The sequence below is a fragment of the Haliotis rufescens genome, unplaced genomic scaffold (assembly GCF_023055435.1).
Source record: "Haliotis rufescens isolate VD_foot unplaced genomic scaffold, xgHalRufe1.0.p SCAF_8, whole genome shotgun sequence".
Taxonomy (NCBI): Eukaryota; Metazoa; Mollusca; class Gastropoda; order Lepetellida; family Haliotidae; genus Haliotis; species Haliotis rufescens.
Window position 1 is genome coordinate 5,992,504 of NW_025964372.1, and position 114,622 is coordinate 6,107,125.

The 114,622-nt window shown below is 41.0% G+C and overlaps 8 protein-coding genes across 12 annotated transcripts in view; 7 read left to right on the top strand and 1 right to left on the bottom strand.

Moving 5' to 3' along the window:
• The window catches only part of LOC125371717 (alpha-N-acetylgalactosaminidase-like), a 9,961-nt gene extending 6,918 nt beyond the window's left edge, over positions 1-3,043 (top strand). Inside the window, exons 5-7 of the mRNA XM_048389109.1 lie at positions 95-259; positions 963-1,160; positions 1,689-3,043. Of these exons, the coding sequence (XP_048245066.1) occupies positions 95-259; positions 963-1,160; positions 1,689-1,946 (621 nt within the window). The 3' untranslated portion in view covers positions 1,947-3,043. The remainder of the gene's footprint in view (positions 1-94; positions 260-962; positions 1,161-1,688) is intronic.
• Positions 3,044-6,256: 3,213 nt separating this feature from the next.
• On the top strand, positions 6,257-98,548 carry LOC124148998 (alpha-N-acetylgalactosaminidase-like). 2 transcript variants are annotated; one of them, XM_048389113.1, is made up of 8 exons: positions 6,257-6,453; positions 9,803-9,977; positions 10,219-10,393; positions 11,073-11,158; positions 12,601-12,765; positions 16,307-16,504; positions 18,412-18,711; positions 98,233-98,548. In XM_048389113.1, the coding sequence occupies exons 1-7, from the start codon at positions 6,299-6,301 to the stop codon at positions 18,667-18,669; spliced, it is 1,212 nt and encodes a 403-aa protein (XP_048245070.1). In that variant the 5' UTR covers positions 6,257-6,298; the 3' UTR covers positions 18,670-18,711; positions 98,233-98,548. The 2 variants fall into 2 exon arrangements, with proteins under 2 accessions (XP_048245070.1, XP_048245069.1); XM_048389112.1 differs by lacking the exon at positions 98,233-98,548 and having other exon boundaries at positions 18,412-19,508.
• On the top strand, positions 29,705-40,108 carry LOC125376850 (probable glycosyltransferase STELLO1). 3 transcript variants are annotated; one of them, XM_048389107.1, is made up of 5 exons: positions 29,705-29,759; positions 35,285-35,414; positions 36,266-36,388; positions 36,583-36,672; positions 38,295-38,429. In XM_048389107.1, exons 1-4 carry the CDS (start codon positions 29,744-29,746, stop codon positions 36,602-36,604), a joined length of 291 nt encoding a protein of 96 aa, XP_048245064.1. In that variant the 5' UTR covers positions 29,705-29,743; the 3' UTR covers positions 36,605-36,672; positions 38,295-38,429. The 3 variants fall into 3 exon arrangements, with proteins under 3 accessions (XP_048245064.1, XP_048245062.1, XP_048245063.1); XM_048389105.1 differs by lacking the exon at positions 36,583-36,672 and having other exon boundaries at positions 38,295-40,108; XM_048389106.1 differs by lacking the exon at positions 29,705-29,759 and having other exon boundaries at positions 35,396-35,414; positions 38,295-40,108.
• LOC124148994 lies at positions 45,158-73,082 on the top strand. 2 transcript variants are annotated; one of them, XM_048389100.1, is made up of 4 exons: positions 45,158-45,307; positions 66,411-66,543; positions 67,730-67,879; positions 69,685-73,082. In XM_048389100.1, exons 1-4 carry the CDS (start codon positions 45,292-45,294, stop codon positions 71,471-71,473), a joined length of 2,088 nt encoding a protein of 695 aa, XP_048245057.1. In that variant the 5' UTR covers positions 45,158-45,291; the 3' UTR covers positions 71,474-73,082. The 2 variants fall into 2 exon arrangements, with proteins under 2 accessions (XP_048245057.1, XP_046376277.2); XM_046520321.2 differs by lacking the exon at positions 45,158-45,307 and adding an exon at positions 59,530-59,702.
• LOC125376880 (alpha-galactosidase A-like) lies at positions 78,708-80,733 on the bottom strand. Its single transcript, XM_048389276.1, has 2 exons — positions 80,575-80,733; positions 78,708-78,935 (listed from the first exon to the last, which is right to left on the bottom strand). Exons 1-2 carry the CDS (start codon positions 80,731-80,733, stop codon positions 78,708-78,710), a joined length of 387 nt encoding a protein of 128 aa, XP_048245233.1.
• On the top strand, positions 81,366-93,886 carry LOC124148999. The gene is made up of 5 exons (XM_048389277.1): positions 81,366-81,824; positions 81,910-82,158; positions 82,212-83,123; positions 89,825-89,893; positions 93,710-93,886. The coding sequence occupies exons 1-5, from the start codon at positions 81,366-81,368 to the stop codon at positions 93,884-93,886; spliced, it is 1,866 nt and encodes a 621-aa protein (XP_048245234.1).
• On the top strand, positions 94,637-98,548 carry LOC125376851 (alpha-N-acetylgalactosaminidase-like). Its single transcript, XM_048389114.1, has 2 exons — positions 94,637-94,786; positions 97,945-98,548. The coding sequence occupies exons 1-2, from the start codon at positions 94,643-94,645 to the stop codon at positions 98,200-98,202; spliced, it is 402 nt and encodes a 133-aa protein (XP_048245071.1). The 5' UTR covers positions 94,637-94,642; the 3' UTR covers positions 98,203-98,548.
• Positions 98,549-102,283: 3,735 nt separating this feature from the next.
• On the top strand, positions 102,284-112,483 carry LOC124148995 (alpha-N-acetylgalactosaminidase-like). Its single transcript, XM_048389111.1, has 7 exons — positions 102,284-102,510; positions 105,988-106,162; positions 107,547-107,721; positions 108,508-108,593; positions 109,534-109,698; positions 110,403-110,600; positions 111,129-112,483. The coding sequence occupies exons 1-7, from the start codon at positions 102,356-102,358 to the stop codon at positions 111,384-111,386; spliced, it is 1,212 nt and encodes a 403-aa protein (XP_048245068.1). The 5' UTR covers positions 102,284-102,355; the 3' UTR covers positions 111,387-112,483.
• The last annotated feature ends 2,139 nt before the right edge of the window (positions 112,484-114,622 follow it).

Consider the following 114,622-nt stretch of genomic DNA (forward strand, 5'->3'; position numbering starts at 1 on the left):
ATGCCGTATTCCGCGAAAGCATATTGCGCAAGAATCAGATCCTATGGAATCCTAGTTTTACTCGTCCAACGCCTATAGTACTGCGTTTTTCCAGCACTCCCACTACACCCGCAACAGCGAGTACTGCAACAGCTGGAGGACCTTCAACGACATACAGGACAGCTGGCCCTCCGTCCTCGGCGTGATCCAACACTATGCCGAAAATGCCGGGGATTTCATCTCAGTATCCGGTCCAGGGTCCATCAACGATCCAGATGAGGTAATGGGGGAGAACATACAAAAGGATTGGTTTCTCTCCTCTTCCTCTTCCCTTTTGTCTCTTTAACATATTTCTTTTTATGGCAAGTTTTTTTCTGTTTTTAGGTTTCAAAGTTTTGTTTTGAAAGAACATTTTTGGATAAGGGTCGTTTAGGGCCCACTTGGAAAGTTAAATTTAGCAGTTGCAAGAAAACGTTTAAATAATGGATATGTCTCAACATTCGAACATGTCTGAAATTAGCCTCTTCTTTTGAAGTCTTACTCTTGCGGACTGACATGTTCAAATAAATGTACATAGAGTGAAAAGGTTGATTTTCCGAACGTCAAGAGAAAATCTAAGTACACATGTGAGCAAGTCCTTGACCAGAGATGAATTTTTCACCATGAGTATATCCTAAGAAAATCAGCTTGGGCAATGATTGCTTCGTGTTCAATATCAACAGAACGTTTCCTGACAACCTCCAAGTTGCATTTTTGACCTAGTTTATGCATTTGAAATTGTCCCAACAACTTTTGAATATTGAATATTCTATTGTTGCTTTGCATCGACAGAAGTGTTATGGTATATTCCCTAGGGGGGGGGGGGGGGGGGGGGGGGGGGGGATATTACCACTTCCTCCTAAACTCGCACATAGTGTAACAAATAGTCACTGAGGCTTGTTTTCGATAGTTAATGTTGTCTCATGTGAATATCCCTGTCACAGCTGATGATCGGGGACTTCAGTCTGAGTTATGACCAGGAGAAGGTTCAGTTCGGGATGTGGGCGATGTTTGCCGCCCCACTCTACATATCCGCTGATCTGAGAACCATGAGACCACAGGCCAAGTCCATTCTACAGAACAAGGGCGTCATTGCCATCAACCAGGACCCACTCGTAAAGGGAGCTAATATGATAAAGGAGGTGAGATGTTTGGAAAATGAACCAACGGAACACGTCTGTTTCCATGTAAATAAAAAACATATTCACTCCTACACTTATGATAAATTCACTATGAGACTGGCACATTAATTTGAAATAATTGTGATTATAAAAGTGCAGGAAAGTGAAATTCCTTCTTATTTTCATATGTAAGATGTGAGAGTCACTTGTACTCTAATCGGTTATCTCCCTCACACGTTATTTACAGGTGGGCCACAATGCTGTGGCTCTATTGTTATTCAAAAAGAAACTCTATGATTAAGTTAAATATGACTGCTGTCTCTAATATTGTCTTCATAGAGAAAACACGCGATCCATTTATTGTGTGTCCCAACACGTGCCTGGATCTTCGTGTGTACATACATGTATGTACGTACATGTATGCCTGTGTCCGTGTCTGTGTCCGTGTCTGTGCCCGATCTGTGCATGTGTCTGTGCCTGTGAATTTGCATTTGTCTGTCCTCACGAATGCGCACGCGAAAGACCATGTATTTTCTCTGTTCATTGCAGATTCAAAACGTGCAAGTCTGGCTGAAACCTTTGGTCAAACCCGGAAGTTATGCAGTAGCTTTCTTCAACCCGAACTCAGCTGGAACACCAACACGCATGTCCCTGACCCTAGCGAACATCACACTGACCAATCAGAATGGCTATCATGTTATTGACGTTTTCCGTAGCGTCATTTTAGGCTTCTATAAGCCGACCGGTCAGTTCAATGTGACTGTCAACCCTACGGGAATTGTGCTGGTCCAGGCAATGCCTCTTTAATATGCATGACGTACAATTTATAAAATGTTTGGTTACATTTTAAAATTTAATACAACCTAAGAATCACATTCGGTAATCTGAAATTGTATACATAAGTCTTCACAATATGCGCCTCATTACCTGAAACTGTCGAGCTTCTGTCGCTTTCGACTATTGGCGGCAGTGTGGTTGTGTCAATAGTACATTAATGTGTTATGCGAGAATTGCAACTTGATATGTATCCAGATATTGCACGTGTACAATCATAAACATTTGCCGGCTAAATACTGACTTGCTTCGGCATATCTTTTTTATAACTGGATATAATACAATCGCATCTTTTCTACATATTTCAAGAGGAATGTGTGAACCATGTGTTTAAATGAAAATTCTTTAAGGAAAAATACTAACCTAAAAAGGTTATAAAATCTTTACAAAAGAGTGCCGATTTGTGAAAAGAAACAACCCTTTTGTAATGCAAGGTAGTCATATTGATAAACCAATAGTGTCCATTAGTCAGATAATATGTTAATAGTTGAATAGAGAATTGATAAACAAGTTGTAACAGATATATGGCAGAATAAATAGATATGAATACTAATATTGCAAGGATCATTAAACATACTTCTCTGTGTCTTGGAAGTATAAATGAAGATGAATCGATTCGCTGGCGAAATACAAAGTCAATAGACTCCATGTGCAATTGCACATATGGATTGCTTCAAAGTTAATCCAAGGTGTAATGTATATGTATGTGTTTAACAGCTGTATTCTATAAGACATCAATACATATTTTGTGTTGGTTTCGATCAAGAACTGTGTAGCACAGTCACCCTGTTAGGCTTTTTAATCGATCAGGAGTGGCAGCAAAATCCCTAACTAACAACTTTGTTGGGAATTTGTCTAAATTGTCCTAAGATGAATCAATATCACACCGTAACGATCTCCGTGTTCATGTATATGTATTGGTCCATGTATTTAAATTGATGCGCTAATTTATGTGCTTTGTCACATACAGCTAACACAGTTGGATGACTATGAGGAACCTATGTCGAACATTGGTTCTCAGTGAGTAAGTCAACATTCAAACAGTAATTAAAACTCACCATTATTTTCAATATTGACTTCTTTTTTAACATCAATTATGCTGATATATTCAGGTAAGTGCTACTTGATGCAGAACCGGGTACACTTTTGGTTGCGTATAGCCTTGAACACCCCCTTCACACACACATCCGTGTTCCTGCTGTCAGCAGTTTGTGAACCACTTTAGATGCGATAAAACCGTTTACATTACTCTCTTGCTTGAAAAAGGACTGCTTCCCAATTGTGAAAACGAGGACATCACATTATGGATTCATAGACTTTGTATTGCCGGGTACCGGAGTCCACGAATAGCAAGACCCGAGGACAAGTTGTCAGTTAGCAGGAACGCACAGTTCCAATAGTGAAGGATGTATCAGAGCGTTTTGCGAAGTATCTGTCCCACTTGCTTCCTTAAATAATCGAATTACCGACACATCTCTAGTAATTATCAATAATAATCCAAAATTGTATTCAAATATCCCATTACTCGGTGTATGCGTCGCCCCTACTTCCAACATAGAATTAACTGTGGTCCACATATCAAGGAATTCAAACTCCATGCCCACAACTCTACTATTGGGAATTACATATAGAGGATATGAAACAAGGATTATAATTGCGAGTGTACTGTGGAGGCATTCAAAATACATTTGGATGTGAAAGGATTTTTATAAATGGGGCACGACACGTTATTGAATCCTTGGAACTGGGTGAAACATCCCCGGGAAAAGATATGGCTTTATACAGGCATAAACCACGCGAAGGTTTTTTTCTTAGGACAATTTAAAGGAAAACTGTGCTTGGTGGAAGGGCTGGAAATCTCGTATTCTTAATATTTTAAAGACGATTGTAACTGATGACTCTTTCCATTCAAATTCAAGCGTCTTCAGTCGTTTCCTTAACAAGTAAGGAAGCACACCAAGAAACTTCAGGAATCTATTCATTCAAGGATGTGACTTCATGTACACGCCGTCAAAGTTCACGCATGGTTTCTACTTATTCACGTCACTGTCCGTCGATTTGTAGATATACATACAGTATTCTCCATGTGCCATATATTATCGTGGGTTTAACTTTATTAAACATTTCCTCAACCTGCAATTTTATCACAGAACAACCAGGCCTAGACCTAGATCTCATAGATTCAACCAATGTGGGCCATATCGGGTAACTTGACTCAACCAAGTTGGGCACCTTCACTCAAAACATTCATGTACCTTGACTCAACCAATTCGGGAACATTCAAACATCCAATTATGCCACCTTCACACGTTTAATTCGGGTATCTTGACTCAACAAATTCGGGCACATACAGGTACATTGTAAATTCAACCAATGTGGGTACTTAGATTCAACCAATTCGGGCATCTTGACTCAACCAGATGATCAGTGCTCCAATGGCGTGTATCGTTCTTCACTCATTCAGTAACTTGTTTGTCTGGCCTTGACGCGATAATAAAATAGCTGGACTAAAGCTACCTGTCGTGTATAATAGTGCTCTAACACTTAATTTAAGTCAATATTGCCAACATAAAGCCAGTCCGCGAGAACCATACTCTAAACGTCACATCTTCAAAGATACGGCTAATTTATTAAACAAAAAGGGAAATAATTCACGTTTTACGACAGCTCACGTAATCCTCACGTAGCGGAAAATGGGAGTAGTGCCGCAACGTTCTTAACCGCAACCGTAGCACAGCACTAATACATCCCTTATGGAATGTCGCTGCCCATTAGAAATAGAGGAAATACGCAAGTGCGAACAATTTTCGTGGATTTGCGAAAAGAACAGAACATGATCATATTGACGTCATGATTATTTCTTGCAGACAACTTTTTTAACCTATATATGGTAAAATCATCTCGAAAAGTTAAATTCAATTAATCAAATTTTCATGTGAAACTGCATAATTTCAGGTAGCAAGATAAGATATGTATATTTCGCTTCGGACTTTGAGCTGTTTAAAATGAATTTCCTCAGGTTAAATTATTTGCTGGGCAAGCTCGGTGTATTTTCGGCTTCCCCTTTCAGAGATAAACTGTGTGGCTCTATATGCTGCCTCTATTCCCTCCTCCCTCCCCTTCCGCTACCCCGTCCCCCTCACGACCCCCACCAACGTCACACACTCCACCTTTAATGACACTCAACTCCATCGTTATCACCACTGCGTCATGACCAAACCGCATGCATCGAATTGAGTTATCTCCGCAAAATCAAGGCCGTCTGCAGTTCATTATTCGTTTTTATCTTTCTAAGTATGTAGGTGAATGTCTGATAGATACACATATTCCTCCAGTCTGTGTCTGATGTGTTTGCATCCAAGGCCTAGTGCATATGTAGATATCCGTATCATTACCCGTAGAAATCAACCTAACTGGACCACACATTCAACAGTCCTTTTCGTTTCTTGAACGAACGTTGTAAGGTCAGATGAACTTTAACGTACTTTCCACACAATGAAAAGGATATGTGCACGTTATAAGGACAGATTAAGTTTAACATACTTTTCAAGCCCCAACACTGATGCATAAGAGTAATAACGCCAGATGAACCTTAACGTACTGTCGCATGCTATGACAAGGATATGTGCACGTTATTTGGACATATTAAGTTTAGCATGCTTTTCAAGCCCCAACAATGATGTATAAACGTAATAACGCTAGATGAACCTTAACGTACTTTCCACGCTATGAAAAGGATATGTGCACGTTATAAGGACAGATTAAGTTTAACATACTTTTCAAGCCCCAACACTGATGTATAAACGTAATAATGCCAGATGAACCTGAACGTACTTTTCACGCTATGAAAAGGATATGTCCACGTTATAAGGACAGATTAAGTTTAACATACATTTCAAGCCCCATCACTGATTATAAACGTAATAACGCCAGATGAACCTGAACGAACTTTCAACGCCCTGCAAGTTACAAGACCAGATGCACGACGCTTTCATTTGATGACAATGATGTAAGGGCGGTATGCAGCCGTGTGAACATCTCTTCAAATACATGCCGTTGTTGCAGTGACTGCGTATGTCTTATGGAAATTTAAAAAGAATTCAAACAAAAATGCAGTTAATCACAGTCGGGACTACTTGTGCTGCATGGCTATTGTTGATGAGCCTATTTTACACAACCTTTATGAGACCGAATTCTCTTCTACAGATAATACGATTTACAAGAATATCAAACGACCTTATACCGGGACAACGTGTGTTATCCTATCTCCTATCTCCTGGTAGTTAGTCCATAACACAGCTGACCAATTCTTACGACTAGTGGAGATGGCAGGTCTTGGTCTACTGGTGTTGCTGGCTTGCGTTGGGGTGTCCCAGGCTTTGAACAATGGCGTCGCCCTGACCCCGCCCATGGGTTTCCTGGACTGGGAGAGGTTCCGGTGTAACACGGACTGCGTCAATGACCCGGATAATTGTATCAGGTATGTTTTGTAACTAGATACCTGAAACTGGATCAACGTTCCTTGTGGTTACTGAGGAGACCTTTGAAAGCTTATAAATTGAATTTCAAATGCTAAATATATTAACGAAATATTGGGGTAAACATTCGTTGAAGCAGGTATGCAAAGTTTCGGGGGGGGGGGGGGGGGAGGGGGGGGGGGGGGGGGAGGGGGCATATGGCAAGGCATACATGATACCTTAACGTAACCTAAACTGAAGTTCTGCAGAGATGTCGTAAATGAGAAATGTTTGCAGTAACAGGACGGAATAGAACAGAATGTCACTTCTGACAGAACAAAACATTTCTCTCTGGCGGAGTACATCAGCATACAAGGTACAAACAGTATTATAGAGGCGGAAAGGGGTTAATCGAGAGGTTTTTTAAGACATATTTACATAGTTTCTTTTGACTAGATATCTAATGGCAGTTAAATGATTGCTGAAATTGTAACATATTTGATCATTATGAACATCATTTTGGAATTGGGGCGGTCGGGTAGCCTAGTGGTTAAAGCGTTCGCTCGTCACGCCGAAGACCCGGGTTCGATTCCCGACATGGATACAATGTGTAAAGCCCATTTCTGGTGTCCCCCGCCGTGATATTGCTGGAATATTGCTAAAAGCGGCGTAAAACCATACTCACTCCACTCACTCATTTTGGAATTGCATTTTTCGCCTTGTTCATCGAAATATTTGCATTTATAAATATAGTGGAATCCATCTTCAATGCCAGTGAGTTTTATTCGATCTTCCAGTATCTATTTGCAAACAATGTCAAGATGTCTTAAGGAATAGCATCTTAAGGGATACACCAAAGACCAATTCTCCATAAACTATCAAAGCCTTTTTAAAATCTATCAATCTTCAAAACACTTTCTATTTTTCTTACTTTGAACAACTCGATTAAACTGTGGATTGTCAATGTATGAGCGGTAGTAGAACATTTAAGTCTAAACCTGCTTGTGCTGTTGAATGTTCCAAAAAAGTATTTACTTCAGACCCTAAAATATGTGTGAATAATTAACAGAAAAAGCTATAAAAACTGACTGGACGATAATTTTGCAGGGACGGGCGATTCCAAAAGGAATACGTCTAAGCAGATGGGTGGCGTGGTTTATCATGGCCTTTTATCACCTGTCACAGATTATGTTCACAGCATTCATGTAGCGCTGTATAGTCATCTGGTTTATCTTCATGGACCTTCAAGGTCATGGTTTGTGTATTTATATATAGTGAGTTCCGGCATTCGTCAGAATCATTTTGACAACAAACACTACAAAGTGTCCTGGCTTACGACCAGTCCTTGGGATTTATCTTTGGGATAGAATATTTTTTCAACTATGAGTTTTTTCCTGGTATTCCTTTCATAAATTATCAAGTTTGCTGTGTTCTTTTATAATTTCCTGGATACATGATGCATCGTAGATCCTTTTCTGCTTATGACGCTTGGTCAGTCAGCATAACTATGATCGCGGGTTCCACCGTAGTGACAAACAACCATGATCGCGGGTTCCACCATAGTGACAAACGACCACGATCGTGGCTTCCACCATAGTGACAAACAACCATGATCGTGGGTTCCACCATAGTGACAAACAACCGTGATCGCGGGTTCCACCATAGTGACAAACGACCATGATCGTGGCTTCCACCATAGTGACAAACAACCATGATCGCGGGTTCCACCGTAGTGACAAACAACCATGATCGCGGGTTCCTCCGTAGTGACAAACAACTATGATCGCGGGTTCCACCATAGTGACAAACAACCATGATCGTGGGTTCCACCATAGTGACAAACAACCGTGATCGTGGGTTGAACCAAAGTGACAAACAACCATGATCGCGGGTTCCACCATAGTGACAAACAACCGTGATCGCGGGTTCCACCGTAGTGACAAACGACCATGATCGTGGGTTGAACCAAAGTGACAAACAACCGTGATCGCGGGTTCCACCATAGTGACAAACAACCATGATCGCGGGTTCCACCATAGTGACAAACGACCATGATCGTGGCTTCCACCATAGTGACAAACAACCGTGATCGCGGGTTCCACCATAGTGACAAACAACCATGATCGCGGGTTCCTCCGTAGTGACAAACAACCATGATCGTGGGTTTCACCGTGGTGACAAACGACCATGATCGTGGGTTTCACCGTGGTGACAAACGACCATGATCGTGGGTTCCTCCGTAGTGACAAACAACCATGATCGTGGGTTTCACCGTGGTGACAAACGACCATGATCGTGGGTTTCACCGTGGTGACAAACGACCATGATCGCGGGTTCCTCCGTAGTGACAAACAACCATGATCGTGGGTTTCACCGTGGTGACAAACGACCATGATCGTGGGTTTCACCGTGGTGACAAACGACCATGATCGTGGGTTTCACCGTGGTGACAAACAACCGTGATCGTGGGTTTCACCGTGGTGACAAACGACCATGATCGTGGGTTTCACCGTGGTGACAAACGACCATGATCGTGAGTTTCACCGTGGTGACAAACGACCATGATCGTGGGTTTCACCGTGGTGACAAACGACCATGATCGTGAGTTTCACCGTGGTGACAAACGACCATGATCGTGGGTTTCACCTTGGTGACAAACAACCATGATCGTGGGTTTCACCTTAGTTGCAAACAACCATGATCGCGGACTCCAACGTAGCGGCAAACGGGTACCGTCTGCGACACTCTGGGCTTCCCTCAGACAGGTGACCCGGGATGATATCATGAAGTTCTGGTCAAAGATGCGTTACTCATGACATGATAATGTATATATATGCACGTTACTGAAGCGCCCATACCATGCGATGGTACATGCTCAAAGCGTGTCATAAGACAAACGTCAAAACCTGAAATTAGGCATAGCAGGAAGTGAAAAGAAGTGTTTTTATTAGGATAATCAAGCCAAGATATCACTAGACAAGGGCACATGATGCATCAATCGTCATCAGTTTCCTATTTAACACTTCTATGTCCGTTCTTAAACAGGACTGTGTTTGTACATATATTTGTAAATCTCAGTCAACAAAAGATGTGAAGAAAAAGCGAATTTGTTGGATTGTTTTGCAACAATTTGTGAAGCATTGTGGGTCAAGAAAATAATTCAAATGACTGGGGTTTTGTGTTTCGGGCTTTAGGGTTGTGCTTTAGGAGATGCGAGGTGAGAAATTTCTCTTTGTTTTTGTCGGGGTTCGGGGTGGGAGATGTGTCAGTGTGGCTTGGGGCGTTTGGAAAGGTTGACAGGTCGAAGGTTGTGTTTAGTCCTTCTTACGTGTGCTCCAACACAACTTATCACCTCAACATACTTAATTTCAGCGAGAAGTTGTTCATGAAGATGGCAGACATTATTGCGGAGGAGGGCTACCGCGAGCTCGGCTACGAATACATCGGCATCGACGACTGCTGGCCCTCCAAATCCCGGGACGCTGATGGTAACCTCGTGGCAGATCCAGAGAGGTTCCCTAATGGAATCCTAGGTCTCTCTCGATATGTAAGAATATAATTCATGATAAAAAATACATTGCAAATACATTTCACACCATGTTCAAGATCTACTTGAATGATCCACCAATGATCGTATAAAAGTAAGAAGAGGGCTTTATCAATCTTTGGAGCGTTCTAATAATTATGGCATAGAAATGAGCATTGATAATGGACTCATCATGTTGCCGAAGCATTGCAAATAACATAAAGCTACACAACTGTTGAAGGCGACAAGATTCTCTACACAGGTCCATTCCCGTGGGCTAAAACTGGGTATCTATGAAGACGTTGGTACCAAGACCTGTGCAGGGTACCCTGGGAGCCAGGACTACATTAAGCAAGACGCCGAGACATTTGCAAAATGGGAACTAGATTTACTCAAGTTTGATGGCTGTAACACAGACCCGAACCGCTCGGCAATACGTAAGATATTACTTTTACCAGCTTCGAATAGACGTTTTATTCATTCTTCATCTTATCTATTATAGAAAGTATCGAGAGGTCATGTGTTGTGTCTTGTGATGCGAAAATACACATCACGTACCTAAAAGCACATGTAACCTAGTGTGTCGATCTAAGTGGTTCAAAGGCGAGTGCTGGTTTCCCCCGCAGTGATATTGCTGGAATATTGCTAAAAGCCACGTAAAACCATACTCACTCACTCACTCAAGGTTGAGTGATTTTGGTTTAACACCGCTTTGGACAATATTTATGTTATATAATGACAGGTCAGTTTAATGTCGATGGACAGCCCGATGTGATCCACGTCTAAGACGTTGTGCACTTTGGCGTAATACAAACATCATTGTTGACGTAATGTAAATATGAATTGTGACGTCATATATAATTGTTGAAACATGTTGGCCTCGTTAGTTTCGAACTAAAATTACTTCTTCATCACAGCTTAATACTGATAAAAAAAAGAAATAGTCACCGTCGAGTGTGTATCCTACTGTTTTTACGATTTCATACATTTGGCCTGCTCCATGACAATTCAATGCTGTCTGAATATGCTTTCTTTGGGTATTTTCAGGAGGAGAGTACTTTGCAAAAATGACCAGGAGTATTCCTTAAGTCTTATGTAGGACATTGTATGTTTTAGATTTCCCCTTAATGAGTCAAAGTCTGAACGCGACTGGCCGACCTATCCTCTACACGTGCGAATGGTGGAGTGGAGACCAGACCCAGGTATATATATTACAAGTAGAGATTGCTGCAGCGCAAACCGTAAATCACCGCACGAAACGGTATGAATCAAACATTACATACAGTGAACTACAATACTGTGCTCAACTATGCACAGCAAGCACCATATATGTGATTATGAAGACAACTATGTGTTGTTAATTGATTAGAGGTCTGGTATTAAATCGTGTTGAACAATAAGTTGCAATAGCAGTGTGAAGGGAGAAAGATTGAGTGAGCGTTACATGATTGACCTGAATTCCTCCTGAAACCTTTCTCGCTAGCTGATTGAATAACATACGATACATTGCAAAGGTAATGTCAATAGCGCCATTGAGGAGGATAATCACTCACTCTCAGGGATACAACTTGAATAAGAGACGATGCACAGCATTGCAAGGCCTGTGCGTGATAAAGCTCTATTCTACGCTTAATAGCTAATGGAGATAATCGCTCAATGTGCAATAGTTTATTCTTACAAAATATAGACCGGTTAACCTTAGCGAAAGGAGATATATTTCAATTAACATTTTTACCGCTTTTACAAAGTAAATGAACAAATTCCATGGATTAACTTCATTAAGAAACTTGAATAAGTCTCAGAATGTGACAGGCGATTGATTAAAACATGTCCAGATTAAGTCACTCTCATTTCATTTTAAAAACTCAAATTGTTTTAGAAGAACTAAAATGGCGCTCTCCTTCAGTCAAAATTAAACTAACCCTTATACACGTTAAATGAACTAGGTTTACAAGTCTATACAAATTACTACAAAGGATGTACACAATAAAGTGACAGTACACAATGTAATGGCAGTACAAATACAATTGCAGTGTAGCATATGATAGCAGTGGTAGTAATATTCACCTAGCAGCAACAGTGGTCAAGCTTCCAAAATAGCCTAAGCTGGATGTCCAGGGTAAAGAAGATTCCAGATTACACTCGACTCCAAAAAGCATCTAAATATAGTAACTTCCACACCACTGCATACGTTAGAGTGTATAACATTCCTGACAACTAACTATTATCAAAAGACAATGCTATGAGCTTCTTCTGACTCTCAACTTCAAATTAAAAAATTATTGTGATATAATTGCAACATTGTTCAACAATAAATGACACTGCCATATAACCATATCTGCAAATTCTACCACCATTTGGAAATAACTTGTTATCCATTACTATAATATACATCAAATTCTGTTCCACAATATAGTGGTTTCGAATTCCAGTTCGCCCTGATTATACTCCTTGGTTTTTAAGCATCAACCCCGTGCTCGTGGGTTTCTCTAAAGTTGTAAATGTTTTAGACCTGTGTCACTTCGGGCTTTCCTAACACAACAACCCAATTCACCGTTCATCAGTAATGTTTTTTTTGTGCTGTATTGCAATATCCTAAACTAGTTGACTTCAAAAATTATTAATTGTACGTGCGTTTTACCAGCACTCCCACTACACCCGCAACAGCGAGTACTGCAACAGCTGGAGGACCTTCAACGACTTAGAGGACACCTGGCCCTCCGTCCTCGGCGTGATCCAACACTATGCCAAAAACGCCGGGGATTTCATCTCAGTATCCGGTCCAGGGTCCATCAACGATCCAGATGAGGTAATGGGGGAGAACATGCATTAATTGACAGCGTAATACCATCTTATCCCTTGTCATTTTACCTATGTCTGACTATAACCCTTTTTTTTTTTATCTAACCGTGTTTTCACCTTTCATCGTCCATGTCGCTCATGTTTTTTCTCTCTCTCGCCCCCAGTCCCCCTTTCGATACTGTTGGTCTTACTCTCCTCACCTCTCGTATATATCTGTAAATTCCCACTCCTTTCCACACTCTTCCTTTATGTCTCACGTTCTCGTTGTCTCTCTTCCCACGTCGCGTTTCTGTTTCATGCCCTCTCTCTCGTTTCCCTATGACGAAATCACTGTTTTTCGCTCTCCGTTAGGTTTACTCTCTCTCTCTCCCTCTCTCTCTCTCTGTCTCTGTCTCTCTCTTAGTCTGTCTGTCTCTCTCTCTCACTCTACTCTCTCGCTCTCCTCCTCTCACACTCTCACTTCTCTCTCTCCTCTCTCTCACACTCTCATCTGTCTCTCTCCTCTGTTGCTCTCCTCTCTCGCTCTTCTCACTCACACTCTCACCTGTCTCTCTCTCTCTCGCTCTCCTCTCTCTCTCACACTCTCACCTGTCTCTCACTCTCCTCTCTCTCATATTCTCACCTGTCTCTCTCTCCTCTCTCTCATACTCTCACCTGTCTCTCACTCTCCTCTCTCTCATACTCTCACCTGTCTCTCACTCTCCTCTCTCTCATACTCTCACCTGTCTCTCACTCTCCTCTCTCTCATATTCTCACCTGTCTCTCTCTCCTCTCTCTCATACTCTCACCTGTCTCTCACTCTCCTCTCTCTCATATTCTCACCTGTCTCTATCTCCTCTCTCTCATACTCTCACCTGTCTCCCTCTCCTCTCTCGCTCTCCTCTCTCTCACACTCTCACCTGTCTCTCACCTTTCTCTCTCCCTCTCTCTCACACTCTCACCTCTCTCTCTCATACTCTCACCTGTCTCTCTCCTCTCTCGCTCTCCTCTCTCTCATAATATCACCTTCTCTCTCTCCTCTCTCGCTCTCTTTTCTCGCTCTCCTCTCTCTCACCTGTCTCTCTCCTCTCTCGCACTCTCACCTGTCTCTCTCTCATACTCTCACCTGTCTCTATCTACCCTGTCTCCTCTCTCTCTCCTCTCTCTCTCTCCTCTCTGGCTCTCCTTTCTCGCTCTCCTCTCTCTCTCACTCTCACCTGTCTCTCTCTCACACACTCTCACCTGTCTCTCTCTCTCTCGCACCGCGACCGCCTCCGTGGTCTTGTGGTAGAGCGTCCGCCCGGAGAGCGGAAGGTCCGGGGTTCGATCCCGGGCCGCGTCATACAAAAAGACGTTAAAAGATTGTACTTGTTGTTACCCTGTCTGGCGCTCGGCATTAATGGGCTAAAACAAGGACTGGTCGGCTCGGAGTCAGTATACTGTGTCTGAGTGGGGTATTCATGTTAAACTGCGGCATGGTATCTCAGTGAGCTAGCACTATAAATCGGCATCAGTCCGGACTAGTACAAGCAGCCACACACACACACATACACGTGCATGCACGTCGCTATATAAGTGCAATAATCTTGGACGCGACGTTAAACCCAATTTCACCTCACCTCACCTCTCGCGCCGCGATATAACTGGAATATTGTTAAAAGCGGCGTTAAACCCAACTCACTTACTCACTCTCTCTCTCACACTCTCACGTGTCTCTCATACTATCACCTTCTCTCTCTCCTCTCTCGCTCTCCTTTCTTGATATCCTCTCTCTCACACTCTCACCTGTCTCTCTCTCAAACTCTCACCTGTCTCTCTCTCCTCTCTCGCTCTCCTCTCTCGCTCTCCTTTCTCGCTCTCCTCTCTCTCTCACACTCTCACCTGTCTCTCTCTCACACTCTAACCTGTCTCTCTCAGTCGTTCTCCTCTCTCCCATACTCTCACCTCTCTCTCACTCTCCTCACTCTCTCATACTCTCACCTGTCTCTCTCTCCTCTCGCTCATACTCTCACCTGTCTCTCACTCTCCTCTCTCTCATACTCTCACCTGTCTCTCTCTCCTCTCTTGCTCTTCTCTCTCTCAAACTCTCACCTGTCTCTCTCCCCTCTCTCTCACACTCTCACCTGTCTCTCTCTTCGCTCTCCTCTCTCTCACAATCTCACCTGTCTCTCTCTCAAACTCTCAGCTGTCTCTCTCTTCTCCCTCGCTCTCCTTTCTCGCTCTCCTCTCTCTCTCACACTCTCACCTGTCTCTCTCTCAAACTCTCACCTGTCTCTCTCTCCTCTCTCGCTCTCCTTTCTCGCCCTCCTCTCTCTCACACTCTCACCTGTCTCTCTCTCAAACTCTCACCTGTCTCTCTCTCCTCTCTCGCTCTCCTTTCTCGCTCTCCTCTCTCTCTCACACTCTCACCTGTCTCTCTCTCAAACTCTCAGCTGTCTCTCTCTTCTCCCTCGCTCTCCTTTCTCGCTCTCCTCTCTCTCTCACACTCTCACCTGTCTCTCTCTCAAACTCTCACCTGTCTCTCTCTCCTCTCTCGCTCTCCTTTCTCGCCCTCCTCTCTCTCACACTCTCACCTGTCTCTCTGTCTCATACTCTCACCTGTCTCTCTCTCCTCTCTTTCTCTCATACTATCACCTGTCTCTCTCTCCTCTCTCACTCTCCTTTCTCGCTCTCCTCTCTCTCACTCTCATCTGTCTCTCTCTCAAACTCTCACCTGTTGCTCTCTCCTCTCTCGCACTCTCACCTGTCTCTCACTCTCATACTCTCACCTGTCTCTCTCCTCTCTCTCTCTTCTCTCTCATACTCTCACCTGTCTCTCTCTCCCCTCTCGCTCTTTTCTCTCACACTCTCACCTGTGTCTCTCTCATACTCTCACCTGTCTCTCTCCCCTCTCTCGCTCTACTTTCACGCTCTCCTCTCTCTCACAATCTCACATGTCTCTCTCTCATACTCTCACCTGTCTCTCTCTCCTCCTCGCTCTCCTTTCTCGCTCTCCTCTCTCTCACACTCTCACCTCTCTCTCTCTCTCATACTCTCACTTGTCTCTCTCTCCTCTCTCGCTCTCCTCTCTCTCTCTCACTATCACATGTCTCTCTCTCCTCTCTCGCTCTACTCTCTCGCTCTCCTCTCTCTCTCTTCTCTCTCATACTCTCACCTGTCTCTCTCTCCCCTCTCGCTCTCCTTTCTCTCACACTCTCACCTGTGTCTCTCTCATACTCTCACCTGTCTCTCTCCCCTCTCTCGCTCTACTTTCACGCTCTCCTCTCTCTCACAATCTCACATGTCTCTCTCTCATACTCTCACCTGTCTCTCTCTCCTCCTCGCTCTCCTTTCTCGCTCTCCTCTCTCTCACACTCTCACCTCTCTCTCTCTCTCATACTCTCACTTGTCTCTCTCTCCTCTCTCGCTCTCCTCTCTCTCTCACACTCTCACCTGTCTCTCTCTCCTCTCTCGCTCTTCTCTCGCTCATACACGTAGGTATAATGAGAGCAAGAGGATTCGGTTTGATTTGGCCTGGAAACGCGCATCATGAACTGTCATATTTTGCCTGACGACCTGTCGTGTTTCAGCTGATTATCGGGGACTTCAGTCTGAGTTATGACCAAGAGAAGGTTCATTTCGGGATGTGGGCGATGTTTGCCGCCCCACTCTACATATCCGCAGATCTGAGGACCATGAGACCACAGGCCAAGTCCATTCTACAGAACAAGGGCGTCATTGCCATCAACCAGGACCCACTCGTAAAGGGAGCTAAGATGATAAAGGAGGTGAGAGGAACTCCAAACGAACCCCTTGTCTCTTTTGAAATATTGAACTGATTGAAAGATTGGACTGATTGCAAGATTGATCTGATTGAAAGATTGAACAGATTGAAAGATTGAACAGATTGAAAGATTGATCTCATTGAAAGATTGAACCATTCAACGATTGAAAGATTGGACAAATAGAAAGATTAAACAGATTGAAAGATTGAATAGATTGTACAACTGAATCGATTGAACAATTGAATATATTGAAAGATTCAACAGATTGAAAGATTGAACAGATTGAATAGATTGAAAGTTTGAAGAGATCGAAAGATTGAACAGATTGAACAGATTAACAGATTAAAAGATTGAAAGATTGAAAGATTGAAAGATTGAATTGATTGAAATAGTGAACAGGTTGAAATATTGAATAGATTGAAAGATTGAACAAATTGAATAGATTGAAAGATTGAACGATTGAACGATTAAACGATTAAACGATTAAACGATTATACTACACATATAACTGGAAGAACGATTCCAAGCTTGAAAATTACACAGAATGAAGGTACATTCCATACTGTCTATGTGTGAAGTTTCAGTCACATTACCCCATTTTCAATCAAGACTCGGTTTATTCTGTTACCGAACTCATAGCTCGAGTAGCAATGCACTGGTCATGCCATGAATTACCGTAAACCGTTTAACGTCAGATCCCGCCGCAAATAATTCGTCCAACATGACGTCCGTTTTATTCTCTGCTGACCAGAAATGAGGAATACACTATTTGATATGAAAACAAACGGAACCAACTATGATCTCGACTGCCGCCATCTTGTGTTGTGCCATGAGATAGTCACGTGAACGAAACTAGTTTCAATGTGGTTTGTTGCTTTGCTGGCCGCGGTCCCAGCCGAATGACCCCTTTGCCCAGGAATACGGGTTGCAATTGGATAGCTTTTTGGTGTGAAGTCTGCGATAGTTTGTATGATGTGGGGATCAATATAGCCAACATCATAAAGCTGTAATTCCTGGTTTGAATGGATTGAATGGATTGAATGGACTGACAGATTGAATAGATTAAAAGATTGAATGGATTGAAAGATTGAACGATTGAACGACTGAAAAGATTAAAAGATTGAAAGAGTGAATAAATTGAATAATTGAATAGATTAAAAGTTTGAAAGATTGCATGGATTATAAAATTGATTAGATTGAAAGATTGAATAGATTGAACAATTGAACTGATTGAAAGATTGAACAGACTGAAAGATTGAATAGATTGAATAGATTGAAAGATTGAATAGATTGAACAATTGAACTGATTGAAAGATTGAATAGATTGAATAGATTGAATAGATTGAAAGATTGAATAGATTGAAAGATTGAATAGATTGAATAGATTGAATAGATTGAACAATTGAACTGATTGAAAGATTGAAAAGACTGAAAGTTTGAATAGATTGAACAATTGAACGATTGAATTTATTGAAAGATTGAACAGAGTGTAAGATTGAACAAATTGAATAGATTGAACGATTGAACGATTGAACGATTCGATATTCTACCAACAGCACTTATGCATGTACAAAAAAACAAATAAAATAATTTTAATCAGTGTGTGTGTGTGTGTGTGTGTGTGTGTGTGTGTGTGTGTGTGTGTGTGTGTGTGTGTGTGTGTGTGTGTGTGTGTGTGTGTGTGTGTGTGTGTGTGTGTGTGTGTTGGTGTGTGTGTGTGTGTGTGTGTTGGTGTCGGTGTGTGTTGGTGTCGGTGTGTGTGTGTGTGTGGGGGGGGGGGGGGGGGGGGGGAGGTGTCTTTGTCTGTCTGTGTCTGTATCGGTGTCTTTGTCTGCGTGTGTCGGTGTCTATGTCGGTGTCTACATGTGCATAGTTCTGTTTTCACGAATGTATTTCTCTGTCCATTGCAGATTCAAAACGTGCAGGTCTGGCTGAAACCTTTGGTCAAACCCGTAAGTTATGCAGTAGCTTTCTTCAACCCGAACTCAGCTGGAACACCAACACGCATGTCCTTGACCCTAGCGGACATCACATTGGCCAATCAGAATGGCTATAACGTTACTAACGTTTTTGATGACGTCAGTATGGGGATGTACAAGCCGAGCGGTCAGTTCAATGTGACTGTCAACCCTACGGGGATTGTGCTGGTCCGGGCAATGCCTCTTTGATATGCATAGCATAAGGCAATATTATCTCACCGATGTTTAAAGGTCATTTGTACATAAATACTAAAACACGTGAGGATTAGCTTGGCCTGTTTTTGTGCGATAAAAACTGAAGGTTCCTTATGCATAGGACATTTAATGCTGTAGATGAAATGAAGATTTCATGTGTCCGTTTACATTGAAATGAAATCGACTAATGACGTGCTGTAAGTCCATTTTTGGAGAATATACACATAAACATATATACACATACATATATTTCAGTGAAACGTTGACACTACGTTACAGATCTTCCAATGGTGTTCATATTGAGGTCATAGAGGTCTAATTTTACAGAGGTCTAACTTTATATCAGGATATAAGACAGAAGCACAGAGAGAGACCGTGTACACATTCCGCAAACACAAGATCCCAGAACCATTTGTAACGCTCTCGCCACCCACCTTGATACATGCGCAGCTGGGAAAGACATCAAGTTTAAGATATTCCCCTTTCACCAACTACATACTAATGATGTTACAATGACTAAAATTAAAGAACAACATTTCATAACTATTCGACGTCACAATTGGAAAACTGTCACATTAGGACGTCACAATTGGAAAACTGTAACATTGGAAAACTGTAACATTGGAACGTAAAAGCAACGTCACATGAACTGTAACAAATGACGTCCCAGAAGATGTCAATGATGCATGTTCGAAGGATTTTTGCGAGTGTGTGTGTGTGTTCGTGCGTTCGTGCGTGCGTGCGTGCGAGCGTACGTGTGTGAACTTCATAGAAATTGCGTGAGATCTGCCTAACGTGAAATAACCTTGAAATAAATTCGCTGGCGACAGAAATCTAGTTGTAGTTTTATAGTAGTCGTTAACGTTGTATTGTGTAGTCATTCGGACAATATTGCAGGTGGCAGCAGGAGGAGGATCTAGTAACAGCTGAAAGGCGTATTCGTGAAAACAGGTTGAAAAATACTCCAGTGATTGTTATGTTACCTTGTCAATAACAGTCCTTAAAAACAAGTGGTTGATAGAATAAGCACAATGACCAAACCACACAATCGGGTTATAACGAACATCAAATGTCACGCATTGCATCCTTATACCAGAGCGGACTTCATTATTCTCTCTGAAAAGCAAAACGCTTAGAAATTGTTAGGAAAGTTACCAGATGTGTTCATATGAATGAGAGTTTAGGGACCATCCATTTAATATTCTGGCTTTGGGGCTGGGAGTTTGTATTGAGACCAGCTTACAGCTGTTTTCAGTTACCGCTGCAAAACCAGATATTTGTTTATTAAGACTGTGAGCCAATATTTTTTTATGAACAACACATTGCAACAATGTAATTTTTGTGGAAAACTATTTCTTTCTTTTGTCCAATATGAATTGTCATGAACACAATTAATTATTTTCGATAAAATCCTAACGACACACAGCATATTCATCACCCACTCCACTCAAGAAGAAGAAGGAGACGAGAATGAAAAAGTTTTATCAGAGTGACGTATTTTACATATACATAGTAATAATCTTTTTAATTATTAAACCTGTTACACATGTCCCAAGCACTCTGTCTCTGGTCGTAAGATGCGACTAAGATGGATCAGGTGATTAGGCTCGATGATTTGCTTGGTTGTGTGACATGACGGGAACCAGTCTTTTGCCTGGCAAAGACTCGCGTTTCACAGGTGGACGTTATGCTGCTGGAATACTGCTGAGTGATGTGTAGAACAATATTCAGTCGTTGACAGATGCTGACGCTCTATATGTTAACCGTTCTGCATGGAACCTGCGAAGAATTGACAATCTTACAGGACAGCATGTGGCAATGTTACAGTGCGTAGTTGTGGCAATGTTACAGTGTGTGGCTGTGGCAATCTTACAGCGTGAGGCTGTGTCAGTGTTACAGTGTGAGGCTGTGTCAATGTTACAGTGCGTGGCTGTGTCAATGTTACAGTGTGTGGCTGTGTCAATGTTACAGTGCGTGGCTGTGTCAATGTTAAAGTGTGTTGCTGTGTCAATGTTAAAGTGCGTGGCTGTGTCAATGTTACAGTGTGTGGCTGTGTCAATGTTACAGTGCGTGGCTGTGTCAATGTTACAGTGCGTGGCTGTGTCAATGTTACAGTGTGAGGCTGTGGCAATGTTACAGTGTGTGGCTGTGGCAATGTTACAGTGTGTGGCTGTGTAAATGTTACAGTGTGTGGCTGTGTCAATGTTACAGTGCGTGGCTGTGTCAATGTTAAAGTGTGTTGCTGTGTCAATGTTACAGTGTGTGGCTGTGGTAATGTTACAGTGTTTGGCTGTTGCAATGTTACAGGATGTGGCTGTGTCAATGTTACATGACAGTGTGAGGCTGTGGCAATGTTACAGTGTATTGCTGTGTCATTGTTACAGTGTGTGGCTGTGGCAATGTTACAGGACAGTGTGTAGCTGTGTTAATGTAACAGAGTGAGGCTGTGTCAATGTAACATTGTGTGGCTGTGGCAATGTCACTGGACAGTGTGTTGCTATGGCAATGTTACAGAACAGTTTGAGGTTGTGGCAATGTTACAGGACAGAGTGTGGCTGTGGCAATGTTACAGTGTGTGGCTGTGGCATTTTTACAGTGTGAGTATATGGAACTGTTACTGGACAGTGTGTAGCTGTGGCAATGTTACAGGACAGTGTGTGGCTGTGGCAACGTTACAGGGCAGTGTGTGGCTGTGTGAATGTTACAGTGTGAGGCTGTGGCAATGTAACAGTGTGAGGCTGTGGCAATGTTACAGTGTGTGGCTGTGGCAATCTTACAGCGTGAGGCTGTGTCAGTGTTACAGTGTGAGGCTGTGTCAATGTTACAGTGCGTGGCTGTGTCAATGTTACAGTGTGTGGCTGTGTCAATGTTACAGTGCGTGGCTGTGTCAATGTTAAAGTGTGTTGCTGTGTCAATGTTAAAGTGCGTGGCTGTGTCAATGTTACAGTGTGTGGCTGTGTCAATGTTACAGTGCGTGGCTGTGTCAATGTTACAGTGCGTGGCTGTGTCAATGTTACAGTGTGAGGCTGTGGCAATGTTACAGTGTGTGGCTGTGGCAATGTTACAGTGTGTGGCTGTGTAAATGTTACAGTGTGTGGCTGTGTCAATGTTACAGTGCGTGGCTGTGTCAATGTTAAAGTGTGTTGCTGTGTCAATGTTACAGTGTGTGGCTGTGGTAATGTTACAGTGTTTGGCTGTTGCAATGTTACAGGATGTGGCTGTGTCAATGTTACATGACAGTGTGAGGCTGTGGCAATGTTACAGTGTGTTGCTGTGTCAATGTTACAGTGTGTGGCTGTGGCAATGTTACAGGACAGTGTGTAGCTGTGTTAATGTAACAGAGTGAGGCTGTGTCAATGTAACATTGTGTGGCTGTGGCAATGTCACTGGACAGTGTGTTGCTATGGCAATGTTACAGAACAGTTTGAGGTTGTGGCAATGTTACAGGACAGAGTGTGGCTGTGGCAATGTTACAGTGTGTGGCTGTGGCAATGTTACAGTATGTGGCTGTGGCATTTTTACAGTGTGAGTATATGGAAATGTTACTGGACAGTGTGTAGCTGTGGCAATGTTACAGGACAGTGTGTGGCTGTGGCAACGTTACAGGGCAGTGTGTGGCTGTGTGAATGTTACAGTGTGAGGCTGTGGCAATGTTACAGTGTGTGGCTGTGGCAATGTTAAAGTGTGTTGCTGTGGCAATGTAACAGTGTGAGGCTGTGGCAACGTTACAGGGCAGTGTGTGGCTGTGTCAATGTTAAAGTGTGTTGCTGTGGCAATGTAACAGTGTGAGGCTGTGGCAATGTAACAGTGTGAGGCTGTGAAAATGTTACAGTGTTTGGCTGTGGCAATGTTAGATTGTGCGGCTGTGTCAATGTTACAGGGTGTGGCTGTGTCAATGTTACATGACAGTGTGAGGCTGTGGCAATGTTACAGTGTGTTGCTGTGTCAATGGTACAGTGTGCGGCTGTGTCAATGTTACAGTGTGTGGCTGTGGCAATGTTAGATTGTGCGGCTGTGTCAATGTTACAGTGTGTAGCTGTGGCAATGTTACAGTGCGAGGCTATGGAAATGTTACAGAACAGTGTGTGGCTGTGGCAATGTTACAGGACAGTGTGTAGCTGTGTCAATGTAACAGTGTGAGGCTGTGTCAATGTAACATTGTGTGGCTGTGGCAATGTCACTGGACAGTGTGTTGCTATGGCAATGTTACAGAACAGTTTGAGGTTGTGACAATGTTACAGGACAGAGTGTGGCTGTGGCAATGTTACAGTGTGTGGCTGTGGCATTTTTACAGTGTGAGTCTATGGAAATGTTACTGGACAGTGTGTAGCTGTGTCAATGTTACAGGACAGTGTGTGGCTGTGGCAACGTTACAGGGCAGTGTGTGGCTGTGGCAATGTTACAGTGTGTGGCTGTGGCAATGTTACAGTGTGGGATATGGAAATGTTACAGAACAGTGTGATGTTGTGGCAATGTTACAGGAGAGTGTGTGAATGTGTCAATGTTACAGTTTGAGGCTGTGTTAATGTTACAGTTTGAGGCTGTGGCAATTTTACAGGACTGTGTGAGGCTGTGACAATGTGACAGGACACACACACATACTCACACACATTCACACACACATAAATACTCTCTCTTTCTTTCTCTCTATCTCTCTCTCTCTCACACACACACACACACACGCGCGCGCGCGCGCTCGCACTCAAACCGAGTGCTCCTTTTGTGGCTGCTCTTATCAATTTGGTTCCGTCTACACACATACGGGCATACTGATGAACAAAGTCAACTTGACACAAGTTTTCCCCCATTATTATTGTACAACAAATAAAATCGAAAGATCGTTCTCTAAAACCATACGTGGAAAGGTCACGTTGGCCAACACAGTGGAACAGGATCACAGTTGCGGAACGGATCACTATAAAGAGTTAGTTTCGACAGCGTTTAATTAGTAATCTGCTTAAATTTCCATGTTGTTTCTAACATAAATATTTTAAGGACAGGACGTCGGGAACATTTGGCGAAAGAGGAAAAGCAGAACTTCAAATCGTAAAGATGATGTTTATTTGGGATGAAATAACTGTTTTTGTTTTTTCTTATTCAAATTAGGTACGATTGATGTCTGAGAGGATATATTTGCCTTCAATACAATTCCCTCCATCATTGAATATGGAAAGGAAGCCTTGTGGTCAAAGCGTTCGCTCATCACGTCAATGACCCGGGATCAATTTCCCACATGGGTACAATGTGTGAAGCATGCTGTCCCCTGCCGCGATATTGCTGGAATATTGCTAAAAGCGGCGTAAAACGAAACTCACTCACTCACTATATTTCAATGACATGGAACCTGCAACCTTTGTGTTTGCGACCTTGTGAGTGTACCACGAGGCTACTGGGGCGCTGATGAGCCACAATTCTCTGTTGTTTTTTCAATAACAACACGCACGCACGCGCCTTTCATTCTGAATGTTTCGCATGTCCAGACACACGTGTATTGGAGGAGATCGTGCCTTAAATTGGACCACTAACAAACAGAAAAGGGAGAGTTGTTTACAGTTACATACAAAGCAAATACTACAACGGACTGCATATTGTGAGTCTAGGTTCATTTATTCAACGGCATCAATGAGAAATATTTCAGAAACCTCTAAAATTACTTTTTTGACTATTTACTATTGTACCTTTTCTATTGATTTCCTAAACGTAATGTTTTTATTTTATTAAATATATATTATTAATTATGAATTAGGGTTTGACATTTCCAGGGCTATAAATCATGTTGTTATTCAAGACTAAACATAATCTAATAAGAACAAAGATAAAATGGTTTTTTTTGTAAAGAGAATTGTGTACTGCTTTTTATTATTACTTAAAAGATACTTTCAATGTATTCTACTTACAGAACTTATACATGTACCAAAAACAAAATAATATAATTTTAATCAGTGTGTGTGTGTGTGAGAGAGAGAGAGAGAGAGAGAGAGAGAGAGAGAGAGAGAGAGAGAGAGAAAGAGAGAGTATGTGTGTGTGTGTGTGTGTGTGTGTGTTGGATTTAACGCCGCTTTAAGAACTATTTAAGATATAACATGGCGTGTCAGCTTAATGTGGAAGGAAGTCCTAAGTGACGCAGGCCTTTGGTGAAACCAACGATCAGGGTGCTGACAAACAAAGAACTATAATTAGAACCCAGAATAATAGAATTCCGACAAGGGAAGTCCATCTGCACAGCGAGTTTCGGCTCCTAAGACGAGTGGGTCACCTGTACATTTTAAATTAACAAGCAATTGTTCCCATCCACAAAGGTAGCAGTGATGGAATGTTTTGGAGGATGGTATTCTTGATCTAAGTTCGCGTCACGGCCCTTATGAATAACTTGTCTAATGTGTTCAGACAGATGAACAGATCAAGGGCAGGGAGAACGGTCACCTGCACACGATATAAGTCAAACTGATACTGCTTCTGACGTCGTGTCAGGTAATGTAGGTAAGCGGAATGTTGTCTGATTTCCTAAAAGGTGCCCCCCCCCCCCCCCCCCCCCCCCACACACACACATCCTCTACCCCCCAAATGCTGCTCAGTGACCGATGCCCCCCGTCATCTTGCCCCAAGGATGAAACATATTTCTAGACTCAGTACGGATTAAGTAAGGGAATTTTATAACGCCTCTTTGAACAGTATTTCAGTTCTATTTCAGCTTAATGTCGGAGGAGCGTTCAAATTGACCCAGGTCATATCTGTTGTCCAGTTTGATGTTTGTTTGTGTGTTTGTTTGTTTGTTTGACGCCGCATTCAGCATTATTGCAGATCAAAATTACGTCGGTCTGTAAATAATCAAATCTGGACCAGACAATCCGATGATTGACTTCATGAGCATCTATCTACGAAATTGGGATACGATGACATACATCAACCAAGTCAGCGAGCCTGACCACCCGATCCCGTTAGTCGCCTCCAAGTTGATGAGACCCACGAGCACTGGTATTATACTGGGCATCGAGGCTGAAGTGCGTGTATGATTGTGCGTGTGTAGAAGCAAAAACATTTAGGTGAACGTGAGGCAAGCTTATTTTTTTCCAATATTTAACATAAAAAAATAATGTCGAATGATCGGTCTCTGAGACCTTCAATTGAAAGGTCACGTTGGCTGCAAACCAACCAGTACACACAGTTTGTGATGGTTGGTTGGTTGGTTGTTTTACGCCGCACTCAGAAATATTCAAGTTATATGACGTCGGTCTGTAAATAATCGAGTCTGGACCAGACAATCCAGTGATTGATATCATGAGCATCGATCCAAGCAATTGGGATCGATAACATGCTTCAACCATGCGAGCCTGACCACCCGATCCCGTTAGTCGCCACTTACGACAAGCATAGTCGCCTTTTACAACAAGCATGGGTTGCTGAAGACCTATTCACCCCGGGTCTGCACGGGTCTGTTTGTGATTCAGATATTGGCAACATAGCGGAACAGGATCACAGTGAGGATGTTTAATTAGATCAATTAGTTTTCTGCTTGAATCCTCTGTTATCACTTACATTAATAATTCCGGGTAAGAATAAGTATAGAATATATATATATATATATATATATATATATATATATATATATATATATATATATATATATATATATATATAAAGCAAGCCTTTCCATATCCATTAGAAATCTCTGCTATTCCGACTATATCATGAGCATGTGTTGATGAATCACTATCACAAACACATGCAAAGGCAAGTCTATTTTGCGTGTGGGAATCGTCCCCTAAACCTATCAAATTAAACATTCTGATGGTTTATTAGAAAGTAGAATTCATCTCCATCATTTGTTTAGATGTGGCTTTTTTCTGCTCGTTCTAGTCATATTCTTGTGAAATTCCTCACTTAATTAAAAATACATTCTTGCAAGAAATTAATATGTGCTAAAAAGATTATTGAATTGAAAATAAATCTCTCTCTAAATGATTGACAATAATCTTTGATGTGTTACTGGCTATTCTACCTGGAAATCTTTTTACGAATAGTGAAATCATATACAGTTTTATATGCAGTTTACTTAAATTTCCATCACCGATATTTCCTACAGTCTTTATACCCGTGAACATCCGGGCTAGAAAAGGCCTCCAGCAACCCATGCTTGTCGTAAGAGGCGAGATCCTCAAGTTGGACGTTACTACAGTTACCTGAACGCATTGTCGTCATGGTCAGTTCGCTATGACTTTGCATCTCGCCTTGTCAGCCTCGGCTCATCTCAGGCAAGGAGTGATTGGTCTATCGACGCTTACTCCGAATTGTCTCCATCAGCATTTATACTCGCATAATAAAGAAACCGACACCAGTTTTATAATCACATTAGTTTTACTTACTCTCAGTCATTTATCAATACACGACAGCATCAGACCGGCCAGGCTCGTCACTAAGTTGTGAACTCAGAACGATCGGGGTTCGACTCGATTGGCTGCAAACGGGGCTCTCCTCTCCTAATGTTGATGGTATCATTGTAAAGTGTTCGGGTCTGGCCGGTCTTTGTCACATGTCCTCATAGATCATTTTGATTGGTTGAGAACAATATCAGACCATGAACTCGTGTTTATGTTGTGATCAGCAAATTACCGGAACCTACTAACCGATTAAAGATGCCTATTGATTAACACCTCCGAACCTATCCCGAAATATCCTGTCACTGTCATCGCCCTTTTGATGCCCTGCTTCGGCTTTCTGGCTCCGTCGTTTTTAAAACTATAAAAATATAATATACTATAATAATTTAAAGGTTGACTTTCTTATACTTTTTTAAGGTTATGGGAATGTATTTTTACTTTATATCATTATGCATAATCCAAACCAGGAAGGGGTGAAAACCGCATAGTCCACACGTATCACTGACAAAATAGTGATACGGCGATGATATGGAGTTGCCCGCCCTTGAGTCGCCAATGACAGGTACTTAGTTTACCGAACTCGGTAAAGAAAATAATCATCGATCAATCGTGACTAATGTGTCATAAAAGTTGAATTAAGAACAAGAAACATTTTGCTTATGACATAGCTAATATGTTAGTGAGCATTCGCCATGTTATAAACTAACTACTGCGATAATATAGCGTACCATGCTACATGAATTCGTGTATATTTCTCCAACGGACTCGTGGTATAATACTTCGTCACATTCGTCACCACTCGCCCCTTTCCGTAACCTGCAAGAAGACTCGTTCCCCTATCGATGAATGTTATGTGCGAAAATACGACAAACCAATCAGAAAGCGCGTATGACTTCAAGTGCTTCGTCAAAGAATCCCTCAGGAATAATTTTTGATTTTACATGCGTCTTGCATCTAAAAATATACCCGAGACACAGTTTAATGTGCTCAATCATTCTGTATAATTCCGCAGGTCCCGGTGTGCTCTAAATTGCATCTGAAACATATATAATATATGGGGAATTATCTATGAACCGTTACGCAACGAGTTGACAATTGTTTTAGGTATGCCCGTTAGCGCTTAGACGGAACCCGGTCGCAAAAATGGACATGAGTGGGGCACGAGTCGTTATTCGGCTTGTCCCGGAAAAACAAGTCACGAATGACTTCGTCATTGTCAGGCCTTGTTTAGAATAACATTTCACAGTGTGACGGATGTTCTGTTTTCACACATGATTTTTTGCATTCCTAAATGGTGGGTGAGGTGAATTGAGGTCAAACGCCGCATTCAAGATGATTGTACCTGTACAATCATAATATGTATGCACGTGTGTGTGTGTGTGCATGCGTGCGTCTGTGCATGCGTGTGTGTGTGCGTGTGCGTGTGCGTGTGCGTGTGCGTGTGTGTGTGGCTGCTTGTACTAGTCCGGACTAATGTCGGTTTTTATAGTGCATTCTTACAAGGAATCATATTATGAGTACATCTGTCGTGGGAGTGAATAACAACACTCCGTAATTAAATACACACATAAATGAAAACACTGCTACAGCTGCGGTCAATGCTATCAGCATTGAACGTAGTGAGTGAGTGAGTTTGGTTTAACACCGCTTTTAGCAATATTCCAGCAATATCACGGCGGGGGCATTTGGGAAATTTGCTTCACACATTATACACAAGTCGGGAATCGAACCCGGGTCTTCGGCGTGACCAGCGAACGCTTTAACCACTAAGCTACCCGACCACCCCCATTGAACATTGATTTCAAGCGTTAATTGGAAAGTCATAAAAGTTTAATACAGATATCTTTGTCTGCAGACGTATAGCAAGGTGTCTATATATTTCCGTGAGGATGTTTCACCATCAGCCTGACTTGGTTGACACATGTCATCGATCCTAATTGCGTGGATCGATGCTCATGATATTAATCATTGGATTGTCTGGTCCAGACTGGATTATTTACGAACTACCGTCATATAGCTGGTATATTGCTGAGTGACTTTTAAACTGTACAAAGTCTAATATAATGACTAGAATGCCTGTAACAGTTAGTATTTAAGAAAGAAAGATTAGTCGATAAGTCCCATTTTTCAGATATGCCCTTCAGTAGTATTATTGCATATCTCCAGAGAGAGGTTTACATTGTAGTTCTCATTATTTGTGGATAATTCAAAAAGCAACATAGAATATATATATTCTACCATGACGAAAGAGTATACAATAACTCGCAATTCTCCAAAAGAGATTCAAATCACAATAACATATCTGATATAAAGAGAGGTGGTAATGATTTAATCTCTACATTGTTCCCTTGTTCGCGAGCCCTTGTTCTATTCAGCAAACAGCCCAAAACCGAAACTCCACAGCATATCCGATTACGCTGACCCAGGCTGTCCCAGTTCTCCGTGCGATACTGATTATTTACAGACCGCCGTCATATAGCTGGAATATTGCTGAGTGCGGCGTTAAACAACAAACCAACCAACCAACAACAAGCCATCTAAAGAGCCGACTGCAATCAGCCTGTTGTCATCGCACGCATTTTACAGGCTGCACGCTTTTCTCGTGGGCTTCGTTTCAGTTCAGCGCGGCATCAATTTCATGTGACTGGATCACAAAAGCTAACGTTAACAGAGTGCGGAAACGTTCAACAATGTTCAGACCATCAGGTAACTTAGCTTTTTACTTCTTTATTTTCTTGAACATGTGTGAACGCGGTACCGGGGACATGAGCGATTTCATTTAGAAGACATCTTTCTTTATGAAACAGTATTATTTATCATTTGTAATTACGTTGCTTTTCAGTTACTTTCAAGACTACCTTGTTTCGAAACTGATTATCAGCCACCAAGAGTGTATTTATCTGAAATCGATATTATATTAAGAGTCATTGATTACAGATGATAAATTGTTTCATTGAAACTGGTCAAAATATATTTTTAGTTCTCTACCTGTGTAGTATAGTAGTATAGGTAATTTTTCTCTCAAGTCAATTCACCTGTAAGATACTAGTCGATGAATCACTACTTACCAGTAAGTAATCTGTGAAGTTCCGGGTTAGAATAGGTCTTCAGCAACCCATGCTTGCCGGAAAAGGCTACTATGCTTGCAAGAGGCGGCTAACGGGATCGGGTGATCAGGCTGGCTGACTTGGTTGATGCATGTCATCGTATCTCAATTGCGTGGATCGATGCTCATGATATCAATCACTGGATTGTCTGGTACAGACTCGATTATTTACAAACCGTCGTTTGTACACAGCCCTGTGTTTTGATGCGAGACGAGTCGGCGAGTAGCTGCATATTTCAACGGTTTAAATAAACAAAACAGGATTAATCACATGCCTAGATTACCTATCATTAAAATCGGAGGGGGCGCGGGTGGCCCAGTCGTCTAAGGCGCCGTGCTTCGCTGTGCAGTGTTGCGTCCCTTAGGCACGCCAGAAACCTATGATTGTTGGTTCGAATCCCGGTTCGCCCCGATTATGTTTCTAGGTTTGTCAGCACCATACCCGTGTTCGTGGGTTTCACCGAAGTGGTAAACGTCTGAGACCTGCATCACTTCGGGCTTTCCTCCCACATTAAGCTGACACGCCGTGATATGACTGGAATACTGTTAGAAGCGGCGTTAAACCCAACTCACTCACTCACTCATTAAAATCGGATACAAGTTCTCGCTACCGCTGAGGACATCCGATTACAGGTCACGTCGGAACGACCTTTCGCGAACTTTGACCGACCAATGAAATTACTAACAGGAAGTCGACATTAGCCACTAAGAAAGAAGCTTTTTTAAGCATTGCGGCACTAGTTTCAAATTAGCGACTTCCATTCCAGACTATGCTTTAAAAATCAGTCAATTTTGTATCAGTCATAAAGTCCGTAACAGTAGTTTTGTGTTAAACTTTAGTGGTTGCATGATTAGAAAACATGTTCCGCCGACAATGTAACACAACAATATGAATATGTCCTTTTTCCTTTTCCTACGTGTTTGTATCGTTATCTATCGTGTAGTTGTCCAATTTTCGATCACGAACGTTTATACTACCTAATTTCGTTTATCCGACATACTCATTAATCGGGACTTGACTGTTTTCGGATTTTTCTGCCTTTGGGAAAAATTATGCCATTTTCTGTTTAATGGAGACAATGTGTATGAATGAATGGGCATGATATTTTGCAAAATCTATTTAACAACCATGATATCTTTAGTTGCAACCCAAAACGTTATAAATCCCGCGGAAGGTTTTCGGGAGGATTGTCCGTATGTATAAAACATGGTATATCCCCTTTCTTGAAAGGGTTTACGGCCAGTCCAACAATGCTCTATTTTTCAGAGTGAAGAATGAGTTGTCTTCCTTACATATTTTCCTTGTGTTTGTTACATAAACCCTGAGGGTTGTAAATAAATCATACAGTTAGATACACTCCCTTTAGGTAAGATCACTTCGTGATCAAAACTATTTATGCAGCAGTGCTAGTAAGGAAATGTTCAATGAATTTTCTATTTTATTTGGAGATAATATTGATACTACTGTCGGAAAGTTTCGTGATATTTAAATTCACTGTGGTAAAAATGCAGGGACATATGTTACAGTAGCTACAATCACTACGGGCAACAACCGCCCTGCTTTGATATAGACTAATCTAACATCTAGAACATATAGATTGCTGAACAAATTTAGAAAATATTAATTCGATGTCAATTTACGCCTTTATCTTAATGCGAAATCTGAGTACAAGAAGTGCTGTAGAAAAACGAAGAATGCAAACGATGCTAAACTGTGTGATGATATAAGGTGGCAGCTAAACATGAAGACTGTAAACGTTTCTGGAATTCATTAAAAAGGCGATACAAAGTATCTAATTATCCCTTGACACCAGATGTCTGGTTTACTTATGTTAAAGATCTACTTTACCCCGCATTAATAACCTGGAATCTTAACCCTTTGATTGTTATGTAACGCAGTTTGTAAATTCCCATTCATGTGAAGACTGCAACGAGTTACCTTTTACAGATGATCTATTATCAGGTGATATATCAGAGAAAGAGATTGAGTGTGCATCACAAAATCTGAAAGCTGGTAAATCTGCCGGTGAAGATGGAATATCATCTGAATCTTTTAGGTTATCAGGCACAATTCTTATAGCATATTTAAAATTGTTACTTTATAAAATTATCACTACTGGAGTGTTTCCGGAGTCGTGGAACGTTGTATAAATCGGGTACACGGTCGGAACCCAGTAATTAAAGGGATATTCCTGTTGTTAAATGTAACGGGAAAGCTACTTACTTTCATTATAGCACATTGTCTTAGAGTTTGGTTGGATGTGAATAATCTTCTATCTGAATTTCAGGCTGTTCTATTCAACGGTTGACAATTCATTCATATGCAAGCTTCATGTTCCAAATATTTATGATACCCTAGGGGTAGCTTTTATTGCGCATTTGTAGATTTATACCAAGCTTTCGATTTTATAGATAGAAAAAAATGTTAATATATTTCTTCCTACCTAAGGATGAACAGGGAAATTGTTTCCAGTTCTAAACAATATGTATTCATCGGTAAAGGCGTGCATTAAAACACAGTCTAGTAGAACACAGTGCTTCTTGACATCTAGTGGTGTACGCCGGGGATGTATAGTAAGCCCAGGCTTGTTTATTTTTTCATTAATAAGTATGAGTGAGTATTGTTTTACGCCGCTTTTAGCAATATTCCAGCAATATCACGGCGGGGGACACCAGAACACCACATTGTAACCATGTCGGGAATCGAACCCGGGTCTTCGCCGTGACAAGCGAACGCTTTAACCACTAAGCTACCCGACCGCCCCTTTTCATTAATGAGCTCGTGACAGAAATATATAACGAATGTCATTGTCGTGTTTGTCACACAAGATATTAGAGATTGTATGTTACTTCGATTTGCTGATGTGTTATTACGTCTCATACCTTGTTAATGGTCTACAGAAAAATTGAATGTATTATATTCTGTTTGCAAGAGACGGATACTGGAAGTTAATTGGTCAAAAACAAATGTATTTATTTTTAAAAATGGAGGTATCATTGCCAAAAATGAAAAATGGACACATAGTAATATCGTCTTAAATTACTTATTCTTAATATTTAGGCCTGGCGCTACTGTCATGGTCCGTTGCGTGCACACAATATTAATTAGCATCGCAACCATCAAAAGCAATTATACCTATCTATATATTTTTCAAGCAAAATATTCATGTATCCTCTTCTACAGCTCGTGCTATATTTGAAGAAAATTGTGCCAATCCTGTTATACAGAGAAGAAATATGGGGCGCAAAATATAATGACGCTTTTGAAAAAGTACATTCTTTTTCCTCTAAATGCTTTTTAATGGTTGAAAATAAAGCTGTTTACGGTATTAAGTCAACTTCGAATGACAAAATATTGGTTAAAATTACGGAGGATGGGATAGCAAAGATATCCTTACCAATGTTATAAACTACTGAAAGCTTTTGATGACGACAGCAAAACGAATTGGGTGTCCAATGTCAGATATTTATTATTTTCTTGTGGTTATTTCTTCGTGTGGATTTCCCAAGATGTAGGGGTTCAGATTTGTTCTTATACTTTTAAAAAAGGTTACATAACATGGTAAAACTGGGATGATAGTATATTTCTTCACGTTTCCTCAACCATTGCAATGATATGAGTATCAGTATGTTAGTATGTTAGAAGATATATCGCTTATTAGGACATTATGTGGGAGTGGGTTAGTGAGTCATCACAGAATTTCAATGTACTATAAAATCGACGTTAGTCAGGGCTAGTGAAAGCAGACGTCGTTCGTTTACATCCCAGTAATATTTGTGGCAGGTCAGGGAATCTTGCAGGCCAAGGTAACACATTAACTCCTGGAGAGGGAGACATTGATATTCTGCAGGATTGGCCGTATGGTAGGCGCCTAGCACAGATGCCGTCGTACGATGCGTATACGTCGACGGACTGTACTCGCAGACACGCCTGTGGTGCCAGGGATGGTTATGGGGAATGTGAGAGTTGCTGTCCGGAACTGTGTCGAAGATGCGTGTTTCTCATCCATATCTCTTGTAAATGGGGTGTTACGAAGAGGACGGCCTCTGACGTGGTTTTTCCGTTGATAACGTCGCCATGTCTTGCTGAGGACGTTGAATTGACGTTCGACGTCACGTTGCGACGTCACGCCGGATTAAATCATTCCTGTGGCTCCCATCTTTCATTTTCACTGACAAAACGGTCAAAAGTGTTGTTTTTGTTTATGCTGCATTTCGGAAGATTGATTAATGATATGGAATTTGATTGGTTATTTGGCCTCTTGTGGAGAACATTTGAAGCATTCTTTCCCGAATACTTGGTTTCTTCTTGCACACACTGAAATTGGTTGGTTGTTCATATTTATAAAAATCAAATTACCGGTACACCTTTGTTCTCGTTTTAGTCATGAACTGTGGGTATGCCCTTATTGGTCCCTAAGCGCCATGATGGTTTTTCCTGCTAATTTCCAATTAGCGCTCATGGGCTGTAACCACCAAATTCAGCGGGTGGTCAGGCTCAGTGATCTGGTTGATCGTGTGTCATCCCACCCCGCCGGCGTGGATGGAAGCTGCAGTAACCGCATCTCTGTGCTGCTCCTATAAACGATTTTGATATTACCTTGCCGCTGCACAGAGCAACGAGCTGCCCCATTGTGTATTCCAAATAGATTCCAGATCCGTAACATGTCACACTTACAACCCTGCCATAATGTCATGAATCCTAGGCACACGAACACTGCAAGACGGTTCGCCTCCTGAACACTTGCCATCAAATATGTGTACTTATGGTTTCGTTCATGCAACTTTCTTTGTTGGGAATGAATCATCGAGAGGATAAACTTTTGTCGGGCCCAGTTTCTAAATCTACTGTAAATAAATTGTTGCACGACTTAAAATATAAGTACTCGTATGAGAGAAGGCAAGTGACCAAGGAAGTGCAATTTGTTGCGTTAGAACTTAATGCACTTTTGGATCATTTGGACACAGACAAAACATGATACAGTCTCGAGACCCCCCCCCCCCACCACCACCACCACCACACACGCACAAACACACACACACGTACCCACACACACGTACCCACCCCCTACGCGTGCTATGACAAATGGCCAGTCCTTTATTAATTCCATTCGTTTGTTGGCAGACAAGAAGCTATTCCTTTGTCCTTTGGCCATTATGGTGGTGTTGATGGTGTACCAATACAGGTGGCAAAACAGTTCATGGACATACTTTGGAGGCGATCCCATGCATCTGCAATCTCTTCCTGAGTACAGGTATGTATACATAACTTTTCTGACGCTGCAAGGGGCGGTTGGCTAGCCAAGTGGTTAAAGCGTTCGCTCGTCACGCCGACGACCCGATGCTATATTGGTGACATATCAGGGGGACTTAGGGGGCAACTCCAATGTCCGTGTGCTTTGTCGTTGGACCTGGGCAAGATGTGGTCTGGCATTGTCGTCTTGTCGTACACAATTTCTGCCGGTAATTCTCGTGAATGGAACAACGGCAGGACGAAAAATGTCAACATATCGCTGTCCAGTCAAATGTTCATTCACAATAATCTCGTTGAAATATTGCCGATGTGACGTTAAACTCACTCACTCACTCATTCGCAATAAGCAAATCAGTTCGCTTGTCATGTGTGATACCGCCAAACAAATTTTCCTTGGCATCCTTCCGGACATTGGGAGCATGAGACGACTGTGATCGCATCTAGTGGATCACATACGCGCCACTGAGAGGTTGTTTTCTTGTACAATGAATTTGTTTTCGACATTTTTTTGACATTTACATTTCAGTTGTGGTCAGATACTCTCATGTTGACGGTTGATCTGACTGATTATTGATCACATCACGTAGCAACGGACATTTGTTCATTAAACATTTGTCTTCACGCAATCCTGTCTTTGGCTATTTCAACAGATGCTCACAATGTGACGTATTTCCTTTGAAACTTGGATCCTTAGCAAACTTTGAGTAGTATATAAACTGTAGAAAACATATCCAAGTAGGCTACAAAGCCTGGAAATATTTATATTAATTACAGATATAAATCTGGAATGTACAAGGTTGCAAAACTTTCACTTGTAAATGTTGTTGTTAATTTATTTTGTTTCATTCGTAGGAACAAGAGGCAGCACGACAAGTGGCTGATTGCGTCATCATTTACTGGCGATGACGTCATCAAGATACCCGGATGGAGAGTACTGTTACTTGTCAATACTAGCCTATCACAATCTGTGTGCAGGTAAGTTATTTATGATATACATTCTCGAAGATTCTATTGTCATTCCGAAATAACATATAGGAAACATGTGCCAGTTGCAATGTCAAATACGAAATCAAATGTACGCCAATTACCAAGTATTATACAATACCATGTTTTTCCTAGCGTAACGAGTTGTGAACCTACTTTACACTTTGTCTCTTCCCCATCCCCAGCCTTGTGCCAAGAAAGAATTGAAAAGTACGCAGCAACGTTACGGAACCCCTTAAACATGAGCATATACTAGTATACATAGGCAATCAGAGGTGAGTAATAAGGGATGCTTAGAATTAAGAATTACAGTAGCCCGATTAAGCCTTATATACGAGCGGAAAAATGTAACGCTGATTCATATAAAATTCAATAAAAATGAATGAAATGATGAAATCAAATAATGCATCTTTCATGTTCGTGAAGACATTTCCTCGACATTGAGGACGCGATTTATAGTTTGCATGTACATGTTCATGCACAGCGTATGGTTTTAATGTTTCCGTGTTTGTCGGGAGTGTGCTACTCACAAACGTGAATTTGTTAATGTGAACAGCACACACTGTTTGTTTAGCTATCAGGTGCTGATAACAACACTTTTTAAACCGTAACAACGCTTACGTCGCTTGCTGAAAATCAACGTCTACGGTCAGTGGTTATCTTGCCAACAGGAATGGCGTAAAACGTAGTCGCCAGACATGTTAATGTTCATCGAAACACAATATCAGCTCTTCTAAGGCGTCATCTACAGCAGGGCACCACTCATGGATTGCCACGGTCCAGTCGTCCACGTGTGACGTCATGTTAAAAAGACAGCCATATTCGGTTGGTGCATCTATGGAATCGATACCAAATTGCCACAATAACAGCTCGAACAACTTCAGGCTTGAGAACCGTACGCAACCGATTGAGGGGCAAAACATCCAACGCCAGAGGAACGCCCGATTTTGCTTCCACGTCACCATTAGGCACGCCTCTCTAGACAGCGTCTGTGGTTCAGAAGACAAGACTCGGACAGTATGATGTTTGCTCAATAACTTTCTCCCGGACAGCACTGATGGTCGTGCAAGGGTCTTCAGTGAGTGAGTGAGTGTGGTTTTCAGCCGCATTATTTTAGCAATATCACGGCGGGGGACACAAGAAATGGGCTTCACACATTATACCCATGTCGGGAATCGAACCTGAGTGACGAGCGAACGCTTTAACCACTAGGCTACCCGACCGTCCCGCAAGGGTCTACAGACGCCCAGGAGAGCGTTATAGCGACGCTTGAGTTACTCAACGTCGTCAGTTTGGGGGTGGAAGTGTAATTATATGTGGTGGCATCACAACTCATGGGAAAACACAACTCTTCATTGTTAATGGCACTACCCGGGCGACATCGTTTGAGATCACGTTCTACCCTTTGTGCAAATGCAGGCACTGTAACGTCACGGCGCAGCAGGATAATGCCCGCCCACACGTTGCGCGTGTTGTAACAAACTTTTAGCGGCAGCATAAAATTGCTGTACTGTCAGGGCTCTTTCTCCAGAATTCTTCCCCATGGAACATGTCTGGGATAAGATGGATGGACACCTACGACAGGACTAGAACCAGACGCTCTTTGGCTAATCTTTGGTTGACCTTTTTAACAAGATCTTCCAGGCTGTTTTCAATCATCTAGTGAATTCAATGTGCCACCACTGCCTCGCCTGTATCAACGCAAATGGCGGTCACCCGAGATATTAACATCGTTTAATTTTCAATAACATAACATTTACACCACTTTATATGAAGCACAGATGTTATTTTCCGCAAGTATATATCCGAATGGCGTCGGTAGATATTGTTTGTTTGTTTGAATTGCTGTAAAACTGCTGACTCCTGCATAAAATGCATTTTCTCTTTCATCCGACAGACGCCCGTGGTGCATTACTCTCAGCTCAACTCATCCCCACTTGCCCGCTGACATTGTTGTCGATGATCTGTTCCACAAGAAACAGGCTTACCTTTATGCTATTTCCAACGGCGCCAAACACATGTGTGTGATCCGTCATTTGAATACCTGTGGATTAGAAATGCTGAAGAGAATGTCTGACAACATACCGCAAACAGGATTAGTTCTTATGCGCAACGAAACGGTATTCGATCCCCATGTATTATTTAAGCCACCAAGTAACGAAGCAATGTCATCTTTGAATGAGTTTTACATTGATGAAAGTGTAAATCCATTGGTCATGTCGGTGTTTAATCCTCTACTGCCTGAAATGAATATGGGAGGGCAATGCAAACGACCAGTATATTTTGAATCAATAAAACAGCATGCTCCTATATTTCTTCAAGTAAACACATTTGCTTCACTTAGTTCGGATGTACTGGCATTCCATTATGATGCATTCTGGGCACTCCCTTTATTGGATGTCGACAAAGGAGATTTCATAATACAACGTGTCTTATGGTATTTAAATGGAAGAGTAGGAATCTATCCGTTTCCTGTACCATCACAATCAAGGATAGCCCACACTACCTCTTCAAACTGTTTGGTTGACTTTCTACATTCCTGGGACTGTACCGGTAACCTAAATGTGTTAGAATGCTTGGCTGAAGTGGTGAAACTTCTGAAAGATAATCAACTCCTCAGTTCGTATGAAGCCTTTTTGGTAATTGAATGGCTTGCGCAGTTAAGGTCAATCCAATATATAATTCCCAAACGAATCCCACAACAAAGATCCCTTGATTTAAAAAAAACTACTTTGGGAATTATCGCTACTCCAATTAATTCGACTTCTATGACAGACACATATCACACACGTCTGAGAGCTGTCTGTCCAAAAACTGATATAAAATTCTCAGATAACACAAATGACATAGCGCTTATAATATCCTTTAACCAGCCATTACTGTATGCCAATATTCCATTACTAGAAGCCATGTATCGCCCTTACTTCAACAATATCATTTTCTGTGGACCCGAAATAAAAAACTTCACATCCTATGTTCAGAATGCAACCACGGGGTATTTCATATACATGGAACTCTTCAAAAGAGACTGGCACTACATGTATGAATGTATCATTGAAGCAATGAAGCTTAATGTCGATGTGAAAGGATTCTTACAGATTGGAGATGACACTCTGATTAACCCTTGGAACATTGACACACTGCCACGTGATAAGATCTGGCTGCATACAGGTGGCAGGCGCGAGAATGTTTCTCAAAAGGATATCAATCCCATGTGGATTTGGTGGAAGGATGGTAAACCGAGGATACTAGCTGTCATTGATGACATAAGAAACATGTCACTGTTGAACTCAACAAGATCTTTTGCAAATCGTTTTCTTCACAATTATATGAACAACTCTAACAATTTTACAACTTTGACCATTCAAGGCTGTGATTTTATGTACGTACCTGCTTCCTTTAAAGATAATTTTACACTTGTTGCTAACTTGTTGTTGAAACACGATGTCATGGTGGAAATAGGATTTGCCAACGTTGCTTATGGACTTCAAATGTGGAAAGACATTCATTTTGTGAAAGATGGCAGCCTTTGGCATAATAGGGAACAATATACAAAATATTATAACACCAGAGATATTTTTTTACATCCTTTCAAACTTAGGTATGACCTTTCTGAAGAAGTAGGAAGACAGTTCTTCTGTGGCACATATCTCAATGCATCAGCAAGAGTAGGGTGAAAGGATATACTTGCACATACAATGTGCGTGTGTGTATTTCACTAACTGGCTGTTGTACTTCAAGAGCTCGTGTCTCGCTCTTGTGTCTTGCCAACTAAATGGACATGTACATGTACCTGTCTTGAGGTCGGATAACAAAGAATTAATGAATATACTCGCTCTCTGTTCTCAATTCAAATTGTGTTATGCACCCCAATTGTTTTTTAAAACTGCATTCATATTGAATAACTGAAAGTAAACAATGAAGACAAAAGAAAAATACTTTCTAGGAACTTGAAGTGAATATTATTTATAAATCCGAAGGGTTTAACTCTGCAAAAATTATGTTTGACACTATTGAATTCAAATATTCAATTATCCGCCTTCAAAAATGATCATGACACCTTCTATTAGTGTTTTTTTTCCATAAAATACATTGTGGCAGTATGTAGTGCAAGTTCATTTCTGGTGATTGGTACAGGTAGTTTATTGAAGCGTACTTAAAATGTCAAGTGCCCGCGTTTCTAGATTTTGTTGACGGTTTGTGACAACAAGAGCACTTGGGTTATCCGCCCTTGTGTATTGACACTGGGATAGACTACACTATTTGCGAAATTTCTAAAAGGCTGGCTGTACCTATATAAGAGCAAGTCGATGGCAATTCGAAGCCCTCTACTTTCTGACATAACGTATCTACCTATTGTACCTGCCCAGTGCGGAAGGGATACCTATCGGAAAACATCGACATAATGCCTACTGCCAACACTGTTTCCTGCATTCCAGACATTCGATTGTGACAAATTTTGGACATTCCTGAGTGCACAGACATAAATTAATTATTGTTGCTGCCACATATTTGACCCATTGTATTGTCTTTTATGATTATTAACCTCACCCTGTGTGTTTCGATATTATGTTGATGTAATGTTATTATGACGTCGTACACATTTCCAAGAATAAACTCCTGGACGAATTCCCGTCAACCTATCATCCTCATCATAGTACTGGAAGTGCAATGTTTAGGATACTGAATGATCTGAGGCCGGCGGTAGACTCTGGTAAATGTCATCACACATGGATACAATACACTACCTCTTCACATACAGTCAAACCACGCCTCTATGTCACCACACAGGGATACAATTAACTACCTCTTCACATACAGTCAAACCACGCCTCAATGTCACCACACAGGGATACAATAAACTACCTCTTCACATACAGTCAACCCACGCCTCAATGTCACCACACAGGGATACAATAAACTACCTCTTCACATACAGTCAAACCACGTCTCTATGTCATCACACATGGATACAATACACGACCACTTCCTCCACATACACTGTCAACCCACGTCTCTATGTCACCACACATGGATACAATACACGACCACTTCCTCCACATACAGTCAACCCATGTCTCTATCACACCACACATGGACACAATACACGACCTCTTCCTCCACATACACAGTCAACCCACGTCTCTATGTCATCACACAGGGATACAATACACGACCACTTCCTCCACATACAAAGTCAACCCACGTCTCTATGTCATCATACAGGGATACGATACACAACCCCATCACATACATTCAACCCACGTCTCTAGGACACCACACAGGGATACACTACACAACCCAATCACATACAATCAACCCACGTCTCTGACACCACACATGGATACAATACACGACCACTTCCTCCACATACACAGTCAACCCACGTCTCTATGACACCACACAGGGATACAATACAAAACCACATCACATACACAGTCAACCTACGCCTCTATGTCATCACGCAGGGATACAATACACGACCACTTCCTCCTCATACACAGCGAACCCACGTCTCTGTCATCACACATGGATACAATACACAACCCCATCACATACACAGTCAACCTACGCCTCAACGTCACCACGCAGGGATACAATACACAACCCCATCACATACAGTCAACCCACGCCTCTATGTCACCACACAGGGATACAATACACCACCACTTCATCCACATACACAGTCAACCCACGTCTCTATGTCACCACACAGGGATACAATACACCACCACTTCCTCCTCATACACGGTCAACCGATGTCTCTATGTCACAACACAGGGATACAATACACGACCACTTCATTCACATACAGTCAAGCCACGTCTCTATGTCATCACACATGGATACAATACACTACCTCTTCACATACACAGTCAAGCCACGTCTCTGTGATCACACCGTGATACAATACACTACCTCTTCACATACACAGTCAAGCCACGTCTCTGTGATCACACAGGGATACAATACACAACCACTTCATATACACAGTCAAGCCACGTCCATGTGTCACCACACAGGGATACAATACACAACCACTTCCTCCACATACACAGTCAACCCACGCCTCTATGTCATCACACAGGGATACAATACACGACCACTTCCTCCACATACACAGTCAAGCCACGCCTCCATATCACCACGCAGGGATACAATACACAACCACTTCACATACACAGTCACACTACTACTTCCTCCACATACAATCTACCCACGTCTCTATGTCATCACAAAGGGATACAATACACGACCTCTTCACATACAGTCAACCCACGTCTCTGTCACCACGCAGGGATACAATACACGACTACTTCCTCCACATACACAGTCAACCCACGTCTCTATGACACCACGCAGGGACACAATACAAGACCACTTCATCCACATACACAGTCAACCCACGTCTCTATGACACCACACATGGATACAATACACAACCTCATCACATACAGTCAACCCACGTCTCTATGACACCACACATGGATACAATACACGACCACTTCCTCCACATACACAGTCAACCCACGTCTCTATGACACCACATATGGATACAATACACGACCACTTCCTCCACATACACAGTCAACCCACGTCTCTGTCATCACACATGGATATAATACACAACCTCTTCACATACACAGTCAAGCCACGTCTCTGTGATCACACAGGGATACAATACACAACCACTTCATATACACAGTCAAGCCACGTCCCTGTGTCACCACGCAGGGATACAATACACCACCACTTCCTTCACATACACAGTCAACCCACGTCTCTATGACACCACACATGGATACAATACACAACCCCATCACATACAGTCAACCCACGTCTCTATGACATCACACATGGATACAATACACGACCACTTCCTCCACATACAGTCAACCCACGTCTCTCTCATCACACATGGATACAATACACAACCCCATCACATACACAGTCAACCTACGCCTCTATGTCATCACGCAGGGATACAATACACAACCCCATCACATACAGTCAACCCACGTCTCTATGTCACCACACAGGGATACAATACACCACCACTTCCTCCTCGTACACAGTCAACAGATGTCTCTATGTCACCACACAGGGATACAATACACGACAACTTCCTCCACATACAGTCAACCCACGTCTCTGTCACCACATAGGGATACAATACATGACCACTTCCTCCAAATACACAGTCAAGCCACGTCTCTTTGTCATCACACAGGGATACAATACACCACCACTTCACATACACAGTCACCCCACGACTCTCTGTCGCCACGTAGGAATGCAATACAGTTCCCTGCATACACAGTCAACCCACGTCCCTGTGTCGCCACGCAGGGATACAATACACTACTACTTCCTCCACATACAGTCTACCCATGTCTCTATTACACCACGCAGGGATACAACACAAGACCACTTCCTCCACATACACAGTCAACCCACGTCTCTATGTCACCACACAGGGATACAATACACGACCACTTCCTCCACATACACAGTCAAACCACGTCTCTATGTCACCACGCAGGGATACAAAACACGACCGGTTCCTCCACATACACAGTCAACCCACGTCTCTATGTCATCACACAGGGATACAATACACGACCACTTCCTCCACATACACAGTCAACCAACGTCTCTATGTCATCAGACATGGATACAATACACGACCACTTCCTCCACATACACAGTCAACCCACGTCTCTATGTCATCACACAGGGATACAATACACGACCACTTCCTCCACATACACAGTCAACCCATGTCTCTTTGTCATCACACAGGGATTCAATACACCACCACATCCTCCTCATACACAGTCTACCCACGTCTCTATGTCATCACAAAGGGATACAATACACGACCTCTTCACATACACAGTCACCCCACGACTCTCTGTCGCCACGCAGGGATAAAATATAGTTCCCTGCATACACAGTCAACCCACGTCCCTGTGTCGCCACGCAGGGACACAATACAGTACTACTTCCTCCACATACAGTCTACCCACGTCTCTATGTCACCACGCAGGGATACAAAACACGACCACTTCCTCCACATACACAGTCAACCCACGTCTCTATGTCATCACACAGGGATACAATACACGACCACTTCCTCCACATACACAGTCAACCAACGTCTCTATGTCACCACGCAGGGATACAATACACGACCACTTCTCCACATACACAGTCAACCCACGTCTTTATGTCATCACACAGGGATACAATACACGACCACTTCCTCCACATACACAGTCAACCCACGTCTTTATGCCATCACACAGGGATACAATACACGACCATTTCCTCCATATACACAGTCAACCCACGTCTCTATGTCATCACACAGGGATACACTACACGACCACTACCTCCACATACAGTCAACCGATTTCTCTATGTCATCACACAGGGATACACTACACGACCACTTCCTCCACATACACAGTCCCCTACACACACACCATTAGCTAATAATAAAATTTAGAGTTTGCGAAAGGAAATTGTGAATTTAATGCAGTTGTTTTCAGTATTTCATTTATGTCACATCGAAAGAAAGCCACAGGTGACGGAGGTCTAACACGTTTACTTTTTTGGTAAAACAGACGCACACTCAAACTTCACACTTGTTTATTGACAGGTCGCTCTATAGCTCTGCCCGGCAACCACGGGATAAATGACATGTATTGAACAATCTGTTATAGTCAGATTGCACAGCAGGACATAGATACCGCATTTTATGGCTGCTCGCTGCTGTTAGGTTTGTCATTGCTTGTTTCTACACTTTGTTTGTGGATTTACATCATATGATTTCCTGAGGAGTTTCTTGGCATATCAAAGAAAGACAGTTGCAAAGAAAATTCTGGATCATGCTGAAACCATTAAGTAAGTGTTTCATCTTCCACTTTAATATTTTGTCATGTTTGTATGGGTGGTCGGCTAGCCTTGTGGTTAAAGCGTTTGCTCTTCACGCCGAAGGCCCGGGTTCCATTCCCCACATGGATGCAATGTGTGAAGCCAGTTTCTGGTGTTCGTCGCCCTAATATTGCTGGAATATTGCTAAAAGCGGAGTAAAACCATATTCACTTACTCACTAACAACTCCAACCATCTGGGGACCGCCTCCGTGGTCTAGTGGTAGAGCGTCCGCCCGGAGAGCGGAAGGTCCGGGGTTCGATCCCCGGCCGCGTCATACCAAACGTTAAAAGATGGTACTTGTTGTTACCCTGTCTGGCGCTCGGCATTAAGGGGCTAAAACAAGGACTGGTCGGCTCGGAGTCAGTATACTGTGTATACTTAAACTGCGGCATGGTATCTCAGTGAGCTAGCACTATAAATCGGCATCAGTCCGGACTAGTACAAGCAGCCACACAAACATAACACGTACATGCACATCGCTATATAAGTGCAATAATCTTGGACGCGACGTTAAACCCAATTTCACCCACCCAACCATCTGGGTTTTTTCATTGCACATTATATTTAGATATTTGGATAAAATATCAGTGATGGCGTATGATTAAGAAAATTCGAAATAGTTTCATTGTCAATATATTCAAACTTAAGTGTGTTGTGAACTTTTGGTTTTAATGTGAATCATACATGTCTATTTATTAAAGATATCAAGCATGTTTAGACATTTCGCACGATAATTTGAGAAACAGTTAATATGGCTGCACTGAGATATGTGGTGGTGGTGACAGGAGGTCAAGCAGTTGTGAGTACCAACATGTCAAACTGACCAGTTTTCTGTCAATTTGAGAAAAACTACACACTGTGCTTGTGCTACACAAAGTGTTGTACAAATGTGTTTCTATAAAAAATGCTTTATTACACTGATATTTCCGTTGTTCTGTTTAAAAATCACCTACGTCTGTACTGTTTTAGTGAACGGTGAAATTTTAATTTTTTTCTTTCAACATGTTGAATTTGAAATGGGACTTAAAAATCTCAGCTATCTTTTGTAAAGAAAAACATACATCAGCCTCTAAAAAGTCGTAAACACACTGCAAACACGAAAACGTCGTTTTTTCCGTATATGGTCATTGGACGGGAAAACGACGTTATTTGAACGTTTTCAAACGATCGTTTTTTCGTCCAAATAACGTCGTTATTTGACATCGGAATTTACTGGGAGAGAACGATATCATCAAGCTCCTCCCTTTCTTGATTGACATTGTCAATCAAGCAACAGCGTCTACCGGTATCTCTACTTCTCAGATTTCATTGGTCAGTTCTCGCGTGTTAGATTACAGGTCCGCGTTTGACGCTGCACTCGAAGCGCTTAGTGGAAGTATTGAAATCAATCGTTCTGCGCATGCGGATTACTTAATTTTCCAAATTTTCCGTTCTGAGCATGCGCGATTTCGCGTTTTGTTTCCGAGATTTCATGTCACCACTATTTGACAATGATTCTTAAACACAGTCTCGTGAATGTTCGGAATCGTACAATTCCAAACTGATGATGTCTATTCAGACAAATGCTTAGTCTCTAAAACTGTATAGTTTTGAAAGAAACAAGTAACTCCAATTAAATTGAGGAGGATCCCCAGTGATATGGGAGATTCCGAGATGAACCTATTCTATGGCTATCTAGGCTGCCACCCAAACTGTATCGTGATGTCTTCAGAAATACAATTTCTTTCAATATTTATACTACGAGATAGTAAGGCTAACGCGTACTCACCGGTGGAACGTAGACAATAACGCTTATACAGATATAACGTATTTGAATGTTAATGCGAAAGACAAACACTCGTTATTTTTGCAGTGACGGTATAACTATTATATACGTTTATTGGTAACTTTCATCAGTTTTGCTCTTCATTTTAATAACTTTGTTTTCACATATACATGTAGCAATACCCGACAAGCCTGTCATACATAATTATGGGGCAGTTTTCATTCTTGTACTGACTTACTCTGGGGTTCCTGAGCGAAGTTTATTGGCTTGGGTGTTACACCCCGTTTTTTTCTGGTAATCCTATTATTACTTTATTTTTTATCTAATGACACCCTGTTCACTGGATCACGGTTCCGTGACTATCCATAATAATTAAGATAAACATTCAGTTCAAGTTAATGAATGAGGTTTTTTTGACGCCAGAGCCAGTCAAAAACCAATGCTGTGAGGTTTGATTGGACACCTCTACCAGGTCGATCATCGTGGATCCTCATTTTCTACCTGTTCATATGCTAATCCATCTGCGAATACCGTCCCGCACAAGATGACCTTATTTGTTGGTAAATCTATCATCTATACCCCACTCTCCCCCCCCACCCCCCCCCCATCCCCCCCCCACCCCCCCACCCCCCCACCCCCCACCCACCTCCCAACACACCTAAATAACCTGGACAGGAAATACTGCTGATAGCCTCTGGTCAACTCAGCCGCACTACCGCAGAATGTTCGTTCAACTCTACAGGGGGCATTCTCAGCGGCTTCAAACACGCTGAAATGTTTTCGCCTGGCATCCAAGATGGTGGGCAAGCGAAATCGTATGAAATTTGGCTATTATAGGTCGCTATCTCTTATTTGATTACCAAATAAAGTCAATTCAACATTCAATTTCCGATACAAGTAAATGAATAAGTGTGTTTTACGCCACAACCAGTCAAAGACCAACGTTGTCTGGTTTGATGACACACAATCTACCAGATAGCACATTGTGTACACCCTATCCCCATTTAAGTCTCCACTGTGCGTATTCCTGGTGACGAAAATGACCCATGTACCTAGGAATCTCATTAATATATTCATGCGAGGCATTCTCTACCTCAAGAAGATCATATGGTCAACATGCTTATCCAACTCGAACTACCACCCCGCTAAAAAATCCAACAGGCCCACATTAACACACACACACACACACACACACACACACACACGCACACACGCACGCACGCACGCACGCACGCACGCACGCACACACGCACACACGCACACACGCACGCACGCATGACGCACGCATACACACACACACACACACACACACACACACACACACAAAACGGACCTAAATAACAGTAAATACTGCTGATAGCCTCTGGTCAACTCTACCGCAGTGTGTTCGTCCAACTCTGCAGGGGGCATCCTCAGTGGCTTCAAACGCCCTGAAATGTTTTCGCCGTGCACCCAAGATGGTGGACAAGTGAAATCGTATGATATTTGGCTATTTAAGGTCGCTATCTCTTTTTTGATTATATAATAAAGTCAATTCATAGTATACGGTTGTGGAGAAGCTTACAACTTTGTAACACTTATTCATCTCAGTCCAATAGAGCTACTCGTGCTCACATAAAGTTGTAGTTATTATGTCTCTGTTTTATTTCTTTAAAAATATATTACGTGTTCATGAATAACAATTAAGATGAACATTCAATTTCCGATACAAGTTAATGAATAAGTTTGTTTTAATGGTGGGGAAAGAAGAATGCGGTGTGTGTGTGCGTGCGTGCATGCGTTGTGATACGAGGGTTGGCGAACATGTTGTGAAATTATTGTGTGAGTAAGTTAAGGGGTTGAGGATGTGGCAGGTATGAGTATTGGTACATGCAGACATAGGGTTGGGGGACTGGGTGTGCCTGTAGTGATGTCTTTTGTTTCATTCACTTATGGTGTTTTCTTTCACTCAAATACTGTTTTACGCATTTTAATGACTGAAACTGTAGTGACTCAAAGGTCATACTGGCCGGGCATTCTACATATCTACCCGAACACACACACACACACACACACACACACACACACACACACACACACACACACACACACACACACACACACACACACACACACACACACACACACACACACACACACACACACACACAGATATGTAAACAGAAAATATAATTCGGTTTTATTTCATCAAAAACGGAAAACATCGGATCCTACTTATTTTGTGGATACCATAACAATAAATCAAACCAATAGATCGTTTAAGCTGGCATGAATATAAAACAATAATAAGCAAGTCGATAGTCATAATTCCCTCTGTTGGTCCCACGTGAAATGTTCTTCATAAATAGAATAGATGGCTGATAGACGTAACTTCAACTGTTCATCTTATTTCCATCTTATATCTTATTTTTTAGCCTCGGAATTGTTAACATAATTCTTAAAGATATTACGTTTTGTTTGTTTGTTGTCTTATGCCGCACTCAGCAACTTAAGGATATTACAACATTACATTTAGGTTCAGTTGTATTTTTAAATTTGTATTATTTTGCACATGTTACAGAGACCTGATAGGTGATATAATAATGTATAGTCGCTATTCTTAAAAGTTAGGATATGTTAGATTTATCAACCAGAAATATTGCACACCAAAGGATAATCAATTTCATGACACCATCCTACGTCGAAGTCAACGATATTTGTGTATGCTTTTCCTACTTGATCGGTAATGACACGGATAAAGCAATGAAAAATTGACATTTGATGATATAAGATAGCTACGCGATAAATCGCAAAGAGCAAAGAAGGAAGCGATATTTATTTCACGATAAAACATTGTTCTATCATGACGTCATTTATGGAGATTCGAACATGCACTCGCAACTTGAAAACGTCGTAAATTTGACCTTATTTTTGTGTGGTATGTGTCTAGTGAGTTGTTCCCAATAAATGTTGCTGGAGAAGGTAGATAAACGTAGTGCCCGAACAATCGAATCCGAAATTGAGAGCGATATGACAATCGGTATTGGGAGAAAAAGTACAGATAATCAACGAGAAAATTGGGAGAATATGCGGGAAAGATCAAACTCAAACCCTAAAATGAATTTATCTGGCATGGCCGCTGTCGGATTTTATTCAAGGAGTCATCATTATTTAAGTGCGGGTAAATATTTTAAAGCGTGTAATTTTTCCTAATTTAACACCCTCAAAGAGGCTGTACATAATCTTGATATATCATATAGAAATAAACGAGTCGTGGTCGTTGTGTATCGTACAATAAACAACTCCAACTCGTCGTTTGTTTCTTAATTACATGACCATATAAACTAACACTATATTTTTTCATCTAAAGACTAACATTATCGGGTGGTCAGACTCGCTGACTTGGTTGATGCATGTCATCGTATCCCAATTGCGTAGATCGGTGCTCTTGATGATAATAACTGGATTGTCTGGTCCAGACTGGATTATTTACGAACTACCGTCATATAGCTGGTATATTGCTGAGTGACTTTTAAACTGTACAAAGTCTAATATAATGACTAGAATGCCTGTAAAAGTTAGTATTTAAGAAAGAAAGATTAGTCGATAAGTCCCATTTTTCAGATATGCCCTTCAGTAGTATTATTGCATATCTCCAGAGAGAGGTTTACATTGTAGTTCTCATTATTTGTGGATAATTCAAAAAGCAACATAGAATATATATATTCTACCATGACGAAAGAGTATACAATAACTCGCAATTCTCCAAAAGAGATTCAAATCACAATAACATATCTGATATAAAGAGAGGTGGTAATGATTTAATCTCTACATTGTTCCCTTGTTCGCGAGCCCTTGTTCTATTCAGCAAACAGCCCAAAACCGAAACTCCACAGCATATCCGATTATGCTGACCCAGGCTGTCCCAGTTCTCCGTGCGATACTGACGCCCTTGTACGTCTCCCAGACCATAGAGAATAAATTTAAAATGAACCCAGCTCAAGTCTAGAACGATTTGGCAAGCCTAGATTGACTCAATTCTATCCATGAAAGTAAGCATTAATAAAAAAATATTGTTCTTGGCTGCTTCAGATTATATATTGTAGATACATATTTTTAACTACTAAAATTTTACTGACACCGGCGCTGTCCCTATTGAAGCTATTTATAAGAATTTCGAATTGTCGTCCATTATTCGATATCCAAACATCGATGACAAGTGAGGATATCATATAGTAATCGTTAATGCCTCGCTACACTATAACAAAAATTATAATCAAGTTGACTAGTATGTACATTACTACAGTGAAGATGTACATGATCATGCCCTTCGTAGTATCAAATACTAATATATTATTGTGTGATGAATTTAACTGGATCAGTGGTAACATGTGATATTAATATTCCATCAATTTCTTTCCTGGTTGGTCCATCCATATCTACAAAATAAAAATAATACAGTTAGAATGGAACACAGAACAATTCTTAATTTCAGGCTAGAGCTGTGGAAATCTAGACTTTCCCAAACATTACAGACTTCAGTTGGTCTCATTGTTTACATTATTCTCTTGGGGCAACGTCACAGCTCATACCATACACTATCAAGACCAGTTTGCCCCCCGCCTGAGCTCTGGATTTTGGTTATATCATCTAACATCAACTCTGCTCTTAAGTAAACAAGAACCTAATCAGCGAGGGGCCCTTTATCATCCCTATGTGACTGCTTATAAAAATCTGATATCTCTTCCCAAAGACCTGGTTAATAATATATTTTCTGCTGAATATTCGAAACAGAGTGAGTGAGTTGGTACTACATATGTATACGGTTATATTTTAAATGACTGAAGCGGTCCATTATGAAAACAAATTGTTTTTACGCCGCTTTCAGCAGTATTCCAGTAATATATGACGGCGGTCTGTTGTATAAGAAATAAATGCAAATTGAATCTTGAATCTTGAAAGTTGTAACATTTCCGAAAATAAGTATCACATGCAGTATACAGTATATCAACTGCAATATACTATATACAACATGCAGTATACAGTGTGTCGCGAGCTCTGCGCTGGGCTGGAGCACACATTTCCCACCCCTCTTCCTTCGGCAAACACCACATGGGGGTTGTAACGAGGTCACAGGTCAGGCGTGCACTCGTCAGTTGTCTTACACGGACAAGAGTAAGATCTTCCGGAAGACCACTGCACTAGAGGTATGTGGATTGTTGATGCGGTACTACGTGTTTGGAACTGGGAGTTGAACACTATAAGCACGTTTAGAGAAGAGCTCACAATAAAACGTTATGGACTCGCGGACGGACTTGTGTTTTCATTTCAAGACGTACATGTATCAGGTTGAACTTCTACGACAGATGTAACTTGGTTACCGCTTCCTAACTGTAACATTAACTGAACTTTACGCCTTTTATACACATTTGTGATGGGGCGAAAATGCGACGAGACATATTTTGACCTTGAAAATGTCGCGTTACGGCATCGTCGCCCTTTTGTAAAATAAAGAAAAGGATTATTCAAAGAGCGACAATGCGACCACGCGACAATGCGACAAATGGCCAATTGTCGCGCTTTTGTTAATTTTGACACGTTTTGCTTGTATTTTTAAGGGCGTCAATGCGACGATGTGACAACGCGACAATGTCCCTTCCATAGTGATCAATGCAAATAAAACTGAGTTATGAAATAGAAGTCTGGCATGCCAATCAAAAGATAAAGTGTTGCAGCTTCTGATTTCATAGATTTTCAAGAAGGATTATCAATTGCAATAATGGGATGGGTGATGAGTTCAACTGCATGCCGAGTCTATACCTGTGATTAACAATAATGCTCTGAGTCAATACATTTTGTCAAATGTATGACATGTATTACGTGAATGAACATATTGTTTATACTCGTCCATGTTTTTGACGGACAATGCAATTTACATGCTCGGTAAAAGTGAGGACGGGCATCATTGTGTGTTTCCGTGCTTTGTTCAGGTGAACAATTGACTTGTCCTTGCATGTGTTTGTGACGGGTGCCACTTGTGTGGCAGGATACGCTCACCCTTTCCCGAACACCCGTTGGATGGCCTGAGCAACTTCGGATTTTTATCCCACATCAGTCTGATACAATGTGATAACTGAAATACTGTAACAGTTGAAAATGGTGTTTAATGCGATTACCGTAGTGTGTTACTGCAACTGTTCAAATTTTGTGCAGTGATGTTATGTAATACGTTAAAGAAAGCATATTCAATTATCCAATTGATATGATTAGAATATACTTGCGTCAGTGTATTTTATTAATGTCCAAAACCGTAATTTAAACACATATAATAACAGATCATATACACGCATAGTGCCTTGACTTACTACTAGCTTTAATAGGCCATCCCGGAATAAAATAGTTCCCCCAAAAGCGAGGAACATATGTTTTAGTATGTTTACAAGAAATATATTCCAAACAATATCCTCATTAGTTGAGAAAATCTTTTACAGAATTACCTCAGTAAGTCAATTACAATGACAGAGCGTCGTAATACATTTACATCAAGTACAATACGTCAAAATGGCCGACACGATAAACGTGACGGGAGATATTTCAGAAGTTGTTAATTAACCTGTGGCTATTTCAAGCCTTTGTCATCACTGATCAATTGGCCGATCATTGAAAGGTGATTGTAAAGATGTGTCAAATAGATGCTAAGGTAAATTCATAGATTGCTGTAAATTGTAGATATTTTTTTCTTTTGCTCTGGGACGGGTTGTAGCGAGGGTATCCTTGAACGGGCATGCTATCACACTCTCTGACTTATCCCAGAGTAAGCTAAGATGCTAAATTCAAAATTAAAGGGTCTAAATGATTAGAAACAACGCTTCTGTATGAATTCGTACCAGGGAATTCCAAGGGTCTGCCCCAAGAATGTGGAAGTAGTCAATGTTTACGCCATTTCAAGAATACAGTCACGTGAAGAACGTCATGTGACCGACCTCTCGTCCAATCGAAAAGCCGTATATCTTGTAAACTTCACATTTGTTATTGTTATAACCAAATGAAGTACAACCCAGTATCCGATAGAGGTAACTGTGCGGAGGGATATGTTACCACAATAAACTTGGTAACATTGTTTGGTTTGACTTCTTGGCGCGTGTCTGAATTCCATTAACATGTTACATATCCTAAAACTGGCTTATCAGCAAATCTCGCTGCACTGCGTGCGACAGATACTACAGCAAGGCATGCCAGAAATACGAAACCTAATGCTTCCGAAAGGAAGACTTTGGCATCACGTGCGTCGGGGGACCAGCGCCATCTGATTGGCCGTTAACAGTTGTACAAGGCGGAGCAAAAAGCATCGTTTTTCCGTCCATTTTACGCTTTAAAAAATCTCGACCCTTTTCTGGACACTTTCTAGACGCTCACCAATTAATCAATTTTAATGAATTTTTAGTCGTTTTTCCGTCCAATGACCATATACGGGAAAAAAACGACGTTTTCGTATTTGCAGTGACATGACTCTACTCAAAAAGCCCTCCTCACAAGTTTTAAGTGCAATTATTGAAAATGTCTACGTAAAAAGAAGAAGAAATTGTAAGTATGTATCTTTTATTGATTTTGAAAAGGCTTTCGATTATATTAGTCGAGCAAAGCTATGGAAAATATTGTCTTCCTATTGTTGTTAAATGTTGATGGCATTTGAAAGAGTTTACAGATCAGTTAAAGCATGTGTTAGATTTCACAGATTATAGCGATTGTACATTCTGTTTAAGACAATGATGCATTTTTAAAACATCAAGATCATGTAATTATTTACAAACAAATTGATCCAACATATCACAAAGGTTGGTATAGCGTCATAAGATATAATATATACAAGCTCTAACCATTGAGAAGTATTGGTATTCGTATTGCTACAGGTTGTATATATATATTCATCAACATCATCGTTATCTGCACCAAGAAAGAATGACGATATTTCATGGTCTTCCGCCATCTCTATTTGTACGTACGTTTCAAAATTAACATCATGAATGAGAGTTGAAAATAATTCATCTCTCTCTGAAAGTACACATTAACAGTTGACGATGACATGCAGATAACAATCATAAGTAAAAGTGATACATATTGTACATTCCTCAGACGCTAGTATTTTACTTCTGAATCTAATCCTTATTACGTACTGTATTTCTCCTCTCAATTCTGGACACGGGTCGCCCAGTCGTCTAAGGCGCCGCGATTCGCTGTGCAGAGTTGCGTCCCTTGGGCAGGCCAGAAACCTCAGATTGTGGGTTCGAATCCCGGTTCGCCCCAATTATGTTTCTAGGTTTGTCAGCACCATACCGGTACTCGTGGATTTCACCGAAGTGGTAAACGTCTAAGACCCGTATCACGTCGGGCTTTCCTCCCACATTAAGCTGACAGGCAGCGATATAACTGGAATACTGTTAAAAGCGGCGTTAAACCCAATTCACTCACTCACTCACTCAATTCTGGATATAAAATATCAATGCTGTATAACACAAGAGGATTTAACGTTGTATGGGTTTTATAATTAGAGTATCGACAGGTCAGTTCTACATGATGGTATATATTCCCATACTCTTTCTCGCGGGTAGTTATTAAATTTAATACAGTCTTTATTATTAAGTATTATTGTTGTGATTTGCGGATGATACAATCCTTGTTTCTGATACTATATGTGGTTATGATATATGAAGCGTGCAGCATGTTACTTTAATTAGATAATGTTGGGTATACAATTGGGCTTAAAATATTAGATACCTTCTATTTTCTCATTATTCTGGTTATGTTCGGCTGTCTCAAACTGTTAGAGATAAAGAATGTTTAATAAGTATGTTGAAGGATTGTGCTATCAATATGTTTCTGTTGTTACAGTTTCAGTTATGTTACAGTTGATAATGGTAGATACCAAATTATGATGAAACAATAAACAGTTACAGTTAAAGATGTTGTCTTTATGTGTAGGTTAAAACACGCTCAGGGTTTAACAAAAGTAGAACGGATGAGGAGACACGGTAGCTGGCTACAGCGGTCCTCGGCCTACAAACAATTCTTCTCCACCGAGTCGTTGTTTCGTCACATGTCTGCAGCGACGGCTACGTAGCACCATTTGTAACCGTTTACACACAGACGTTTAGACCATCATTCATTTGGCCAATGACATTAGTTAAGCATAAACGAGGAGGCGTGGCTTATTAGCTTAAATCAATCCCAAGCTAAAAAGTAACAAGCGTAAACGAGGAGGCGTGGCTTAATTAGCTCAAATTAATCCATTAAACATTTACTTAAGAGTGTTTCAGCCCAGCTTCAATTCACTCCAGAATGCTTTCAGACTGGGCTCAGGTCACTCCCCTCCACTAGGCCCAAAACACTCGCTCCAGGCTCAGATGACTCCCTGTATGTTTTTACAGTGTTCAACGTCTGTTCAGTTTGGAATTACAGTTCTAACCTAAAGAGCTAGGAGCTGATTTTACAATTGTCAACATATTTATCAATTGTGTACTGAATGCTTTTTTGGTTATTTGTTTGTTTGTTGTTTAACGCCGCACTCAGCAATATTACAGCTGAAATTTATAGCTATTATTTATAGCTGCTATATATAACCAAGACTGTCTTCGTACTAAAAGCCACAGCTACAAGTCGCAATACCACTAATAAAGCTATGAAATATGTGTCCATTCATGTCGCGACACCCTAGTAAAAGTTTACAATAAGTCTTGAATATGTTTGTTTGTTTGTTGTTTAACGCCGCACTCAGCACTATTCCAGCTATATGACGGCGGCCTGTAAAAAAAGGAATCTGGACAAGACAATCCAATGATTGACATCATGAGCATCGATCTACTCAATTGGGATCGATGACATGCATCAACCAAGTCAGCGACTCTGACCACCCGATCCCGTTAGTCGCCTCTTATGACAAGCATTGTCGCCTTTTACGGCAAGCATGGGTTGCTGAAGACCTTTTCTAACCTATATATATAGACAACAATCGCCTTACAATTCTGAAAGGATGTTTTAGACTAAAAAGTGGCAGATGTGAGATAAAGTCACTTTGATTCTTCTGATCATAATAATCATATCAGGGTTAAGTCAAACCATGAGAATAATAAGATGTGCATACGTCTCTCTATCTCTCTCTCTCTCTCTCCTCTCTCTCTCTCTCCTCTCTCTCTCTCTCTCGCTCTCCTCTCTCTCTCATCTCTCACTCTCCTCTCTATCTCTCTCCTCTCTCTCTCATCTCTCTCTCTCCTCTCTCTCTCTCCTCTCTCTCTCATATCTCTCTCTCTCCCTCTCTCTCTCTCTGTGTCTCTCTCTCTCCTCTCTCTCTCCTCTCTCTCATCTCTCTCTCCCTCTCTCTCTCTCCCTCTCTTTCTCTCTCTCTCTCTGTGTCTCTCTCTCTCCTCTCTCTCCTCTCTCTCTCATCTCTCTCTCCCTCTCTCTCTCTCCCTCTCTTTCTCTCTCTCTCTCTGTGTCTCTCTCTCCTCTCTCTCTCCTCTCTCTCTCCTCTCTCTGTCACTCTCTCTCCTCTCTCTCCTCTCTCTCTCTCCCTCTCTCTCTCCTCTCTCTCTCTCTCTTTCTCTTGTTTCTGTGTCTCTCTCTCTCCCCCCCTCTGTCTTTCTCTCCTCTCTCTCTCTCATCTCTCTCTCTCTCTCTCTCTCTCTCTCTCTCTCTCTCTCTATGTGTAAATATATATTCTCCATTTCTCCTGGATCTTCTTTTCGAGAATATATTTGGGGCACGGGTGGCCCAGTCGTCTAAGGCGCCGCGATTCGCTGTGCAGAGTTGCGTCCCTTGGGCACGCAAGAAACCTATGATTGTAGGTTCGAATCCCGGTTCGCCCCGATTATGTTTCAAGGTTTGTCAGCACCATACCCGTGCTCGTGGGTTTTACCGAAGTGCTAAACGTCTGAGACCCGAATCGCATATATACATATTTCTCCATTTCTCCTGGATCTTCTTTTCGAGAATATATTATTTGATTTGGATTTCACACCACTAGAACTCAGAGGATATTGACTGGAGTTTCAATTTTCTGCTGATCCGCGTTTCACCTATGTTCAACACAGTCTTACAGTTACATATGTCGTCTGTCGAAAATTTTCATGTTGCAAATACAACAATCCAAATACAAACATTGTCGGGTGGGTAAACCAACCCAATCAATCTATTCTTAGAAAACACAATATAATAAGTAATTCAGATTTCCTATCACCAACATTCAAAGAGAAAATAAAGTCTAAACTAGGGAAACTCTTCAGATGCTATTGCAACTAACTACCTTAGGACATACAGAGTAGTTAAAAATGAAATAACCTTAGAACTTTATCTCAGTTACTGTAAAAAAAATTGAAAATGAAATAAAAAGCCAAAATCCACCTGAGCTATATTGACAATGAAGACAAATTCTGCTGTTGTTTAGTAGCGCATGTTCATGCCAGACAGGTCGGTAATACTGTGAACAAATTATTGCTTCGCCAGAGCGGGAGATCAGAATGGATAATTTCATGTGTATACCTGCACGCTTTTGTCACGATGACCTATCACATTCAAGGAGGGGGGCCTTGCAATGACGATAACCTCGATAAGGTTCTGCGTATATGGAATCTTACTGATAAGTGACAAGCAATCTGAAATTCCAAATTTTGAATTGTGATGTTTATCCTTTTCACGATAGTACGGAAGTTTTCACGTTACTTTGAGTATTTATGCCTGATGTGTAATCAAATGCTGGAGTATATGGCAGATGTAGGTTTACCGTCTGTCAGCAAAAACATATTTTTTGTTTTAACAATTTAGAATCATCTGAAATAGTATCAGGTTAGCGTATCAGGTTAGTGTACCCCATTGTATAACCTGCATCAAACTATGGTTCGCACATGAAAAGAAGGGAAGTTGTCATGTTACTTTGAGTATTTATGCCAGGTGTGTAGTCTGATACTGGAGTGTGTAACAGGTGGAGGTTTACCGCCTGTCAGCCAAAAAAATAAGGAAAACTTTTTTACTCTTTGTTTTTTTCTGATTTTCCAGACCGGTAGATTTGGAAAACTTTCAGATTATTTTTTTGTTTTAACATTTTAGAACTATCTGAATATGTTGCCAATTGCGTAGCATTAGGTTGGCATTTCCCATTGTTTAACCTGCATGCATTCTAACCTATCGTCTTGCAATTTAACTAGTTGTTTTCACAATATTTTGTGAACCAAACATCTATGTCTTTTTCTATTTATGTTTCGTCCACTTCCAATAATTCTTACAGTAGGCAGAATCTTAAACCATTTAATTAAAACAAGCCTTTAAGTGTTTTTTGTTTTACTCTGGTGTACACAGGAGCACTGGATACTGGATAACTATGTCAGTGGAAGTAAGCAAACGTATCATGTCACTTTTATCTTGACGTGAGTAGCTTTATCTCCAGACTAACACTGATATCGAAAGAAGAACGGATGAGGAGACACGGTAGCTGGCTACACCAGTCCTCGGCCTACAAACAATACTTCTCCACCGTGTCGTTGTCTCGTCACATGTCTGCAGCGACGGATACTTAGCACCATTTGTAACCGTTTACACACAGACGTTTGGACCATCATGTCGAGACATACAGGTACTAGATATTTCTTCTCATTCACACACATGTATGGTGTGACCATTAAGGAGATAATTGAATTTGGAACCGAACGCGCAGCGTGAGGTTTCAGATGTTAAATTTAGCGCGGTTAAATCTACAGGTAACCTAGCTCTACATTGAAAACACAGTATGTTTATCTCCATTCTACCATGACTAAATAAAACAGGAACTCTTTGGTGTAAGCAAATATACTGAGTGAAACGGCATGGGTTGAGTTCAGTGTTTTGAGTGGGTTATCGATCTGAATTACGGAATCACCGAACAAATATGGTGCTGTATATACTCAAGCAGTTTGTTTAAACCGTAATACTTCACTCGAACATATGACAGGCATTCAAAGCATATAAGCACGGCAACTAACATGAGGTGGGCATCCCTAAAGAAAACAAAGCAAGCTTTGCAAGGCTTTCGCTCTACATCGCACGTCACCATTATGACGTCAAATCGCTCATTGTGACGCAAAAGATATTACGTCACAGTCGTATACAGAAAAGCGCCAAAATGTCAAGCTCTCTGTTGTCTCGAAACCGTAAATACATTCCCTTTGTAGATTTCTGTCGTGTTTTTCTGCACGAAATGTATTGCCACACATCCTGTGAATATTGTAGTAACCGCATCAGTGCATTCTGTAACCTGTAGTTGTAGATATAGTTATTTAAATATGCCTACCGACAATGACTGAAAATAGTATTATTCTATGAATATTAGCTTCCGCTGTGATGCGGCCGTCAAACCAGCTGTTTCAATCAGAGGGGGTTTATTGTGATTTAATAGCCTCTGATTGACCAATCAGAATCAAGTAAATTCCAAATTCATGGTAGAATTTGCATTGTTATGCATTTAGCCAATGACATTGGGTTAAAGTTTTACTTCAGCTAAGATAGGTTTGTTTGTCTGTTGTTTGACGCCGCATTCAGCAATGTTCAAGCTATGTGACGGCGGCCTGTATATAATCGAATCTGGACCAGATAGTCCATTGACTGGCATCATGAGCATCGATCTACGCAATTGGGATACGATGACATGCATCAACCAAGCCAGCGAGCCAGACCACCCGATCCCGTTAGTCGCCTCTTACGGCATGGGTCGCTGAAGACTTATTCTCTACTCGTATCTTAACGGGTCTCTTGAGCTAAGATTATTCATCGCAGTGAAACTGATAAATTCTTACTTCAACGGGCAGCAATGAAGCGTCATTATTCTCAATATTTCCAACCTGTAATATGAATGTTTCAATTGTTGCCACATTCTTTGGAACACATAGTGCAACGTCCGTTGAGCTGAAGGCACCAAAATGAGAATATAGTTTCTACCAGTGAGACATAGTACATGGTGGTCCATTTAAATAGTTCAAATTGTATGCTCTTTCCTTTCATCCAAGCGGCAAATCAACCTACGGAGATTCCATTCTCACCCTGTTATACTGGTAGAGACATCATGAGTAGTTAACGGTATAATATAACGGGTATATAATGTGCTGGCAGGACAACACGTTCATTTAACTGAATCTTTGGTCCACATGATCTTTCATGTATAGTACTACTCTCCTGTGACTGATTACAGTCAAAATTATGACGGGTGATTATTTAAGAATTGTTTGGGTTGATAGGGGGTTCTGTTCTTGATTCAGTAGATTCATTTGTACCAGGAACCTCTTTATGATTGGTTGTCGGTTGATCTTGTGTAGGCTGTGTATGTTTCTGTGTGGTCTGTCGAGTAACGTCCGCGTATGAGGGTCCTTTTGTGATTTTATGCTCCTACCGTTCCAAGTTGTTAACTTTCTTCTTAATTTCCCCATGCTGCTCAGTATCATCATAATATGATTCGTACATGACAAGTTCGGAAGTTGTCATGCAACTTTGAGTATTTATGCCTTGTGTGTTGTCTGATGCTGGAGTATGTAGCAAATGGAGGTTTACCGCTTGTCAGCCAAAAAAATAAGATAATGCAAACTTTTTAGAATAAATTCTTTGTTTTACTGAATTTCCAGACCGGTAGATTTGGAAAACTTTCAGATTATTTTTTTTGTTTTAACAATTTAGAATTATCTGAACATGTTGCCAATTGTGTAGTATTAGGTTAGCATTTCCCATTGTTTAACCTGCATGCATTCTAACCTATCGTCTTGCAATTTAACTAGTTGTATTCACAATATTTTGTGAACCAAACATATATTTCTTTTACTATTTATGTTTCGTCCACTTCCAATTATTCTTACAGTAGGCAGAATATGTAAACCATTTTATTGAACCAAGCCTTTAAGTGTTTTTGTGAGTCTGATGTACACGGGGACGCCCGATACTGGATGACAGTTTCAGCGATAGGAAGCAACCGTATCATATCACCTTTATCTTGACGTTTATAGGTTATTCGATAATAGGTTACCCTGAGAATATCGAGATAACAATACTGCTCTGTGAACAGTTGGTACAACAAATGTGGTGGAGTTAAAGTCTAATAATTATGACAGAGGAAACAGATCGGATCGAAACCAACACTAGCGCTTTGATGACATGCGAATGTAACCTAGAGAATGAAATATAATAATCATTAATGAAAATATTTTTCCTCTTTATTGTATGCAGTATAATTTGGGGACCTTTGTAAAACACATGAAACAACTTGCAATGCCGGGGACACGGTTGCCTAAAGGTTGGCAGAATCCTGTTGTCGTTTTGAATCCTACATTCTTGGTTTCTCGGTGCCACGACCGTACTCGTGGCTTTCGCCACAGTTGTAAACGCCTGCTAAAGGTAGCCACTGAGAGCACATGTCTTGCGCAGCTTGCATTGTTGTGCTAGTTTTAACACCACTGGAATTGTATACACATGGATCTCAACTGCAAGTCGAGTGCAGAAAGGGTTTCTATTGCGTTGTTTTTAGATCAATATCAGGTGTTATCTTTCAAAGAACTGTTTTAAGCTGTCACGCCGTCATATAACTGAAATACTGCTCAAAGCAGAGTTGAGGCGGTGCGGTAGCCTAGTGGTAAAAGCGTTCACTCGTCACGCCGAATACCCGGGTTCGATTCCCCATATGGATACTATTTTAGAGGCCACTTTCTGGTGTCCCCCGCCGTGATATTACTGGAATATTGCTAAAAGCGTGGTAAAGCCATATTCAATCACTCACTCAAAGCCGCGTTAAAGTCACCCAGTCACTTACAAAGTCCAATATTATTCCATCACCGGCCTACTGAAGCTACTTGTACACGTTGTAATATTCCAGCTATGTCAGCGGCCTGTAAATTATCGAGTCTGGGCCAGACAAACCAGTGAACAACGATAAACGCAAATGGGATATAAGGAAACGCAATAACTCTAGATAGCGAGTCAGATCCACATAGCCGCCGCAACAAAAAGAAACTGTCTGGGTCTGCTCTCTAAGTATTTGATGGCGGATAAGTGATTACTTACCTTTGTGGACATCCGAATGACATCTTGTTGACCTCCGGTTGACGTCTTAAAGTTCCGAGATTCCGACAGCCATTCCGGATTCATTCTGACTGAATATTCCAAGATCGTAATGATTCAAGCATACAAGTTACAGTTACAGTTATCACAAGTCGCAAGTGATTTGTCGTCCTATAAAATATTACAGTTGACAGTCTATATTTAGATGTTTTGACAGTCGTCGATTGTCATCGCGATTCTGCGGGTCCGAGGTCATTCCGACCGGATTGTTTACATTATGATCATTTGCGCGATGACGCCGTCAGTCATCTGCCGATGTTTACAGGGATCATTCTGGAGTGGAGCCTATGTAATTCCAAGCTTTAATTAGGTTTTGACTTCATCCTGACTTGACAGCTCTCGGAGATGTGGCCTCATTGTTAATCATTCTGGGTCACGTGACTTCCAGAATGTATTGTTTACATTACATGGATCAGGTTCCGGTTGCACCCAAGTTCGCACGCTTTCAAGTTTAAAAGTTTATTGTACAGTTTAATTGTTGTAACAGTTCAGATTAATCGAGGGAGGGATACAGACAAGTACCGGATTCTAGAGTGAGTGAGGGAGTTTGGTTTAACGCCGCTTTTAACAGTATTCCAGTTATATTGCGGCATGTCAGCTTAATGTGGGAGGAAAGCCCGAAGTGATGCAGGTCTCAGACGTTTACAACCAACGAGCTGACAAACCTAGAAATATAATCGGGGCGAACCGGGATTCGAAGCCACAATCATAGGTTTCTTGCGTGCCCAAGGGACGCAACTCTGCACAGCGAATCGCGGCGCCTTAGACGACTGGGCCACCCGTGCCCCCATCTGACTATAGAGCCACGATGTGACAGACAATGCCGAAAGACGGATGTTTCCAGTACAGTTGACAGCCGGTATCGCGTCTCGCGATCTCGAGTCCATGTACAAGATTTTTCAGTTCATTGAATAATTAATAAACTCTATATGGAACTAAACCTACTTGTTGTGTGATCATTCTGCACTTCGCTAGTTTCGACATTCGTAATTTTGTAGAGCCTTCTGATGTTTTTTCGCTGAACCTCGTGTCCAAGGTCTGGTATTTATTTTGTCACATTTTATGACTGGTGGCAGCATCCATATATTTTAGTAATTTGTCCACTATGATTATAAACCTGTATTTAACAACGTTTGCAATATAACGGAAAAATAGTATGTCCCCTAGAAATGTTTATATTCACCTATTTGACTGACAAACAGACCTTACATTGATGACCTACAAGGACTGGGAATGTATTTCATTCCGTTTTGCTGCTAATAGTACCGGGTATCAAATACAGTGAACTGTTTTAACGAACTCATAGGGGCTACTAATTTTAGTTCGTTATGAGCGTAGTTCGTTATAAGCATATGTACAGCATATATGTAACAAATTGTCGGTACCTAACAATATGTTCGTTATACCCGTCAGCTTTTTATAAGCGTGTTCGTTTTAAACGTAGTTTAATGTAGATAAAATCTACAGTATGGAAATAATGTCGATTTAATCGCTAACTCGGTTATGAGCAGATGCATGTAAGTTTCTTGGAACCAAACACTCAAAGACACTATTAAATTCATTTAATCATTAAGGAAGCAACACGTGACGTTTGCAACGTGTTGCAGTTGCAGGTGAGCACACGTCAGAATGCACGTTTCTCAATCTGCTATCTGCCATCTCTGAAGGTAAAGCTACGGTGCAGTTGGCCCAGAACAAACTCACAGGAGCGTAGTGATTATTGATTAAGTTAGTCTCTATCCAGCAAAATGTGGCATTTATACCAAGCCATTAGGTCAATTAATGTATCTCGTGGTACGACATGCATCACTGTGGGCTTACCTACCATTATAATCATTAATGTAAACACGTGTGATGCTTTCATCATAGTTAGATATTTATTTAGTGATACACACTTGATGAAGCCACTTGCAATGCCGGGGATAGGGGTGACCCTGTACGGCGTATCAGAATACCATGGTCGTTGTTTGAATACCAGATTCATTGATTATGATTCTTGGTATGTCGGCACCACAACAGTGTTCATGGGTTTCACGATGCGGTGCTGGTAACACTGCCTGCCTTCCTCAGACATTAGGCTGACACGCTGTCCCAGCCAAGTGTCATTCAAAATCTGGCTTGCCTTCCCTACATGACAAGTCTGCACTGACACGGCCTCAAATAACATAATTTATATGAAAGCATCATCAATTTTTCTCTTGACTCCATAACCCGGAGACATGTCCTTTCCTCTTTTGAACTGGATTCCAAAGTTCCATAAATATCTGTCCAAAGAGAGAAATGTAGATGGGTGCGAGAAAATCCCTTCATCAAAAATAAATCATAATCCTTAATCCAATAAAGGAAGGACCTTCTTTATAGTAGAACGTATTTAGAGTATGTGGAGTATTTTTTTCAAATATGACACATCAGTGACAAAAGTAATGTCACAAGAAATTCTTCATTTTGACTTTGCCATACGTTCCATGTTTTTTTCGGGTGAACAATTAAGTTTTGTTTGCGTTTGCATGTGGTTGTGACGGGCGTTACCGGTGGAGGCAGAATTCGCTCACCTTTTCAACACCTGGTCCTATCACTATTTGACAGTGATTCATAATTTATAAGCACATGCTTATAATATAGGCGGAATTGAACAATGGATTTCTTATGAATACGAAAATGTTTTTATAGCTTTTATTTATATTGATAATTGAAATGTTGAACTCGCTCACTCACTCAGTGATCAAGTGAACAGAGCGTCTTCACGGAAAGCATGCGAGTGGTTCAATCCCTGGTCGTGTGATACCAACAGGCGGCAAAAGATAGTAGTTGTCGTTACCCTGCCTGTCATTAAGGTGAGAAAACAAGAAGTGGTTGGCTCACAGTCACTTTTATTTGGGGCGGTCAGGTAGCCTGGTGGTTGAAGCGTTAGCTCGACTCGCCGAAGACCCGGGTTCGATTCCCGACATGGGTACAATGTGTGAAGCCAATTTCTGGTGTCCCCCGCCGTGATATTGCTGGAATATTGCTAAAAGCGGCGTAAAACCATACTCACTCACTCACTCACTTTTATGTATCCGAGTGGAGTATCCATGTTATATTATCGCATGGTATGGTCTCTGTGCGATAGCAATATACAAGCGGCATAAGTGAAGGTAGTCGTCCAACACTCATTCACGAACTCACTCCATATAAATGTTGTATAAACTTTGATTCATTTATGCATTGACAGTGAAGAGCATCTTCCTTCCGACTTTGGCGATTACGCTGGTGGTTCTTGTGTACCAGTTTCTTTGGGCTGGTGATTTGTCAACGCAGGCCATTGGACGGATTCCCACAACGTCTCTACTTGGTAAAGATAGGGAGTAAGTACAAAGGGTTATCGCTCACTATTTAAAGAAATAATCATTTATAAAAAACACAAAAGGATCAATGTCTGCCTCCACCCAGCCATTCGCGAGGAAAGGGTAATTTTGTGGCCAAATTCATTTCAATTGAATTAGTTTGAAATTATACATCTTCATTCCAATTTTATGTGTGCCCGACTGACCGTTTGTCATGCCAAGTAACTCTAATGAGTTCTTTAGTCAGTAAAGGAGCCATCATTATACAATATCATAGCATCATGAGCGGATGAGATGGGTTTACACCGCTTTTAGCAATTTTCCAGCAATATCACGGAAATGGGCTTTGTCCCCAAGTGAGGAATCGAACCTGGCCCCGCGATCATGAAAGTGGTCTTGGCTCAAATTTGCTAAGCATGAATTTTGTCTTAAGTTTTTAAGATTTTGCTTAGCTAAGATTCGGTCTAAGACAGGATCTTGAAACGGTCTTAGCAAAATCTTAGGTAAGTCCAAGTCTAAGACAGTCGTCATAGGGACACGAGCACGTGATAACGTACTACGGTAATCATTGGTTGCCGAGGGGTTTTTTTCTGACGTAAATTTGCCTAAGATCGGAAAAGTGAAGGTTGTGCGATAGTTCACGCAAAAAATGGCCTCAGAAGGAGGGACAGAATTAGTATAGCTGCATGCCCCTGTTCTTTTAGGTCGGGGGTATAATATCGAGTCTACATACCCCTAAAACCCTGAGTATCTCCATCCTTCGAACCTAACAAAATAACCCCCTTTATTCAGTTCCTGAATAGAGGTTTGTTTAAAACTGTGAGCCTCATTACCAACCGTTTTTTAATGAAAATACAGATATTAATAATGCGGCAATTCATGAATTCATATATGAAAAGATCGCTAAGTAAATTCATTCAAACAAACATGATTGGGTTTGTTTAACATCGCACGAAGCAAAATTCAAACTGTATGACAACAGCACATGACTTTTAAAAAATGTGACTTTAAATTTTAGCATGCATAATATCCGAGTGTAAACAGCTCGCAAAAACATCACGTGTTTGGTTCTGTTTTGTACAGTTTGAGAGACCAGTTCCCTGGTAGGTAGCCAATTTTCAAATCATGATTTCAATATGGTGTAATAATCTCCTATGTATGGACGAAAGCGAGCGTACGGTCAAGCATTTGTCTGTGTATGTTATAGGAATGTCTCCAATACTGTTGGTCAGAACACATCTGGTACATATGACAAATGGCTCATCTTATCATCATTTGCTGAGAAGAACGACATCAGAGTGGCGGGATGGAGAGTACTGTTGCTAACAAGTACAACGAAATCTAAATCAGTTTGCAGGTAAAATATTTAGGAACTGTTTCCCTATATAGGAATAAAAATGGGGGTTCTTTTCTCATTCTTAACTAATCTCTTAGATAAGGATATTTTGCCATTGCCTTGAGAACATGGACTGTAGTCCTCTCTGTATCCTCCAGTCTGGAATCTCCCCTCAATCCAAGGCTTCACACCCATCCAACAATCAGGGCTGATCCGGAACCCCTATTGTTCTACTTCTCCCCATGTTATCTAACTTCGTCGGTTGAGCCGATACAATATCAATGGTAGAAGCTCATTTTCACTGTCTACCAGGGCTCTCAAAGGACCCTATTGTCTAAGACGCCTGGTCAGTTCGCCGTGAAGAGTTATTTCCCTTAGGTATGCAAGAATCCTGTGTTCGCGTGTGTGGATCCAAAGATTAACCCTGATTGTGACTCTGGTTTTGTCACAGAACAATACCCCTGCTCGATGGTTTCAGCAGATGGTAAAGGTCATTGACCCGAATCATCTCGTTTTCCTCCAAAGCCTTGATTTCTAATTTCCCGCGAGTTAGACGTGCACAAACCGAACATTTCTGCAGTAATGTTTGTTTTGCACAAATCTATTACTTATATGTCCTCATTAAATACCAGCATGCCTCACTTCACTTTGAACAATTCTGCAGTGATATTTGTCTTGGGCTGCCTTGTAACTTAGGGAACTTACACTGATTTTATTCACTGTCAAAATTGAGTTAATTACGATTTTCGAAATCCTTGACCAAAGAAATGAGGAATTAATATCTTTGTGATATTTGATAATAACGTATGTCCAATACACATTTATACAGGAATTTTAAAAAATGAATTTTGGAAGTTATTTTTTTAATGGACCTCTCTGCAATATCAGCCTACCGTGTAGTCCTGGGTTAGAAATAGTCTTCACCAACCCTTGCTTGTAAGAGGCTCGCTGCCTGCTGATTGGTCCAAGGCTTGTAAGACCATAGATCTTCAGGCATCTGAGGCAATGTTTCCTGTTTATACATTATTTAAGGAAAACAAATGAATCTCATTTTCCACAGCAAATTCGATATTGGATGGTAAAATTGTACCCATTTTGTTACACGGTTCGTAAAGTTGGGGCATTAAATATTTGGAATCCATTGAAAAGGTTCATACTTTGTTTTTTAAGCGATTTTTATGCATTGGTAAATATGCTTCAATTAAAGCAATACTTATCTGGTCGCTGTAGTATATATGTACATAGCCAGCTGCGTGTTGTTAACTATTGGATAAAAGTATTAAAAATTGAAGCTCATAGGTACCCTATGTAAATTTAGAAAATCTCTCCATAACTTCCATGTCAATAAATGTCGTACTGATTCTGTTAAAAGTTTGAGATTGAAGACGAGTTTTCATTTGAAAATTATAGAACATGAGACCAAAGATTTAGATATTACATACAAAGACAATCAATTAATTACCAATTTGTTGAATTCCAACAATGAAGATGTTTTCAAAACTTTACAATGTACTTAAAACATGTATTTAGACTGAGATGAATGAATATATATATATTATGCTATGTTCATTTTCACGTTGGTGTTCATGTATTTGGTAAAACTGAACTGTACAATGGGCCATATCTCCTTAGATACTGAATAAACTGTCTGATTTCTTAGATCGATGGACATGATGTCAGTCAGGGGATGGTCTGGTGCAGACTCGATTATTTACAGACTGCAATCATACAGATGGGATATTGCTGAGTGCGACATTTAACGACAACAAACCAAAAGAAACAAAACCAGAAACCATTCCTACCCTCAATGTTCTCTCTATTTACAGGTCACCGTGGTGTGTTACTTGGAACACAATAAACACGTCACATGACGCTGTTGAAGATGGGAACCGTGCTTATCTCTATGCCATATCTCATGGGGCAAGTCTCATATGTCTCATCCATCACTTGAACATACATGTGTTGGAAATGTTGAAAAGAATTACAAATAATCTTCCCCAATCTGGCTTAGTTCTTATGACAAACAAAACGTTCTTTGAACCCAACATGGCACCAATCACAACTGGGAACAAATCAAGAAATCTCTTGGAAGAAAAGTCATCATTTAATGAATTTTACATTGAAGAACATTTAAACCCTTTGATTCTGTCAGTATTCTATCCCCAAATGCTTAAAAGACATACAGGCTCACTACAAGAACATGACACATATTCTAAATCCATTAGCCAACACCCCCCAATATTTCTTCCATGTAAAACATTCACCTCCTTAAGTTTAGATTTGATGATGTTCCAGTACAATGCCTTCTGGGCTCTTCCTTTGATGAGTGTCATCAGAGGGGATATTATAGTGCAACGTGTCTTATGGGATGTTAGGGGCAGGACTGGTATTTATCCTCTTTCTGTGGAACTAGAGTCGGATACATTGAACACCACTTCTTCAAAACCTTTGATTGACGTTTTGCAGTTTTGGCAATGTAAAGGGGATCTCGATGTGTTACAATGTATGAGTGACTTATTAAAACTCCTGAAAGAAAATAAACTCCTTACTTTACGAGACATACATTTAGTGGATGGATGGATCTCTGATTTAAGGTCTATCCATTATCAACTTCCAAAACGGACTGCTCAAAAGAGAATTATTCATTTGAAGAAAAATCTTACAGCTGGAATTATTTCTTTGCCGACAATCTCCACATCTATGAGCAAAGAGACAAAGGACATTCTTGGCACTGTATGTCCAAAAACTGCCATAGCATTCCCTAATATGACTATTAATGATATAGCACTTATAATATCCTTTAATGAGCCATCATTGTATGCAAATATTCCAATATTAGAAGCCATGTATCGCCCTTATTTCCATAGCATCATTTTCTGTGGACCAAAGATCAATACGTTCACATCCTCTGTTCATAAAACAAGCACAGGGTATTTCATATACATGGAGCTCTTGAAGAGAGGTTGGTACTACATGTATGAATGCACCGTTGAGGCCATGAAGCTCAACGTCGATGTGAAAGGATTCTTACAGATTGGAGATGACACTCTGATTAACCCTTGGAACATTGACACACTGCCACGTGATAAGATCTGGCTGCATACGGGAATCAGGCGTGAAAACGTCTCTGACAAAGAGATTAATCCGTGGTGGATGTATTGGAAAGGGGGTAAACCAAGGATACTAGCCGTCATTGATGAAATACGGAACATGTCAAAGCCAAAGTCAACAAGATCTTTTGTACATCGCTTTCTTCACAATTTTCAGCATAACTCAAACAATTTTTCAAATATATTTATTCAAAGCTGTGATTTTATGTACGTACCAGCTTCTTTTGAAAATAATTTCACATTTGTGGCTGACTTGTTGTTGAAACATGACGTCATGATGGAAATAGGATTTGCAAATATTGCCCATGGCCTTCAGATGAGGAAAGACATTCATTTTGTAAAAGATGGCAGCCTTTGGGATAATAGGGACAAATATATGGACGTGTATAACAGAAAAGATATATTTTTACATCCCTTCAAGATTAAGTCTTACCTTTCTCAAGAATCAGGGAGAAATTTCTTTTGTAATACATATCTCAATGTATTCAATCATACACACGATTGATAACAAAAGTAAACACGAATTGGTGAAGGTTTATTCATGGAAACCAAATTATATTTATGAATCATTTCATAGATACACATTTATTATAACATTTTATGTTCTAGGTTTTAGATAAATGTAAATATAATTTCATTCAAAACCTGTTGTCTGATCAACGGGCTGGGCAAGGAGTATCAATGAGGCCTGTGAACATCTATGTGCTCGACGGTTCCTGCGACCCACTGTACATTGAATAGATGAGCAGATGTGGGGATATTTAACTATAAAGGGTTCTTGGGTTTCGGTCACTTGGATAGCAATTTAACCGAACTTTAGCGTTCGGTACATACACACCACCACCCCTTTTTTAATGTAAAATGAGTTAAAGGTATCTTACCGGTGATGTTGAGTTTGTGATGCCAACTGAATTAGTTTAGTTTACTTAATATAGATATAATTGAATTAAATTATAAATACAAACCTATAGAACGTTGAAGTCGTGACATGTGCAATGTCAATATTTTGAACTGTGTCACACACACATACCCATGGCTTGACCAGTTGAAATAGATCTTATATGAATTCAGTTGGTTTTGTTGCTATTATGGTGTATTTGCTTGTTGGATGGGGTTTTCTTACAGGGAAATCTAAATACTTAATTTTAGTTTCACATTTTTTGGCTTAACCCCATATTCAGCATTTTTCGGATGATGACTTAATAATAATAGGCCAGAGAGGAATGTGTGTATCTTCGAGTTCCTGTATTTAATTCAGGTCCTCTAGGTCAATATAGAGCCTGATAATTTGTAATTCTTAATTCATCTTGTAGATTGACAATACAGATAAAATGAAAAGATACATAACATTTAAATATATGATATGGGTCTCTTTCAGATTAATTTAAAGGCGGATTCCTTCGTCCACTGTGGAACACCTGTATTTATGTTTTTATATTTCTATGTTCATCTAATTTTTTTTAGTTTGCAAAGAAAAAAATGTTCCCTGTGGTTTATCGAAGTCAAATACCCGTTGCAGCTCATTATTGTACATTACAATTTGTAATAGTAGATTATGGCTAATATTAAATAAATAAAAGTGATTTCGGCTAATTGCAGAGGCTGAGCAGATAAAAATAAGAGGAAGGAAGTACTGAATATTTGGAGAAAAAGAAAGGTCTCTATTGTTTGTTTGCAAGACATTCACATTTCAAAAAATGATGTTACTCTTATGAGGAATGAATGGGGTATACAAAGCATAATTGCACCATATAAATCTAATGTTAGAGGTGTTGCTATAATGTTTAACAATAATGTAAACATTACAATTCATAGCTCTAAAATAAATGAAAATGGCAATTATATAATAGATGATATAACTCTAGAAGGTACAAGACTAACATTAACTAATCTCTATGGACCTAATAGTTATGACCCTGATTTTTATAAAAATCTATTTGACAATATGGACAACTTCGAAAATGATTAGTTATTGTTGGGGACTGGAACCTTATTCTTAATCCTGCAGTTGATTTAGAAAATTATATAAATATATATATGAAACTAAAGCAAGACAGATAGTTTTGAAAAGAATAGAATCGTTAAATATGATAAATATATGGAGAGAACTAAATAAAGACACATGGTGGAAGAAAAACCCGAGACAACAAGCTGGGCTGGACTTTGTTTAGTTTCTGAAGACATAAGCAATATGACATTGGAAACAAATGTTTTATTTCCAATGGATAAAAACCTGATCACTCAGTCATAACGTTATTTGTCTCTGCTGCAATTAATCAAGAATGGGGACGCGTATATTTGAAATGAAATACTTCACTCCTATTAAATAAAGAATTTATAGATTTAGTTTAAACAGTTATAGAAGAAACTAAAAAGAATATTCTGAGAAAAATGATGGTGAACAAAGTGAGACTACAAACTTGAAATCGATGATTTTTGAACCCTGTTTATGAAAGTTAGAGAGAAAACAATTTCATTTTCTTCATTCATTAAAAGAACCAAAATCAATCAAACAGAAAAGATAAGAAAGTACGATAAGCGAATTAGAAGATGACATAAGGCGAAATTTTTAACAAATAGACTAAAAACATCTACCAAATTAGAAATGGAACATATAAAAGAAGAGGAAATAAGAGGAATACTTATTAGAAATAGAATAACAACAGACGGCATTTGCATATTGTATGAATTAAGAAACTTTTATCAAATATTATGTACATCTAATGGCAATGACAGAAGTTTTAACAAATTTAGAGACTCCAACATGAGACAACCAAATTAAAAACTAGAAATAGTAGCTGAAATCCTTGGATGTATGATAAGAAATAATAATAAAATTGAAGGGATTACTGTAAATGACAAAGAATACAATCTTTGGCAGTATGCTGATGATACTGAATTATATTTAAATAACAAAGATGAAAGCTTATATAAGCTATAGAAACACTTCTTAAATTCTACAAAATGTCTGGTTTAAAGGGGGCACGGTTGGCCCAGTCGTCTGAGGCGCCGCGATTCGCTGTGCAGAGTTGCGTTTCTTGGGCATGCCAGAAACCTATGATTGTTGGTTCGAATCCCGGTTTGCCCCGATTATGTTTCTAGGTTTGTCAACACCATACCCGTGCTCGTGGGTTTCACCGAAGTGGTAAACGTCTGAGACTTGCATCACTTCTGGCTTTCCTCCCACATTAAGCTGACACGCCACGATATAACTGGAATACTGTTAAAAGCGGAGTTAAACCCAACTCAATCACTCTGGTTTAAAGATTAATGTAGACAAGACAAAAGCAAAATGGATAGGCTCAAAAGCGGGTAGAAATGGTCGATTATGTCAAGATTTACAAATAGAATGGCACGATAAGGAATTTCAAGTATTAGGAATTTAATTCAAACTTATGTGAACTCGGGGTAATCAATACAAAAAGAAAACTACAAGAAATAAATAGATTGCTTGCAAATTGGAGAAAAAGAAAACTAACGATAATAGGAAAAATTACAGTCATAAAAACTTAAGCATTGCCAAAACTAGTTCACATATTTTCGACACTACCAAACCCTCTTCAGGACTATGTCTTATCACTTGACAAATATTTTACAATTTTATCTGGAATAATAAAAATGAGGAAGGTGGATTACACATGATTATCATTAGTACCTTTATTGACGCACTGAAACTATCTACGTATACGCTCAGATAATATTGCAAAAAAACTGCATACAGTCTCCCTTGTAATATCCCAATTAAAGATAAACTCTCTCTTGGTGCTAATGTTGATAAGCAATCTTTTGTTAAAACCCCTACTGGAAAGATATATTGAAAGCTTGGAACAACTTTTATAAAAAAAAATTATTATTAATGTTGATAATATCGAAGACATTTTGTCCCAACCGTTATGACTTAATCACAACTTCAAACAAGCAACATACTACGTAAAGCAATGGGCTAATAATGACATTTACTCAATTAAAGATATATGCAATGAAAACGGATTGATGTCATTTGAAGAACTGAAAATAAATATCCGATTAAAGGTACAATATTAGACTATAGATATTTATTTTTCATTATACCAGACTCATAGAAAATAACAATCAAGAAAACTAGAAAAATACTTTTACAGAACTTGTATCTAAACAGTTGCTAAAGTTGCTGAAGTGATCTGACGAAGCATTCAAAGGCGCTAGAATCATTTAATCAGATAAATTAATATGAAATGAAAATAATCTTAAAGTTTGTGATAAATGGCAATCAACATTTCACTGTGATTTTAATTTGAAAAAAGATATTTACTGTTTATAGATGTAAACTGAATGATGTAAATTTTTAGATTTTCAGTACAGATTTCTACATTGAATTATCAACACAAAGAAGGAACTATTAACACTAATCTTGAAGACAACAGTGTTTGTAGCTTTTGTAATCCTGTCAATGAGGAAATCAGCCATGTCTTTTGGGAATGTATGTAACTACATTTGTAAACCATTTGGGACTGATTTTGATCTTTGGCTCAACAAACATCTTCCTCAAAAAAAAAAATTGACAAAATATCTTATTTGGCTTGGTTCTAACTGATGCTTTAATCATATACTTTTATTGGGGAAAAGGCATATTCATGTATATGGAATCAAAGGAACCAAACCGAAATGAGATATGCTTTTAAAACTACTTAAAACATATTCAATCGAGAAAATTATTGCTATAAAAAAGCATGACAAAAATAACTTTAACAAAAAATGGTCACTTTTATTCTCAGCATTTGATTCTTAGCTCTCTATTGCTACATGCTATGTTTGAGTCTTTTTGGTTTGAAATATGACATTGTTTATTTCCAAACCTTTGAATTTTTAAAGAATATATTGTGTCATTCTATTCAATCAGAAATATGTTTTCGACGGAAAACTTTTACTCTGCAACTATGGGAACAATGATATACTGCATAACTCAATACATACATACATACATACATACATACATACATACATACATACATACATACATACATACATACATACATACATACATACATATGAAAAAAGTGGGCTGAGCTATGCAACTGAACATTTGAATCTCACGCTTTCACGCTTGGCTTCATGCAGACAATTTGTACTTGGTCTAACGTCACTGCCGCTAAAGCGATGAAGACAATTACCCCCACAGTTATGACATTTTCTTGAACTTGCTTGAGGCATGTCTGTTAGCTTTTGCTATGATATTTCCAACATTGTTCAATATATACTATCAACCAATATCTTAAAGCCTTTACATATCGCTATAGATTTGTGTCTTAATGAATAACGTGTGTGTGTGAAGAAATGATCAACTATATGCAGAAACTATATGTATACAGAACTTTGAAACGTTTTACTAAAAACATAAAAGGTCAGCTGGAGTTTTGTTGTGATGGTAACAGCCGTCTACAAGAGGATAACCTTGATCGACTCCAACATAGTTATAGATTGGGGCCAGAAGGAGATACATGTAGTTTGCTTCAGAATCATTTACAACGCGGCCTACCACAAAGTAGACAGTTTATGGATAACAACTTCTTTATTTACAGTAAATAAAGACTTTGGTATCCATAAATTTTGTCTACTTTGTCATTCGTTAACCTCTAAGTAATGTCTTTCAAACAATGTGGCCACCACGTGTTGATGCGGGTTAGAATAGGTTCCCAGCAAGAAGTAAACAGTGACTGCTACCAATGCTTAAGCTTGTCGTCCGAGGCGGCTTAATGGATCTGGGTCAGGTTCAGTGACTTGATTACATGTCAGCTTTCCTCAAAGGCGTGAATCGTCGCTCACTCGTTTTGTCTGATCCAGACTCGATTGTTTCAGGCCACCGTCATGTAGCTGGAATGTTGCTGAGTGTAGGTCAAACAACAAGCAAAAAAACATGTAACCCTACCTGTAGTTACAGGTGTATTATTGTATGAGATCATTCTGGTTTACGAGTTTAAGGGATCCAGGCGAGGTGATATTCAGAGCTGCCATGAGCCCATTGGTGCTGTACAGTTGTTTCTCCTGGACGTGCAGCATGTCCAGCTAACAAACTGCCTGTGTAAAATCAGAGGCGAAGATATTTCTTTCGTTTTATATATTTCACCTATCTTCACTCCAGCCCAAGCCGGAACTTACTCATAATTTTCTATTTCATGAGATTTTTGAAAAACCATAATACATATGACATCTGTTATGAATGCACCATATTTGTCTGGATTTTTTAAAATTTTGTTTTCTTTTTATAAAAAACCATCAGCATTTATGAACTGCTACACAATTTGATTTGGTAGCATGGTCTCTGGTTTCGGGAACCACATTTCAGGATTATTTCCGCATTTTGACCAAACAAATTGCCACATACTTTGATGTCCACTTTTCATTGTTATTTTATTCAACATCAAAACTGGAATATGTGTTCGGACAAATCGTGAAACAAAAGACTTTTTGTATGTTCTCCAACCACCGCGTCTAATCACAGTTTATTGAGGATAACATATCACAGTGGAACGATCTTGAGAAGAACAATTCCCTCTGGATTAACTGAAATACTGAATTTATCTGTAAGATTGTATGTCCCAACGTTGATGTCGTCGAATACGTCCGTGATGTTGTACCCATTTTGATTGGTCAATTGGATCTGCGACAAGGTCAAGGTCACGAGTGTGGGTGTTCCGCCAAGATCCGGATTGAAAAACGCAACTGCATAACCTTTAAAAGCCAATGCTTTGGTCAACACTTCAATATTTGCGATCTGGATGTGAAAAAGGTATATATGTATCTCTCAGATAAATCTAATCGAGATGTCAGTTGATATTGTTACTTGATACGGTTTTCATATCAGAAATAACTTTCAAAAGGTTCTTAGGGTTATGTATTAACATCTAAAATATAGTTCCAAATATTATTGTTTGTTTGTTGTTTAACGCTGCAACCAGTAATATAGCAGCTGCATGACAGAAGCCTGTAAACAATCGCCTCTGGACCAGATTAACCAGTGATTTACTAACAGCAAAGGCTCGGGGTAGATAAATAATAATAATGATGATAATCATGTGTATACTTATATTGCGCTACACTCCTCACGCAAGGTGTATGTTCAAAGCTCTTACATTATTACCCCGATCGGTGGATCAGTGTGCACTAGATTTTTTAATTCTTAGCTGCCTGGAGAATATACAACCTAAACTGCCTGTGAGGCGCTAGGTTATCAGCCACTTACCATCTCATCCTACCGGGTACCCATCCACTGTCATAGATGACATACAATCAACGAAATCACCGAGCCTGACCGTCCGATCATTATAGTTGCCACGAAACAATGGATAGTTGCCTCTTACGTCAAGCGACCGCCTCTGTGGTCTAGTGGTGGAGCGTCCGCCCGGAGAGCGGAAGGTCTGGGATTCGTACCCCGGCCGTGTCATACAAAACGACTTAAGAAGATGGTACTGGTTGTTACCCTACCTGGCGCTCGGCATTAAGGGGCTAAAACAAAGACTGGTCGGTTCGGAGTCGGTATACTGTGTCTCAGTGGGATAGCACTACAAAAGTTGGCATTAGTCCGGACTAGTACAAGCAGCCACACACACACACACACACACACACGCCGACACGTGCATGCACGTCGCTATGTTAGTGCAATAATCTTGGATGCGACCTTTCACCTCACCTCACCTCACCTCACCTCACCTCACGACAAACTTTGGTTACTTTGCACCTATAGTTCCCATGGAAGTCGTAGATTAAATATTGAAGACAATAATATAACATGCCTTTGTCAGGAGCTTCGCCTGCTGTCCCAGTGGGTCCTGGTTGATGGCAATGACGCCCCTGTTCTGTAGAATGGACTTGGCCTGTGGTCTCATGGTCCTCAGATCAGCGGATATGTAGAGTGGGGCGGCAAACATCGCCCACATCCCGAACTGAACCTTCTCCTGGTCATAACTCAGACTGAAGTCCCCGATGATCAGCTGTGACAGTGAGTTGGTCATCTTCAAAGTACTTGTAGAAACAGCTATTTAGGAAGATTATCTGATTGACTGCTCAACGACTTTGTAAAGGGTGATTTTGCATGAAAAATTGATCTTTTTTTTAAATCCTATCATTGGAATTTTGATAATTGTCGAATTCTAAAACAATAACGTTCGGCAATACCGTTTCGAAAAAATGAGAGTCGACAAACTAAGTACATGTAAGTCCGTCAGGGGCGCAAAAAGGCTAATTTTAAGTGTAAGCAAATCTTATTTCACGAGGACCCGCTAAAATTAGATGCGCTTAAAAGCTATTTGTTTCATTTTTGGACCGTTTATGTTAGATCTTGTATGCAACAAATGTTGGTAATTTTTATAAAAATGTTTCATTAGTTATGTATAAACGTGTTTCACCATCACATTTTCGACTTTCATTCGAGAAAAATCTATGATGACAAATGAAATTTGGACATAAAAACGAAATGATAATATTTCTTTTATGTTTTTACATGTTCATTCGTATTATGTGATGGTTATTTATATTTTTTCATATATTAACGCGAGCAGACCTATTATAATAATGAACCAAATTGTGTGAGAGCAGGTCACAAACCATCTGCCACTAAAATACTAAAGTGCGAAAGATTCCGATTTTCAAGTTAGACAATAAATATCACATTCGACCGTGTTATGTTTGAATTAATACTTTACTGTATAGATGGTAAATTGAGGATAACTTATAAAAGAATTGTTGTTTTTTTAGGTGTAAACAAAAATTGTACTTTTTTCGGTGTAAGTTACAATGGTAGTTTCGCACCTCTCCGTTAGACGTTGCTTGAAAAACACCTACAAACGTCCACGCCAGAGAATAAGGATCTCGATCCTCAGCCGAAACAGATACTTTTGGGAGTAAAAATAAATAGCGGGGAAAATATGGGTCATTCAAAATCAGTGATGACACCAGGTGTTCGAAAATACATGTGTGATTACAGTTCATAATTCGGAAATAGTGATCAGGTCTGACTCGGAGACAATGTTTGGCGACGTTATATCTTAATGCCACGGAAATAGTTCACAGATCTCTCGGTCTAGTGAATTGAGAATAAGATAATTATTTGTTGTTTTATTCACCCATGGCGACTGATGCAGGAGACACAGTATTACATAAAGATGACGTGGACCAATCAGATCTCATCATTCTGACATGGAGGTATAATTATGATGGTGAAGTCTCTTTGGTACGGAAGTCTTTAAGGGCCATTTGTTTATTTTTATTTTTTTTCAAAATGATAACTTGAAACTTAGTATCTTGAAATTTCAACTTATGATCCTCAAATTTCAAGATAGTATCGAAAAAAACACCCCAAAAAAACAAATGGCCCTAAAGGGCTTCCGTACTTATGCGGTGCAAAATACAGTTTACTACAGAATTCGTTGGTCCCGTGAACAGTAAATGATGGTTAATTCAATACCATAGTATTCAGTAAAGCAGTTATACTTATTAAATAGATCGTTATAACCATTGGGATGTCATATCCGTGTTCGTTATAAACATTTTCTGCTGTATATTCGCATTATTTTGAAACATTTTCTGACTATATAAGCACCTTGCCCACGAAGCCGTCGTCACGAAGTTCACCTGGTCCGGATCATTGAAGCCACCAGGTCCAGCTACTCCAGAAAAGTTGCCAAGATCTATCCCATAATAGATAATGACCTCTAGCACATTCCGCCAGCTGTCTTGGATGTCAAAGAAGTTTCTCCAAGTGTTGCAGTACTTCTTGTTGACTTCATACATGCGCTAGATAAAACAACAAAACAGACATTGTGCAGTGTCAAAAACTGACACGTTATTGGGCTGTTTATAAGATAACTCACATCTTGCCGGTCAATACGTGATCGAGTGAATGTTGTTTTACACCGCAGTCAACAATATTCCATCTATATCACGGCGACCTGTACATAATCTGGGTCAGCATCCTTCAAATCAGTTTCTGATAATGTGAGCAACGATCATCGCCGTCGGGGTATGGTGACATACAATCAACAAGCTTCAGATCACATGTCGTAACCACCACATACTGATTGCTATCGGTCCAGGAGTGATTGGGGCGGTGGGGTAGTCTAGTGGGTAAAGCGTTCGCTCGTCACGCCGAAGACCCGGATCGATTCCCCACATTGTAACCATGTGTGAAGCCCATTTCTGGTGTCTTCCGACGTGATATTTCTGGAAGTTGCTAAAAGCGGCGTAAAACTAAACTCACTCACTCCTTGAGTGATGACGATCATATTCCTCCGTATTTGGCACACGGGACGAAAAGAACGTGTTCAGTATGGATGCGTTTCATTTAATAAGAACGTTCGAGCGACCCTCAATCCAAATTGGAATTTTGGTTACTAGTAATATGCTTCTTCTATGCCTACCTCTACATGCACATCTTCCTCTACATCTACCTCGACATGTACACCTTCTTCTGCATCTACAACTACATCCACACCTATCGCTACATCTACCTCGACATCCACACATTCCTCTACATCTACACCTACATCAAGACCTATCGCTACATCTACCTCGACATCCACACCTTCCTCTACATCTACACCTACATCCAGACCTATCGCTACATCTACCTCGACATCCACATCTTCCTCCACATCTACACCTACATCCACACCTATCGCTACATCTACCTCGACATCCACACCTTCCTCTACATCTACACCTACATCCAGACCTATCGCTACATCTACCTCGACATCCACACCTTCCTCTACATCTACACCTACATCCAGACCTATCGCTACATCTACCTCGACATCCACATCTTCCTCCACATCTACACCTACATCCACACCTATCGCTACATCTACCTCGACATCCACACCGTCCTCTACATCTACACCTACATCCAGACCTATCGCTACATCTACCTCGACATCCACACCTTCCTCTACATCTACACCTACATCCACACCTATCGCTACATCTACCTCGACATCCACACCGTCCTCTACATCTACACCTACATCCACACCTATCGCTACATCTACCTCGACATCCACACCTTCCTCTACATCTACACCTACATCCACACCTATCGCTACATCTACCTCGACATCCACATCTTCCTCCACATCTACACCTACATCCACACCTATCGCTACATCTACCTCGACATCCACACCTTTCTCTACATCTACACCTACATCCAGACCTATCGCTACATCTACCTCGACATCCACACCTTCCTCTACATCTACACCTACATCCAGACCTATCGCTACATCTACCTCGACATCCACATCTTCCTCCACATCTACACCTACATCCACACCTATCGCTACATCTACCTGGACATCCACACCTTCCTCTACATCTACACCTACATCCACACCTATCGCTACATCTACCTCGACATCCACACATTCCTCTGCATCCACAACTACATCCACACCTTCCTCTACATCTACACCTACATCTACACCTATCGCTACATCTACCTCGACATCCACAGCTTCCTCTTCATCTACACCTACATCTACACCTATCGCTACATCTACCTCGACATCCACAGCTTCCTCTACATCTACACCTACATCCACACCTTCCTCTACATCTACACCTACATCGACACCTATCGCTACATCTACCTCGACATCCACACCTTCCTTTACATCTACACCTACATCCACACCTATCGCTACATCTACCTCGACATCCACATCTTCCTCCACATCTACACCTACATCCACACCTATCGCTACATCTACCTCGACATCCACACATTCCTCTACATCTACACCTACATCCACACCTATCGCTACATCTACCTCGACATCCACACATTCCTCTGCATCTACACCTACATCCACAACATCGCTACATCTACCTCGACATCCACACCTTCCTCTACATCTACACCTACATCCACACCTATCGCTACATCTACCTCGACATTCACACCTTCCTATGCATCTACACCTACATCCACACCTATCGCTACATCTACCTCGACATCCACACCTTCCTCTACATCTACACCTACATCCACACCTTCCACTACCTCTACATCTACTCCCACGTCCACATCTACATCTACCCCTAAGAATTGCATAACCTCGGGGTTTATTCTGACACTTGTATACAACGAAAATAATGTTCAAACCAAACTATCCCGGATGTTGGTATTATGAAATAAAATTTAAAAAATTAGAAATGGTCAAAGCTTTTGCGCTCTTTAGGATGAGCCCAAATAGCGTAGGAAGTAAACGCGTTCAAACGCAATGCAATCTCATTCAAATCAGATCTTAGTTCTCGCTGCCGCTAAACAAAGATCTGAGGACATCCCATTACGGGTCACGTCAAAACGACCGTTCATCCGACCAATCAATGCGTACCAGATCATGAAAGTGACAGTCGGAATGTGTTTTCTAATCATGCAATCTCGAGAACGTTAAAACGGGGTATTCCGAACGTTATCGTCTATCTCTCGGTTCCGTGGGATAAACATTTGAACGGAGGAGGTAACTTCTTTAAGTGGCATTTAGAAGTTGGTGTGATGAAGTAAGTCCCCACATCTCCGTAGATAACCAGCTTCAGTCCTCGTGAATGCATCTATAACGAAACAGAAGGTCAACGGACTGGATGTGAGCATATATATGCTGTACCAACTTCTATTAACAATCACAAATAAACATCTAATGGACACAGGTGCTCCAGTCCTCAAACGCGGTACAATCCACAGTGCATTGTTGCCTCCGTTAGTTGTACTGGAATTCTATGATCGTGGGTTTTTGTAATCAATGTAATCTTGTTTTCGAGATTAACTTCTTCGTTGTGAGGTAGCCTGGTTGTTAAACCGTTTGCTCGTCACGTCGATGGTTCTATTCCCAACAATGTTTGGAGCTCATTTCCTTCATCTCCCTATGTGATTTTGCTGGAATACAAAAAGCGGCGTAAAAATCTATTCATTCGTCATTACTTCAGATTCAATGAAGTTTAGTTACTTTGTTTTTACGACATTAACGCTTTCCAATCTTCTGGCTTGAGCCGAGAGACAGTCTGTAGGCAGAGTCGGTATCAATGAGGATGACCATCAGCGTGTGTGTGAGTTGGGGGGTGGGGCGACGGGCGTGGATGGCATGGAGTGGGGGTTGGGGGTGGGGCGACGGGCGTGGATGGCATGGAGTGAGGGTTGGGGCGACGGGCGACGGGCGTGGATGGCATGTAGTAGGGATGGGGGTTGGGGCTTGTATGATATGGAATGGGGGGATGGGGTGGGGCGACGGGCTTGGATGGCATGGAGTGGGGATTGGGGTTGGGGGGCTTGGATGGCATGGGGTGGGGCTGGGGGTGGCGGCTTGGATGATATTGAGTGGGGCGATGGGGTGAGGCGATGGGCTTGGATGGCATGGAGTGGGGATGGGGGTGGCGGCTTGGATGATATGGAGGTGGGGGATGGGGTGGGGCGACAGGCTTGGATGGCATGGAGTGGGGATGGGGGTGGCGGCTTGGATGGCATCACTTAATAGTACGCTACACAAGTAAGATGGTTTTTTTGTGAGAACAGAGCAGGTATACGAGTTATATTGAATGCATACAATATGTACACAGACATAAACAAACATGCTGAACTAATAACTAGTAACTTGATATACATGCTTTTTGGGATGTCATAAAACGCTTCGTTTTTAACTTACAGAATCGAGCTAGTTATCTAAGAGAACCTTCTGTTTTACAATTAAATAGAGTGGACATTTTATAAACATTATAGCTCCTCACTTTGAAAAGAAATTCGAAATAATACTCAATCAGCTATGTTATGACGTTATGCACGTGGTCATTCAAGGTCTGGTTAGTTGGTTGGTTGGTTTGTTGTTTTACGCCGCACTCAGCAATATTCCAGCTATATGACGGCGGTCTGTAAATAATCGAGTCTGCACCAGACAATCAAGTGATTGATATCATGAGCATCGATCCCCCAACCAACTGAGAGAAAACGGGAAAAAGAGTATCAGTTTCTTGCATATGTTGTGAAACGGGTTTTTTTCTTTACGGATCCGACGGACCCATAAATCGACAATGTAGAACAAAATAATTCTAGTTTCGGGCCTTATACCGAGGAGCCTTATCACACCGGCAAAAACATGACGGCTTAATATAATCATTCCTGACAGTTTATTTAAAAGGTCAAATTAAAATAATAAAAAAAAAAAGTATACCGATTTTTCTTTAGGTCACAAGACCGCCTCCGTGGTCTCGTGGTAGAGTGTCAATGCGGAGAGCAGAAGGTCCGGTGTTCGGACCCCGTCATACCAAAAGACGTTGAAATATGGTACTTGTTGTTACCCTGTCTCGCGCTCGGCATTAAGGGGATAAAACAAGGAAACAAGGAAACAAGGACTGGTCGCCTTGGAGTCAGTTTACTGTGTCTGAGTGGCGTCTTCATGTTAAACTGCGGCATGCACTATGCATGTAAATAAAGTGCAATAATCTTTGACGCGACGTTAAACCCCATTTTACCTCACCCCATAGTCATGATCAGTCACCAAGTGCACATGTGCAAATATCGGAAAGAACACGTTCTTGTGCTACCCTAAGCCCGGCTTTTCTTTCCGCCAAGGGAGATTCAACGTTAAGTATTTGTTTCGAACCCGCTTATCCGGGCATTAAACATGGGTCTGTAGATAAAAACATTTTAATGTTTGTTTGTTGTTACCCCGTACAAGCTATATGGCGGCGGCCTGAAAATAAACGAATCTGGAACAGACAAACTAGGTATTATTATTATTTTAATTTTTATTATTATTATTATTTTTATTATTGTTATTATTATTATAATTAAAAACAGAGAACACCTCCAGGTGTGCAGGTACGCATTCATCGACTTCATTCGTCCTCGGGTGGTCAGGCTCGCTGACTTGGTTGATGCATGTCATCGTATCCCATTTGCGTGGATCGATGCTCATGATATCAATCACTAGATTGTCTGGTTCAGACTTGATTATTTACAGACCGCCGTCATAAAGCTGGAATATTGCTGAGTGCGGCGTTAAACAACAAATAAACACAAGTATATCCTCACTCCTAAATCACCCTTCCGGTTAAGCAAGTAAAAACAAATGTTACGCCTTGACAGTGGATGAACAGTAAAACATTCCCCCACCCCCCCCCTCCGTCCCCATCCCTCCACCCCCACCCCACCACCCCGCCCCCTTCCCTCAATCCCCCCACCCCCATCCCTCCGCCCCGCCCCCTTCCCTCCCCCGATTAAGCTGATAACTCACCTGATAAGATTGTCAGGGTCCCGCTTGCAATCCACGTTACCCCTGAATCTCTCCCACGACAGGAAGCCCATGGGTGGCGTTAGAGCGAGACCGTTGTCCAGCCCATGGGTCAGTCTGAATACAGCAACCACACAAACACAGAGTGGTAGCCTCATCACTGCACGACTTACATCAGTTGTATGCATGCGCCAGTTGTACGCATACGTATAGCCAGCTATGTGTATCTGCGTGAGAGCAGACAATGTCAGAGTCAAAGGTGCCCGCTTGATGACCGTTTTGGTTATCTGTGATAGCCCGTTTACACTGATAACAAAGAGAGACGACCTGTTAGATTATTCTTGTTCCCTGTAGTGTAGATGTGTCTTACAAATGTATGAAGTAATGGTCCGGAAAATACCCAGGGCCTTTAGAACCGAATGAGATTCGAACCCGTACAATGACATTGTTTTTGGTTATCTCATGCGGGTACCCGTTACTCAATCATAGTTACTACTACTACTACTACTACTACTACTACTACTACTAATTTGATTTTTGCGGTCATTTTGCTAAATATATATCAAAAGGATTTCCAGAATGCAAAATAACAACTCGGAATTCGCTGACAATGCGATATTTTCATATTCTTAAAAAATACACGGATCCCTGTCTCAACACATTGCAGTCAATAATAGGTCGACCTCAACAAATGAGTGAGTGAGTTGGGTTTAGGGCCGCTTTGAAGAGTATTGTTTGTGTGTTTAACTCAGCAGTATTCCAGCTATATGACGACGGTCTGTAAACAATTGAGTCTGGACCGGACAATCCAGTGATTGACATCATGAGTATTGATCGATGCAATTTGGATACGATGACATGCATCAACCAAGTCAGCGAGCCTGACCACCCGATCGCCTCTCATGGCAAGCATGTGATGCTGAAGACCTATTCTAACCCGGATCTTCGCGGGTGTTGAAGAGTATTATAGTTATCTGACGTGTTCCAGGATAACATGAGAGGAAAGACAGAAGTAATACGATACCAGATGTTTTTTTTCCACTTTGGTGAAACCAACGAGCCCGGGTATTGTGTTGACAAACCTAGAATCATAATCATGTGCATGCTATGCGCACGCACGCACGACATGGATCAAATTCTATAAACAGGATCCCATTACCTGACGTTGACGACGTTGAACATCAGAAAAATCAGATTTTGAATTTTGTATTTTGTTTAATTGTTAATTGTTTTGTGACACAGTCAATATTATCGCGGCAGTCTGTATATTATCGGCAATTCAGGGCATATGTAATTATCGTCGCCATCGGGACACCAAGACACACAATCATTCCAACCACCCGACCCTATTCAAACACGTCTTGCGACAAGCATGGGGTATTCACGGTGATAAAAGGGGTATTCGCTGGGATAAAATGGGTATCCACGTATTTAAAAGGGGTATTCACGGGGATAAAATGCGTATTTGCGGATTAAAATGGGGTATTAACATGGGTATACGGGGTATTTACTGGGAGAATCGGGGTATTCACAGGGAGAAACAGGGTATTCACGGGGATATACGGGGTATTTACTGAGTTATTTGGGTATTCAAAGGGAGAAACGGGGTATTCGCTTGGATAAACGGGGTATTTACAGGGATATATGGGTACACGAGGATAAACGGGGTATTCACATGATATATGGGTTTTTACAGGGGTTAATTGGGTATTCATAGGGTTATAATACCTCGGTGTAATTACATTAGCTCAAATAAGGCGCGGAATCGTCGAATGATCACGTCCCATCATCAAGTACTATAATGTGCCATTGAACTAGCAACTAGAACTCGTTGTTAGCCAAGACAGGACACGCACATATCCATCGTACTTCTTGTCACAGACCACCCGCTACCCCTTTCTTCACAATGGTACATCATACATAGTCATACAAGGGTAATTGTCAGGTCAAAACACAACTTATCCAGGCTTTCCCGTAGGGACAAGAACGGAATTTTACCTACACCACTAAGGGGTAAATAGGTCATCGAGTTATGTCCCTTGTCTGATCGGTTGAACATGGTGCACATGAACCCCAATGGGGACCCCGTGTAGGGATTCGAACCAGCAAAACATTAAGTCGACTTAGGAGAGATAGAGAGGGATACAACTATTAAGGTTACACACATCACATTGTTTGCATGGGCAACAATTGTATTTGCAATGTAAAAGTGATGTCCGGTCTATTTAAATATACAAAATCATGGAAATATGGCATATGATGCAAACACAAGTATATCGCTTAGTGTAGACACTCTTCAAAAAAAGAAACGCACAGGTAGTATGTAGTTCATTGAACCTGACTACACAAATATACGAATTATGAATTGGATATATGTTATTGGTAAAATGTTGGTGGCCTGTTATTTGACAAACAGTGCATCAAAAACGCAGCCATTGTCGATTTGCAATGTCTTAAATGGCATTGTTTTCACACTTGTTCAAAAATGCCATGGAGGAAAACAGAAAAGCAAAATGCACGTGCAAGTTATGGCATTCGTAACTCGTGAAAATGGCTATAAAAAGGCAAGCATAAGCCAATAATTTGTCATTCAATTGTCAACATTTTTCAAGTTCGAAAATGCTGAGGCTCAGTGCTGCCGATCGGAACATCACCACAGAACCTATCCAAAGAGGGGAATTGCAGTCTTCTGTTGCACGCCACTTCAACGTCCAGCACAGCACCATTTGCCGCCTTTGGGACCGATACACACAGTTCAATTCCACTGCAGACCGTCCGAGAACCGGCCGACCAAGAGTTACCACCCCTGCACAGGATCGCTCCATAAGACTGTTCCACTTGCGTCATCGCGATGTAAAAGCTACGGAGACTGAAGGATGCATCCCTGGTTTGAGGAGGATATCGGACCAGACTGTCAGGAACCATCTTCGCGAGGCTGGAACCCGACCCAGAAGACCAGTTATCGTCCCTGTTTTGCAACAGACGGCGACGCCTGCGTTGGTACCATACCTTACAACCTTGGAATTTGAGAAAAAGTGTGGTTTAGCGATAAATCACGATTTCTTCTTCACCGTTGAGATTGAAGAGAACGTGTTTATCGTTGTCGAAATGAACGTTTTGCCTAACATTGTGTACGTGAATACGACAAATTCGGTGGCAGTAGTGTCATGGTGTGTGTGTGTGTGTGTGGGGGGGGGGGGGGGGGGGGGGGGGGGGGGCATATCCTACACCACCAGATCTGACTGGTTCAGGAAAATTTGACAGCAAATCGCTACATGAATCAAATTCTTCAAATTCACCTTCTTCCAATCATTTACCGCCAGAGGGAGCTTTTTCAACGGGACAACGCTCCACTGCATACAGCTCGTGTCAGGGTAATCTACCTTTATAATGCCCACATCAACGAGATCTCAACCCAATGGAACACCTCTGGGATGAACACACTGCAGACAGTCCCACAACTGGCCAACGCGCTACGAGCAGAATGGCGCAGAATTCCGCACGACAGAATTCGTACACTTATCCAGAATCGAACCCGGGTCTTCGGCGTGACGAGCGAACGCTTTAACTACTAGACTACCCGACCGCCAAGCAGTAGCAGTAGCAGTAGCAGTAGTAGTAGTAGTGGTAGTAGTAGTAGAGCCAGCAGTAGTAGTAGAAGTAGCAGCAGCAGCAGTAGTAGTAGTAGGAAACTGGACTTTTATAGTCAGTCAACCAGGAAGATGACCTGACTGAGCCAATAGGATTGCCAATTGTGTAATTATGGGCCAATATATGGTATAAATCACGTAATCCTTTATACTTGATCATTCCAAAACAGCCCCGATAACCCTAGAATCGTTTAGAATGTTTTGGAAAATACACAAAAACGAACGCCGAAGTGAACTTTCCGCCATATTAAATAGTGTTTACAAAATCACGTTTCAGGTACACCGGTTATGAGGCGTCTGTAACATCACGTATATTTCAAAACTTAGCTGCGATACACACATCCTTGAATTCCTCACACAATTTAGAATCGAATGAACAATGGTCTTTGTCACCAATACGAAGTGGCTGGATGAAATCACTTGTTTGAAATGTAAACAAAGCAACAGATTTTACACAGTGTAGCATTTTCTCCTATTTTGAGCTATCCATTCATCTATTCGTTCAATATATTGGCTCAACATTTTCAGAATATGCATGGGAAGAGAATCGTAGGAAGAATTAGGGAATTTAAAATAGATACATTGACAATTTCTGTTGAAAATATCAAATCATTGCAAAGTTCTGTGTGACGCCATGACTGACGCCAAATCACGCACAACGACAACGGTATTTATCGGAATTTCTGACTATTTCGGTTTGTTTCAATGAAAATTATAACAACAAATAACAGTACATATATTGTCAGAATGTGTCTGATTACTTACATGTCACATTTATGTATATACAATCCCTGAATCAACGAAAGTCCACTCGTAAAATCCCGCGTACTGTTGACAGTGAACACGACATTTTGTAGAAGTCGGTCACAGGTGGTGATGTCATGCGTCAACATTGTTGTACATATTTGGTAATTTTATTTGAGGTGAAGGTCCTTGAATGAGAGTGCAAACGATCATTTTACCATGCTGTTTACAGTTTCAGTTATGATGTAGATTTTGCATATCTTTTAGACATTTTTTCACACAATTAATTTCACTTTGGACATTTGTCAATGTATAAAATACAATCCATGCCAGGTACTCCGTTGGTTCAACCTTATACGATTATCCTGATAATTCTATACCAATAGAGCTTTCTTCACATCTTTTTATTGTGTCATTCTGAGACGAGATGAAGATAAATAATAACATAATAATGAACAAATATGTGTCCAATATTGAATATAATTTTGGTTGTTTTGAAATATTCTTTTGGGTATTTCATTACGTAAATTGATGCCAAACAGGTGCGTGTCTTGTCCAGTTAAGATACACGAAAGACTATCTAATTGTTTACATATTCAAAACATTATTTACTTGGTGAAAGCAGTAATTTTATGTTGTGTCGAAAACGCGTCAAACTCCGTTTTCCACATCGAGATTTTGAATACCATGAACGAAAATTAGGGGAGGTATATATTAATCAAAATACCAGTGTCGTCTTTCTCCGACGTTATCAAAGACACAAAACCAGCCATGACGTCAAAAGGAATGGTATTATTTTTGGGGTATTTCATTACATTTGATGATAAGGCTAGTGCTCCATTAATAATGGTGCAACATTAGTCAAATTACACTTACACAATCAGGAGAATGTTGGAATCTAAGGACTAAGTTATAGGTTAGATAGGGCCATCCATTTCTCTAATGCCTCTTTTTTATGAAGTACGATTTCATTATTTCTTATGGGTCTTTTTAATAACTAAACGTATACAGTTTCAATATGGATATTTGTGTTGGAATAGTTTGGTTCCTCGTGAACGAAACACCACGAAAATATATTGTCCTTACCCACAGCTAATTCTCACCAATTGACCCGAGTTACCAAAAAATAGTGCTAAGCATAGCGGAGTTATGCCCCCTTTCCCTTGTACGTGTGTAACCTCTCCGTCGCCTTTTGACGTCATAGAGAAAAATCAGTTTTCGTCATTTACGGCATTCTATATTTGGCATTGAATGTATGTCGTTATACATACGCCTATAACTCTATTTGATATATAATTAATGTCGTTCAGATATTAGGCAGTATTTTGTTCGCTTACAGTTTCCGTAAAGCTTCGAAAGAAAAAAAATCGCCGCACAGTACTTTTATCGGTGTACGATAAAAAGTGGAGAAATTTATTGTTTTTCAACGCAGAATAAATTCACGGACAACACTTAGAAGTGTATTTTTTTAAAACCAGTTTAATATTTGCAGTTTACTTTACACAATCAAATAGGAAATTTAATATTCTCCACCTCTGCGTAATTTTTTAGCCAGGGGAATATCCAGTGCCGCGTGAGCGCTATTTTCGCACAACCTTTACTTTTCCGATCTTAGGAAAATGTGCGTCAGAAAAAAACCTCGGCATCCAGTGGGCTAAACTGCATGTTAAACTTTTTTTCATTAGTTTGGAACAGTTTATTCTGTTTCATGAAATTATTAATTCTGGTCCCATTTTTCCTTCTGTCCCAAACTTTGCATTCAGTGGACTAAGAATAGTAATATAATTATAAACATAAAGCTACACGCCTTTTGACGACGATAAAATTCTCTGCTCAGGTCCATTCCCGTGGGCTAAAACTGGGTATCTATGAAGACGTTGGTACCAAGACCTGCGCAGGGTACCCTGGGAGCCAGGACTACACTAAGCAAGACGCCGAGACATTTGCAAAATGGGAACTAGATTTGCTCAAGTTTGATGGCTGTAACACAGACCCAAACCGCTCGGCAATACGTAAGATATAGCGTTTACCTGTCTTGAATAAACGTTTAATTCTTACCACATCTTATCTATTATAGAAAATTTCTTCAGGTCATGTGTTGTGTCTTGTGAAACGAAAACACGTACGGTGCCAATATGTGTGGTGAACAATATTTCTGTGATATAATGGCAGGTCAGTTAATGTCGGATGTCAGCCCGACGTCATCCACGTCTAAGGCGTTGTAAACATCAATTGTGACGTAATGTGTAATGACGTCACAGTATATCATTGTTGAAAACATGTTGGCCTCGGTAGTTTTGATACAAAAAACTACTTCTACACAACAGCCAAATACTGATAATAATTTATTACAATCTATTGTGTATCCACATGATTTTGCGACTGTTTTATTCGATTGTATGCTTTTGTGTACTTGGAAATTTTCAGGAGAAAGAATACCTTGACAAAATGACCAGGAATATTCCTTATGTCTTTTGTGTGTTACCGTATGCTTTAGATTTCCCCTTAATGAGCCAAAGTCTGAACGCGACTGGCAGACCTATCCTCTACACGTGTGAATGGTGGAGTGGAGACCAGACCCAGGCATGTATATCTACAAATTCTACCATCGGATGACAAACCATAATAATACCCTCTGCTTTAAACAACTGAATCGACGGCCGCATCACAAAGAAAGGGCATATTTATTGAAACGACTTCTTTCTCAGTCATTATCGGCAGGCGTTTTGAAATATAGACTGCAGTTATAATACGCAGTTGCGGTTCCCACAATATCCAAAGTATGTCTGACAAATTCAAAAGAAGGAAAATGGTGAATTTGGCTGGAAATAACTTGTTATCCATGACTGAAAAAATACACCAAATCCTTTTCAACATTTTCGTGGGTTCAAATCCCAGTTCGCTCTGATCTTACTTCTTGGTTTGTCAGCACCATACCCGTGCGCCAAAGTTAGACCTACATCAGTTTGAGCTTTCCAAATACATCAAAGCGGCGTTGAAACCAATTCGCTGTACATCGTTAATATAATGTCGTGTTGCTTTTTGCTGTATTATTATATACGGCCATTCAACTAGTATAGTGCGTTTTTCCAGCACTCCCACTACACCCGCAACAGCGAGTACTGCAACAGCTGGAGGACCTTCAACGACATACAGGACAGCTGGATCTCCGTCCTCGGCATCATCCGACACTATGCCAAAAATGCCGGGGATTTCATCTCAGTATCAGGTCCAGGGTCCATCAACGATCCAGATGAGGTAATTGTATAGCTTCCCTTTCACTGACTCTAATCTTTGTACTTCAACTTCTTTTCCCCTGTCCCGTCTCCTTCTGTGCAGGGGCGGTCGGGTAGCCCAGTGGTTAAAGCCTTCGCTCGTCACGCCGAAGACCCGAGTTCGATTCCCGACATGGGTACAATGTGTGAAGCCCATTTCTGGTGTCCCCCGCCGTGATATTGCTGGAATATTGCTAAAAGCGGCGTAAAATCATACTGACTAAGCCACTCCTTCTGTGCATGTAACTCTCGTTCTCTTCTATTCTCCCTCCGTACCTTTCCGATCCCTTTTCCTCTATCACTTTTCACCTTCACCTAGTTTTTTCTTTGTATATTCCTTCTCCTTCCCACACTGTCATTTTCCCTATCACGTTCTCGTTCACTCTTCTTCGTCCTGTTTCATGCTCTCGCGCTCTCTCTTTCCTCTATGACTATATCACTTTTTTCTCTCTGTTGGTTTTCCCTTAGGTTTATGCCTGTTGATGCCCTCTCTTCTTTCCTTGCACTCTTCCTCCCTTCGACTCTACATTTTCCTGTCACTCGCCTTGCTCCTTCTTCACTACAGCTATTGGGGAAGTCGCTATAACATTAATATAGCATTGCAACAAAAAAGATTTTAAAAATTCAATAGGAGTCCGTTTCATTCGGCCTGGACATATGAATGGTCAGATTTTGACTGACGACCTGTGGTGTTTCAGCTGATTATCGGGGACTTCAGTCTGAGTCAGACCAAGAGAAGACTCAGTTCGGGATGTGGGCGATGTTTTCCGCCCCACTCTACATATCCGCCGATCTGAGGACCATGAGACCACAGGCCAAGTCCATTCTACAGAACAAGGGCGTCATTGCCATCAACCAGGACCCACTCGTAAAGGGAGCTAATATGATAAAAGAGGTGAGGCTTACTCCAAACGAACATCAGTGAATAGATTGTTTTCAAAAAATCAAAATTTTCATCAGTCATATGCATGAAGTATGGTACACATATCAATGGAAGAAAGATTCCAAGCTTGAAAAGAACACAGCATGGAAACTCATTCCCTTTTATCTGCGTGTGAAATTACCCCTTCCCTCCTTAGACCTCTCGGCTTTTTCCACTACCTACATAATACCGAGGGCAGCAAAGTCCTGTCATGAATTTACCGTCAACCGTTTAAAGACGTTGGACACAATAAGTGAAACCCTCTACGACGCTCTGAGATGTAACATGAAGAGAGTGTGTAGTATACTTGTACCGAATAATAAATAAAATAATATCTTTCCATGCTATATGTTGTTGTAGGTGGCACCCACGTATAGTGGGGTAGGTCTCAAATGACATGATTTATCATCACTAGATAACATTGCTAGAGCTGACTCCTTGTAACACATTAACCTAATAGTGTAATTAAACTTACTTTGTAGTGTTTATTACTATTTAAGTTTGTTAACTACATACACGGATGGTGAAAAAAGGACCAAAAATAGAAACAATCGAGGGAAAATAGCAACATATTAAATGTGGCTCGGGTATCAAAGGCGCAAGTACTCATGGAAATAATTATGTAGAAGATCAAAACCCACTACAGAGTCACCATTTTCCAGTATAGCGTACAATATCCACCAACATAAATTAAGATAAAAATCTGTAGGTCTCCACGCTAAATATTGAATATGTGCCTGCCCAAAGAAAGCTAGGGTGTCAATCCTGGTACCAAGCTCCTCACAGCGGAGCTCTCTATACTATCGCTGCCACCAGTCAAAACTCCCCACTGTGAATAGGTGGCCACAACCATGCTTGGAGTTGAACTCGCAACCGAATGACCGTTATGTTTACAAACATTACTTGCTTCGTTTGTCAATTTGAATTTCTGTTTCATTAAAACTATCGTGTTATTGATATAGTAAGAATGTAAGGGAGAAGTTGGTTGATTTTCCGTTTGTCTGCAATCTCGAACCAATCTGATTATCAAAACAACAAAGTAAATTCATCTGGAAAACATGGTCAGTCGTAAACCTTTTCAAATTGAAATATGATGGCATTCCAAAAGACATAAACAAAAGTATAAACGTTACTACATATGGGGTTGGAGGGCAAATTTCAAGATTCTTGTAATGGCCGCGCCCACACTGGTGGCAGCAATGTTACCGAGAGTGTGACGAAGGTGTCACGCGCTGGGAAGGAGCTTGTCCTGATACCTGAAAAGGGAGACAACTCATTATCTAGATATAATCAATCCCATATTATGCTTGTCATTGAGTATTGTTTAGATATAACATAATAGACAGGTTTGATGTTCTACAATGCTTTCTGTTTACCCATTAATAGCAATTAATTAATCATAAATGGCTATGCTTCTCGTACCAAAAACAGAAAGAAAGAATATTTTAGAAATTCATTAAATTAAATGTTAATAAAATAATATGTAGGAACTCTACACACTTTTTTACCCACTGAATCTGAAAAATCAGTTATTTTTTAATAGTTATCGGGTCATGTTTGGGAAGGATAACAAAGGTACATGTTGCAGGTTTCCACAATCATGAACGGACACGTCGTTGCTTACCACCAATTACCACCCGGTGTTTTCCAGTACCAGGGCCCACTTGCACAAAGCGATCTTAGCGCTAAGGCTATTGTAAACCTATGTTTAAGTATGGGAGTTACGATCATCTTAGCGCTAAGATCGTTTTGTGCAAGTGGCCCCATAACTGTCATGGATTCATACTTTAGCAGATTATAAAAACTTCACAGAGGATTGACAATTCAATTTGTACTTGCAAAAACATGTCATTTTATTGCTTGAACTAATCACATTTTCGTTGCAAAAAGAAAAACATCTTAGCATTCCAATATCAGTGAGTGACTGAGAATGGTTTTCAAGCCGCTTTTAGCAATATTCCAGCAATATCACGGCGGGGGACACCAGAAATATAGAATACTAAACGAGCTAGAGTGTAATACCAAGTTTATAAAACGAGTGAATAGTTGTGGTATCTGACGAGCGAAAGAGAGTCAGATACCGCAACTATTCACGAGTTTCATAAAATTGGTTTTACACGGGAGCGAGTTTAGTATTTTATTAATTACTTGCCATTTATAACGTTTTTAGAAATTTACTGTTGAGTACGATACACGGCATACTCCAATTGAGTTTAACAGAATAATACCTCAAACACGTCAAAACTTGAAACGTATGAATTTGATACCATACAACGGTCCACCTTTAGAATTCACAAAATTATCGTAGGGCTAAGACTATCGCAACTCACATACTTTAACTTAGACCAACGACTGTCGTTGCGCTACAATACGATCGCCTTGTGGAATTGGGCCTTGCACCTCAAAGTTTACAATAACGTCACAATACCCGATGACGTAATTTGTGGAATTTTGTTGCAAGATCCATCGGCGAAACAATGCCATGTGATGTCAGCCTAGCAACAAGGTTGCTGGGGTCATCGAGTGTGCATAAGCTCCTCTCAGTGATCTATCAACTCCGCACGCAATGTCGTTGAAACGTGTTCCGACAGTACATAAGCACGCGTTTTGGTATTACACAATGTGTAATAAAGCTGTATGTTTATTAAACGGGTGATCTCTTCACAGGCAAGTAATAAATGGGCTTCATACATTGTTGGGAATCGAACCTTGGTCTTCGGCGTGACGAGTAAACACTTTAACCACCAGGCTACCCGACCACCCCTATTCAAATTCCATGTTAACATACATATCCTGATGATTGTATGCTTCAACACTTGTTAAAAACACAACAATATATTTCTATCTAATCTGTCCATATGCATGAGGAGTTATTGAGCTATCAAAACAATACCATGGAATTTGTGGAAGACAGGGCGCGTAAAGGGAGGTAATTCGTCACGGTAAACTCGCGTGCAACGGCGTGAACTGAGGTACGCCCGAACTATTGTATCCAACGTCTTTAACGTCAGATTATTATTATTTCTATAATTATTTCCATGTGTTATTTTGTGTCTGTGCCGGTGTCTGTGTATGTGTCTGTCCGCACGAATGCGCATACGAATGTCAATGTATTTCTTCCACCATTGCAGATTCAAAACGTGCAGGTCTGGCTGAAACCTTTGGTGAAACCCGGAAGTTATGCAGTAGCTTTCTTCAACCCGAACTCAGATGGAACACCAACACGCATGTCCCTGACCCTAGCGGACATCACATTGACCAATCAGAATGGCTATAACATTACTAACGTTTTTGATGACGTCAGTATGGGCATGTACAAGCCGAGCGGTCAGTTCAATGTGACTGTCAACCCTACGGGAATTGTGCTGGTCAAAGCTATGCCTCTTTGATATGCCTAACAAAAGGCCATATGTTTAAAGGTCATTTGTTCATAAATAATGACTGAGTGCAACATGAAGATGTGGAATGTTTGGTTACCTTTTCCAATTTGATAAAACCTTGTAATTTGAAATGGTAAACATTAGGGTTCAAAATATACACCCTATACTATCAACTTTCTGTCGTGATCGACTGGTAACAGCAGAGTGGTTAAGTGTAGCCCATTCATCTGTTGTCGAGAATTGCGACTTGCGACCTACCTCGATGCTGCAACCATAAACATTCTCCGTCTGAATATTGTATGTGTCAAGGATTGTTTTTTGTAGTGTAAACAAATAAATCAAACATTTAAACAGATAGTTCTCATGTTTTAACTACAATGTGAGGCTTTTGTTAATTTATCAGGGACAGTGTGAGGCTGTGATAATGTAGCGGGGATTGTGTAAGTCTGCAATAATTTAGCGGGAATTGTGTGAGCCTGTGTTAATTTAGTGGGGATTGTGTCATGCAATGATAATGTAGCGGGGATTGTGTGATGCTGTGATAATGTAGCAGGGATTGTGTGAGGCTGTGATAAAGTAGCAGGGATTGTGTGAGGCTGTGATAATGTAGCGGGGATTGTGTCATGCAATGATAATGTAGTGGGGATTGTGTGAGGCTGTGATATTGTAGCAGGAATTGTGTGAGGCTGTGATAATGTAGCGGGGATTGTGTCATGCAATGATAATGTAGCGGGGATTGTGTGAGGCTATGATAACGTAGCGGGAATTGTGTGAGGCTGTGATAATGTAGCAGGGACAGTGTGAGCCTGTGATAATGTAGCAGGGATTGTGTGAGGCTGTGATAATGTAGCAGGGATTGTGTGAGGCTGTGATAATGTAGCGGGGATTGTGTGAGGCTGTGATAATGTAGCAGGGATTGTGTGAGGCTGTTATAGTGTAGCGGGGACTGTGTGAGGCTGTAATAATGTAGCGGGGATTGTGTGAGGCTGTGATAATGTAGCAGGGATTGTGTGAGGCTGTGATAATGTAGCAGGGATTGTGTGAGGCTGTGATAATTTATCAGGGACAGTGTGAGGCTGTGATAATGTAACAGGGATTGTGTGAGGCTGTGATAATGTAGCGGGGATTGTGTGAGGCTGTGATAATGCAGCGGGGATTGTGTGGGGCTCAGATAATGTAGCAGGGGCAGTGTGTGGCTGTGATAATGTAGCAGGGATTGTGTGAGGCTGTAATAATGTAGCAGGGATTGTGTGGGGTTGTGATAATGTAGCAGGGATTCTGTGGGGTTGTGATAATGTAGCGGTGATTGTGTGGGGCTGTGATAATGTAGCGGGGATTGTGTGATGCTGTGATAATGCTGCAGGGATTGTGTGAGGCCGTGATAATGTAGCAGAGATTGTGTGTGGCTGTGATAATGTAGCAGGGATTGTGTGAGGCTGTAATAATGTAGCAGGGATTGTGTGAGGCTGTGATAATGTAGCAGGGATTGTGTGAGGCTGTAATAATGTAGCAGGGATTGTGTGTGGCTGTGATAATATTACAGGGATTGTGTGAGGCTGTGATAATGTAGCGGGGATTGTGTGCGGCTGTGATAATGTAGCAGGGATTGTGTGAGGCTGTGATAATGTAGCAGGGATTGTGTGTGGCTGTGTTAATGTAGCGGGGACTGTGTGGGGTTGTAATAATGTAGCAGGGACTGTGTGAGGCTGTGATAATGTAGCAGGGATTGTGTGGGGCTGTGTTAATGTAGCGGGGACAGTGTGTGGCTGTGATAATGAAGCAGGGATTGTGTGAGGCTGTGATAATGTAGCAGGGATTGTGTGTGGCTGTGATAATGTAGCGGGGATTGTGTGGGGCTGTGATAATGTAGCGAGGATTGTGTGAGGCTGTGATAATGTAGCGGGGACAGTGTGTGGCTGTGATAATGTAGCGGGGATTGTGTGGGGCTGTGATAATGTAGCGGGGACAGTGTGTGGCTGTGATAATGTAGCAGGGATTGTGTGGGGCTGTGATAATGTAGCAGGGATTGTGTGAGGCTGTGATAATGTAGCAGGGATTGTGTGAGGCTGTGATAATGTAGCAGGGATTGTGTGAGGCTGTGATAAAGTAGCAGGGATTGTGTGAGGCTGTGATAATGTAGCGGGGATTGTGTCATGCAATGATAATGTAGTGGGGATTGTGTGAGGCTGTGATATTGTAGCAGGAATTGTGTGAGGCTGTGATAATGTAGCGGGGATTGTGTGAGGCTGTGATAAAGTAGCAGGGATTGTGTGAGGCTGTGATAATGTAGCGGGGATTGTGTGGGGCTCTGATAATGTAGCAGGGATTGTGTGAGGCTGTGATAATGTAGCGGGGATTGTGCGAGGCTGTGATAATGTAGCAGGGATTGTGTGGGGCTGTGATAATGTAGCAGGAATTGTGTGAGGCTGTGATAATGTAGCGGGGATTGAGCGAGGCTATGATAACGTAGCGGGGATTGTGTAAGGCTGTGATAATGTAGCAGGGATTGTGTGAGGCTGTGATAATGTAGCGGGGATTGTGTGGGGCTGTGATCATGTAGCAGGGATTGTGTGAGGCTGTGATAATGTAGCAGGGATTGTGTGAGGCTGTGATAATGTAGCAGGGATTGTGTGAGGCTGTGATAATGTAGCAGGGATTGTGTGAGGCTGTGATAAAGTAGCAGGGATTGTGTGAGGCTGTGATAATGTAGCGGGGATTGTGTGAGGCTGTGATAATGTAACAGGGATTGTGTGAGGCTGTGATAATGCAGCGGGGATTTAGTGGGGCTCAGATAATGTAGCAGGGGCAGTGTGTGGCTGTGATAATGTAGCAGGGAATGTGTGAGGCTGTAATAATGTAGCAGGGATTGTGTGGGGTTGTGATAATGTAGCAGGGATTGTGTGGGGTTGTGATAATGTAGCGGTGATTGTGTGGGGCTGTGATAATGTAGCGGGGATTGTGTGATGCTGTGATAATGCTGCAGGGATTGTGTGAGGCCGTGATAATGTAGCGGGGATTGTGTGTGGCTGTGATAATGTAGCAGGGATTGTGTGGGGCTGTGATAATTTATCAGGGACAGTGTGAGGCTGTGATAATGTAGCAGGGATTGTGTGGGGCTGTAATAATGTAGCGGGGATTCTGTGAGGCTGTGATAATGTAGCGGGGATTGTGTGAGGCTGTGATAATGTAGCAGGGATTGTGTGAGGCTGTGATAATGTAGCGAGGATTGTGTGAGGCTGTGATAATGTAGCGGGGATTGTGTGATGCTGTGATAATATAGCCAGGATTGTGTGATGCTGTGATAATGTAGCGGGGATTGTGTGGGGCTGTGATCATGTAGCAGGGATTGTGTGAGGCTGTGATAATGTAGCGGGGATTGTGTGATGCTGTGATAATGTAGCCAGGATTGTGTGTGGCTGTGATAATGTAGCAGGGATTGTGTGAGGCTGTGATAATGTAGCGGGGATTGTGTGAGGCTGTGATAATGTAGCGGGGATTGTTTGAGGCTGTGATAATGTAGCGGGGATTGTGTGAGGCTGTGATAATGTAGCAGGGATTGTGTGAGGCTGTGATAATGTAGCGGGGATTGTGTGAGGCTGTGATAATGTAGCAGGGATTGTGTGAGGATGTGATAATGTAGCGGGGATTGTGTGAGGCTGTGATAATGTAGCGGGGATTGTGTGAGGCTGTGATCATGTAGCAATAAGAGTGTGTGACAATGGCAATGTTACAGTGACACTGTCAGACTATGGCAATGTTACAGTGACACTGTCAGACTATGGCAATGTAACAGTGACACTTTCTGACTATGGCAATGTTACCGTGACACTGTCAGACTATGGCAATGTTACAGTCAGACTATGGCAATGTTACAGTGACACTGTCAGACTATGGCAATGTTACAGTGACACTTTCAGACTATGGCAATGTTACAGTGACAGTGAGGCTATGACCATGCTGCAAGGACGAAGTGAGTGAAAAGTGATATCAGCAGGCCACTCTTGTAAAAACAACGGTTAAAATGCAGGTTCAGGTACATATAGGTATTATCATGTAGGTATGTCTCCTGACGTTACCTGCATGGCCAAGGTTAAGGAGATAACGCAGTGCAGTTGTCAGCAGAACATGCACCAGCATCATTCTGACTACAAACCGTATCAAGATGACAGGTCTTGGTCTGCTTGTGTTGCTTGCTGTCCTTGGGGTGTCCCGGGCTTTGAACAATGGCCTCGCCCTGACCCCGCCCATGGGCTTCCTGAACTGGGAGAGGTTCCGGTGTAACACGGACTGCGTCAATGACCCGGCTAACTGTATCAGGTATGTCTGTTTTAACATCAAAACTGATGTACATGTCCAATACTATGCCTTATGTTGACTTATATCATATGTTCACGGTAAACAATTAACTTGCCTTTGCATGTGTTTCTGCCCAGTGCCACCGGTGGGGCGTGATACGCTCACCTGGTATCACCACTATTTAATAGTGATTCATAAACACATGCTCATGATTAAATCGTAATAGTAGAAGGGATTCTGATTTTAGTAGAGATTTCTTATGACTATGAAAATGGTTTTGTTGCTTTTATTAGAAACTCTGCCAGGGAAAACATGAAAACGTAGTGTGGTTTATTTTGGGAGGATACCTCTTCATCTGAATTTTCCCATCTAGTTTGTAACGGATGCCTAAATTTCATCATATCCAATGGATGAAATTAGACAGAGTTTCTTTCAACGAAAATATTACATGTCCATTAAATATGAAAAGTTTTTTCCTCAGAAAGAAAGCAACAATTGATTTTGCAAGGTGTTTGCAAGGGCACTTGTGTTTTGGTGTTCCTCACTCTGATATTGTACAGTAAATTTTTGTTCGACATCTTTGAGGTATTGGGGCTCAGTAAGTTGCAGAGAGTCGCAACTTGCACTGATAAGTTACCTTCAAAATCGTTTTTGGTTAGGCATAAATTTGTTGTACCTTCAAAGGGGGGCGATTGCTATTTAAACCATTAAATCTTCCCAACTTAGGGGCGATTGATTGTGTAATGTTCAGGGGTATAAATGGAAAAGAGTAGCTCAACAGACAGGTACCTGTCTACCTAGATGTATCAGGATTGATTCCGACCGTGGCTTAAAGATGGATGTGATTGATAGTGGTATCACCATACGCCTACCTCTCGTATCGATAGGTGGAGAGATAGAAACTTAAATCACAATACGATATATATCGCCATATCTATTTGCGCCGCTTTTGCGTGACATTATCCACGTTTCCATGTGGCGGAGGTATGAGTCTGTACAAAAAGCCGTGCTATCACTTTGCACAATAGGTCGTATTAACATCAAGTACAATAGGTCGTGTCAACATCCAGTACAATAGGTCGTATTAACATCCAGTAATAGGCCGTATTAACATCCAGCACAATAGGTCGTGTTAACATCCAGTACAAAAGGCCGTATTAACATCCAGTACAATAGGTCGTGTTAACATCCAGCACAATAGGTCGTGTTAACATCCAGTACAAAAGGCCGTATTAACATCCAGTACAATAGGTCGTGTTAACATCGAGTCCAATAGGTCGTATTAACATCCAGTACAATAGGTCGTGTTAACATCCAGCACAATAGGTCGTGTTAACATCCAGTACAATATGTCGTGTTAACATCCAGTACAATATGTCGTGTAAACATCAAGTACGATATGTCGTGTTAACATCCAGTACAATATGTCGTGTTAACATCCAGTACAAAAGGTCGTGTTAACATCCAGTACAATAGGTCGTGTTAACATCCAGTACAATAGGTCGTGTTAACATCGAGTACAATAGGCCGTGTTAACATCCAGTACAATAGGTCCTATTAACATCAAATACAATAGGTCGTGTTATCATCCCGTACAATAGGTCGTGTTAACATCCAGTACAATAAAGGTCGTGTTAACATCCAGTACAACGTGTCGTGTGAACGTCCAGTACAATAGGTCGTGTTAACATCCAGTACAATAGGCCGTGTTAACATCCTGTACAATATGTCGTGTTAACATCCAGTACAATTTGTCGTGTTAACATCCAGTACAATATGTCGTGTTAACATCCAGTACAATATGTCGTGTTAACATGCAGTACAATAGATCGTGTTAACATCCTGTACAATATGTCGTGTTTACATCCTGTACAATAGGTCGTGTTAACATCCTGTACAATAGGTCGTGTTAACATCGAGGACAATAGGTCGTATTAACATCAAGTACAACAGGTCGTGTTATCATCCCGTACAATAGGTCGTGTTAACATCGAGTACAATAGGTCGTATTAACATCAAGTACAACAGGTCGTGTTATCATCCCGTACAATAGGTCGTGTTAACATCCAGTACAATAGGTCGTATTAACATCAAGTACAACAGGTCGTGTTATCATCCCGTACAATATGTTGTGTTATCATCCCGTACAATACATCGTGTTAACATCCAGTACAAAAGGTCGTGTTAACATCTAGTACAATATATCGTTTTAACATCCAGTACAACAGGTCGCGCTATCAACCAGTAGAATAGGTTTTGGGGATGAAGGACCACATCGGCATCAAGCCACAACAATAAATCAACAACTACACAATGAACGCAGTACCTCCTCGGGAACCATACCCCCAACACTGTGACATATGTCTCTCCTTTCAGGAAGACACAATCTCAAGTCTAAAATAGTCATTTGAAAGGCACAATGTATACTACTCTGTCCTGGAATGACAAATTAACTATAGGAATATCAAAAACATTGGGTGGTCCTTATTTTTTTGTAGTATACTTTTGAGAAATTTCATGAAAATTAATATAAATTCAACAAATAATAAAAGTAGCACGTAAAAGTTCTAGTGGTCTCCTGAATACAATCCATGACACTTTCGACAAATAACACTTGAGGATATGTGTCTTGCACCTTCCCGGTTATCTTCACTGATCTGCCCCACAACTGACAGATAGCTTGCATGATAGCTGGTTTAGTAAGGAGGTCGTCATTGAATATCAAGGTCTGAACGTAGCCTGTGTTACCTTTGAACCCATAACAAACCAGCAGGTCCAAGGACGGGTGATCGCCACACTGTCAACTCCTCTGGCCTTGATCGTTTTCGACCTGACACAGAAAGAGTGAGTGAGTGAATATGGTTTTACGCCGCTTTTATCAATATTCCAGCAATAACGCGGCGGGGGACAGCAGAAATGGGCTTCACACATTGTACCCATGTCGGGAATCGAACCCTGGTTTCGGCGTGAAAGCGAACGCTTTAACCATTAGGCTACCCGACCGCCCCGACACAGAAAGAAATCAAACTATTTGAAAAAAAAATAATAATAATAAAAAAATTAAAAAGACATATAATAAGAAAACCTGTTATTAAAGAAGATCAATCTTCTCACATACGCGAATGATACACGCACACGCACACAAAACGCACACACACACCTCTATCCACCTCGTACATTGATTTTTAGTATTCTGCACATAATCTATTTTGAGGAAGTGGGTTTTGAGACGATGGTTGGTAATCACATTGACTTAAACTGACTGAATGAAAGCCAAAGGTCAGTGTTCTACCGCATGAACTGATCTGAAACCTCGTGGGGCATTGGGAGTTAGGGTAACTTGTAATCTTCGTGGGTAGATATGGATCAGGGCGTCGTGATGGTTGCATGAAGGGGGTAGGTTTAGCTCTTACACCTAGGCCCGTTATTACTGTGATGCTGAAGTAGATCGAACTATTCTTTTCAAATAATTATTTACTGTAACATATTAAATTCTAGCGAGAGGTTGTTCATGACGATGGCAGATGTTATTGCGGAGGAGGGCTACCGCGACGTCGGCTACGAATACATCGGCATCGACGACTGCTGGCCCTCCAAGTCCAGGGACGCTGATGGCAACCTCGTGGCAGATCCAGAGAGGTTCCCCAGTGGAATTCTAGGTCTCTCTCGATATGTAAGGGTTTACATGAAGTCCGAGGTCTGACATTTGTATCAAGTAGTAGTCATTGCTGTTTCGAATTCTCAGATTATGATACTGGTTCCTGGCACTGCTCTTGGGTTCCACCAAAATGGTAAACGTCTACATGCTAAATATAAAACTTTACGCAGACTTCCCCCATTAAAGCCCACTCGCTGTGATGAAGCCACATCATAAGTCCAAATGTGAAACAATCAGATATCCTGAATCGTCATTCAGGGTATAAGTCGTGATCCATATTTTACTGACAAATGTCGCTGTAAGTGATGACACGGCTTGTGGGTTTCGTACAAACTGTACGCAAACTATGACTGGAACTTCCATGCCTTTTCTACTCCTTAATGTATTTTCTTTATATCACACCGGTCAGTGAGCGAATCGTATTTTAGTAATATTACTGGCAGCCTAATATTGGAGGAAAACCCGAAGTGATGCAAGTCGTTTGACGTTCACCAATATGGTGAAACCCACGAGCACACCTGGAAATATAATCAATCAAATCTGAGATTCGAACCCACGATCATAGGTTTCTAAAGTGACGCAATTATCGACGGCAAACTCCGGCGCCTTCGACGACTGGGCCAACAGTGTCCTCAAAATGATAGGACGTATGATCCATGGTCACAATGAAGATTTTCCAATATCTGTACATGTAAGAGAAATCACTTCAATGAACTCAGAATGCCATGTAGAAAGTGGTCAAATGTAACAAATGTTATTTTGGGAATAACGCGTTCTGAGTAAAGTACAGATTCTCTTACTTTTTGTTGTTGACTCAACCCAAAAGAGTACGAGAATCTGTGTTACCCAAATATGACATTTGTTACAATGACTTCAATGTTTCCCTGGGGGCACGGGTGGCCCAGTCGTCTAAGGCGCCGCAATTCGCTGTGTAGAGTTGCGTCCCTTGGGCACGCCAGAAACCTATGATTGTGGGTTCGAATCCCGGTTCGCCCCGATTATGTTTCTAGGTTTGTCAGTACCATACCCGTGTTCGTGGGTTTCACCGAAGTGGTAAACGTCTGAGACCTGCATCACTTCGGGCTTTCCTCCCACATTAAGCTGACACGCCGTGATATGACTGGAATACTGTTAAAAGCGGCGTTAAACACACTTCACTCACTCACTCACTCAATGTTTCCCTAATCGTTTCACAAATGAACAATCGATGAACAAATCAAGTTCTAAAAGAAAAATGAAGTATTGGGGTACCATATTACTGATTGTTACACGTATGACACCCTTTGTATCACAGATTCCAACACTTCAATACCGCTCTGTTTCCTCACCCTTCATCAAACGAAGTGATGTGTGGCAGTGTAGTGGTAATTATATGAGATCTTGGACTTACTCTTCACAGGTCCATTCCCTTGGGCTAAAACTGGGCATCTATGAAGACGTTGGTACCAAGACCTGCGCAGGGTACCCTGGGAGCCAGGACTACACTAAGCAAGACGCCGAGACGTTTGCAAAATGGGAACTAGATTTGCTCAAGTTTGATGGCTGTAACACAGACACAAACCGCTCGGCAATACGTAAGATAGCAGAAAAGGATTTTGAATTAACTTTGAATCATGCATTTAACAACATCATGAAATCTTGTATTGTAAAATTATAACACTGGAGATGGCGTTTACGTTATGTGTTGTGTTTGCAAACATCCAGAATCTTTTTACTAAACTGCGGGGCAAATTAAAGTGTACTCTTAAAAATGAATTTTACCAAACTGAAAACAGTCGCCGAAACACTACAAATTTTAGGTTCAAAACTAAACTATGCAACCGGTATCAAATACATCATCATCGAATAAGCAATTCTTGTTTGTTTCGTTTTTAGCCAACACCAAACATTGGTGTATACTTTCTTTTGCCCGGCAGCTTACTTAGCATAAGAGTGAGTGAGTTTGGTTTTACGCCGCTTTTAGCAATATTCCAGCAATATCACGGCGGGGGACACCAGGAATGGGCTTCACACATTGTACCCATGTCGGGAATCGAACTAGGGTCTTCGGCGTGACGAGCGAACGCTTTAACCACTAAGCTACCCGACCGCCCCTCAATTAGCATAAGACCTGCATAACACCGAAAACCAGGATTTATCATCAAGGGGTGTTTTCTGTTTTCAGTAGATACATTTAGGAGACATCGTTTGATCAGTGACTGGGCCACGTTCCACGAAGCGATCGTAGCGCTAAGGTGATCGTAACTCCCATACTTTAACATTAGCTTACGACAGTCGTAGAGCAACGTTCGCTTTGTGGAATGGGGCCCAGGTAGTATTAAATCTCTTTTAGTCTTTTTTCATGACATTGTATGTTGTAGATTTCCCCTTAATGAGTCAAAGTCTGAACGCGACTGGCAGACCTATCCTCTTCACGTGCGAATGGTGGAGTGGAGACCAGACCCAGGTATAGATTATATCTGCACATTCTTCCATATTGTTGGAAAATACTGCTTTCTGGTTGGTAAATCAAATCTGATTTTAATGGCTTAAAGACAAATTATCCCAATGATGTCTGACAAGACATTTTGACAAAAAACTCGACCTTGACTAAGAGAGTATATTACTAATGTAGAGGACAACAGTGAGCTTGAGTCTCTGACTGTGTAAGTCTAAATCCAAGATTCCATAGGTACGGATTCTTGTGCGGCAGGAGTACGCGGAATACGGTAAACAAACATTCATCATACGATTCCATTCGTCTGGACGCGGCTGCGCTTTCTCATTCGGCTGCCGCAAAGCGGATCAAGCGCCCCAACCGCCTACGAACCGCACAGGGAAAGAGCCGCAAACAGAGATGTATATCCCACCTAAAAACGTGGCGCTAGATAAGCGAACATGCCAAGAGAAAACGTGTTCCGATACCGCTGTGGAAAAACTAACCAAAAAGTCTATGAGAAGAGTGAGTGAGTTTTGGTTTTACGCCGTTTTTAGCAATATTCCAGCAATATCACGGCGGGGGACACCAGTATGGGCTTCACACATTGTACCCATGTCAGGAATCGAGCCCGGGTTTTCGGCGTGACGAGCGAACGATTAAACCACTAGGCTACCCGACCGCCCCTCTATCAGAAGATACATAATTCACGGCAAAGTATTAACAACATCATTGGAAATGTGAGTACAAACAACATGTCACACACATTTATTCAACGGCATAAGTATTGCTTTGTTTATGTTTGACAAAGTTGTGTTTGATAAAATGTATAGCAAACCGTAATATCGATTCGCACAAAACGCATTCTGCATCCGCATGCCGTATTCCGCGAAAGCATATTGCGCAAGAATCAGATCCTATGGAATCCTAGTTTTACTCGTCCAACGCCTATAGTACTGCGTTTTTCCAGCACTCCCACTACACCCGCAACAGCGAGTACTGCAACAGCTGGAGGACCTTCAACGACATACAGGACAGCTGGCCCTCCGTCCTCGGCGTGATCCAACACTATGCCGAAAATGCCGGGGATTTCATCTCAGTATCCGGTCCAGGGTCCATCAACGATCCAGATGAGGTAATGGGGGAGAACATACAAAAGGATTGGTTTCTCTCCTCTTCCTCTTCCCTTTTGTCTATTTAACATATTTCTTTTTATGGCAAGTTTTTTTCTGTTTTTAGGTTTCAAAGTTTTGTTTCGAAAGAACATTTTTGGATAAGGGTCGTTTAGGTCCCACTTGGAAAGTTAAATTTAGCAGTTGCAAGAAAACGTTTAAATAATGGATATGTCTCAACATTCGAACATGTCTGAAATTAGCCTCTTCTTTTGAAGTCTTACTCTTGCGGACTGACATGTTCAAATAAATGTACATAGAGTGAAAAGGTTGATTTTCCGAACGTCAAGAGAAAATCTAAGTACACATGTGAGCAAGTCCTTGACCAGAGATGAATTTTTCACCATGAGTATATCCTAAGAAAATCAGCTTGGGCAATGATTGCTTCGTGTTCAATATCAACAGAACGTTTCCTGACAACCTCCAAGTTGCATTTTTGACCTAGTTTATGCATTTGAAATTGTCCCAACAACTTTTGAATATTGAATATTCTATTGTTGCTTTGCATCGACAGAAGTGTTATGGTATATTCCCTATGGGGGGGGGGGGGGGGGGGGGGGGGGGGGATATTACCACTTCCTCCTAAACTCGCACATAGTTCAACAAATAGTCACTGAGGCTTGTTTTCGATAGTTCATGTTGTCTCATGTGAATATCCCTGTCACAGCTGATGATCGGGGACTTCAGTCTGAGTTATGACCAGGAGAAGGTTCAGTTCGGGATGTGGGCGATGTTTGCCGCCCCACTCTACATATCCGCTGATCTGAGAACCATGAGACCACAGGCCAAGTCCATTCTACAGAACAAGGGCGTCATTGCCATCAACCAGGACCCACTCGTAAAGGGAGCTAATATGATAAAGGAGGTGAGATGTTTGGAAAATGAACCAACGGAACACGTCTGTTTCCATGTAAATAAAAAACATATTCACTCCTACACTTATGATAAATTCACTATGAGACTGGCACATTAATTTGAAATAATTGTGATTATAAAAGTGCAGGAAAGTGAAATTCCTTCTTATTTTCATATGTAAGATGTGAGAGTCACTTGTACTCTAATCGGTTATCTCCCTCACACGTTATTTACAGGTGGGCCACAATGCTGTGGCTCTATTGTTATTCAAAAAGAAACTCTATGATTAAGTTAAATATGACTGCTGTCTCTAATATTGTCTTCATAGAGAAAACACGCGATCCATTTATTGTGTGTCCCAACACGTGCCTGGATCTTCGTGTGTACATACATGTATGTACGTACATGTATGCCTGTGTCCGTGTCTGTGTCCGTGTCTGTGCCCGATCTGTGCATGTGTCTGTGCCTGTGAATTTGCATTTGTCTGTCCTCACGAATGCGCACGCGAAAGACCATGTATTTTCTCTGTTCATTGCAGATTCAAAACGTGCAAGTCTGGCTGAAACCTTTGGTCAAACCCGGAAGTTATGCAGTAGCTTTCCTCAACCCGAACTCAGCTGGAACACCAACACGCATGTCCCTGACCCTAGCGAACATCACACTGACCAATCAGAATGGCTATCATGTTATTGACGTTTTCCGTAGCGTCATTTTAGGCTTCTATAAGCCGACCGGTCAGTTCAATGTGACTGTCAACCCTACGGGAATTGTGCTGGTCCAGGCAATGCCTCTTTAATATGCATGACGTACAATTTATAAAATGTTTGGTTACATTTTAAAATTTAATACAACCTAAGAATCACATTCGGTAATCTGAAATTGTATACATAAGTCTTCACAATATGCGCCTCATTACCTGAAACTGTCGAGCTTCTGTCGCTTTCGACTATTGGCGGCAGTGTGGTTGTGTCAATAGTACATTAATGTGTTATGCGAGAATTGCAACTTGATATGTATCCAGATATTGCACGTGTACAATCATAAACATTTGCCGGCTAAATACTGACTTGCTTCGGCATATCTTTTTTATAACTGGATATAATACAATCGCATCTTTTCTACATATTTCAAGAGGAATGTGTGAACCATGTGTTTAAATGAAAATTCTTTAAGGAAAAATAGTAACCTAAAAAGGTTATAAAATCTTTACAAAAGAGTGCCGATTTGTGAAAAGAAACAACCCTTTTGTAATGCAAGGTAGTCATATTGATAAACCAATAGTGTCCATTAGTCAGATAATATGTTAATAGTTGAATAGAGAATTGATAAACAAGTTGTAACAGATATATGGCAGAATAAATAGATATGAATACTAATATTGCAAGGATCATTAAACATACTTCTCTGTGTCTTGGAAGTATAAATGAAGATGAATCGATTCGCTGGCGAAATACAAAGTCAATAGACTCCATGTGCAATTGCACATATGGATTGCTTCAAAGTTAATCCAAGGTGTAATGTATATGTATGTGTTTAACAGCTGTATTCTATAAGACATCAATACATATTTTGTGTTGGTTTCGATCAAGAACTGTGTAGCACAGTCACCCTGTTAGGCTTTTTAATCGATCAGGAGTGGCAGCAAAATCCCTAACTAACAACTTTGTTGGGAATTTGTCTAAATTGTCCTAAGATGAATCAATATCACACCGTAACGATCTCCGTGTTCCTGTATATGTATTGGTCCATGTATTTAAATTGATGCGCTAATTTATGTGCTTTGTCACACACAGCTAACACAGTTGGATGACTATGAGGAACCTATGTCGAACATTGGTTCTCAGTGAGTAAGTCAACATTCAAACAGTAATTAAAACTCACCATTATTTTCAATATTGACTTCTTTTTTAACATCAATTATGCTGATATATTCAGGTAAGTGCTATTTGATGCAGAACCGGGAACACTTTTGGTTGCGTATAGCCTTGAACACCCCCTTCACACTCACATCCGTGTTCCTGCTGTCAGCAGTTTGTGAACCACTTTAGATGCGATAAAACCGTTTACATTACTCTCTTGCTTGAAAAAGGACTGCTTCCCAATTGTGAAAACGAGGACATCACATTATGGATTCATAGACTTTGTATTGCCGGGTACCGGAGTCCACGAATAGCAAGACCCGAGGACAAGTTCTCAGTTAGCAGGAACGCACTCGTATTCTTAATATTTTAAAGACGATTGTAACTGATGACTCTTTCCATTCAAATTCAAGCGTCTTCAGTCGTTTCCTTAACAAGTAAGGAAGCACACCAAGAAACTTCAGGAATCTATTCATTCAAGGATGTGACTTCATGTACACGCCGTCAAAGTTCACGCATGGTTTCTACTTACTCACGTCACTGTCCGTCGATTTGTAGATATACATACAGTATTCTCCATGTGCCATATATTATCGTGGGTTTAACTTTATTAAACATTTCCTCAACCTGCAATTTTATCACAGAACAACCAGGCCTAGACCTAGATCTCATAGATTCAACCAATGTGGGCCATATCGGGTAACTTGACTCAACCAAGTTGGGCACCTTCACACATTTAATTCGGGTATCTTGACTCAACAAATTCGGGCACCTACAGGTACATTGTAAATTCAACCAATGTGGGTACTTAGATTCAACCAATTCGGGCATCTTGACTCAACCAGATGATCAGTGCTCCGATGGCGTGTATCGTTCTTCACTCATTCAGTAACTTGTTTGTCTGGCCTCGACGCGATAATGATATAGCTGGACTAAAGCTAACTGTCGTCCGCGAGAACCATACTCTAAACGTCACATCTTCAAAGATACGGCTAATTTATTAAACAAAAAGGGAAATAATTCACTTTTTACGACAGGTCACGTAATCCTCACGTAGCGGAAAATGGGAGTAGTGCCGCAACGTTCTTAACCGCAACCGTAGCACAGCACTAATACATCCCTTATGGAATGTCGCTGCCCATTAGAAATAGAGGAAATACGCAAGTGCGAAAAATTTTCATGGATTTGCGAAAAGAACAGAACATGATCATATTGACGTCATGATTATTTCTTGCAGACAAACTTTTTGTCCTATATATGGTAAAATCATCTGGAAAAGTTAAATTCAATTAATCAAATTTTCATGCGAAACTGCACAATTTCAGGTAGCAAGATAATATATGTATATTTCGCTTCGGACTTTGAGCTGTTTAAAATGAATTTCCTCAGGTTAAATTATTTGCTGGGCAAGCTCGGTGTATTTTCGGCTTCCCCTTTCAGAGATAAACTGTGTGGCTCTATATGCTGCCTCTATTCCCTCCTCCCTCCCCTTCCGCTACCCCGATCCCCCTCACGACCCCCACCAACGTCACACACTCCACCTTTAATGACACTCAACTCCATCGTTATCACCACTGCGTCATGACCAAACCGCATGCATCGAATTGAGTTATCTCCGCAAAATCAAGGCCGTCTGCAGTTCATTATTCGTTTTTATCTTTCTAAGTATGTAGGTGAATGTCTGATAGATACACATATTCCTCCAGTCTATGTCTGATGTGTTTGCATCCAAGGCCTAGTGTATATCCATATGTAGATATCCGTATCATTACCCGTAGAAATAAACCTAACTGGACCATTCAACAGTCCTTTTCGTTTCCTGAACGAACGTTGTAAGGTCAGATGAACTTTAACGTACTTTCCACACAATGAAAAGGATATGTGCACGTTATAAGGACAGATTAAGTTTAACAAGCCCAAACACAGATGCATAAACTTTAAGGTACTGTCGCATGCTATGAAAAGGATATGTGATCGTTATTGGGACAGATTAAGTTTAGCATGCTTTTCAAGCCCAAACAATGATGTATAAACGTAATAACGCCAGATGAACCTTAACGTACGTTCCACGCTATGAAAAGGATATGTGCACGTTATGAGGACAGATTAAGTTTAACATACTTTTCAAGCCCCAACAATGATGTATAAACGTAAAATCGCAAGATTAACCTTA

Excerpts from the sequence above, each read along its gene's own strand:
- LOC124148998 (XM_048389113.1), top strand. The coding sequence starts at position 6,299 with ATGGCAGGTCTTGGTCTACTGGTGTTGCTGGCTTGCGTTGGGGTGTCC. Across the intron at positions 6,454-9,802 it reads GACCCGGATAATTGTATCAG|CGAGAAGTTGTTCATGAAGA; the intron begins GTATGTTTTGTA and ends ACTTAATTTCAG. Across the intron at positions 9,978-10,218 it reads TCCTAGGTCTCTCTCGATAT|GTCCATTCCCGTGGGCTAAA; the intron begins GTAAGAATATAA and ends TTCTCTACACAG.
- LOC125376850 (XM_048389105.1), top strand. Across the intron at positions 35,415-36,265 it reads CAATCTCTTCCTGAGTACAG|GAACAAGAGGCAGCACGACA; the intron begins GTATGTATACAT and ends TTTCATTCGTAG. Across the intron at positions 36,389-38,294 it reads CTATCACAATCTGTGTGCAG|ACGCCCGTGGTGCATTACTC; the intron begins GTAAGTTATTTA and ends TTCATCCGACAG.
- LOC124148994 (XM_048389100.1), top strand. Across the intron at positions 66,544-67,729 it reads CTACTTGGTAAAGATAGGGA|GAATGTCTCCAATACTGTTG; the intron begins GTAAGTACAAAG and ends TGTATGTTATAG. Across the intron at positions 67,880-69,684 it reads AAATCTAAATCAGTTTGCAG|GTCACCGTGGTGTGTTACTT; the intron begins GTAAAATATTTA and ends CTCTATTTACAG.
- LOC125376880 (XM_048389276.1), bottom strand. The coding sequence starts at position 80,733 with ATGTATGAAGTCAACAAGAAGTACTGCAACACTTGGAGAAACTTCTTT. Across the intron at positions 78,936-80,574 it reads GCTTCAATGATCCGGACCAG|CTGATCATCGGGGACTTCAG; the intron begins GTGAACTTCGTG and ends TCACTGTCACAG.
- LOC124148999 (XM_048389277.1), top strand. The coding sequence starts at position 81,366 with ATGCACATCTTCCTCTACATCTACCTCGACATGTACACCTTCTTCTGC. Across the intron at positions 83,124-89,824 it reads CCAAACTATCCCGGATGTTG|AGCAGTAGCAGTAGTAGTAG; the intron begins GTATTATGAAAT and ends AGCAGTAGCAGT. Across the intron at positions 89,894-93,709 it reads GTAGTAGAAGTAGCAGCAGC|CACTCCCACTACACCCGCAA; the intron begins AGCAGTAGTAGT and ends GCGTTTTTCCAG.
- LOC125376851 (XM_048389114.1), top strand. The coding sequence starts at position 94,643 with ATGTGGGCGATGTTTTCCGCCCCACTCTACATATCCGCCGATCTGAGG. Across the intron at positions 94,787-97,944 it reads GAGCTAATATGATAAAAGAG|ATTCAAAACGTGCAGGTCTG; the intron begins GTGAGGCTTACT and ends CCACCATTGCAG.
- LOC124148995 (XM_048389111.1), top strand. The coding sequence starts at position 102,356 with ATGACAGGTCTTGGTCTGCTTGTGTTGCTTGCTGTCCTTGGGGTGTCC. Across the intron at positions 109,699-110,402 it reads CCATCAACGATCCAGATGAG|CTGATGATCGGGGACTTCAG; the intron begins GTAATGGGGGAG and ends TCCCTGTCACAG. Across the intron at positions 110,601-111,128 it reads GAGCTAATATGATAAAGGAG|ATTCAAAACGTGCAAGTCTG; the intron begins GTGAGATGTTTG and ends TGTTCATTGCAG.